This window comes from Solanum lycopersicum, chromosome 8, assembly GCF_036512215.1.
Source record: "Solanum lycopersicum chromosome 8, SLM_r2.1".
NCBI lineage: Eukaryota > Viridiplantae > Streptophyta > Magnoliopsida > Solanales > Solanaceae > Solanum > Solanum lycopersicum.
The window spans coordinates 61,144,998-61,280,323 of record NC_090807.1 but is presented as its reverse complement, the minus strand read 5'-3'; the positions used below and the strand labels follow the sequence as shown (position 1 = coordinate 61,280,323).

The following is a 135,326-nucleotide window of genomic DNA, read 5'->3' as shown; positions in this document are numbered from 1 at the left end:
ATAATATATTAGGAGATACAAGGTGATATATACAAAGGACAGACACGGACCAGGTGTTTTCAAGCTTTTTAATCCTAAATCAAATCATATTCGCATTAAAAGCAACTTCAAAATTTATATTTTAGCTCATTAAGATGTTTATGATAAAATATAATCGAGAAAATCACAATTATACATTTTTTAAAAAAAATGAATCGAGATTCAATGGTATTTTCATGTCCTTCTCAACCTCACACAATTTATTCAATGTACATTCACATTTTTAAGTTCCAGATTTCACGGCCATGGTTTCAATGCCTTTAGTTGATTTGCTTAAGCTGAAATTTGAAGACATATTAGGTTGAATGTACCAATAAGGCAAAATTGGTCTATTATGTGACAATCTTTCAATAATTTTGGTGAGTAAATGCCATTTATCTTATAATTGAAATTGTTTTCTAGTTTACTAAGAATGGGCCTTTTTTTCCTTTTACGAAGGGGCTTAATTAATGGGCTGCTATATATTTATGTATATTATTGCAGTCTGAAAATATAGGAAAAATCACATCACGTGAATATTTAATGTTCTAATCTAATTGCCCTTTTCTAAATCATAGCCTTAATATGCTAGTAATAAAGGATATAATTGTTTCTAATAAATTATATTCTCAAAGGGTATTATAATAATAGTCACGAAATGTTATGTTCATTATTTTATGATTTCAAACGAAATATTTAAATTCTTGTTCCACGTTTTGATCTTCAGTTTAGGCAAGATCGATACACAATGTATATTAATTTTGTCAAGTGAATAAACTAAATGATATTATTCATAATATATGCGTAAGAGATGTGATCAAATTCATATCGTTATAATTCATTAGCAAAACTAATTTCAGAAGAAAGAAATTACAATCTTTAAGTCTTCATTTAAAAAACATATTACCCAATAAAAAAGAAGATTTGTCAACCTAACAAGTTGTATAGCGCTGCATAAAAATTTAACTAGAGAAAAAGGAAGATGAAAGGTCTAAGCAACTCCATGGTGAGTGCCAACTTGTTTACTCTTAAAAATTAAAATGATACAATATTGGATTTAGATATGTAACTAAAGTAAAAAAATTAAGTATACGAACTTGAGATCTTGGCAACTTAGAGAATAATAAGATTATAATGCTCTTCAACAAAAAAGTAATTAAAATTATAATTATCAATACCGATCAAGGGACAAGCCCCACGAATATGCGCTAAAAAAACTCATATTATGTCACGATCCAAAATTGAGTGTGATGGAACTCGTTTTATCCATCAAGTTTAGTCAGCCTAACTCAATAATTTTGATAAAATACGGAAATAAAACCAAAGTCTGATAACACTTACTAATACGAAAATAATTCAACTTAATTCAATCCCTAAAACCTGGTTATCACGTGCACAAGCCTCTAATGTAAATAATAGAATTGAAGTGAAAATACGAGTCTAAAATGAAGTTATCTTTCAAATAAAAACAAAGTCATAAACTGGAATATGAAAGTTCGCTGAGATGACAAGCAACTACCTCACAATCCTCCACAATATGCCTCGAAAACGAAGAGGATGGAAGGTATCACGAAGACCCGGGCTCGTAACCTACAAAAAATTTATAGAAGCAAGGAATGAGTATCAAATCATACGGTACCCAACAAGCCAAACCTCTAAACACAAGTTAAATTAACAAAATACGGGTATTCCTTACACCCTACCCGAACCTCCACGCTACAGCCTACCAGTTCACAATTTACCAAACACACAACACAATAGTCACACTCTATCAGTTTACATATTCTCAATAACAACTCAATATTCGACAGTCACAAGTTTTACAGAAACACTCACAAGATCAGGAAAACACGTGTTCAAGTTCATCAATAATAAAAATGTGTAATGCCATGAGATGCAATGTCAAGTATAGCGATGCATGTCTTCCCTAACGATACACACCCACTGTCTCTCGGTCTAGGACCTATTGGGGACATATCTGTCCATGCATCTGTCGCGGCGCACGACACGACTCTCGATGATAGTAATCGTCGCGGCGCGCGATACGTCCCTTGAAATATAATATCCATCGGCGCGCAATACGATCCTCGAAATGGTACATCGTCTTATCACTTAACTCTTATCACAACCATGTCTTAGATACAATGCAAATGACATGCTCAAATGAAAAATGAGGAAATAACCATTTTGATAACAAAGCACAATTTACAACAAGGAATACAACACCAACAAATAAGTAACAAGTCTCCAAATCATTATCAACACCACACAAGAAAATACACGAATTTCATACGCTTAACAAGGGTTTAGAAATCCACTTGCCTTAGCCACTCGAATAATCACTCCGAGACTTGAGTCTTCCCTTTCCGTTGAGCGTCCAAATTGATAGAATCTATTCAAGTATATATATTCACATTAAGGTTTCAGCACTGAAAATACCCACATTATTATGATGTTTTAACTCCATTTTTAAGGGGAAAAATCAGAAATAATTAAGTTTGTGAAGTTATGTGATATTCCTAAATCAAATCAAATCTGCATTAAAAGCAACTTCAAAATTTATATTCAAGCTCATTAAGATGTTTATGATAAAATATAATCGAGAAAAATTACAATTATACATTCTTTTTAAAAATGAATCGAGATTCAATGATATTTTCATGTCCTTCTCAACCTCACACAATTTATGCAATGTACATTTCACATTTTTAAGTTCCAGATTTGACGGCCATGGTTTCAATGCATTTAGTTGATTTGCTTAAGCTGAAATTTGAAGACATATTAGGTTGAATGTACCAATAAGGCAAAATTGGTTTATTTTACGCCAATCTTTCAATAATTTTGGTAAATAAATGCCATTTATCTTTTAATTGAAATTGTTTTCTTCTACTCAAATGATAAAAGAGTAAAAGATCTCATTTCTTGGAAATATGCTATGAGATATAAATATAAGAAGATAATAAATATTTGTCATGTGTCTTTTAAGTTTGTGAAGTTATGTGATATTCCTTATTCTTTAGATTAATTATATTTTCAACAATAGATGAGTTTCTTACTTTGTCAACTATATGGATCACCTGAATATATGTATATTACTATGATGTATATTTTGTAAAAGTATTAGACTCTAATTTTCTCAAAATATGAACCTAGCTAGATGTGCTTGATAGGTAGTTTACTAAGAATGGGCCTTTTTTCCTTTTACGAAGGGGCTTAATTAATGGGCTGCTATATATTTATGTATGTATATTATTGCAGTCTGAAAATATAGGAAAAATCATATCACGTGAATATTTAATGTTCTAATCTAATTGCCCTTTTCTAAATCATAGCCTTAATATGCTAGTAATAAAGGATATAATTATTTCCAATAAATTTTATTCTCAAAGGTATTATAATAATAGTCACGAAAAATTATATTCATTATTTTAAGATTTCAAACAAAATATTTAAATTATTGTTCCACGGTTTGATATTGAATTTAGGAAAGATCGATACACATTATATATTAATTTTGTCAAGCGAACAAGCTAGATGATATTATTCATAATATACGCGTAAGAGATGTGATCAAATTCATATCATTATAATTCATAAGCAAAACTAATTTCAGAAAGAAAGAAATTACAATTGTAAGTCTTCATTTAAAAAACATATTACCCAATAAAGAAGAAGATTTGTCAACCTAACAAGTTGTATAGTGTTGCATAAAAATTTAACTAGAGAAAAAGGAAGATGAAAGGTCTAAGCAACTCCATGGTGAGTGCCAACTTGTTTACTCTTAAAAATTAAAATGATACAAAATTGGATTTATATATGTAACTGAAGTAAAAAAAATTAAGTATACGTACTTGAGATCTTGGCAACTTAGAGAATAATAATATTATACAAGTGTAAGAAAAGAAATTTAAATGCTCTTCAACAAAGAAGTAATTAAAATTATAATTATCAATACCGATCAAGGGACAAGCCCCACGAATATGCGTTAATAAAACTCATATTATGTCACGATCCAAAATGAGTGTGATGGCACTCCTCTTATCCATCAAGACAAGTCAGCCTAACTCAATAATTTTGATAAAATGCGGAAATAAAATCAAAGTCTGATAACACTTACTAAATCGAAAACAATTCAACTTAATTCAATCCCCAAAACCTGGTTGTCACGTGCACAAGTCTCTAATGTAAATACTAGAATTGAAGTAAAAATACGAGTCTAAAATGAAGTTATCTTTCAAGTAAAAACAAAGTCATAAACTGGAGTAGGAAAGTTCGTTGAGATGACAAGCAGCTACCTCACAATCCTCCACAAGATGCCTCGGAAACGAAGAGAATGGAAGGTATCACAAAGATCCGGGCTCGTAACCTACAAAAAATTTATAGAAGCAAGGGGTGAATACCAAACCACACGGTACATCGTCTTATGACTTAACTCTTATCACAACCATGTCTTAGATACAATGCAAATGACATGCTCAAATGAAAAATGAGGAGATAACCATTTTGATAACAAAGCACAATTTACAACAAGGAATACAACACCAACAAATAAGCAAGAAGTCTCCAAATCATTATCAACACCACACAAGAAAATACACGAATTTCATACGCTTAACAAGGGTTAGAAATCCACTTGCCTTAGCCACTCGAATAATCACTCTGAGACTTGAGTCTTTCCTTTCCGTTGAGCGTCCAAATTGATGGAATCTATTCAAGTATATATATTCACAATAAGGTTTCAACACTGAAAATACCCACATTACTATGATGTTTTAACTCCACTTTTATGGGAGAAAATCAGAAATAATTAAAAAAAAAAGAAAGAGAGAAAACATATAATTACAAATGCTGGCCATTGAATGATACCACATCAGCGATTCAAGATTCAGCTTTATATTATTATATAGATTTTTCCTATATTATAATACATAATGATATTTTTTTAATGTACTTTGAGCAAGTAACACATTATTCAGATGGATATTATATTTCATAATGTATTTTATTAAATTTTATCATATTATATTATACTATTTTGATGAATATAATATTTAATTTGGAAAATTATATCATGATAGAATATTAGAGTCATATTTTTTTTTAGCTTTTGTTTTGTTTAAATCTCCATAGACCTGCAACCTTCCTCGTTCCGTATTAGCTTATAAATCTCCATAGAGCAAAATCTGACTCGCCCGCTTCATTGTTATTCCTAAGAATATTGAAAGGTCTCCCGCTTCATTGCTATTCCTAAGAATATTGAAAGGCCAAAACTTAACAGAGAAATTTATGTAATGTATATCAAGAGAAAATGTAACGTCTAAGGAAAAAATTATCGTTGTGCATTTTGTTTCTTATTGGTATGTATCTCAGATACATATGAATCGCATTAGAAACACTCTAGATATATGTATCTGAAGTGATTCGCATGAATCTGGATATCAGATATATGGAGAGTAGTGGCGTAAGATCGGAGAAAGATGAGGGAGCGAGCAAACATTGCTAATATGTATCTCAGATACATGCGAATCCACTTGAATATAATATATCTAGAACAAATTACACCTAAAATGAATCACAAGTATCCGAATACATGTATCTAGACTTATCTGGGGGGCCACAAAATCTTATAAGTAATATTACAATTTAGATAATATCTAAATAAATAGCTTCTAACTAGCGAAATTTGTGTAAGTTCTCCTATACTATGTTTGGCGAAATTATATTCCTAATAACTTCGCAAATTTTTTCTTTCTTGTCAATATTTTTTTAAGTACAAACATGATAAATTATGATGAGTAATGGGTATATCACGGGTTCTCAAAATATTGCACGAGAGTTTTAATTATTTCAAGTTTTCTCAAGTAAAAGAAAAAGGAAATTAAAAAACTTGGAGTGCTTGTGCTGTTAAAAATTGAAAAACTTAAAAAAGTGAAGCTTCCTAAACTTTGAAAAATGTCATTTGCTTACATAAGTTCTTTGTATGAGGGGTAGATTTGTCCAATTCAGTCTATAACATGGAGTAATTTTATTACCCACAACATATGACACAAGAAAGATAACGTTATTTCATAAATAGAGTATGAAAAAGGATAAGATATATGTATATCTACTTCTTTATTATTTTATAATATACTAATATATATTAATGAGTAATTTCTCAACAAGAAATCTTGATACATATATATAGAGAGAGAAACTGACTATGAGTTATTATAGATTAAGATTAAATCGTTAAATTTAAAACATTAAGAGTGTATTTGGTATGAAGGAAAATATTTTTTAAAAAATGTTTTTTTAATTTTTTCATGTTTGGTTAGATAAAAGTTTTAGAAAATATTTTTCAAATCAACTAATATTCCTCAAAATTAAGGAAAATGACTTTTCCTTCAATAATTAAGGAAAATATTTTCCAAAACTCTCCTCCACTTTTAAATTACATTTTTTTTGGAAAACATCAATTTCAAATTAATTTATGTATAAAAATATTTATTTTGATATAATTTATAAATATTTTTTTATAGTATTTCATAATTTTTAACATATTATTTTAAGTTAAACTTAGAATTTTAGATAGTCCAATAAAAATTATATTCCGTAGATATTAGTAATTCTAGCAACACTCAAATCAAAATCAAAATCAAATCAAATACTATTACAAACAGAGATAATATACAAATACCCCCTCAATCTATGTTCGAAATCTCAGAGACACACTTATACTGATTGACTTTTTATACTGATTGACTTTTTTTAAGCTAGTGTCACGTAGGTCAAAAAGAGGTAGAAAATTACTTATAAAATAAATTTAGGAGGTAATAAAACCTTAATATAATATAAGTATGTCTCTAATTTAGACATATATTAAAGGGATACTTATGCATTTTTTCGTATATATACAATGAATAAGTAATTCAAGAAAGAAAGATACAACTAAAAATGGAAAGAAGCCCACGAAAGAAACAGGTAGAGGTCGGTGTGCTACAATCACGGCTCTTATTTGGTTAAGGGGCAGAATGGTCATTCCGATGTTAAAGCTGCTAATTGGATTAGTTAGTTATAGTTTATAACTTAATCATCCTAATTATTTGAATGTATAAACTAATCTTTAGAGAAGTTGTTGTTTATGGCCCCAATTTAAGCCCTCCTAAAAAAAAAAGAAAGAAGACTGGTTTTTCTCCTTTTGAAGTTAACTGACCAATATGAAATTTATAATCACAATTCTCTTTTAAAATCCATATGAACAAGGAGAATCCAGGTTCGAAAGAAAAAGATCTTTATAGGCGATAACTTAATTGAAAATATGTTTTAACTATTTTTTTACATTAATTTGTATGTCTTATACGTTTTCGTAGTCTTTTTTCTCAAGTAAAATTTTTTAATTTCGTGAAAAATATAGAGAATTTCTGTTACTTTTGTTTTTGTTTGTGTAATATTGACTAAGATATATTTAATTGTAGAAGAATGATATGAAATTTCTTGCGACAATAGAGGGTTTTGGAGGTCCAAGCAACAAGAAGATTTGAGTTTGCAAAAACGAGTTTTCAGAGTTGAATCTTCAATCGGTTTTGGAGGCATAGTAGTTGTTTAATGATCGATAATTATGGCGGGATGAATGTATTTTTTATACTTTTAATTAAGGTGTAGTTTCGTTACTGTATAACAGACATTTTATTTATGTATAAAAAGTTGCAAAAATTTTACTATATTCGATAGAAGTTTAGTATTATGTATAAAAGTCAGCATAACTGGTACCATGTTTGGTTGCATCTTTTGTAGTCCTACATAATTTATTAAAATGGTAAATTACATATTTACCATTTAATTTATTTTATTATTTTTAATTGAAAACTTCACTGGTTTTCTATATATAGTTTGTCGTTTTTATTATTTTTTATGTATAAACCATTTTATTTCTTTGAATTTTTTTAATTGGAAACTTTCTTGTTTCCTATTTACATGTGTTATTTTTATTTCTTATTTTATATATATATCATTTTTATTTTTTTTATATACTTACAGTTTTCATCTATGCAAATATAAATATTTTTTTAATACTAGAAATTTATTGTATATTTTTAATGGTACTTATGCTAATCAAATATTAACATTATATATTATTCAATATATTTCACATTTTATGAGCATATATTACTATTTTGTAAATAATTTATATTAATAATTTACAACAAGTTTAATATTCAATAGTTTATAAATCATGTATTTTAATCTCTACATAACTAAATAATACTTACATAACTAATATCCATATAACTAATACTTGCATTATTAGACTTAACATAACTAAACTCTACATAACTAAATCCTGCATACTAAACTCAGCATAACTAAACCCTGCATAACTAATACTTGTATAATTAAACCCTGCATAGCTAATACCTGCAAACCCGACAAACCAAGTTTAGGTGAATAGAAAGCATACAATAAATTTGAAAAACGGAGAGTATATTCTCAACTCACAAATTTTCTGTTGGGTTTTATTTGCCCTGATTTTCTTATCATAAATAGGTATTCCTTTTCGGAAAAGAAAAACAAAATATCTCCATATTTGACTAGTCATTTTTTTGTAGGAAATGTTTAAAACTCTATAATAGGTTTGTTCCTTCTAACTTAATCAACATTCACAATGTAATCCTATAGACTTTGAAAGCTTTGGTTAGGGGAGAATTTGTGGGTTACAAGTGATACGTTATTACTTGTGTGAACCTCTCATGTATTCTGAGTGAATTGGTTGAGGTTATTTCTCTCTATATTTTGTAATCTCATATTTTAATAGTGGATTGCTCATCTCCTTTGTGGACGTAGGTCACTGATCAAACAACGTTAAATCTTTATGTCTTTTACGTATATTTCTCGTTCTAAGAGTTTTGGTTGTGGAGGAGAACTTGTGAACCTCTTTGTATTCCGATTGAATTGATTGAGGTTGTTTCTCTTCATATTTGTACTCTCATATTTATAGTGAATTGTTCATTCTCCTTTGTGGACGTAGGTCGATTGACCGAACCACGTAAAAAATCTTTGTGTCTTTTGATGAATTTCTCGTTTATCTTCTTACTCATGGTCTTTCGAGGTCTACTTTAATTGCTAGCATCCGCATGAGACCTGTTTTTTATTTCGATCCTATCATTTTCAACTTAAATCAATATTTTATCCAATCATCATTTGATTTCCCGGAAGATTTAACTTTAGAATATTAGCGTGACACATATGCTACAATAAAAATAACATTTAGCGGTAATAAATATATATAATCTTTATCAACACAAGTTATGTGTCATTATATACAAAGAGTATAAATGCCGCTAAAGATTAATGATATATATAATATATATTTTAATCTTTAAAAGTTCAATCAAAAGAAATTGAGGTATTGATAACTTGAAGTCATCACACATATAGATGAAGACAGCTGAAATGGCTAAACTGTGGCTTCTTCTATAAGGGAATACACTATTTATGGGATGTGAAAAGAAAATTTAAATAAGAAATACTTCAATTATTTCGAAATAAAAACAGACTTGATAGTAATTAATAAGTGAGTTATATATTAAAACAAAAGTTATTATTTTTTGTACTAAAAAGACCCTCCATATACAATTATATAAGATTTAGTTTAGTCTTTTTGTTGTAATTATTATTTTTCTCTTAATATGGATTCACCCACAAGATCAACATGTTGTCTATGGCAACCATTGAAGAAAAAAAAGAGTGATGAACAAAAAAATTCAGTCAGCTACTATGGAGATTGGGGAATAGATGAAAATATTAATGCTGTAAATTCCATTTTTCCAAAGAAAAAACAAGGAACATTGAGGAAGGATGAAAAGAAAGAAATTAAAAAAAGCAAAAAATAGTGAATCTTTTTATACAAATTTATGAAATTGTAGGGCAAATTGTTAGTCCTAAATTATTTTTCGAGTATGTTTAAAGATGTCTTTGTTTTGCTTATGAATGGATGGATCACCAGCTAGTTTTGTCATTAATTTTGAAATTATATATGTAACCATTGATATTTGATATGTTTTTTAGAATAAGTTTGATTCTTTGTTTAATATTATTATCATTGTTGATGTTGCGATAAACAATCATTTATGCTCTTTCGTGTTACCTTTGTAATTTGTGAACATTAATCCTGATTTAAATCATACAACTAAATAAATAATCAAATAACTTCGAAGGAAGAAAGAATATTAAAAATTAATGATTTTTTTTATCGAAATTTGAAAATCTCTCCGCAGAGAAGAAAAAAAGGCAGAAAGAGTCCAATTTCATACTTAAGGAAGCCAAATCATCTATATATGAATTATGATTTAGCTCAAATTTATGTTTCTATAAATAAAAAATGCTCGAGGATTAGATATTTCGTCAATCACCACTTGAGCACAATTCGCTTATCTGTTGAAAAGTATCATCCAGACAGTTTCTTTAGGGCATATCAATAGTAAGGTAAACCCTCGAATTTTTTCCTTCCATCATAATTATTATAAAAGTTTTGATGCTTTAATATACTTTGACTAGTGAAGATGGATCTTAGTAAACATTCTATGAATTTGATTTAGAAGCCATAATGTTGTATTCTTTTCTTCACTTCCTTTTATGTGTTACTTTTTTAATCAAGAGGAATATTGAGGCAGCAAAATTAAATTATTTTTTAAACGGATTGATTTATGACATGTTACTTGACTTCGATTTATTGTCCGTATATAATGGGTCAAAATGATACAGTGTAATTTAATGAGTCAAAATACAGAACGATACAAAAATAAATTTAGAAATTAAGATGATGTTAATGTGGATAAATTCAAGCTTAAGTACTAACTTAAGAAAGATACATTAGCTTTAAGTACTACATTAGCTTTTACTTTTTTTCACAATTTTCTTTTTTTTAAAAAAAAAATCATCTGTTTCCGGAAGAAATCGAAGAATTTCTTGGGAATCCTACAAGATCCATTCGTTCTTTTTTCTCTGATAGATCGTCAGAACTTCATCTGGGTTCGAATCCTACTGAGAGGTCCACTAGAGATCAGAAATTGTTGAAGAAACAACAAGATCTTTCTTTTGTCCCTTCCTGGTGGGGGAGGGGGGGAGTCAAAATTACCCTCCAACTTTAGTTTATTAGTTGATTATACTCCTGTCGTTAAAATAAAGTTATTTATACCCTCGCCGTTACTAATTTCACCATTTATACCCCTCAATTGACAGAAAACCCCAAATCGACTCAAATTAACCCAAACTTTTTTTTAAAAAAAAGGATAATGCCCAAGTACCCCCTCAACCTATGCCCGAAATTTCAGAGACACACTTATACTATACTAAGGTCCTATTACCTCCCTGAACTTATTTTATTAATAATATTTTACCCCTTTTTAGCTTATGTGGCCCTATCTTGTCGGCCCAACGATGGTTGACTTTTTTTCCGAACTAGTGCCACGTAGGCTAAAAAAGGGTAGAAAATTACATATAAAATAAGTTCAGGGGGATAATAGGACTTTAGTATAGTATAAGTGTGTCTCTGGGATTTCGGGCATAGATTGAGGGGATACTTGGGTATTTTTCCTAAAAAAAACATACCCATTTTACCCGATGTCCCGAACCCTCTATCTTTTAACTCGTATTACCCATTCCCCTTCACCAATAGTTACCGATGAGGTTCTCATCGAAAGAAACTCAAACTTCTCTCACCATGAGGATGTCATGGTTGGGGCTTTCTTTCACCTAGATAACGGAGACGACTGTGAAAATGGTGATTCCGTTATGAAATTGAAATCTTTGTTGTTTTTCCTCATGCGTTTCATTACTGAATCGTTAGAGAAATCGCAATTAGAATCTCTATACGCCTTCTTCTGTATACTCTCATCTGCAGTGGCATTGCTACTCAACTGGGTTTTCGAATAAGAGAACTCAATTTCTTTATAGATTTCTGGGGTTTCTCTGATATTTGCTTTGACGACAATTTCTTTACCATCAGTTGCATCCATAGCTTGAGATCTATCTTGGAAATACTGGGTATTGGGGTTTCTTTCAATAAATTTTGACGTTCTTCTATTGGGTGTGAAGAAGGGTTAGCACGATAAAGATGATGAACTGGAGACAGAGATTTGAAAGACCTCAACTTTTCCATTGAAACAGGGTAAAAATAGAAGGGTCTGTACGAAATGGAGTCATAAACAAATAAATATTTTAATACCACAATGACGTGAAATTAACAGAGTGACAGATAGAGATTAATGCAGTTGATTATTTTTGTGTGAATAAAAAAGTAAGCTTTCTGCTAGACCCAGAGAGAAAAAGTTTGCGACTTTGAAAATTAGAACAAAACAAAGGAAATGGAGCTTCATGTGTTAAATTAATGGAGGAATCAGATGGATGAATGAGAAATACAGTTGGTGAGTAAATGGGTAATACCAATAAAAGGTAGATTGGTCGGGGCATTGAGTAAAATGGGGAATGGATTTTTTTTTAAATTCGGATTAATTTGAGTCGATGTGGAATTTTCCGTCAATTGGGGGTATAAATGGTAAAATTAGTAACGACGGGGTATAAATAACTTTGTTTTAACGGCAGAGGTATAATTAACTAATAAACTAAAGTTTGAGAATAATTTTGACCCTTTTCCAAAAAAAAAAAAGTTTTATGGCCCACATTAACTCCATCAACTTTGACTTGAAGCAAATTTTGAGCAAATTAAATTATTTACATATTTATTGATTTCAATCATTTATATTCAAACTTAATCATCAAATATCTCATCTCATTGCCCCAATTCCCATGAATCAAACAACCCCTAAGTTTTATAATAATAAAATTTCTCTTCTTATAGGAAAAATCACGTCAAGTTTAATAAGAAAACTTTCACATATAGTCACTTAAAATAATTAATTACCCTCCATAGCTATAGTTTGATAATTACAGTTAGTATCTACATGTTATATGAAGGAGAGAGGCGAGCGAGATTGGGAGAGAGAGGAGAGGCGCGAGAGAGGGGGAAAAGAGTGGAAGAAAGGTAAATTATATATGTATATTGGTTAGATAATTGTATATTATACATATATATTTGTATATATGACAAGAGAGATTGGGAGAGGGAGGAGAGGCGAGCAAGAGAGGGAAGAGAGTGGGAGAAAGGTGAATTGTATATGTATATAATTGTATATATACATATACATTTGTACATAGGGCAAGCAGGAATGAGAGATGAAGGAAAGAGGCGAGCGAGAGAGGGCAGAGAGTGGGAGAGAGGTGAATTGTATATTTATATAGGTTAAATAACTGTATATTATGCATATGCAATTGTATATTCTGATGAATTATACATATACAAACATGACTAATTATACAAATTCGAAGTCAGTCCACGTAATTAATGTATAATGTTAGTCGCGAGTGGTAATTATATCAAACTATAACTATAATGAATAATTAAATAGTATAAGTTTGCTTTGTTGCGTAATTTTTCCTATAATATAATTTACACAAATCTCATAGTGTTACGAGTTAATTACATTATTTTCCTACTCTTTTTCAAAGTATAAAAAATCCTTTAAATGTATGAATTTCGAATACATCCCTAGACTTCCAAATACATTAGTCCGAGAGGGAATAGGTATATCATAGAGGAAAAAGGACATCTGGATACATATATAGGGAAGGAATGTATCCGAGAGAGGAAGGTTGAATCAGAGAGGGAAGGGATGTCTCCGAGAGGGGGATAGGGATGTATCAACAAGAGGAGAGCATTTGAGTGGGGACTTTTCAAGTTTTTTTTTCGAATGGTAGAGAATTTAGAGATTATGGTAAAATAAGTTTGTGTATTTAGATAATTTTTTCTATTTTATATCTATGTATGTATATACTAAGATGGATCCCGCAGACCTGGACTTGGTTTAATTCTCCCGAAAGTGGGCCGGTTCAGCTGACATGTCATGGGCCTAAGTATCAAAAACTTGTTATTGGGCCATTCCTCTGATCAATTGGGTTGTCTAGACTGGGTTTTGATCCACTCGCATGTGGCATGGTTGAACCTAGTTTACAAAAGTAGCCTATCTGATTACCTTTGCAAACATAACCGCAAAATGTATACTCGCTGAACTATGTTTGCACAAATAACCAAATAGATTAAATTTGTCCTTCGGACTAGAGTAAAAAGGAGTTCAAAATATTAATATCAGAAAACACGAAGTCTATTGAAAATGCCAAAGGAATTCAATGTATACTACATATTTATGAAATTAATTTTAAATTTAAGTAAAAAAATATAATTTTTTATCAAAAGGCTCCATACATTCCACTTGACTCCGCCTTTGTTTATTAGTGGTAAAACATTATCTTCTACTTCTAAGTTAACTTTTTTCTTTATTTAAATTGTTTCGATTAACACGCAGACATTATATTTATCAACTTTTTCTATCAAAATTGTTAATCACTAGTCATGCACCATCCTCGCACCTATCGATCTTCCGTAAAAGTTTCCTATCCACGAACACTTAATCAAACACCGAGAAATATTTCAAAAATAATTCCAAAAGATCTATAAAGAAAATATTATATTTCACAAAAAATTAGAACACTTTTTTTTAAAAAAAAAATGCATCATAAAAAAAACCCAACAATATTAATAGTTTAAGTTTTATGATACAAAATATTTTGTGCATATTTATCTTCCATGTTGATTTAATTGACCTTAAAGTACGTACGATCAAAATATCCTACCAACTTTGGTCATATTGTGTGTGCAGACTCTAAGCAAACATACAAAAGTGGTGACGCTATACCTACGGACTAGAAATTTTAATATCTTTTTAATTTTGGTATTTATATATTATATATACATATGATATACCTATGTTAATGTGTCATATATTTGTAATTAAAAAGTATAGCATCCAAAGTATGGTGGTTATAGTGGAGCAGGAAAATAAATTTGTAACTTATAACTAACGTCACTCACCACCTCATTCTTTTAACCACTCCTAGATATTTGATGTATATGTGATAAATTTGGAGAAACATACTTTGATCTCAAATATATCTTTCTCTGTTTGTCCAAGTACATAGTGTGCTCTAAATATTTATACGAGTTTTTTTTATATATAAATGCAACTTGTTTAAAATAGAGGGTGGGTTATAAATAAATATTTATTGTCATCGCAAAATATAATATATATGACGATAATTATATTATTGTCGCAATTTTTTTGTTATTGTGAAACAGGACGTGATTGGTATTGTAAAGGAAATCGCACAATTTATTCACATGTGAGGTATAACGTATAATAATTTCAAGATAAAATGTAGGATTATTTTATCGTGTGTTTGGTTGGATGTATTATATAGTCATGATTCCGCCATTTATACCTTAATGATGGACATATATGTGATAACTTATCCTGATATAATTTATCCAGAAATAGTTAATCCCCATAATTCTCAACCAGATAATCCCCAATTACTACAGAATATACAACCATTTATTTTTAACTATATGATATGTAAAATTATTTGCAAAATTAATTTAGATTCATATCATGTAGCTCTTTAAAATTGAGGAAGTGCTCTCTAATAAATATAAATAATTTATTTTCATAATTCAAACTTGTTACGTGGGTGGATTGAACGCCCCAACTACATTATCAATTTCTAATTTTATGTTTTGTCATAAAAAAAAAAAGTGTGTCATATGCATGTATATAAACAACATTATTATATTATTAAAGACATAACCCGGGATTCCTTGATGAAAAAGGTGCACAAAAAAAAAATTGAAAAAAAAAGGAAAAACAAAAAAAAGAAGAAGATATTCCATGGATTAAGTAAAAAAGATGATGCAATAATTTCCTCAACTTGCCAACTTGAGAATGTGAAATTAAAGCCTTTCAAGATAGTAAAAAGTGTGATTAGTAACTTTAAAAAAAAAAATAGACAATCTGCTATATAACATGTTAGAAATATAATGTGATATAACTTATGTAGTTATTTATATTATCGAAGTGTATAAATTCTTTAACCGTAAATATCTTTTGTAAAACACACTCACTAGGCATGCATAAGCTTATAGAAGTTTTGTCTCTGGACAGACGACATTCTATAAAAAGTTGTCTTGTGAAATTAGTTTTTCCTAGTAAAATTAGGCCAAAATCGAGAGTAGTTTAATTAACATTTTTTCATTAAATGAACAGTAGAAGTAAAAGTTGAAGTTTATGAATTTGAGAGGTGAATATTAATGGTTACGCTATAGTAAAGGTGAATAGCCCTTAAGCCTAGCCAATTTAGTGGCGTAGTTAAAAATTTTATGAAGGGTATCTAAGAATTAGGTAAAAAGAATAATTTGACAATAGGTGCACTAAAATTTTGAAATCGAACTATGTAACATTAACTATTAAATTTTTTCAATGAAAAATATACTAAATTTCTTAAAATCAAACCACGTAAGATTTAACTTCAATTTTCATATTTATTTAAATAGGAAGTGAACGAAAAAGAAAAAGAGAGAGAAAATTCAATTTATGATGAAATCACATTTATACTTCAAGATTTCACCAAACTTTGGCTACTTAACAACAAGATATGAAAAATAAAGAGTAAAATTAAACGAGTTTTTCTAAAAGAAAATTCTATATAGAGCATTTTTCACTTTTAGTAGCGGTATAGAAAAAAAATTAGAATTTCCTAATTAAATTTAAATTAAATATTTACTTTTAAATTTTATTGAAAAAAATGATTAAATTTAATGTAATTGAGACTTGAATTTATGGGTGCGGGCATTTTGCAACGCGTTGGGCCAAGATACCGCCAGGATAGGAGACTTTAGTGTGTTTAAGAGTGTCCATAATGTGTTATTTAATCATGTAAGGTGTAATTTTACTTATATAAACGATGTGATCTTCCGACGAAGAATGTCCAATTGGACATCCTGAATATAGTGTACCTCCACCCTTGCTAGCTATTTAAGAAATGAGTGATCTATATATGATTTGAACTGTTCCTATCATTTAAATTAACTTTTCGTGTTGAGTTAGATTCGATATTGAACCTGTCTTCCATATGTTTCATTTATTTATTTTATTTTTCATTTAACTTAATTCCAAACTACCAATTAGCTTTTACATATATTTCCACAACTTAAAGTACACAAGTATATCTTCTATTTGATTTAACCAATTAAAGTCAAGTCGGCATAGTTGAAGTGACATTTATACCAAATTCTTTATTACAAAAAAAATAACACCTTTTTTTGCATGAAGACAACTACGTTAGTTGACAAATCAAGCAACAAAATTAATCCCACAAAATATATATATATATATATATGAACAAAAATACCCTATTTGGTAGAGTGGTTGGAGCAGTTACAATAAGAATGTCCTTACCTCATTGTGGATAATAATCAATATTTTTTTTAAGAAAAAAAAAATCTCAATTATTTAACCATAATAAATTAATTAAATTACCTTTATCTAATCCACATATCCCTTCTTATATTTCCCATCAACTTCTCCATCTTTTTTTTCATCAAACCAAATCATGACTAAAGACTCAAAATCTTGGAGACCTTTTACAGCTAATTGTTGTTCAGCTGATGATCAAACAATATTTGGTAATTTTAGTAGGTGCAAAACCTCGAAATCCGATTTTTCGAAGAATAATATAGGTCCATTACCATCGTTTCGTAGGTTATCATTTTCGGATTTGAGCAGATCCTCGTCAACTCGAATTAACGAGGATCTTGCTCAAACATTTGGACCTGACTTGTTTGATTTCCAGGTGAGTGAATTACGCGCGATAACGCAGAATTTTTCGACTAATTATTTGCTCGGAGAAGGTGGATTTGGGACGGTACATAAAGGGTATGTTGATGAGAATTTGAGGAGTAGTTTGAAATCTCAAGCTGTTGCTGTGAAGCTTCTTAATATTGAAGGACTTCAAGGTCATAGGGAATGGCTGGTAATTATTAATATCTATTATATTTCTCTTTTAGTAACTTTTATTATTATCCCGAGCGTGATAAAATTTGTTCATAAAAATATAATTTGTTTAATTTTAAGTGAGTTATTGACTCCCTCTGTTTTGACTTGCCAAGTTCAAATTATTCTAAGATGGGAGTTGATATATTATCCATATTGATACTTGAGATCAAACTATGTTTAAAATGTTTTTTAATGATATGTTACATATTATTATAAAAAATAATAATTTGTTAGGTAATTAAAACATTATGAAAGAACAAAGAGAGAAACTAAATTGTACATACTACATTAAAAATGATTATTAACGATACTTAATTTGCAATTATCATTAAATATATATTTTTAATAATAAATAATATTTTTTATATATGTCCTTAAAATCTTTAGTAATATTAATTCTAATAACAGTTTGTCCTATTGATGTCAATTGTATTTTTTTTTTGGACTATGAAGGGACAGGATATTAATTGTTTTATGAGCTATATGAAGAGACAAGAGCTCCTTTTTAAATAAATAAATTAATTAAATCCTTGACTTACAGAGCATAAGCTTGGACTTGAAAAAAAATAAAATAATAAAAATTGGACTTGGCAGTTCTATTGTGCCCCACGTTCTTTTAAATTCTTTGACGTTTTCTTTGTTTTTTTTCCTTTTTTGTGTTTACACATTTTTTCTTCATGAAAATCTTCATAATTATTGGGTCCCAAAACTTAATAGGGCTGAATAACAATATAGAAATCTTTTGTTTATTCCATGTTTTTTTATTATGTTAGCCTTTATTTTTTGTCTCGTATTATTTATTCCAAGATTAGTAAAATAATTAAAAGTGATATAATAAAATTATCACTCTTGTTAAGTGAAAGATGAACGGACTGAGTAATATATAATATTTTTCGATTGTTTAACAGTTATTTGTGGTTGATATATAGGCGGAAGTAATATTTCTAGGGCAGCTAAGGCACAAAAACTTGGTAAGATTGATTGGTTATTGTTGCGAGGATGAAGAGCGCCTTCTTGTTTATGAATTCATGCCTAAAGGCAGTCTTGAGAATCATCTCTTTAAAAGTAAGTTCGTTCTTATCAAGACTAAAGTAACTGAATTAGGTGTAATTTTCTCGAAAAATACAAAAGAATGAAAGGTCAAATTTCAAGAAATTACAAATTTTTTGAAATATAATAACTTGCATAAAACTTTCAGGGTTATCGATGTCATTGCCATGGGGTACAAGATTGAAGATAGCAATAGGAGCAGCCAAAGGCCTTGCTTTCTTGCATGGAGCTGAAAAACCAGTGATTTATCGTGACTTCAAAACCTCCAACATATTGCTTGATTCTGTATGTATTCTTAAGAAAAAAATGTATTTCAAATATTAGTCAATATGATTAGTGTATTATAATCAATATACACTTTTATTTTCAGGACTTTACTGCAAAATTATCAGATTTTGGGCTTGCACATATGGGCCCAGAAGGATCAAACACTCATGTTACTACTAGAGTAATGGGCACTTATGGATATGCAGCCCCTGAATATGTTAACACAGGTACACTTCGTTGCTCTTTTAACTTATACCCCTCATAACGAAAAATCAATCGCAGGTGCCACAAATTTTGTATCAAAATATCCCTAAGTTGTTTAGAGAAAAATAATAGTCATCGCTATGATGTTTATACCAAATAAAAAAAAATTGTCCATATCTAAGTGTTAGAACAAATTAAAGTGAGATTGCATTGGTCCTTCTCTCAACCATAATTAAGCAACTAAAATAGTTTATATATTATATTTATTTGCTTGGTGTAAACAATTTGTTCATGTTCCACTTGTGATGTAGGACATCTTACAACGAGAAGTGACATATATAGCTTTGGAGTAGTTTTACTAGAACTACTAACAGGAAGAAGAGCAATGGACAAAACAAGGCCCAAAAATGAACAAAACTTGGTGGATTGGACCAGGCCTTACTTGTCAAGTAGTAGAAGATTGCGTTGTATAATGGACCCAAGATTTGGTGGACAATATTCAGTTAAAGGTGCAAAAGAAATGGCCCATTTAGCTTCACTATGCACAAGTTTGAACCCAAAAGATAGGCCCAAAATGCCAGCCATTATTGAAACATTAGAAGCCATTCAACCATTAAGAGACATGGCTGTGGCTTGTGGACAATGGCCACCTTCACCAAAATCAAGCAATAAGTATGTTGTTTATGCACCAAAAGGAAACAAGGATAGCAAAATTGTGGTGATTAAGAATCCAAGGATGGGTGTCAATAGTAAGAGCAAGTAAATGTATGTATGTATGATGAAAGATTGTGCTTGAAATAATTATATAATATCTATATCTATAATTATATATATATATATATATATATATATATATATGAATATTGTATTTAAAGTATGGAGTTAAGGTGAGATCTAAATGTTTGTAGATAAATGAAAGTTACCACCATAAGGTTTTATGTAACATTATAACTTCCTTTTAGCAATGTGATAGTTTTGGAGGCATTTTGATGCACTCATTTCTATTTTTTACATGGATTAAGATTATGTTACGACGTTTACATCATAGGATAATAATTTATCTTGATTCAGTAGTAAAAATACATATTATGTATTCATCGACACATGGAAACTAAATTAAAATAATAAATTTTTCTTCAAAAAAACTTTGAAAGTAACCTTAAAGATTATTTAATTGGGTTATATACACTAAAATTTTTTATCTAAATTTTTTTAACATAAGTCTTTCGAGTCGTCTAATATGGAAAACCCTTTTGTAGGGAGCGTTTTTTCTTGAATAGAGCCCTATGCAGCGGAAATCCATAATAGTTAGACTCTAATATAAGTACCAACACCATATAAAAAATTCCAAAATAAAAAAGGTTTTTCATGCCTACGTGGACCACTTTGCTTTTAAAGCTCATGTGGACCAAACCAAGATTAAAGGTTCAACAAAGACATGTGTCAACTCCACTATTTCCTCTTCTTTCTCTTTTTACATTGCGTACAAAGTTATAATTTTCAATTTATATCGAATATATTCATATCATCAAAAAAATATTAAGAACAAGTCTAAATTACACTTTTTGAAAGCTTGCGCTAACTTTAGGCTGATTATAGCTTAAATCGACCAATACAAAAACATTTTAAAGCATTATAAAAATAACGTTTATGTATTTGGTTTATTTTAGCATAATAATGATTTCAATAAAAAAATTTCTATTCATTTATTTTGATGTAAACTATAAAGTATAAGAGAACAAATAAAGAAGAATTTTAAGTTAGAATTATAATCCGTTATTAGGCCAAGCTATTCTGTCCATATAATTCAAGCTAAAATCATGCTAATTATAACAAAATTAATTTATTAATTTAATTCATTTTAATCTGCTCATATATAATTTCATCCACCTATATAACACCCTTAATCCCTTTTAAAATATATTATCTCTCTTATTTGTGCTTCTACTCGATACACATATCGTCCAATAAAAGATAAAGCTGTTTTTCTGACCACGCAATTAATATAAAACTGAAAATTTAAGCATAAAAATGGTGCTTATAGAAGTAGCAAAGGCACTCTAGTGCTAACTGCTTAATTAAAGGTCAAGAAATAAAAGCCATCAATTAAACTTAAAAGAAGACAGTCAACCAAAAATTATAATAATTAAGACTTGAAAAATATACATGTAAATATATTTCAATAAAATAAGTACATCACAAAATACTTTCTACAAAATAGACTCTAAATTAAAAACGTCAAAATTCAATGTCCAAATGCGTCTAATTTGCAAGTTTGCTTAAGTTGAATGGTTGACTTTTATACAAAAAGAAAATAAAAAAAAAACTTATACATCACTCCCTCTTTATGTTAGATATTTCCACAAAGTAAAGCATTTTATAAAGCAACATCCTTTTATTAAATGTTAATGCATTTGTGCCTTTAGTAATTAGTTAGTCAAATTAGTTAATTATAGGAGCTATATATATGAATTACATTTGTGGAATGATTTCCCACTATTAGTAATGCCAAAAATGATTATTATTTAGTTTTTTACAAAATTATTCATGAATCATGCTACATATTTTTCTTATCATTATAAAAAAACAAAACAAATTGTTTTATCGAAAGTATGCCTACTTTTAAACAAACTTATAATCCCTTTCTATAAATATAATAAAAATAATAGAAATATAAATTAGTACGATATGCAAGTTAAGTGTAGAGTAATTAACTCAAGTACAAAATGTTTACTAAAAAGAATCTCGCAGCTCACATGTGCCAAGAAAGCAACAACATCGTTACTAATGGTCATTTCACGAATGTTTAATTGCATAAACAAACATTTATTTAACCATTAAGATAAAATAGAAAAAGTTTGTTCTCTTTACTAACTTAACTTTTAAATAAGACGATCAGATAAATTAACATGATATCCAAGCAAGTAGAGAGTCTTGAGTCTTAGGATGGTAAAATCCAAGTTCAATTGCTTACCTTTTGATATTTTTTCATGATAACGTAAAAATATATAACTATTTTATATAAAAATATTTTTGTTTATTTAATCTCATCACGCCCCTAACATGCGATTCTAATTTTTTTTTCTCATGGGGCAGCACATGAAAAGTCTTTTTTTATTATTAGGGTGACGTCCACCTAAAATTCATTCATAAGTTTAAGAATAATTTTAGGCCCTTTCACATGAAACTTATTCACTAACTATATATTATGTCCAACTTTTTGATTTTCTTGCATTATGCGTGAGGAACGCACTAAAAAGCAAGCAAAAGGCCAACTCAACAATCCAATGTGCACTTGCTTAAGTGCGTGCATATGTGCCAAACTTTCCCACTTTCCTTAGCATATCAACTTTGAAAAAGTCCCTTTTATTATACAAAATTAAATTAAAGTCATATCTATATATTTCTATACACCCCCTTTTGTTTTTTTTTTCAAACCTCAAACATAATGGCATTCAACAAGTCAAAAAAAACTCTTTTTTCTCCTACCGCCTTCTTTTTCATTGTGCTTTTTACCATTCCAATTCTTCTACTCCTCCATACCCCTACTAACTCCATTTGCACCACCACTTCTTCCAAAATCAAGTCATGGTCCGGTGATCTACGCGATGCTGAGTTTTCATGGAACCGTTTGAAGTTCAATGATAAGAATCCTCCATTGAAAACTCTAAAAATCGCGGTCTTTTCAAGGAAATGGCCTATGAGTGCTACCCCCGGAGGCATGGAACGTCATGCCTATACGTTGCATATGGCTATGGCAAGTCGTGGTCATCAAGTACATGTCTTTACCTCACCTCCTATGGAGCATGTTACTCCAACTACATCACATATGATTGATGATTCTTCACAAAGTTCACCAATTATTCATTGGAATGAAGGCGTGACAGGGAGATGGGGTTACAAAAAGGCATGGGAAAACTATCAAGAGGAAAATGAGAGAGAGCCTTTCGATGTAATTCACTCAGAAAGTGTGGCATTGCCTCATCATCTAGCTCTTAGCCTTCCAAATCTCGTGGTATCATGGCATGGAATAGCTCTAGAGGGTGTACAATCAAGCATATTCCAAGATTTAGCTAGAAACCCTAACGAGCCTATGCTCTCGACTTTCAACCAAAGTCTACAAGGCGTGATACCAAAGGTGCTAGATGAAATTAGATTTTTTCATAACTATGCACATCATGTAGCTATAAGTGATAGTTGTGGAGAAATGCTTAGAGATGTGTACCAAATCCCAAGAAGAAGAGTCCATGTAATTGTCAATGGTGTAGATGAAAAAGATTTTTGTGAAGATTCAAGATTAGGTCATGATTTTGGGTCCAAAATAGGTTTACCACAAAATGCAAGCATAGTACTTGGTGTAGCTGGAAGATTAGTAAAAGATAAAGGACACCCTTTACTTCATGAAGCATTTTCACAACTCAAAGAAAAATACCCTAATGTTTATTTAATAGTAGCTGGCTCTGGACCTTGGTTACAAAGATACAAAGATTTAGGACCTCAAGTTATAGTTTTAGGTTCAATGAGTCCATCTGAATTAAAAGCATTTTATAACTCAATAGACATATTTGTGAATCCAACACTTAGACCTCAAGGACTTGATCTTACATTAATGGAAGCAATGATGAGTGGGAAACCAATTCTGGCTTCACGGTTTCCCAGTATAAAAGGAACACTTGTTGTGAATGATGACTATGGATTTATGTTTACACCAAATGTGGAGTCATTGGTTGAAGCACTTGAAAGAGTAGTTGAAGAAGGAAGAGGGAAATTAGCAAGAAGAGGTAAGGCTTGTAGGGAGTATGCATCTTCTATGTTCACGGCAAAGAAAATGGCTTTGGCTTATGAAAGATTGTTCCTTTGCGTAAAGAATGAAACATTTTGCACCTACGATTAATATATTAGTAGTATTTTTTGTGGAAACATTTGATGTTATTTGGTACTACTTTGGGGAGATTAGATTCTTGATAGGTATATTATATATATATATATATGAGAAGTGTTCAAGTTGTATGTACTGTTATTGAAATCTACACAATCATGATACTTGTGAGGTTAATATTGGTAATTTTTTTATTATTAGTATAGTAAAATAATAGTTGGTTGGTAGGTCAAAATTATTGCACTAGCAAGTCAAATATACAAAAGATATACACTATTTTGAATTACAAATGTATATTGTATGTATATTATACAATAAAAAATATATATATATATGTACACAAATTATCTGCTATCATTTTGATGGGCGGCTATTCAATGAAGTTTTTTTTGTCACAATCCAATTTAGGACGATGACCAACTTAGGAGCTAGTGCTCTAAGGACACCTATTCAATTTTAATGAGTTATGACTTTTTTGATGAATGTTGTGATTTTTCTAATAAGGCATATTAAATATTTTTTTATATTATATTTAGTTAGCTAGAAATAAAGGAATTTTCGTATACGAAATTTGAGGTACCTCAGTATTCTGCTGAAGGAAATCGTTTTATCATGAACACTTCTCATTTCATACAAAATTTAGCAGCTACTAACAATCATTCCAACAAACTTATCCTACGATTTTGCTCGAATCGCTCATAAGCAGGTCGAGTTCTTAAGAACAACAAGACACTTGAAACAAGTCCTACTATGGCAAGACAACCCCACCAAATAAAAGTTGTAAAATAGCATTTTCTCCCCATACAAACTACTGAATCATTAACCATCTGTATTGAAAAAGCAGCAGCATTATTGTCATAAATAAGAGCAGCAAGGAAACCATAGACAAGTGATCCAATTGGGATATTTGTGATGAGAATGTTGTGGTTTACTCCAACACTATTTGGTCCAAATAGTTCTGATGTTATTGACACTGCTGCAGCGAATATGAATCCTGAACTCAACCCAATTAGAGCCGTTCCTGCTTGAAGTGCTGCTTCATTTCCACTCGCTGCTACTATGAAAAATGCTATTGGTGTTGGAACTAATGCTATTGCTAGCCATCCTGTTCTCGCGAAATAAAACTTCCTGCAAAAATTATTCCTTCATTTTTTAATTTTTGCAACTCAAATTATTATTCATGACGTAGAGTCAGTTGGTTCAAAATGTCACTGCGTTCCTTCGTTCCCTACCCTTTGATACAAACTATGAAAAACAGATTAAAAGTGATGTCTTAAACTTACAATCTGATGAAATCTGGAGCTGCAGAGAGCAAACGACCAAAGAAGGAGAAGGAGGAGTACAATGTAATGAGTGTAGAAGTCATTGAACTATGTCCAAGTGATTGTGCAATTTGTCCAAGATTGTTACTATACACAAGCCCAATGGTTCCTCCACAAAAGTAAGCTAAATAGTATAACCAAAAATCCACTCTTTTAACCAACTTTCCCGCCTTATGTTCTTCTCCAAGCATAAACAATTGATCCTCCCCAATCATTTTCCCACAACATCCTTCTCCACTACTCCCAATAAACCTTAATGTAACATCGCCATAAGACGTTACATTAATCTGGCTATTCTCGCGACTAATGAACTCTCTATGAAATTCAAGATCGTCATCATCTACTAGAAGGAAGCCTGAACCTTGAAGAGTGAAACTAGAGAAAACCTTACGTTGAAACCAATCGCGTGCATAAATAATCCCAGGAATGCCTAATGGTAGGACTAGTAATAAAATGGCACCACCAAAAATGACACGAGCTGTTGATATGTCATTTGAATGTACAAAGAGGAGATAGAAGCCAGTAATCATTGCAAGGGAATTTAGCAGGACGAATATGAGTTGTTCGTGTTTGATGGAATCAGAAGGCAGGGGATCGACAGGGGGTTGTCGAAGAATTGGGATGAGTGATGCAATTGATGTGAAGAGAGGAATGAAAGCATTAAGAAGAAGGTAAATGTGAGTTGAAGAAGGGTTTGATGAAATTGCAGCGAGGTTGTATAAGGCTGCACTAACTCCATTGAAACTTACAGTAAGTGCAAGTGCTAAGGGTCTGTTAGAAGGGAAATTTTTTATGCACAGAACAAAACAGACTGTGTTGAACCATGTGATGCTGCTTCCAGCTAACAAGCATAGGAAAAATACCTGCAATGATTAATCGATAGTCGTGAATTCAAAATTCAGAGTCAGCACATTCATAATGTGTGCTATCTAATATTATAAACATTGTTTTGACATATGTAATATATAATTCGAATCAAAACAGTAGATTTGTTTGAAATCACAAAAATTGCGCTGATTAATCAAAGGAGGGTGAGCGATTGACAAACATTTAAAAAAATAATACAGGATAAAACCAAGATCAAATATACTACTTATTTTTTTTCGTTAAATTTAGAATGATTTATCTAATTTTTCCTCGAAGAAAAATTATTTTGGTTGTTACGATTATTAAGTGCTAACGGTTTGAAATGGACAGCAATTGATGTACGATATGGAAAATTCTGGAATTCACGGACCAAAGGAAATGGATATTGGATGTAGAGTAAGAATTTTCATTAAAATATTCGAAATATAAAACAATAATTATTAGAAGAAATTGAAATTCACGAACTGAAGAATAAAGATATGGAGCCAAAAATTTTATTAAAATAATAGAAATATAAACTAGTAACCATATGAAAGAAAATGGAATTCAAACATTTGTACATAAAAAAAAAATGTTTAACTACGATACTTTTTCTACACCACTATATGATTTTCTTTTTTTTCTATTCGATCTAAAAAAAATGACATATTATTATATTAACTAACAATTTAATTTTAAAATATTCTTTAAATAATAATTTACAGTCATAAATATATATCACTTATTTTACACAATAAATTTAATACTGACATGAATAATGGAAAATCCTATAAAAAATAAATATATTTTTCAATTAAATTTTAAATGAAGATAAACTAATTCATAAAATTTATCGACACAAAATATAACCCAGCTAATAAAAGGACAAGTGTCTCTTTTCTCCGGTTACTAACAAAACGCTAGGATTTTATTTTAGTAGTACATTAATTTGGACCACTGTGATCTGGTGTATATATACCAGACTTATTCGAAGACACTACATCACAGTCACTAATATTTATGTGGACTTAAATATTTTATATTTATTATTTATAATACATAATTTTTACTTTTTGATAGACAGCTTAAAGTGAATTCAAAAGACTAAAAAATTAAGCTTACTAGTGGTATATAACCTTTGTTATGATTAAAAAAAAAAAAGATAGCATAATTCATGCTTTTTTAACACTAGTAATAAAAAAAGGATAAAAGAAAAAGAAAAGCAACCATAAAGATATATTAGAATGTTCTGTATACTTCTGGTATTTATTCATTTATTTATTTAGAAAAAGGGTTTGGCTATTAAATGATTTGTATTTTGACCTTTTGCGGATTAAAATAAATATTTAATTGCTAAAGTAGACACTATTTATTTAAAAATAATAAGCCCAACACAATGAATTTATTTGAAACACGTACCACTAACGTTAGTATAGATAATTATATGAATTTAGAACTAAAACGCGATTAATTAGACCGCTAAAAGCCTAAAAATATCATCATAAAAAAACAATAACTCACTAGTCACTACTACTACAAAATGAAAATAGAAAAAAATAATCTTAATTTTACACAAGTGCACACTAACACTATATTTAATTAATATTAGCATCATATATATATTATATATACATATACGTCCTTTTAACTTTGTTTCAATAATTTTAGTTGTGGACAAATAAATGCTTAAATTTGTATAAATTAAACAAAAATATAAATATTACGTGAAGTAATATACGTAGAACTCAAATTGTCATATAGAACATTATGTATGTTTATTTGTTTAATTTTATATCCATTTAAATGACTATTTTTATACTTAAATTTTTTTAAAATATAAATACAAATTGAAACCAAATTATACGTTCTAAAAAAGATAAAAGAAAGAATAATACTAACCACAAAATAAGGCAATGAAACGTAGTGAAGAATGATAAGCCATTGAATTCCATAACCAAACAACCCCATAAAAGCAGCTACAAACATGACGGACCACAACGGCATATACATCAGCGCTAATCCCGATGACCACCCCAACGCTTTTCCGAGATCGGACGCCGTCGCCAGGTAGTTCAACTGAACCTGTGAAATTCCCAAAACACCCTTCAACTCCGACGAGTAAGCTGAAAAGTCGAAATTCGTTCCGGTGAACGCTTGAATCCAGATTGTCGCAACCAAAATAATCCATTTTCGCGATTCATATTCTGTCATATTAATCACAAATGCTCGATTTAAATCTAAGATTTTTAGCAAAATAACTTTATTTTGCCTTGTGTTTTGGAGTTTACGTACGTGGCCTAATTTATATGCGCTCGTTAATTACTATTCCAGATGGAGAAAAAACAACTAGTCCCCTATTGGCTTTATTTGACCGTGATAGAAAATGAAGACATGGGACCTAATTGGCTTATTTGTTTTTATATTTATATTCATCAGTCCTGAAATGTAATTCTAGAATTAATCTTTGGTTGACGTTGTGGTGATGTAATTAGAGAGTAACTCCTCTATTTATTTTATATACTTTTTAAATTTGAGATTTCGGATTTAAAATTTTTAAATATTAAAAGTGCGTATAATATAAAGTTGATATATTGTGTATATAACATAAATATAAGTGTGTAATGTTGTGTATCGTGTGTGTATATATATTGTTGTAATTTCTTTTTATTTGAATCGTTACTTATTGATTAGCGAAATTCGAGATTTATAGTCTAGAAAGGCTGTCTACTGAATAAATAAAAATAAGGAATTCAAGTCTTAGAATTAGGTAAAGTCAAATTCAAAGTTAGTTGATAAATTTTACATATTGTTTACACGAGGAGTAGGGTAAGTTTTTGTTGTGTGCCTCCTTTATGTTATTTAAGGTGATTGCATCACCGTTGTTGTATTTGAGGCATTGGTTTTGGCCTTCTTTTTTTTTTCTACGTGAATATAATATTGCTTAAATTTGTGACTTCTATAAATAAGATGTGTAGCAATCTTTTATTAAAATTAAAATCTATCAATAGGAATAAATATAAGTAAGGTAAACTAAATTTCACCTTACTAATTTTTCAAATAATTACTTCGTTGACTAATTGAGAAAAAATAATTTTCGGAAAAAAATTAGGCACAATCCTAAGAAGAAAGCGATAATTTGGAAAATTAGTATAGGAAAAAAAAAACTAATTAAACAGAGTTCAAGCCATCGACGTGTTGTTATGTTTTATTGCCTTTTAATTTATCTCTTAGCTTTTTCTTATTTATTAGGGGAAGTTTGTCTCTCTTAAATAAGTATTTATAGTATTTTCCATTAATTTGCCAAATGAGTGAGTTATTAGAATTATTTTTTCAATCTTCAAATAGAATTTATGTTCAAATGCATTCATGGCTTTCAAGGTTAGTGAGATCACATATTTAGACCTCTTTATTTATTGGGATAATAGCAGAGATCTTCCTCAAGGTTTCGCTCTATAACACTCATGGTTTATGATATTAGGTCTATCTCCCTCACTGTACCAAAGGTTATGGATTAATTTCTCCCAAGATGAAATGGATTAAACCTGTTAAAGAAATAGCGGTACCTCAAACTTCTTTAACTTCAATGAACTTAAGAACATCAACAAGTCACACAGACTCAGTCAATCGACACTTTGATTTTATTTGAGAGAAAAATAAATGCAGAGGAAGAAAAATTTTCAGTGTTTTAAAAATCGAAAATTGACTTCCTTTTATAGCCATTTTCAGCAAGAAACGTGTCTGTTCAGAGAAATCTGTTCAGACCAGTTTATTCCAGAAAGTTGTGTCTTTTGGAAAAAATAACAACTTTTCGAAAAAATGTGTCTGTTAGGAAAATAACTACTTTTTGAAAAGTAATGACTTTTCGGAATGTTACCGTTACCCGCAAATTTATAAGAAATAATATTAACAGGAGGATTTATTTGATTTAACAAAAACTGATTAAATAAATTTTGTCCAAAAAATTTATCAATCAATCACATCATTATTCAAATCCAAAGCCGAGCCGAGCGACGACGATGGCGCGAGGGGGCATCTTCTTATCTCTTTAAGAAGTAATGGAAGTGTTTCCTTCTATAAGGACAACAATTTCCATTTCTTTTGCCGATATGGGAGAAATGACTTTTCATTTGCACTTTGCAAATCACTTTTCATTTTCCCTCCAAAGTAATTCCATTTCTTTTAAAGTTCAGTTTTTTCTTTCTGCAATTCCATTAGACTGAGGAGTGTAGGGAGCAGTAGTTTGATGGATTATTCCATTTTCTAAACATAAATCTGCAAATGGAGATTCATATTCTCCACCTCTATCACTTCTGATCATTTTGATCTTTTTATCTAACTGATTTTCAACTTCAGTTTTATATTGTCTAAATGCATTTATTGCTTCATCCTTACTATTTAGCAAATAGACATAATAATATCTAGTGCAATCGTCAATAAAAGTAATGAAATACTTTTTCCCACCACGTGATGGTATTGACTTCATGTCACAAATATCAGTGTGAATCAATTTTAAAGGATCTGAATTCTTTTCAACAGATATATAAGAATGCTTAGCATACTTAGATTCAACACAAATTTGACATTTTGATTTATTGCACTCAAATTTTGGCAAAATATTTAAGTTAATCAGTTTTCGCAAGGTTATGTTATTAACGTGTCCCAAACGTTCATGTCATAAACATTTAGACTCAAGCAAGTAAGAAGAAGCAAAATCTTTATTCATATCAACTGCAATTACATTGAGTTTGAAAAGGCCATCCATCACTAAGGTAGCCTTTTCCAACATACATATCATTTTTGCTTACTACTACTTTATCATAAACAAATACACATTTAAATCCATTCTTGGTTAGAACTGAAATTGAAACAAAATTCTTTCTCAATTCTGGAACATATGAGACCCTATTTAAAGTCACCACCTTGCCTGATGTCATTTTTAATATAACTTTGCCAGTTCCTTCCACCTTTGCAACTGTGGAATTTGCCATAAACAATTTTTCATCTGTAAGTGCTGGAGTAAATGATGAAAATAATTCTTTGTTGGCACAAACATGACATGAGGCACCAGAATCTATCCACCATTCTCTTGGATTTCCAACCAAGTTACATTCTGAAAGCATTGTACAGAGATCGTCCATTTCTCCTTTGGATTCAGCCAAGTTTGCTTGATCCTTCTTTTTCTTGTCCTTCTTAGGACCCCGGCATTTAGCCCTATGACCATGTTTACCACAATTAAAGCAGTTTCCATTGAATTTCTTCTTAGGAGGATTGCTTTTTGGACCAGATGCTTTCTTTCTTTTCTTTAATTTTGTAGAATCTTCTTCAACAAAATTTACTCCAGATATTGCTGAATTACCACGTGACCTCTTTTCTGCAGCCTTATCATCCTCTTCGATTCTCAACCTTACTATGAGATCTTCAACAGTCATCTCTTTGCGTTTGTGTTTCAAGTAGTTTTTAAAGTCCTTCCACGATGGAGATAACTTTTCAATAATTGCAGCCACTTGAAAAGCATCATTCACAATCAATCCTACATTAAATGTTATGTGAGTATTAAGGGAAAACTTAATATTTCTAACATAGGCATTAAATAAATTTATACCTTCAGCAAGGAGATCATGAATTATGACCTGCAATTCTTGAACATGGGTGACGACAGTCTTACTATCTATCATCTTAAAGTCCAGAAATTTTGCCACAATGAATTTCTCATTGATGAACTTCTGCAGACTCAACGTAGTGAGATAGAAGAACATCTTTTGCTGCCATCTCTTAAAGTCGACTCCAGAAAACTTTGCAGGTTTCTCAGCCGGTGCTAAGGCAGCATTTGAACGATTATGTGCAACCATTGTTGTTGCAGCACTTATTGTTTCAGCATTTGTTTGACTTGAATTAGTCATTTTTTTGTCACAAATGGCAGATAAATTAAGTATTTGAAATACTAACAGTAAATAACAAATCTTTACACAAACTGTTTCTGATTTAACGATAAAGTTTTTATGTTCTTTTGATCGTTAATCGAATGAATTTTAAAAATTCAAGCAGAGTAGAAAACCATAAAGGTTTTAATCTCCAGAAACCTCAAATACAGAAACTGATAACTTTCTTAAGATTGTTACTCTTACAATAACCTGTATTTATAATGTTAATGAACAGAAACAGAAATAAGATGAAGCAGAAAAAATATAAAATACAAGAATTAATCCGAGTCCACAGAAATTACTGTGTGTCCTCAAGAAATTTAATCCCCTCACTGTATCCAAGGTTATGGATTAATTTCTCCCAAGATAAAACGGATTAAACCTGTTAAAGAAATAGCGGTACCTCAAACTTCTTTAACTTCAACGAACTTAAGAACAGCAACAAGTCACACAGACTCAGTCGATTGACACTTTGATTTTGTTTGAGAGAAAAATAAATGCAGAGAAAGAAAAATTTTCAGTGTTTTAAAAATCAAAAATTGACTTCCTTTTATAGCCATTTTCAGCAAGAAACGTGTCTGTACAACTTTTCGAAAAAATGTGTCTGTTAGGAAAATAACTACTTTTTGGAAAGTAACGACACATCATTTGCCGAAGCCGAGCCGAGCGACCGACGACGACGACGGCGCGATGGGGCATTTTCTTCTTAGCTCTTTAAGAAGTAATGGAAGTGTTTCCTTCTATAAGGACAACAATTTCCATTTCTTTTGCCGATATGGGAGAAATGACTTTTCATTTGCACTTTGCAAATGACTTTTCATTTTCCCTCCAAAGTAGTTTCCTCACTTTTCATATTCTCTCTTTTCTTTTCCCATTCAAACTTGCTAAAACCCAACACTTCGTTTAGAAATATTTAACTAGAACAAAATATAACGTTCTTATCGAATTTCTCTCTTGTGAAGTTCATTTTTTTTATCTTCTATTTGAAGAAATTGTTGCCAAAAAATAATGGGTTATTGTGAGGGGAAAAATCTATGTGAATTGGTAAAGGTGAAATGGAGATGAAGAGTTAATATTGGGTGAAAATGGTGGGTTAGCTTGAATGAAGACTTTGGTCTTTGTTGGATAATAAAATACGTATTTGTGATGATTCATTTTTAAAATATTTGTTAAATGAGTTGTTTTTTATATAATAATTATAAATATGAAGAAATAAATATAAAGAAGAGTAAAATTGTCAAATCAAAATTAATTTATATTTATTTTAAATAGGTCTAAAAAATGGTTACAAGCAAATGGAAATTAAAAAGGTACACATAATATTGTAAACCACAAGAAATGTGAGTATTATAGAGTGAAACGTGAAGGGAGGTCTATGAAATTATTCTTTATTTATTTAAGAGTATATTTAAGACAACAAAAAAATAACTTTTTGTGTATATAGAATATTAATGAAGGATATACCTAAAATATTTACCCCCTTCAAAAGAAATTCCCAAATCTCTTTCTTCTATTTTCTTTACAAATTAGAAAAGCAAGAAAATAATAAATTAGGGACGTTGGAGTTTGTAATAGAACTATAATAATATTATAAATGAGAATACTTAAATAATCTTTTCGTCCAGAAATGTTTGTCGTATTGCGTTTTTCAAAAGTCAATTTGATTAATTTTAAAGGTAAATTAGATCACATTAATTCGATATTTTAAACAAAAAAATTAGATATTCCAAAACTATATGAAAAGTACTATAAATTACAATTTTTTTTCATATTAATATGATAAAAAAATACATCTTAAAATGTTAATCAAATTTTTTATAATTTAACTCAAAAAATAGAAACCATAACAATCAATACCTAACGGAGAGAATAATAAATAAATTTTTCAAAAGAAAGTTGAATGTACATAATTTGAATTAAAGTTTTTAAATTGGACTCGATCTAAATTATACCTCGGAGGCCTGATTGACAATATAATTTAACTCACGAGAATTACCATTTGAATACTCCAAATAGTGGGCTGTCTTTTTCGAATTTCAAACACCAAAACTAATAAATTTTAATATCATTATATCAACTTATCAAATTCAGCGCAACACTATATTGTATTATTTTATAAACTTTTTAAATTTTTGTGTCAGATTTTATTATTCTAACTTGATATGATATATTTTTCATTGAAGTTTACATTATTTGTATTCTTATTTCATAATATTCGCATATATCCTCTCTTTTTAGATCTCATTTGTAGAATTACATTTAACATGTTATAATTATTCAATTCATATATGTCAACTAAGAAAATAAGACCTCTTTGTGAAATTTAAAACTTTAAGCCTCCAAAATTTATTGAACGATCTATTGATGATGAACTATGTTCAAACTATTTAATACTCGCATATTTTAAAAGGCGGAAGCGTGATGCGAAGCGTTTTATGTAATTATATAAATCGGCAGAGAGTAACCATATATATATATATACACACACATCCAATTTCATTACTAAAAAAAAAATAAAAGTAAAACTTTCAATTATTAAACAAATAAATTTATTAAATAATCTATAATATGTAAAAAAGATTTTATGATTTTTATTTGAAAAAGATATTAATCACTAATAACGAAGATGATTACTATTTGAAAAATATCAATAAATCAATAATAAAATTTTTTTTATCTAAAGCAAAAAAAGGATTTTTTAAAAAAAACAAATATCCAGAGCATATGTTTTTACGCCCAAAACTATGTTTCTTTACTATTAAAACTTACACTCTAAAATTTAAAACTTAAACTCTATAAATTTAAGCCTTACATTCGTGCCTCGATACGTTTTTGGTACGCCCGACTCGTCGGAACTCGCCCCAGAAAAACGTACCGTGTTTGAAATTGTTTACATTTTATGTTAAAACAAAACCGACAGCTCATGATTCCCTTTTTCCTAACTTTTTTTAAAAAGAAAAATATTTTTTGCCTATTTTATTTTAAAATATTTCACTTTTTTTTTTAAATATTTCACTTCATCTTTTGTATTTGTGTCTTCGTTCTTTCTATTTTCGCTTATTTTCTTCTCTATCTTCATGGACAATGACATCGAAGTGAGTATACATGGAAAGAAATTCAAAACACCAAAAATTTGAAAAATTGACTTTTAAAGTTTTAAACTATGTTTGTGAATGTTCTATTATTCCGTATTATAAGGAGAGGTCTATTTTCGTCCAAATAAGCAAAACATAACTTTAGCAATAAAGATCCAATTCGTAAAAGTATGAGTTTGTCCATGTTTATTAAAAATTTTAAAGTTAAGGCATTGTATCCCCCTCCTAAATATATTCACTTTTTGGATTTTAATTTACAACATTTGGATCCAGGAAAAAAAAGTAAGTTCGTGAATATTCTATTACTCCATATTACAAGGAGAGGTCTATCTTCGTCCAAAAAAAAAAAAAAGCAAAACATAATTTTCTAGCAACAAAATATCCAATTTGTAGAGATACGAATTTGTCCATATTTGTTTTTAAAATATAAAAATTAGGCTAGGGATTATATTCCCTCCTAAATATATTCACCTTTTGAATTTTAATTTACAACATAAGCGTCCAAGAAAAAAAAACTAAGTTTGTGAATGTCTTAGTTACGTTCGTAAAAGAACTTCACAAAAAATAAGAAGGTTTGTGTCGATTATTTAAATAAAACAGAAAAGGATCAAAACTATCTTTAAATTATTCGAAATAGTTTAAATATATCATTAAACTAAATATATATTTCGGTCAAAAAATATCTTTTTCGTCAAATAGTGTTTGTAAACACCTAACCGATAAACTAAGCTTTCAACTTGTTTCAAGTGGTGTCAATTTATGTATTTATATTTATAAAACTAAAACTTAATCTCTATATACATAATTTTCCGACAAAGGAATATCGCACTACTGAAACACAACCCGTTGCCACATAAACGAATTAAATCCCTAATTTTACTATATTCCTCCTCACTTTTTTCCTTTTCCTTCAGAAACAATTTCATGACCTTTTTCTTATTTTTTGCGGCAAGGGTTTCAAAGTAGACATAAATTTCGAAACAATGTCAAAATTCACTATTAGTTCATTCTAGGGGTGGCAATTTCAGCCCATATTAATAAAATGAACCCATTTTGATCATATATAATGACTTGGATCGCTCATATTATAATTGGTCAAATATGGGCTTCAAGCTATTTTAAAAGTCTCTTCAAATATGGTCAAAATGGGTTCAATATGGGTATCCTTTTGATCCATATTAGATCACTTATTTTCACTTTCACTCAATAAAAAAAATTTAGAGATAGGTTGGTGGAAGTTGGGATGGAGGAGGGGGGAGGAGAACGCCCAGGAGGAAAGAGTATTCTTTTTTTTTTTTGAAAAAAAAAAGGGTATGTTGGTGGAAGGTGGGGTGGGCGGCTGGGGGTTGCCAGGGGCGGGGTATGTGGAGAGGGATACATTTATGTTTTTAAAAAATAAATTTTGGTTAAATGAGTTAGAACCATTTTGATCAAATCATATTTGATCATATTATATTTGGATGGATTATCATCCAATCCATTTTTTCTCAAACCATATTCAACCCATGCAAAACCAATCCAATCCAATCGTTTGCCACCCCTAGCACTCGAAACATCGTATGCAAGGAGATATCATTTTAATTCAGCTAATCGTTTAAATTTGACGGTTTGGTCTTTGTTAGATGACAATAAGTCTTCTATGTAAACTCAACATCCTTTATTGATTAGGATAGCTCTTTTCTATTTGTATTCAAACTCTATCATGTACATCATCAATATATATATATATTATGGCAGCCTTGGTTACCTGCAGCAGTGACCAAGTTTCTGTCCTCTTCCTTAAGTTTCAATTTGGTATCAAGAGCCAACTTTTTTTTCTTTCTTTCCGCCACCATGGACAACTCCAACCAGTCCATTGCCGCTGCCGTTCAGCCACAGTCATCCTCTTCCACACATCTCTCCATAACTGACTCCAACTCCCAAACAATTGCCCTTCCCGGCCTTCCGATAAAACTTGATCGCGAAAATTATTACCTTTGGCAATCTACCGTATATTCTGCCTTTGAAGCCTTTGATTTGGAGGGTCATCTTGATGGAACTAATGCTCCATCCGCCACTATCTTAACCACTACTCAGGACACCTCTGCATCCACAACAAATCCAGCCTTCACGGCTTGGAAGAAACGCGACAAAATCCTTCTTCTTTGGCTCAAAACTACCATGAGCCATTCTATCCTACCTTACGTAATGCACATTCGTACCACTCGTGAAGCTTGGTCATATCTTTCCAACCTTTATCAATCTCAATCCCGAGCTCGCGTCATGCAACTTCGCCACCAACTCCAAACCACCACTATGAGTTCTTCAACCATTATGGACTATGTTGACAAGAAACGAACTATATCCCATAGTCTAGCCCTTGCTGCCCGTCCCATAACAGACGAAGAACTTATGAGTGCTATTTTGTTCGGACTAGACTCTTCCTATGGACCTTTTTGCTCTGCCATTAACCCTCACCTTGATAACCTCACCACTGACTCACTTCTTGGTTTACTTCTCCAAGAAGAGGAGAAACTAGCTGAGGAAACCAAATCCTTCCAACTTCAAGCCAATGCCATATCTCGTCAATACTCCAACCGCTCTCCCATCACTGGATATCCTAATCAACAAAGTGTCACCACCTCTCAAAAATCCTCCACTCGCCCGACCAATACCAACCTCCCTCGTTCCTCTAATAGATAATCACCTCGCATAATCTGTCAAATATGTGAGAAACCCAACCACCATGCTCGTAATTGCTACAACCGCACCAACATGGATACTTACCCACCAACCCGATCCTCTAACCGTCCACAAGCCAATATGGTTACTCCCTCGACTAATTCTATGATGTCTCCTTCGGCTATTATTGATAATTCATGGTTTGCGGACTCAGGTGCTACCAATCATGTTACGTCAGACTTGTCTCAACTATCTATTCACACAGACTATAATGGTGAGGATCAGCTTGCTGTAGGTAATGGCCAAAAACTCTCTATTAATCACATCGGCTCCTCTAAGCTTTCTTGCGCTACTCGACCTCTTCATCTTAATAAAATTCTTCATGTTCCTTCCATCACCAAGAGTTTACTGAGTGTTTCTCAATTTACTAAAGATAATAATGTCTTTATGGAATTTCATCCCTCATGTTGTTTTGTGAAGGATCCTCAGGGAAAAATACTACTTCGCGGGTCAATTGATGATGGTTTATATCGTTTCGATGGTGGTGGGCTTCCTGTTATCTCATCCTCAACTCCTCGCGCCTTTGTCATATCTCGAGCATCACTCCAAGTGTGGCATGAGCGCCTTGGTCATCCCCATGAGCAACTTTTACGTCGTCTAGTCTCTAGTTTTAATCTTCCAGTGACTTCCAACAAAATGCTTGCAGTTTGTGGATCTTGTCAATTAGGAAAAAGTCATAGGCTCCCGTTAGCATCTTCCTCAAGTCGTAGTTTATTCCCTTTCGATTTGGTGTATTCTGATGTTTTGGGACCTTCTCCGCATCTTTCTATTAATGGAAACAAGTATTTTGTTCAGTTTCTTGATGATTCTACTAAATTTGTTTGGATATTTTTCTTGTCAACAAAATCACAAGTATTTGATGTTTTTAAATACTTTCATAAGATGGTTTCCACGCAATTTTGCAGAAACATCAAAACGTTGCAAACTGATTGGGGTGGGGAGTATCGTAATGTGTCTTCATATGCCCAATCCATCGGCATAACTCATTGTCTCTCTTGTCCTCACACTCATGAACAAAATGGGGCTCCAGAAAGACGTAACCGCACCATTGTGGAGAAAGGACTAACTTTACTTGCTCACGCATGTCTTCCATATCAATACTGGGAGCATGCTTTTTCTACCGCCACATACCTACATAACCGTACCATCACTCCCATACTATCCTTTAAGTCACCCTATCAAGCTCTATATCATCATCCACCGGATTACCAACTCCTTCGAAAATTTGGGTGTCTATGCTACCCTTTTCTACGTCCTTACAATCATCATAAAATTGATTTTCGCTCTCTTCCGTGTGTCTTCTTGGGTTATAGTTCGAAGCATAAAGGTTATCTATGTCATTATCCCCCCACCAATAGGATGTACATTGCTCGTCATGTGACGTTCGATGAAGATAGATTTCCCTATCCTCATTACAATAAGTTTTCTTCTTGCTCCAGTGACAACTCACCACCCTCATCCTTAACTTCTCTACAATCAATTTCCAATGCGTTTCCCACATCTGCTGCCTCACCTTTACTCCATTCACTGGCAGATTCCCCTTCCTCATCCTCCCTACCCACTCGAGTCCTACCAGTACCTCATTCATCCACCACAATATCTCCACCACACAATACATATCCGCCCACCGTCGCGTCCTCTGCTTCAAGCACATATCAGAGTGATCCCACATATTTCCGGCCTGCTACTTCTTCCAATCATCATATGACCACACGAGCTCAAACAAATTCCCTCAAGCCTAAAACACTTGTTGTATCTCGCCATCCTACCCCAGTTTCATCCGTTATAGCCAGTGAACCAAAAACCTATAAGCAAGCTGTATCCCCTCCTGAGTGGTTGTGCGCCATGGAAGCTGAATATCAAGCATTGCGTCGTAACTGCACTTGGACACTTGTTCCCTGCCCTCCCACCGCAAATGTGGTGGGTTGCAAATGGGTATACCGTATTAAGCGACGAGCAGAAGGTTCAATCGAAAGGTACAAAGCTCGCTTAGTTGCCAAAGGTTTTCATCAAGAAGAGGGGGTGGATTTTCATGATACATTCAACCCAGTTGTCAAACCTTCAACCATCAGACTTGTTTTATCTTATGCAGTGACTAAAGGTTGGGCTCTTAAGCAATTAGACGTTAGCAATGCATTCCTTAATGGTGACCTTACGGAGGTTGTTTACATGTCTCAACCACCAGGCTTTATTGACAAGTCTCACCCACATTTTGTGTGTCGCTTGTCGAAAGCGTTATATGGACTAAAGCAAGCTCCTCGCGCCTGGTTTCTCAAGCTCAAAACATTTCTTCTATCGCATGGTTATACTTGTTGTTACTCTGACTCATCCTTGTTTGTCCGTCATACTCCTTCCTGCACTACCTACCTCTTAGTTTATGTGGACGACATCATCATAACGGGTAGTGATCCCTCTTATATATCCTCATTCACCCAATCTCTTGATCTTGAGTTCTCTTTAAAAGACCTTGGTAATCTCTCATTTTTCTTGGGTATTGAAGTTAGTCGTGTCGGATCTGGGATGCATCTCTCTCAAACTAGCTACATTCGAGATTTACTCATTCGAACAAAAATGACAGATTGCAAGCCTTCTCCTTCTCCATCGGACACCACATTTCAGTTGTCCAAACATGGTGAAACCTTTGATGATCCATCATTATTTAGGAGCATTGTTGGCGCTCTTCAGTATGCGACCATTACGCGACCAGAGATCTCCTTCTCAGTTAGTCGTGTTTGCCAATACATGCAGAATCCTACATTAGATCATTGGAAAGCCGTGAAACGGATCCTTCGCTATCTCAAAGGCTCCCTTACGCATGGTATCTCCATCAGTCCATCCACTTCATCTAGTATACATGTCTATTGTGATGCAGGGTGGGCTGCTGATCCTGATGATCGTCGTTCTCATCATGGCTTTGCTGTATGTTATGGTCCTAATCTAATCAGTTGGTCCTCACGGAAGCAAAAGGTAGTAGCTCGGTCCAGCACTGAAGCTGAATATCGTGCCATTGCATTTGCCGCATCAGAAGTATCTTGGATAGCTAGTTTGATCAAGGAACTCCAATTACCTTGTCCTTGTCCTCCTGTGATATTCTGTGATAACATCAGTGCCATTTATCTCACTGCCAATCGTGTCTTTCATCAAAGGTCGAAGCATATTGAAATTGATTATCACTTTTTTCGCGAAAAGGTTGCTCGTGGCCAGCTTTGTGTTAAGTACATTCCTTCCACTGATCAAACTGCTGATGTGTTCACTAAAGCTCTAAGCTCCCCTCGTTTTGCTCATCTACGATCCAAGCTCACTGTCTCCAAACCCAACATGTGCTTGCCGGAGGGTGTTAGATGACAATAAGTCTTCTATGTAAACTCAACATCCTTTATTGGTTAGGATAGCTCTTTTCTATTTGTATTCAAACTCTATCATGTACATCATCAATATATATATATATATATATATATATATATATATTATGGCAGCCTTGGTTACCTGCAGCAGTGACCAAGTTTCTGTCCTCTTCCTTAAGTTTCAATTGTCTTAATCCACAATAACTCATTAGTTAGTTTTTCTCTCTCTATATATATGTATATCAAGATTTCATGTAGAGAAATTACTCATTAATATATATTAGTATATTATAAAATAATAAAGAATTAGATATACATATATCTTATCCTTTTTCATACTTTATTTATGAAATAACGTTATCTTTCTTGTGTCATATTTTATGGGTAATAAAATTACTCCATGTCATAGACTGAATTGGACAAATCTGCCCCTCATAATTACAAAGCTCTTCCCCAACTTGGAAACGTCCAAAGAATATATGTAAGAAAATGACATTTTTCAAAGTTTAGGAAGCTTCACATTTTTAAGTTTTTCAATTTTTAACAGCACAAGCACTCCAAGTTTTTTAATTTCCTTTTTCTTTTACTTGAGAAAACTTGAAATAATTAAAACTCTTGTGCAATATTTTGAGAACCCGTGATATACCCATTACTCATCATAATTTATCATGTTTGTACTTAAAAAAATATTGACAAGAAAGAAAAAATTTGCGAAGTTATTAGGAATATAATTTCGCCAAACATAGTATAAGAGAACTTACACAAATTTCGCTAGTTTAGGAGCTATTTATTTAGATATTATCTAAATTGTAATATTACTTATGCTATAAGATTTTGTGGCCCCCAGATAAGTCTAGATACATGTATTCGGATATTTGTAATTCATTTTAGGTGTAATTTGTTCTAGATATATTATATTCAAGTAGATTCGCATGTATCTAAGATACATATTAGCAATGTTTGCTTGCTCCCTCATCTTTCTCCGATCTTACGCCACTACTTTCCATATATCTGATATCCAGATACATGTGAATCACTTCAGATACATATATCTAGAGTGTTTCTAATGCGATTCATATGTATCTGAGATACATACCAATAAGAAACAAAATGCACAACCATAATTTTTTCCTTAGACGTTACATTTTCTCTTGATTTTTATTACATAAATTTCTCTGTTAAATTTTGGCTTTTCAATATTCTTAGGAATAGCAATGAAGCGGGCGACCTTTCAATATTCTTAGGAATAACAATGAAGTGGGCGAGTCAGATTTTGCCTTGTGGAGATTTATAAGCTAATACGGAACGAGGAAGGTTGCAGGTCTATGGAGATTTAAACAAAACAAAAGCTAAAAAAAGAATATGACTCTAGTATTCTATCATGATATAATTTATCAAATTAAATATTATATTCATCAAAATAATATAATATAATACGATAAAATTTAATAAAATACATTATGAAATATAATATCCATCTGAATAGTGTGTTACTTCTCAAAGTACATTAAAAAAATATCATTATATATTATAATACAGGAAAAATCTATATAATAATATAAAGTCGAATCTTGAATCGCTGATGTGGTATCCTTCAATGGCCAACATTTGTAATTATATGTTTTCTCTTCTTTTTTTTTTTTTAATTATTTCTGATTTTCTCCAATAAAAGTGGAGTTAAAACATCATAGTAATGTGGGTATTTTCAGTGCTGAAACCTTATTGTGAATATATATACTTGAATAGATTCCATCAATTTGGACGCTCAACGGAAAGGAAAGACTCAAGTCTCGGAGTGATTATTCGAGTGGCTAAGGCAAGTGGATTTCTAACCCTTGTTAAGCGTATGAAATTCGTGTATTTTCTTGTGTGGTGTTGATAATAATTTGAAGACTTCTTGCTTATTTGTTGGTGTTGTATTCCTTGTTGTAAATTGTGCTTTGTTATTAAAATGGTTATCTCCTCATTTTTCATTTGAGCATGTCATTTGCATTGTATCTAAGACATGGTTGTGATAAGAGTTAAGTCATAAGACGATGTACCATTTCGAGGATCGTATTGCGTGCCGCGATGGATATTATATTTCGAGGGACGTATCGCGCGCCGCGACGGTTACTATCATCGAGAGTCGTGTCGTGCGCCACGACAGATGCATGGACAGATATGTCCCCCATGGGTCCCAGACTGAGAGATAGTGGGTGTGTATCGTTAGGGAAGACATGCATCACTATACTTGACATTGCATATCATGGCATTACACATTTTTATTATTGCTGAACTTGAACACGTGTTTTGCTGATCTCGTGAGTGTTTCTATGTGAAACTTGTGAATGTTGAATATTGACTTGTTATTGAGAATATGTAAACTGATAGAGTGAGGCTATTGAGTTGTGTGTTTGATAAATTGTGAACTGTTAGGCTGTAGCGTGGAGGTTCGAATAGGGTGTAAGGAGTACCCGTATTTTGTTCACTTAACTTGTGTTTAAAGGTTTGCTTGCTGGGTACCGTGTGGTTTGGTACTCACCCCTTGCTTCTATAAATTTTTTGTAGGTTATGAGCCCAAATCTTTGTGATACCTTCCATTCTCTTCGTTTCCGAGGCATCTTGTGGAGGATTGTGAGGTTGCTGCTTGTCATCTCAGCAAACTTTCCTACTCCAGTTTATGACTTTGTTTTTACTTGAAAGATAACTTCATTTTAGACTCGTATTCTTACTTCAATTCTAATATTTACATTAGAGACTTGTGCACGTGACAAACAGGTTTTGGGGATTGAATTAAGTTGAATTATTTTCGTATTAGTAAGTGTTATCAGACTTTGATTTTATTTCCGCATTTTATCAAAATTATTGAGTTAGGTTGACTTGTCTCGATGGATAAGACGAGTGTCATCACACTCATTTCTGCATCGTGAAATGATATGAGTTTTATTAGCGCATATTCGTGGGGCTTGTCCCTTGATCGGTATTGATAATTATTATTTTAATTACTTCTTTGTTGAAGAGCATTTAAATTTCTTTTCTTACACTTGTATAATATTATTATTCTCTAAGTTGCCAAGATCTCAAGTTCGTATACGTAATTTTTTTACTTTAGTTACATATATAAATCCAATATTTTATCACTTTAATTTTTAAGAGTAAACAAGTTGGCACTCACCATGGAGTTGCTTAGACCTTTCATCTTCCTTTTTCTCTAGTTAAATTTTTATGCAGCACTATACAACTTGTTAGGTTGACAAATCTTCTTTTTTATTGGGTAATATGTTTTTTAAATGAAAGACTTACGATTGTAATTTCTTTCTTCTGAAATTAGTTTTGCTAATAAATTATGACGAAATGAATTTGATCACATCTCTTACGCATATATTATGAATAATATCATCCAGTTTATTCACTTGACAAAATTAATATACATTGTGTATCGGTCTTGCCTAAACTCAAGATCAAAACGTGGAACAAGAAGTAAATATAGGCTAGACCACATGTCATGTAGCGGTAATTCTGTAATTCATTGTTACCTCATTACTGATTGCACATGTAATATTCTTTAAAATGTATATTTATTAATGTTCACATGTCAGGTCAATATAATTTATGGATATGTCAATAAAAAGAAACCTATTATTAATTTAGACTAGGCACAATTTTAGAATGTCAGTTATGAAGAGAAGCTAATGAAAAAATTCCATTTTTTGTAGAATATAGTAGATATATTGGTTATGGTTGTGCATTATGTGTTCCTTTTAAGTTTTTTTTTTCTTTTAAACTTTTTATAAGACATTATGTTATGTTGATGTATTCTAATCACTGCCTTTATATGAATGGCAATTTAGTGGTGCGGTTTAATCTGTAAAATTTTAGTTTGTCTAACTTCGCTGCGTAAAATAATTTTTTTTCATTTTCAGCCTGCCCTGCTTTGCCTCGCATAAATTTTTTGATGTTTTTTCTTGATAAGTTTGATACTAAAAATAAAACTTATGAAATAAATTTGTTTTTTCATTAAGTTATATTAATTTAACAAATAATTACATAATTTTTTATTTTTTTTAGAGATCCATTGAGAAGCATGTAAGAAATCATGTAGTTTTGATTGAACTGTTTTCATTTACTATTTTATATATTTAATAATATTAAAGAAACTATCTTAACACATAATGTTCTATCATTTTTATTACATATAAATAGTTAAAATTAAATTTGAACTTGAACATGTATAAAATAATATAAACCCATTGGCATCCCTATTCTTTAAAGAGAGTGTTATTTGCTTATAAAAGGAGAGATAAACTCATAGTCTCATAGCACTTGTTAAGTCTAATCATAAGCATTTTCTCTAAAGTACTCTCCTTTCATTCTCAATACTTTAAAGACGAACAAGTTGTTGCTCGTAACATGTACTAAAACTTCAACACCTAATTGTTTTTTTTTCGTTTATAATAACAAACTAGTAACTGATTTTCTTCAATTGTTCTCGTTTTAAATTTTCACTTGTTTTTGTTTGTTGTAGGACGAAAATATTTTTGTTGATTTTTCTAGTACTGCTTTATTGTACAAGTCATGTTGTTGGCGCTAAAGATGATTTTTATGTTAATATAACAATTCTTGAAAGTGCAACTGCCCAAGGCGCGGGTATGTTAATACATAAATATATAATCTTAATTTCTTCAAAGAATATTAATCAGATATGGATTTGTTTTTGTGCACAGTATGTCTTGATGGAAGTCCACCAGCCTATCATCTTCATAGAGGACATGGTACTGGACTTGGCAGCTGGATTATCCACTTGGATGTTAGTTACTGCGACTGCTTAATTTATGAATTTTTATATCTGACACAAATTATTCAGCTTGGAGAAATAATTCATTCATATTTATAGGGAGGCGGTTGGTGTGACAGTATCACAGATTGCCTAAATCGTTCGACGACGTACTTAGGTTCTACCAAATATATGAGAAAAAAGGGTTTTTTTGACGGGATACTCCATAATACTTCCATAAGAAATCCAGGTGATCAATATAATGCATATCCTGTTATTGTTTGTGCGCGTGTTTGAAGTTTTAACTCTAATACATTGTTTGGTAGAGTTTCACAATTGGAACAGAGTGAGGGTAAAATATTGTGACGGTTCATCATTTACGGGTGATGTTGAACAAGTTGACACCGTAAGAAAATTAAATACTAGTATTACGTACGTGTATATATATATATATATGCATCTCTCATAGTCAACTAATCAAATGTGAAGCATTATTATTAGGAGAACAAATTATATTTTAGAGGGGCAAGAATATTTAAGGCTATTATGGAAGATTTGTGGAGCAAAGGATTGGAAAGTGCTGAAAATGTGAGAATATACTGTACTTTTAGTGCTTTACGAAAAAAAAATTGGAGTAGTATCTTGTTTGCTAAATCTCTACTAATATAATGACAGGCAATTCCATCGGAATATCAGCAGGTGGTTTGGCAACAATCTTAAATTGCGATAAGTTTAAATGCCTTCTTCCAGAAAATGCCAAAGTTAAGTGTGTTGCGGATGCTGGCTTCTTCATCAATGGGTTAGTCCTTCTAAAGAAGATTAATGATACACAATATCTTAACTTTATTAGCGTCTAATTCACTATTTATGCAGAAAGACAATAAATGGTACTTCATATATCCAAGAGATGTATCATAAAATTGTTAACCTACACGTGAGTTATATCTTCTCAATTAAAGTAATTTTGGTTAAGAATAAGAGCTATAAGTTGAATCTTTTCCTCTTCTGTTTTAAGGGATCGGCTAAGAATTTACCATCAGCCTGCACATCTGTAATGGAGCCAAGTTTAGTAAGCTTCGAAAACAAAAACAATTACTTTAATTAATTATAGTATGACATTACGGTTACTAATTGATGATATATGGTGCGGTGTTTTTTTCCTCAGAATATGGTTTCATACGTTCAAACTCCACTTTTCATAATCAACTCAGTTTATGATTCTTGGCAGGTGAAAAGAGACAAATGCTACTATTTCTCTGAATTTTATTTACTACACATAATTCTGATTATTCAAACACACAGATGAAAAACATTTTGGTTCCTCCACACGTTGATCCCCAACATGTTTGGGAGGATTGCTTGAACAATACAAATACATGCACGTCTAGCCAACATATAGCTATTCAAGGTTATAGTAATTAAATAATGTATACAACGTTACACATCTCTTCTTTGAAATTGAATTTATATGTTTTTTTAATGTATAGCCTTTGGAGTTGAGTTCTTGAAGACATTTGAGGGACTTCCCCCTTGTTTTACGAGGGGTTATTTCCTCACGTCTTGCTATTCTCATGGGGGAATACTTGCACCACCATACTGGTTCAGTTCTACCTCTCCTAGATTACTTAATAAGGTAATTAATTTGTTTTATCCATATAAAGTTACATTTTTTTTTATCATAACAAATTTTAATTTCTTTGTTATGTTAATTTATGTAGACAATTGGTGAAACCGTTGCAGATTGGTACTTTGAGAGAACAAGGTTTCAATGTATAGATCCGTACCCTTGTGTTAAAGTTTGCAAAGACTTAAATAATCACTGAGATGTTGGGAGCCCTCTTTTTTATATAAAATTCGCACATAACTTAATTTCATGCGCATCCTTGGTGAATTATTATTACTTGTGAATTAAGACAATAAATTAGAAAATCAATTAGATTAAAAAATTAAATAAATATAAACTTATTTTCATGATGAGAAAATAACGAAGATGCATCACATATTTTTTATTATGAGATATAAATTATCATGGTGATGTGAAATTACAAATGTAAAATTCATTTTTAAGTAAAATGGTAAGAAGGGCATTCTATAATAGGTTGTAGAAAGGGTGTTTTGTCATCCGCCTCATCATACGAATCCTTAATGCTACAATGGGAGAGTCCTTCTTTACACATTCTTTCGGTTTCTGCAGTAGGCATAGCATCATTTTCACTACCCCAATTTTCAATGCACAAACAATAACAAGCTCTTTCTACATTATCAGGATATGTTTTTTTATGTGTACAATTAACCGATGTCATAAATAATATCAAGCAAAATACACAAATATACTTCAATTTTATCATCTCATCACCAATTATCATTTTATTCATTTTTTTCATACACAATTGACTATGGATTGAAAAAATCTCATATATATATATAGATGAATCATTTTTTTTGGTCCTCTTCACTCAATGGTTTCAAAAGTGACATGCATGAATGAGCGGACAATAAATGACTTCTCATATTAATTAATGAAACTTCATTAATTTTTTTTTTTTGAAACGATATAATTACGTTAAAAAAGCTCAATTCATCAAATTCATATGAATATATGAGCTTTTTTAGCCTTTAACATGGAAATTCATGAAATAAATATTTGTTTACTCATAACGTACATGTCTAAATATAAGTAAGGTAGATTAAGTTTGTGACTCCTACAAATAAAATGTATAGCGATCTTTATTAAAATTAAAATTTATCAATAGGAATAAATATAAGTAAGGTAGATTAAGTTTCACCTTACAAATTTTTCAAATAATTACTTCATTGATTAATTGAGAAAATATAATTTTGGGGAAAAAATTAGGCACAATCCCAAGCAGAAAGCGATAATTTGGAAAATTAGTATAGGAAAAAAAAACTAATTAAACAGAGTTCAAGCCATCGACGTGTTGTTATGCTTTATTGCCTTTTAATTTATCTCTTAGCTTTTTCTTATTTATTAGGGGAAGTTTGTCTCTCTTTAATAAATATTTATAGTATTTTCCATTAATTTGCCAAATGAGTGAGTTATTAGAATTATTTTTTCAATCTTCAAATAGAATTTATGTTCAAATGCCTTCATAGCTTTCAAGGTTAGAGCGATCACATATTTAGACCTCTTTATTTATTGGGATAATTTCAGAGACCTCCCTCCAGGTTTCGCTCTATAATATTCATTTTCGTGTGGTTTACAGTATTACATCTATCTTCCTAACTTTCATTTTCTTGTAACCATTCTTTAAACTTATTTAAAATAAATATAAATTAATTTAAATTTGACAATTTTACCCTTACATTTGAAAATTTAGATCTAATTTTCAACAATTTATCTCTATTTGTTGGATTATATATCTTCTTCGTTCATAGAAATATTTAACTAGAACAAAATCTGAACGTTTTTATCGAATTTCTCTCTTGTGGAGTTCATTTTTATCTTCTATTTTAAGAAATTGTTACAGGCAAATGATGGGTTATTGTGAAGGAATAAATCTATGTGAATTGGTAAAGGTGAAATTGAGATGAAGAGTTAATATTGGGTGAAAACGGTGGGTTAGCTTGAAAGAAGACTTTGATCTTCGTTGGATTAAAAAATGTGTATGTGTGATGATTCATTTTTAAAATAATTTATTAAATGAGTTGTTTGTTATATAATAATTATTAATATGAAGAAATAAATATAAAGAAGAGTAAAATTGTCAAATCAAAATTAATTTATATTTATTTTAAATTGGTTTAAAAAATGGTTACAAGCAAATGAAAACTAGAAAAATACACGTAATATTATAAACCACAAGAAAGGTGAGTATTATAAAGCGAAATCTGAAGGGATGAAATTATCCCTTATTTATTTAAGAGTATATTTAAGACAACAAAAGTAACTTTTGGTGTATATAGAATATTAATGAAGGATATACCTAAAATATTTACCCCCTTCAAAACAAAATTCCCAAATCTCTTTCTTTTATTTCCTTAACAAATTAGAAAAGCAAGAAAATAGTAAATTAGGGATGTTGGAGTTTGTAATAGAATTATAATAATATGATAAATGTGAATACTTTAATACTTTCTCCATTCAGAAATGTTTGTCATGTTGTGCTTTTCGAAAGTAAATTTAATTAATTTTTTAAGGTAAATTAGATTACATTAATTCGATATTTTAAACAAAAAAATTAGATATTCTAAAACTATATGAAAAGTACTATAAATAATAATTTTTTTCATGTTAATATGATAAAAAAATACATCTTAAAATATTAGTCAAAATTTTTATAATTTAACTCTAAAAATAAAAACATGACAAACAATACCTAACGGAGAGAGTAATAAATAAAAATTTCAAAAGAAAATTAAGTGAACATAATTTGAATTAAAGTTATTGAATTGAACTCGATCTAAATTATACCTCGAAGGCCTAATTGATAATATAATTAATCACGAGAATTACCATTTGAATACTCCACATAATTTGAATTAAAGCTATTGAATTGGACTCAATCTAAATTATACCTCGAAGGCCTAATTGACAATATAATTTAATCACGAGAATTACCATTTGAATACTCCAAATAGTGGGCTGTCTTCTTCAAATTTCAAACACCAAAACTAATAAATTCTAATACCATTATATCAATTTATCAAATTCAGCACAACACTATATTGTATTATTTTATAAACTTTTCTAATTTTGTGTCAGATTTTATTATTCTAATTTGATATGATATATTTTTCATTAAAAGTTTATATTATTTGTATTCTTATTTCATAATATTCGCATATATCCTTTCTTTTTAGTTCTCATTTGTAGAATTACATTTAACATGTTATAATTATTCAATTCATATATGTCAACTAAGATAATAAGACCTCTTTGTGAAAGTTAAAACTTTAGGCCCCCAAAACTTATTGAAACGATCTATTGATAATGAACTATGTTCAAACTATTTAAAACTCGCATATTTTTAAAGGTGGAAGCGTGATGCGAAGTGTTTTATGTAATTATATAAATCGACAGAGAGTAGCCATATATATATATATATATATATATATATATATATATATATATAATTTTATTACTAAAAAAATAAAAGTAAAACTTTCAATTATTAAACAAATAAATTTATTAAATAACCTATAATATGTAAAAAGATATTATGATTTTTATTTGAAAAACATATTAGTCACTAATAATGAAGATGATTACTATTTGAAAAATATCAGTACATCAATAATAAAAAAGATGATCTAAAGCAAAAAAAAAAAATTAAAAAATATTCAGAGCATATGTTTTTACGTCTAAAACTATGTTTCTTTACGATTAAAACTTACACCCCAAAATTTAGGACTTACACTCTATAAATTTAAGCCTTACATTTGGGCCTCGATACGTTTTTGGTACGCCCGACTCGCCGGAACTCGCCCCAGAAAAATGTACCGTGTTTGAAATTGTTTACATTTTATGTTGAAACAAAACCGACAGCACATGATTCCCTTTTTCTTAACTTTTTTTTTTTTTAAAAAAATATTTTGTGCATATTTTATTTTAAGATATTTCACTTCATCTTTTGTATTTGTGTCTTCGTTCTTTCTATTTTCCCTTTTTTTCTTCTCTATCTTCATGGACAGTGACATCGAAGTGAGTATACATGGAAAGAAATTCAAAACACCAAAAATTTGAAAATTTGGCTTTAAAGTTTTAAACTATGGTTGTGAATGTTCTATTATTCCGCATTATAAGGAGAGGTCTATTTTCGTCCAAATAAGTAAAACATAACTTTAGCAATAAAGATCCAATTCGTAAAAGTATGAATTTGTCCATATTTATTAAAAATTTTAAAGTTAAGACATTGTATCCCCCTCCTAAATATATTCACTTTTTGGATTTTAATTTACAACCTTTGGATCCAGGAAAAAAAAAGTAAGTTTGTGAATATTCTATTACTCCATATTACATCTATCATCGTCCAAAAAAAAAAAACATAATTCTAGCAATAAATATCCAATTTGTAAAGATATGAGTTTGTCCATATTTATTGAAAAGGTTAAAAAAAAAATAGGCTAGGGATCGTATTTCCACCTAAATATATTCACCTATTCAATTTTAATTTACAATATAAGGGTCCAGGAAAATGAAAACTAAGGGTATGTTTGGTATGGAGGAAAATGTTTTTCATGGAAAATATTTTCCTAGAAAATGTTTTTCGGGAAAATAAGTAGATTTTGGATTTATTTTCTCATGTTTGGTTGGTGAGTAGAAAATATTTTTTGAAGATGATTTCTAGTGTTTGATTTATGAATGAAAAATGTTTTTGAGGGACATCTTTACTTTTACCAAAGTAAAAATTAATTTATGAAATTGAAAAATATTTTTTATAAACAAAACTATTATTTTTTTGGGGTGGGGGGGGGGGGAGGCAAGGGGAAGGATAGGAGTGAAAAAATAAAAATTTGAAGTTGATAGTATTTTTAAAAAAACAAAATTAATTTTTTGGGGGGTTGGGGGTGGGTGGGGGCTGCCGGGGGGGAGGGGAGGGGCGGGGGAGGGTAGGAATTTAAAAATAAAAATTTAAAGTTGAATTATTTTTTTTTGAAAAGCAAAATTAATTTTTTGGGGAGGGGTTGGGGTTTGGGGGGTGGCCGATGGTGGGTGGGTGGGGGGTCAGGGGTGAAAAAATAAAATTTCAAAATTATATATAATGTGTTTGGCTTGATATCGGGTTGACATTTTAAAGTTAAAATCAAACCAACCCAATATAATCGAATTTTTTTCTTCAAGATCAAACCAAGTCAAAACTAAATCGTAATCGATTTTTCTTTTCGATTAACAATTTGATACGATTTTCTGTTCGATTTTATTCGCACCTAATTATGACCTCACATATCATGCTTCTGCTATTGAATGTATCTAGGTCAATTTTGCTCAAATGAAAATACAGAAGTACATATAAAGTTCTCTATATTTTTCAAGAAATTAAAAATTTCTTCCGAGGCAAAAAAACTACTAAAAAAAACATAGGACCTAAAGTAGATACGAAAAATGACGAAAGCATAATTAAAAATTTCAATCAAAGTATCGCCTATAAAGGGTTTTTTCTTCCGATGTGAATTCATTTACATGGATTTTAAAAGATATCTTATTTAGTTATTCTATTGGAATGTGAATGATATACAATATATACAGATCACTCAATTAATATTCTCTCTAATCTTGGTTTCACACTGAAAATAACAACAAAAAAACTTATGAGAGTATCTTTATTCTAAAAAGAATATATTAACAGTAATTTAATTATGATCTACTCTTAGACAAAAGCCAAACTAACGTAACTACCTTGAAGTTGAAAACTCTTAAATTCTTCGATTTATCAAAATAAAAAGCTTTCCTAATTGATAAGATTTTCACTTCATTAAAGGTCTCTTAACAAAATCAGTTAACCATTGATAACATTATCTTTTTTTTAGGAAAATATTTATGCAATCAATTTATATAATAATTCCATTTCATATTCTGTATTTAGTGCTAATTTATGCATTACATATCTATTTTTTTTTTTTGCTTAGCAAATTTAATTACGTAATATATAATATCCTTACGTGCATTATTTTCCCTTTACCAAAATTGATATTTGTTAATGCAATCACTCTTCTTCTTCTTCTTTGGCGTAGCTATAAAATGGTAACAACTATCAACTTATCTTATTCATAATTCACTCTCTTGTAAAACCAAGAAAATGAATTCTAAAGTATTTTTCCTTTTATCTATTTTAGCTTTGTTGGCTTTCTCTAAACTTACTTTAGTTTCTTGTAGAAAGGCCAAAACCAACCATGGTTTAGATGGATTCACTCTTGAGCTTATCCATCGCGATTCTCCTCTCTCTCCCTACTATAACCCTTCCACCACCCCTTCACAACGCCTCCGAGATGCATTCCAAAGATCTTTCTCTCGAGTATCTTTCTACACGAAAGCTTCCATCCATCCCACCACACTCGTCAATCATGCTATTCAATCAGACGTCATTCCAGATTACGCAGATTATTTAATGAAAATTGCCATTGGTACTCCCCCGAGGAAAACCTATGCCATTCTTGACACTGGGAGTGACTTGACATGGATACAATGCAAGCCATGTAATCGTTGTTACAAGCAAATATTACCAATCTTCGATCCTAAAAAAAGCTCAACGTATAAAACAATTGGATGTCAAAGTAAGGAATGTAAGTTCGTAAGAGAGTCAACTTGTGGAAGTAAAAATGTTTGTGAATATGAAGTGCATTATGGTGATGGTTCTTATAGTATTGGTGATGTTGCTTCTGACACATTCACATTTGATTCAACTTATTCTAAAAAGGTCAATGATATTTCAATTGAAAATGTTATTTTTGGTTGTGGACATCATAATGGTGGCAATTTTGGCAACCATAGTGCTGGGATTGTGGGATTAGGATATTCAAATATCTCGATTATTAATCAACTTGATAAACAAATTAAAGGGAAATTCTCATATTGTTTAGTCCCAAATGGTGATTTATCACTACCTTATCATTCTCCTAATACTACTAGTAAAATTAATTTTGGTCCTAAGGCATTTGTATCGGGGACTAACGTTCTTACAACTCCTATAATTCGAAAGAAGTCTGTTGTATTAGGCTACGATCTATTCTACTTTTTAAATCTCGAAAGTATTAGCGTTGGAGGTAAGAAGTTAGAGTTTAAGTCTTCACAACTCATGAGTTCTTCCGATGTTGCTGATGAAGATTTGGGAAATATTATAATTGATTCTGGGACGACATTGACATATCTCCCTGAGAATTTTTACGACAGATTTGAATCAATTTTGGTGGAAACGATTAAAGGTAAAATTAAATTGTGTGATTATATTTTTAAAGTGTACATATAGTACTAATAAATGATTTATATTATGTCTCAACAGGATCGAGGAAAATAGCTCCCCCGGGTGTGGACCTACCCATATGTTATGAGACGAAGAGCGTTGTCGAATTCCCTAACATTGTGTTCCATTTCACGAATGCTGATGTCGAGACGTTACCTATGAATGCATTTTCAAAAGTTGATGAAGAGTTGACTTGTTTGACAATTGTGAAGGGGGATCTATATGGTATTTATGGAAACTTGGCACAGATGAATTTTCTTATTGGATATGATCTTGTAAATCACAAGCTCACTTTTTTGCCTACTGATTGTACCAAACACTGATAACTTAGGATTATAATATCATATTTTTAATTAATTAAGCACTGCTACATGATGAAATTTGGCCTTTAATTTGTTTAATAGGAGTACGAAGCCTAAAGGTATAAAATATTAACAAAAATTTTAAAATGATATATAAAATTTTATGTTAATCAAAACGATAAATCGCTGGAGTCCGCTGGAAAAAATAAAATCGCTGCTAAATTTACTAGTCCTATTTAGTAACAGTAGAACACGCAAAGAATATTCTCTCTAATATTGGTTTCTCATTGAAAATATAATCGTGCTCATGTATTAACAAGAAAAAACTAGATAGTATGTACAACATAATGAGAGTATCTTTTTGCTATTTTTTTATTTATATATTTAACAGTATTTATTTAGTTATTTATAAGCTGAAAACAATCAAGAACTCAGATCTTATATAAAAATTACATAGAAGAAAATTGTTTTTCTTTTAAAATCCATGTAAACTTAGAGAATTCAAAGCAAAACAATATCTTTGTAGGTAATACCTTAATTGGAAATATATTTTAGCCATTTTTTGCATTTATCGTACGTCTTATATTTTTTGTAGTCTTTTTTTTGTCCTCATAGATATTTTTAATTTTGTGAAAAAATATAAAGAACTTTTGCAACTTTTTTATTTTTATTTGTGTAATATTGATTGCATAAAGATTTTCCATAAAAATAAGATAATGTTACCAATGGTTAACTGATTTTGTTAAGAGACATGTAACCAAGTGAAAATCCTATCAATTAAGAAAGCCTTTTATTTCATAAATCGAAGGATTTTAGAGTTTACAAGGCATTTACCTTAGTTTGGCCTTTGTTTAAGAGTATATCATAAGTTTCTTAGCTATTATATTTGTTTTATATAATTTTCAATGTGCTTTACTTAAATTTATGGACTATCAGAAACAACGCTATCCTATAAATGTTCATAAGATCGAGCTGACTTTATATATTGAGATAATTAGGATGATTAAGTTACTAACTATAACTAACTTAACTAATCAATTCAATAAATGTTACTATTTCGTATTGTTTGTCATGATTTCTACTTTTAGAGTTAAACTATAAAAATTTTGATTAACATTTTAAGACGTATTTTTTCTATCATATTAATATGCAAAAATTGCAATTTATAGTATTTTTCATATAGTTTTAGAATATCTAATTTTTTTGTTTAAAATTTCAAATTAATGTGATCTAATTTAACTTTGAAAATTAGTCAAATTGACTTTCGAAAAGCATAATATGAGAAATAATACCGAACGAATGGAATAATTAATTAGCTGCTTTAATACTGGAATGACCATTCTGCCCCTTCTTTACTTTAACTATTGGAAATAAGAAAAGTGATTGTAGCAAACCTATGGTATTATCTTTATTTCTTCAATGAATATCAATTGTTGATTATATATAATGAAAACTCTACACCTGAATGAATGTTGAATGAACTCAAGAATGTACACCTATTTTCTCAGCATTTATGCGTTACGAGTACAAGGTCTTCTGCTCATATACATATCATCCTTTTCAAATCTAACTTGTGAAATTATACTGCACATATTACTATTGTTCTCCATATTTCTATTCATATCACTTTATTTTTCAACATGTAAATTAGGATTCACACTTATTTTAATCCAGACTTCCAAGCAAGTTTCACTAGCTATATGACCTCACATATCATGCTTTTGCAATTAAATGTATCTCAGCAATATTATTATATCTATCATACGAAAATACAAAAGTACATAGAAAGAAGTTCTCTATATTTTTCACCAAATAAAAAAGCTCTACATGGGCAGAAAGACTACTAAAAAAAGCATAGCACCTAAACTAAATACCAAAAATGACTAAAACATATTTTCAAATTTCAATTGAATTGTCGCCTATAAAGGTCTTTTTCTTTCTATGTGCTCTTAATTCATTTAAATGATTTTTAAAAGATAAACAATTTTTTTTTCCATGTGATTTTAAATTTACTCGTCTAGCAATATTATTGGATTACTTGATGTGAATGATAACATATTGTAAATATTCTCTAGACTATTGGTTTCATACTGAAACTATAGTCGTGCTCATGTATTAACAACAACAACAAAAAAAACTTTTGAGAGCATCTTTTTACTAAAAATATTATATTAACAGTATTTAATTAGTTATGTATGATCTTCTCTTAAACAAAATCCAAACTAACGTAAATGCCTTGTAAACTCTAAAATCCTTCGATTTATGAAATAAAAGGCTTCTTAGTTGATAAGATTTTCACTTGATTAAATATATGTCTCTTAACAAAATCAGTTAAACCATTGGCAACATTATCTTTTTTAATGAAAAATTTTATGCAATCAATTTGTAGAATTCCATTTCATATTCTATATTTAATGCCAGTTTCTATATTACATGTATTTTTTTGTTTATCAAATTTAATTACGTAATATATATATATCCTTACGTGCATTTTCCCCTTTACCAAATTAATATTTCTTAATGCATTCACTCCTTTTTTTCTTTTCTTTGCCTATCGATAAAATGGCTCTAATTATCAACTCCTCTTATTCATAATTTCCTCTTCTAAAATGAATTCTAAAGTATTTTTCCTTTTATCTATTTTAGCCTTTTTGGCTTTCTCCCAACTTGCTTTAGTTTCATGTAGAAAAACCAAAACCAACCATGGCTCAGATGGATTCACTCTTGATCTTATCCACCGCGATTCTCCTCTGTCTCCTTACTATAACCCTTCCATCACCCCTTCACAACGCCTCCGAGATGCATTCCAAAGATCTTTCTCTCGAGTATCTTTCTACACGAAAGCTTCCATCCATCCCACCACACTCGTCAATCATGCTATTCAATCAGACATCATTCCTGATTCCGGAGATTATTTAATGAAAATTTCCATCGGTATGCCCCCAATGAAAACCTATGCAAGTCTTGACACTGGGAGTGAATTGACATGGGTACAATGCAAGCCTTGTACTCATTGTTATAAACAAATATTACCCCTTTTCGATCCTCGAAAAAGCTCAACGTATAAAATAATTGGTTGTCATAGTAAGGAATGTGAGCTAGTAAGAGGTAAAACTTGTGACAAAAAGAATGTTTGTGAATATGAATTGCATTATGGTGATGGTTCTTATAGTTTTGGTGATGTTGCTTTTGAGACATTCACATTTGATTTAACTTCTAATAAGGTTGATAATATTTCAATTCCACATGTTATTTTTGGTTGTGGACATAGTAATGATGGCACTTTTAGCAATCGTACTACTGGGATTGTGGGATTAGCAGATTCAAAAATCTCTTTTATTAATCAACTTGATAAACAAATTAAAGGGAAATTCTCTTATTGTTTAGTCCCAAATAATGATATATCACCATCTTATCATCCTCCCAATACTACAAGTAAAATTAATTTTGGTTCTAAGGCAGTTGTATCGGGGCCTAACGTTCTTACAACTCCCATAATTCGAAGGAACAACGATATATTCTACTATCTACATCTTGAAAGTGTTAGCGTTGGAGGTAAGAAGTTAGAGTTTAAGTCTCCACAAGTCACGAATTCTCCTAGTAATGCTAATGAAGACTTGGGAAATATTATAATCGATTCTGGCACAACGTTGACAATGATCCCTGGTGAATTTTATGACAAATTGGAATCAACTTTGGTGGAAATGATTAAAGGTAAAGTTTATTAAAGTATGAGACCATTTTTAAACGTATAATAAATCATACTTTTAGTTATTTATTCATTACATATATTATGTCTCAACAGGTAAGAGAATAGGTGGTCCGCTTCCCCTATGTTACGAGGCGAAAAGCATTGTCAATAAAATTCCTAACATTGTGTTCCATTTCAAGGATAATGCTGATATCGAGTTGCTACCTATGAATACATTTGCAAAAGTTAATGATTTGAGTTGTTTTTCAATTGTTAAGGGGTATCCTAATTTTGCTATTTATGGAAACTTGCAACAGATGAATTTCCTTATTGGATATGATCTTGTAAATCACAAGCTATCTTTCTTACCTACTAATTGTACCAAACACTGATAAATTTGGATTACAATTTTATATTTTTAATTAATTAACCACTTTGTATGTAATGAAATTTGTATGGGAGTATGTATGTATTAGTTATTTAAATGTCCTTTTCTTGAAGTTCATAATAATTCTAAATTATTGTAATCTAATTTGATCAGGATTTTCCGATTGAAAAGTAGAAGAAAAAGAAGGCAAACTACTAAGAGTAATACCATGTTAATTAGAATGTATTAATACTGTATTATATATGTACATGTTAATTTTTTTGAATTTGGACTGTGTTAACTTTTTTCCCCCCAAAAATTTATTTTATGCTCAATAAGACAGAAGATTGATATTTTAATAATTGTGAAGTCAATTAATTCATCTGATTTCTCTCCATGTTTTGAAATTCACAAAGATAAGATATGAAATCTGGAAATTTAGAACTTCTTTAAAGACAATGATTAACTATTCAAAAATATATAAATACATGTTCACTCTCCATCTAATACAAGGCATACCTTTGTATTTTTCTAAAAGTAGAAATACAGAGTGACGATAAATTCAAGTCATTTAAGAGAAATTATCCGATTAAATACTTATGTCCAGTTTTAAAAATTACATTTGGTGATCTCTAAACAATAGAATGAACTAACTCAAATGGAGGGCCCAAATATTCATCAAGAATACAGAGACTATCAAATTCATGTCATTCACCTATAATCTTATTCTCTTTTAGATAACGATACATATAATAATCAGTAAAGAACGAGATATAGTATTTCAAATCTCTCATAAGCTTAATAACCTGCATCAAATTAAAAACTAAAAACTTTGGTTGACTTAATACAAGTGACAAGGTAACGGAGGAGGTTTGGTTTGATAGTCCTAAATCCTACAATGTTACACGTAAAACCATCAACTATTGTCATCCCACAAATACATATGAACATGGTCTAAAATGATTTAAGCAACCAAGGAATCAGTTGTTGATAAGAGAAAGAAATCCTGAACCAACAACTATATCCACACACAACACCAATTATCCGAAACAAAGTAGAATTCAACCGTCGATAGAATCAGAAATCACAAACCAGATTCAACGTCAGAGAAGAAAAACGAACCTGAAAGTGATGAACAAAGTTTCCAAATAGTGTTTTAACAACAAATAGAGCTGAGGTTCACAGGAAATGAAGAGTCAACGTTGACACACACATAAGGATCTACTAAAATAAGATCAGAGCCTATTTCTAAAATAGAGTAAAAACATATTGACATGAGCTTATAGGCTTTGATACCATATAATCAAATGAAAGATCTTTTTTTATCTTATTTCAGTAGCTAGATGAGCAATGGATAAATACAAAACATTAGGTTCTAATTAAGGAATAAAATTAAGAGGGATTCCTATTATTTGCTACCTAAGTATTGTTGGATTTTAAAAATAAAGGTGTGAATGGAAAATGAAGAGTTGCGACTTTTATGAAGAGTTGTGACTTATATGAAATGTTGCGACTTTGATGAAAAGTCGTGACTTTTATGAAAAGTTGCATTTTTTATGAAAAATTGTGACTTTTATGGAAAGTTGTGACTTTTATGAAAGGTGACGACCTTTCTGAAAGATTGTGACTTTTCCAAAGGTTTGTGACTTTTTCGGTAAGGCACAATAAGAACCTTTTCGCACTATCCTCTGTTTTCTATAAATTGAGGGATTTCCTCTCATTTTAAAAAGAATTTTTTATGCACTTTTTCTTCAACTACTAAATTTAGTATTCTAAGTGTACTTTACTGTCGTTGAGTGGTTCGCTGACACCGGAGTTTTTGGTATCTATACTCTGGTGATTGAGATCATTTTACCCTGGGAGGTCATATTCCAAATCAAACCTCGGATACTAGAGGGGAATAATTTCCTTAAGGGGACACTGTGAATTCAGTGGACTTGATCTTTTTCCTATTAAAAATTTCCAGATTCTGGTACGTGTTTTACAAATTTTTAGATTTGTGAATTAATTTCAGTTCTTCTATTCTTCTGTTCTTCACTGGTTCATTAAACTTGGTAACTTCGTGTTTCTGCAAAGTTTGTTGGAATCGGTAAGATTCATTAGACACATATTAACAACAATTCTTCTTTAAGAAAAATATTTCGTATTTTTTTAAAAAAAAATATGTTTCTGATTCTAGTTTCGCTACTAGTTTTAATTTTCTAGTTGTGAAAATGTTCTTAAACTTTGTTTTCTTACAAAGATGTTCAAAGTTTTGGTCTACGTATGTTTGGAATACAATATGAACAACAATCTTAAGGAAATTATTATACTGTTACTATTTTTTGTATTCTAATGATTGAGAGAATCTGATCATGGAAATAGAAGATAAATGCATTACTTCTCCATAATTCGTTGCTTTGTTTAGCAAGGTCGAAGTGAGAATGTAACAAAAAAAATTTATGGTATTCTGTTTGAAGATTACGAGGTAACCTTCTTATTAAATTATCTAAGGAGGAAAATAGTTTCTAAGAGTTATCATCTTTGGTTTTTAATTTTTTTTATGTGTATCTTGGGAAAAAGATCTGCAAACCATATGCTGTGGTATGAATTTTACTTCGCAAATATTGTTGCTTTTAAAATTCTTTAGTTTGCAAAAATGAGAGATGCATATTTTTTATTTGATAAAATAGTATGTCAAAACGTTATAGTTGGAAGACTATTTGATAAGAAAAACATTTCTATGTGATAAAGAATATGTGTTATTCTGTTTGGAGATTTTTTTTTTTGTAGTTTTGTACTCTATGAGAAATGTTAATGTGTCTCATTTTGTAGACTAAAAACTTTTGTGGTTTTATACTCTGGATAAATTGGACTATGCAATTGGTTTGAAGAATATGAAAACTTCACATAATAAGTCAATGTTGTACTTTTGATTTTCTATAAACTTCAATGTAATATAGAAATAAATTGTACAATTTCTTTTTGTCCTTATTGTTAGTATTTAAAATACTAAGTGGTATGTCTATTTATGATAGAGAAAAAATACCAGTGAATTACAATTTGTGATTTTGTATTTCTATAGAATGAACTTTGAAATTGTGTAAACATTGCCAAAGAGAATTGCAGCACTATAATTCTTTCGTAGAATAATGTTTCCAACATTAAAATATGTGGAAAAACTATTTTCAAATACTTGAAAAATATTTTTGAGATCACATTTGAAATGTGGGGACTTTGGAGCAAAAGATATACTTTTGTATTATGTTATACCCACAAAATTCTTGGAGTATATTTGATATTGTGGTTGTTGAGTTTCTCTATTACTAGTATATAGTGTGACTAGTATGAAACATCCAAATTATATATATACTTGTTCAAAATAATTGTGTTCTTTTATGGGAAAAAAAATCACTTAAAATGTTGTGATTTTTCATGAAAAGATATGTCTATTATAATAAAAGTATTTGCATAGACATGAATATTGGTGAATAGTCATTTGTTATGTTTTTTGTAAAAATAACAGTTGAACTATATTGTCTTTATTGAACCCAATGAAACTTTGTTCATAGGTAGTTCTTTAACAATCAAATTGAAAGTTATGGAAAATGTCCTTCTGAAAAGGATATTTGAAAATCTAAACAATGTTTATATCACACAAAATTGTAAGAAATAGGAACAAAATATTAGTGAGGAAAAAGCTACCTCGCGAAGAGCTTTTCAAACTCAATGTTTTTATTTGTTCTTACTTGCTTGAGTCAATGTTTGTGACATGAACACTTGGGACATGTCAATTACAAAACCTTGTAAGAAAAACTGATCAACTTAGAAGTTTTGCTTAACTTTGAGTGCAATAAATAAAAATGTCAAGTTTTTGTGAAATATAAGTATGTTGAGCATTCTTATAAATCTGTTGAAAGGAATTTTAATCCCTTATGTCTATTTGCTAAATGGTAAGGATGAAGCAATAGAAATGTCTAGACAATGTAATATCGAAGTTGAAAATCAGTGTGAAAAAATTATATAAGAAGTGATAAGAATGGAGAGTATAAATCTCATTGTGCAGAAATATGTTTGGAAAGTGAAATATCAAACTACTGACATATTCACCTCAATCTAATGAAAAACCGAACGTTGAAAGAAATTATGGATGCATAATTTATAAGTTCGATTTTACACAAAACTTGTGTGGAGGAACTATCCTTACTGCAAAAGGGATCAATTAAAACTTTGTCCTTTTAGAAAGAAAGCGATTTTGTTTGATCAGAATATGATTTTTTCCATATGAGAAATGGAAAGAAAGGAAATACAACTTGAAATATTTCAAAGTGTGGGGGTATCTAGTCAAAGTCCAAGATCCTATTCCTAAAAAAATTAAAATAGGACCTATGACTGTGGACTGTAAAATTAGACTTGAGTAGTCTAGAGAAGGGTCTAAAAGGCCTAGGAAATGAAAAGGATAATGTACTTAATAAAGAGATTCAGAGGCTTAGTAAAATGTTAAAGGACATTTACTTCCTTCGAATATGATTTTGTAACATTTTCTGTGTCTTCTGTAGACTCATCCTTTGGAAAGATGGTGTCAATAAACAATATTGAAAGTTAATTGATCTTCTTCAAGGAAATAAATCTTTGGGTTCAAAATGAATCTTTAGAAAGAAAAATAATAGTTGATAGAACTGTTGAAAAATGTAAGGCAAGACTTTGTGTCAAAGTAAAAAAATAAGATTTTGATCTTGTTGATATATATACTCAGTAGTAATTAGAATTACATCCATTCGGATGCAAAAATTATTACTGTAGTATATGACCTTCAAATTCATCAAATGAATGTGAAAAGAACTTTCTTAAATGTAGAATTGGAGGAAGAAATTACATGGAACAACCCGAGGGTTTTGTGGTACCTGGTAAATAAAAGAAAGTATGTGAACTTGTTAAGTCACATTATGGAAACACCAAAACAATGACATAATTCAATCAAACCATGTCGGCAGATGGATTGAAGAATGATGGAAGTGATAAATGAGTTCACATTAAAGTTATGTTGATCATCAATAATGCTACTAAATGTATGCTTTAAAGCAAGTGGAATAAAAATTATTGGAGTTGCTAATGCGATCTTAGATATAAGAATTCGTAGAACTCCATAATGTTTAGCATTTTCATGGTCTCATTACATTGAAAAGGTACTTAACTAGTTCAAATATTTGAATGTTAATATTGTCAAGTGTCCAATAAATGTGAGCTTTGTATTTCAAAAGAGTGAAAACAAAAGTGACTCACAATTGGATTGTTCTAGAGTTTTGGGAAGCATGATGTATATCATATAATGTGTGCGATCAGATATAGCATTTGTTATTTTAAATTGAGTCGGTTCACAAGTGATCCCAAATAAATTCATTAGATGACAATAAATAGAGTTGTGGAGTATTTAAAATAATGCTTAAAACTATGTCTTGCATTATAACAATATCCAACAATATTGAAAGATATAGTGATGCAAATTGAATCATCGGAAGAATGAAGTAAAATTCACGAGTGGATATGTATTTACTATTGGTAGAGGAGCAGTCTCTTAGAAATATTTCAAAAGAGACATGTATGGCTAGCTCTACAATGATCTTTGAGCTAGGTGCTCTAGATAAGGTCGGTGAATAAGTTAAAAGACTCCGGAATTTCTTGATAGATATTCTATTTTGGCCCAGACCATTGGCATTAGTATGCATACACTTTCACAGTCAAGATGAAATAGGTAAGGCATGGAGCATGACGTATAACGGAAAGTCTAGTCATATACGACATAGACATGATACTGTTAGAAAACTACTCTCTAGTAGAATTATCAGAATTGACTATATAAAGTCAAAGTATAATGTGTTGGATCCACTTACAAAAAGGCCTAACTAGAGAGAAAGTTAAAAGATCATCTAAGGGAATGAATTTACGGCTTAGGACAATTCATCATGGCGGTAACTCTATCTAGCAGACTGGAGATCCCAAGAGCTAGATTCAAGGAGAAAAACAAAGTTGTGAATGATGGTTCGGCATTGTCAATAAACTCAATCCATTCTCATGATGAAGACAATGCTCAGGGACAAGGATACAACATTAAGGCTTGTTAATAAGTTAATAAAGCTTAATGGTTTTAATGATTTGCTAAGTTTGGAAGAGTTGACCAAATAGTGTATCTACGCGATAACACGGTTAGAAATCACCTATGTGAGTGTGAAGTGTAAGCCGCTTCAAAGAAGATGATTGTCAAAAGCCCATCTCTCTATACACTCATGAAACCAGGAGGTGTTCATGGCTAAAACGAACACAACCGTAAGAACCATAGATGGTAAAGGGTTAATTGTGTGACATATGGTTGTCTAGGTATACACCAAAGTTCGACGGTTCAAAGATATCGCATCTACCGATTGACCGAGTATATCCGACATATGTTCACTACGGAAAGTCCAAGGGGAAACCTACTTATCCAGATGCAATTAATTCTTGCTTGTAAAGTACACATACTTGTTCGTTTCTTTTTCTTCGAGTCATTCCCCATTCATGCGGGGGATTGTTGGATTTTAAAAATAAAGGTGTGAATGGAAAATGAAGAGTTGCGACTTTTATGAAGAGTTGTGACTTATATGAAATGTTGCGACTTTGATGAAAAGTCGTGACTTTTATGAAAAGTTGCATTTTTTATGAAAAGTTGTGACTTTTATGGAAAGTTGTGACTTTTATGAAAGGTGACGACCTTTCTGAAAGATTGTGACTTTTCCAAAGGTTTGTGACTTTTTTGGTAAGGCACAATAAGAACCTTTTCGCACTATCCTCTGTTTTCTATAAATTGAGGGATTTCCTCTCATTTTAAAAAGAATTTTTTATGGACTTCTTCTTCAACTACTAAATTTAGTATTCTAAGTGTACTTTACTGCCGTTGAGTGGTTCGCTGACACCGGAGTTTTTGGTATCTATACTCTGGTGATTGAGATCATTTTACCCTGGGAGGTCATATTCCAAATCAAACCTCGGATACTAGAGGGGAATAATTTCCTTAAGGGGACACTGTGAATTCAGTGGACTTGATCTTTTTCCTATTAACAATTTCCAGATTCTGGTACGTGTTTGTCAAATTTTAGATTTGTGAATTAATTTCAGTTTTTCTATTCTTCTGTTCTTCACTGGTTCATTAAACTTGGTAACTTCGTGTTTCTGCAAAGTTTGTTGGAATCAGTAAGATTCATTAGACACATATTAACAACAATTCTTCTTTAAGAAAAATATTTCGTATTTTTTTTTAAAAAATATGTTTCTGATTCTAGTTTCGCTACTAGTTTTAATTTTCTAGTTGTGAAAATGTTCTTAAACTTTGTTTTCTTACAAAGATGTTCAAAGTTTTGGTCTACGTATGTTTGGAATACAATATGAAGAACAAGTATAGCAATGTACATTACTAATATATTAAGATTTAAGTCTATATACATTATGAACGTAACAACAATCAATTTATATATTACCATTTCCTATTTTGTATACATTACATATCTTTTCCTGATCATCAAAATTAATTATTATTTTTTTCCATACTAACATTAATCTTCTTTATTGCATTCATTTTTCTTTTGTTTTTGCCCTATAAAATGACACTAATTATCAACTATTCATAAATCACTCTTCTGAAATATACTTTTCACCTTAATCCATAGCCATGAAAATGAATTCTAAATTATTATTTCTTTTATCCATTTTTGTTTTTTTGTCTTTCTCTCAACTTTCTTTAGTTTCTTGTAGAAAGGCCAAAACAAACGGATTCACTCTTGATCTTATCCATCGCGATTCCCCTCTTTCTCCCTACTACAACCCTTCCATCACCCCTTCTCAACGCCTCCGAGATGCATGCCATCGATCTTTTTCTCGAGCATCTTTCTTCACAAAAGCCTCCATCCATCCCACCACACCTTTCAATCATCATGCTATTCAATCAGACATCGTTCCAATACCCGCGGAATATCTAATGAAAATTTCCATTGGTACACCCCCTAGGGAAACCTTTGCAATTGCTGACACTGGTAGTGACTTAACATGGATACAATGCAAGCCTTGTACCGAATGTTTTGATCAAATCTTTCCCCTTTTCAACCCTAGAAAAAGCTCAACTTATAAAATCATTGGATGTCATAGTAAACAATGTGAGGCAGTGGGACAAACAGTTTGTGTTAGAAAAAATGTTTGTCAATATGAGATGAATTATGGTGATAATTCTTATAGTGTTGGTGATATTGCTTCTGAGACATTCACATTTGCATCAACAAAATCTAAAACCAATAAAAAAGTCCAAAATATTTCAATCCCACAAGTTATTTTTGGTTGTGGACATGATAATGGTGGCACTTTCAACAATTTTACTGCTGGAATTGTTGGATTAGGTGGTTCAAAAGTCTCATTTATTAAACAACTTGACAAACAAATTAAAGGGAAATTCTCTTATTGTTTAATCCCAATGGATTTATCATTACCATTTTCTTTTGATCCAAATATTACCAGTAAAATTAATTTTGGTCCTAAGGCAGTTGTATCGGGGCCTAACGTTCTTACAACTCCCATTATTCGAAAGTACCCCGATACATTCTACTATCTAAATCTCGAGAGTGTTAGCGTTGGAGGTAAGAAGTTGAAGTACTTCAAGTCTTCACAACTCATGAGTTCTTCTTCTGCTGCTGATGATGAAGATTTGGGAAATATTATAATTGATTCTGGTACGACATTGACAATTGTCCCTGAGGGATTTTACAACAAATTGGAATCAACTTTGGTGGAAAAGATTAAAGGTAAAATTAAATTTTGTGACTATTTTTTTTTCCAAGTATATATTCACTTTTAGTTATAACTAATTATTATATTATGTCTCGACAGGAAAGAGGAAAAAGGATCCCTCAGATTACTTTCCCCTATGTTACGAGACGAAAAGCCTAGCCAAATTTCCTAAGATTGTGTTCCATTTCACGGATGCTGATATTGAATTGTTACCTATGAGTACATTTGCAGAAGTTGATAAAAATTTGACTTGTTTGTTAATTGTTAACGGGGGTGTTGATGGTCTTGCTATTTACGGAAACTTGGCACAGATGAATTTCCATATTGGATATGATCTTGTGAATCATAAACTCTCTTTCTTGCCTACTGATTGTACCAAACAGCGATAAATTTAGATTTAATTTCATATTTATAATTAATTAAGCACTTTCTATGTGATGAAATTTGTTTAATGGGAGTATCAATGTGTTGGTACGTATTTGTAATGTCCATTTCTATAAGTTCATAATGATTCTCTTATCATTATAAGTTTTTATATTTGGAAGGGCAATAAAAATCATGATAATATTGGGAAAAAGGAGGTAAAGCCTGATTTTATATTTATATACTCAGCCTGATTTAATGTCCATATTTTGATTTTCTGAATTTGGACTCTAATTAACTTTTTTTTCCTAAAATGTAATTTAATTATTAATAATGCAGATCAATGATATATATATATATATATATATATATCATTTTATAGCTACAACGGATTTTGCTGTTCAATTTTGTCCGCTGCTAAATCCAATTTTTTTTTAAAGTAGTACGTAGTTTCACACAAATGTAAGTACAATTTCTCATATGTTTGAATTGAAAGATTTTTTTTAAAAAAACACAATGTATATCTTTATATTTTTCTTCAGAGGAATTCAATAACTAAATAATCTTAGTATAATTCTTTTCTTGAAAGTGGCTATTGGAAATTAAGGTTCTTGAATACTAAAATAGTTGATTGACTCATCCAATACTAGCAGTAAATCTAAGAAATTATTGAATATCCTTTTTTTTCCTCCATAGGATCAAGAATTTGATTGAATTGTTAAATTCTTAGAACCTACAAGCTACGTTGAATCACCATCTTCAATTAAGATCCAATGTATTAATTTCAATTTTTGATACAGAGTGCCATAGCTTCGAATCCTAGCCTTCTATAAAACTTCTATTCAACTCAAAGCTACGATATTATGCAGACCTTACTAACCTTGACGAAATTTTGAATTTTCTTTTTTGAACAATACCTTTAAATGATTATGTGCATAATCGTCATTGCTTTAAAATGCACATATAACATGCCTTTATTTTTCTTCCTATTCCTGGTTAAACACACTGTTTTTATTCTTTATGCATAGATTTTAAACATTACTGATTCAATTCACCATGTTTTTCATGAGTAGTAAAGTAGCACACTGCACACATTTCCTATTCCAATAGCATAACAGAAAATCATTGTACTTGAATTTCGAAAAGAGCTTCAAGGACTGTCATTACTATATAAACTCTATAAGAATGTGTTGAAATTGAGCAAGGTCATATCGGGATCTCAAAAGGAAATTGAATCGAACAAATCAAGTTCATCCATAAATAATCACTAATCAAGTTCCATACCTGTACATATTTCTTCAAATTTGAAACTAACGTGATTCTAAATGGAATTGTTTCATCTCATCCATCAAAAATCTCCTTCAGTACAGGTGCACGTGCCAATATAAACTTCACAAATTCCGTTTTCATCTCAAAACCAATAATATAACGCATCTCCACACTTTGAAGCAGCTTTACAACACCACACAAGATTGATTAAGCTCGTAATAATTGTATATATAACAGGTTCCACAGCAATGCCTACTACTCCCTAGAATATATTTGGTAAAAGTTAGACGGGTTCAGATGAAGAAACCATATTAATACGTTCAATGATAAATAGGAGAGTGCTTAGTGCTTACACATTCAATTGTAACTTCTTGTAATTTAGCGCAGCTTGTAATCACGTAACCTGTACTTGAAACCTTGTCAACATTATATTTCTGAAAGACATATCCAAAATACAGAGAGATTTGACATTGCATAGAGCAGTTGGCAGATTCTCTGGTATACCTCCCATGGCTAAGTACTAAAAGCAAGTTAAAAAATGGTTAAAGATGAATCATTTGATTATTGATATGTACCAACTTCCGTTTATACACTATAAATGTACATTACCTCTATTTATGAACCGCCTAGTTCCACTCCTCCAGGGATGCCATGTAAATGGAATAACTTTGTAAGATTGGAACAAAAAGGTGAGGGATCCTCCAAAACTCGTGACTTGAGTTGAGCCACACAATGACGCTTCTAAGTATCGGAGCATTCTTGAAGCAAATGGACTTTGATGTTCCAAGAAAGTCAGACATTTGAGATTGGCGGCATCAATTTCAAGAATATCAAATTCGGCGCACCTAGTCAACCTCAAACTTTCAAGCAATGGGCATTTGGATGTGAGAACCTAAATATTGTTGGATCAAAAATGACACTTTGAAGATTAAGACTAATAGGCTTTGCTAACCCTTTAAAATCAAGTGGAGGGTGGAAGAAGTATATATCAAGTTCTAGATGTCTTAGTTGGTGGAATGTAAAAATATAAGAAGGTAAATGATATTTGTTGCCTGAGAATATTTAAAGACAAAGCCCTAGACATTTTTCTTTGACAAGAAAAACATCCAGTAATAAATATCAAGATAACACGTCAAATAAGGGGATATTAGGATAATCTTGGAGTGGTAAACTTTCATATTGGTCCTTGATGAATTCTTGGTAAATGTGTGTCTTGACTACTTGATTGTTGTTGAATGAAGTGAAAAACTCACTAAAAAAATCAAGTTGTGCATATGTTATCCATTTGTTTCTCCATTCATTTGGCAAGATACTGGTCTTTACTGCATCTTTCAAAGGCAAGCTCCTTGGAATTTTATCCAGGACATTTTATGCAAATTATAGCACTCTTATGAGAATTTGGATATTGTCTTTATATCGGATTTTGAATTACTAGAGTTGCTTACAAACTTGTGTATTAAACAATGAAAAGTGCTACAATTAGCAATTTGTCGTGTAATGTCCGGGATAAAATTCTACGGAGCTTGTTTTTTGAAAGATCATTGAAGACCAGCATCTTGTCAAAAGACTAGAGGTACAAATGGGTAACACATGCAGAATTTGATTTTCGTAGTTAGTTTTCACATCTTTCAACGACAATCAAGAAGCCAAGGCAATCATTTTCAAAGTACTACGACTAAATCAAGGACCAATACAAAAGTTTACAGTCCAATGTCCTAATTCAACATATCTTCCTGATATTTATTACTAGATGCTCTTCTTGTCAAAAAAATGTCTAGGAATTCACCCTTCAAATATTCTAAGACAATAAATATCATTTACCTTCTTATCTTTTTACATTGTAGCAACTAAGACATCTGGAACTTGATATGTGCTTCTTCCACCCTCCACCTGATTTCAAAGGGTTTGCGGAGCCTATTAGTCATAATTTTCAAGATGTATGTCTAATCCACACAACAGGGGCGACACACTTACCACTAGACAAATTATAGTGGTAAATATAGAATCATGAGAGTAGCTTTTTTTCACAAAGGAATATAACATTCTAAAGGTTAACATGTAGATAACCAGGGAAAATTCACCACTTTGTAATATATTTCCCCTGTTTCAAACCGCTTGATAGTCATTTGACTTTTCACCCGACCTTTGATAGAAAAATGTGTTACTCAGAAATAGTACCTTGCACAAGGGAAGAAGCTAATCTATCAGAATTGAGACAGAGAGGAGAGGCCAAAAAGAGATTTTCGAGTTTCCAAAACAGCAAGCAACAACGGCTTTTCAGACATTGTGCGCTGGATTGTTGCTTAGGGTTATAATTACTTTCTATGCTAGTACCTCACATTTCATATTCCAAAAGCATAACAGAAATTCATTGTACCTGAATGTCGAAAAGAGCTTCATGGACTATATCATTACTATATAAACAAGTAAAATACTCCATTTTACAAAATTTATAAGAAGTACTACTCTACTTGAGACGAGCACCTTTACAAAGATTCCGCAGTCATCACTACGTTTATACCAAGTTCTTCCGACTTGAACTTTAACATTCTGTGATGCACGCGTACATAAATAAATTGTTTCATCTCATCAATCTGCATAACCGAGACCAACGGGAAATGTATGGTTCAAAATACACATTTTATAAAGTAGCAGGTGACAACATATACAACCTTAAGAAATTATATTTGCATCTCAAAACCACCATAAACCAGGAACCTACACGCCTTTTGAAGCAGCTTCATAAAAGTCGTACTTTTATAAATTGTAGATAAGTCTAGTACGCCATGAGTTAAAAAACCAAACAGAGTATAAATGCCATTTGTTTATGATATTTACCGATCACTACACTAGTATAGTTTACAAAAGCTAAAGAAATAGTTGAAGGACTTTCTTATTTGAAAAAGTGGCATTGACATATTAATGCAATTACTTGGTGATCATATAGAAATTAACTTCATTGATTGATGTTGAAGGGAAAGAGGATATTTAAGACCAATCTACATCAATTGCTATAGGTAAATACGCGTTTTAATTAAGCATAGGTTATATTGGGATCTCAAAAGGAAATTGCATTGAATAAATCAAGTTTATCTGAAAAAAGTACAAATCAAGTTCCAGACCTGTACATATTTCGTCAAATTTGAATCTAACGTAGGGTGATTCTCGATGGAATAGTTTCATCTCATCCATTAAAGATCTCCTTCAGTACAGGTGCAGATGCCAATATAGACTTCACAAATTCAATTTCCATCTCAAAACCAATAAAATAATGCATCTCCACATTTTGAAGCAGCTTCACAGCACCACATGAGAATGATTTAGCTTGTAATAATTGTATAACAGGTTCCACAGCAATCCCTACAACTCCCTAGAATATATTTGGTAAAAGTTAGACGGGTTCAGATGGAGAAACCATATTAATACGTTCAATGAGAAAATAGGAGAGTGCTTAGTGCTTACACATTCAATTGTAACTTCTTGTAATTTAGCACAGCTTGTAATCACGTAACCTGTACTTGAAACCTCGTCAACATTATATTTCTGAAAGACATATCCAAAATACAGAGAGATTTGACATTGTTTAGAGCAATCGGTAGATTCTCAGGTATACTCCCATGGCCAAGTACTAGAAGCAAGTTAAAAATTAGTCAAAGATGAAACATTTGAATAAGATACGTACCAACTTTCCTTTATATACTATAAATGTACATTACCTCTATTGATGAACCGCCTAGTTCCAACTCCTCTGGGGGATGGCATGTAAATGGAATAACTTTGTAAGATTAGAACAAAAAGGTAACGGATCCCCACCAAAACTCATGACCTGAGTTGAGCCACACAATGACACTTCTAAGTATCGGGGCATTCTTTAAGCAAATGGACTTTAATGTTCCAAAAAAGCCGAAGCATTTGAGATTGGCAGCATCAATTTCAAGAATATCATATTCGGTGCACCTAGTCAACCTCAAACTTTCAATCAATGGCCATTTGGATGCGAGAACCTAAATATTGTTGGATAAAAAATGACACTTTGAAGATTAAGACTAACAGGTTTTGTTAACTCTTTGAAATTAGGTGGAGGGCGGAAGAAGCACATATCAAGTTCTAGATATCTTAGTTGGTGGAATGTAAAAAAAATAAGAAGGTAAATGATATTTGTTGCCTGAGAATATTTGAAGAGCAAAGTGATGGACATAAACATCCAGTAATAAATATCAAGATAACACGTCAAATTAGGGGGATATAAGAATAGTCTTGGAGCGGTAAACTTTAGTATGGGTCCTTGATGGACTCGTAAATGACTATCTTCACTACTTGATTGTTGTTGAAAGAAGTGAAAAGCTCACTAAGAAAATCAAGTTGTGCACGTGTTACCCATTTATTCCTCCAGTCTTTTGATAAGATACTGCTCTTCGCTGCATCGCAAGCTTCTTAAAATTTTATCCAGGACATTACTATGCAAATTGTAGCACTTTTCGTGTTTATACACAAGTTTGTAGTCTAATAATTCAGATCTGGATAAAAGAAAATATTCAAATTCTCATAAATACACATTTCAACAATGTATACATTGTCTTATATAACTACTAGCTAGTTCAACTTTTTCAATTGCATGGAGGTTTCTCATTTTGCAAATATTGGAGGGAAAAATAATGACAAATGAAAGAGTATGAGGAAAATGTTGATTGGAGACAACAATGGTGACTTTATAAATTCAATCTAGAAGATTCAATAATGTATATGTATATACACCAATATAAGGATATTTCACCTATATACGCATCACATTTTTTGGCGAGGGGGCGCCAAGAATTTATTCCCATTTCAAGAAAAAAATCATGAAGAAATCTATTCTTGCAATTGACAAAACCTACACTAAAGCAATTACCTCATTTTCTATCTTTTGTAACGTCAGGCAACTATTTCAATTTCTAGAAAAAGATTTTATAGAAATCTATACTTAACATATGAGAAATTTACTCGAGAATTTTTTTTACCAAAAGCCACAGATTACAATAAGATTATAAAAAGATTGAAGTGTGCATAAATAGGCTCCAAAATTCTTGGAAGATCCGCCCCTAGGATTTTTGTCTAGTCGTAAGTGTGTTGCGTGGATTATGCATACATCTTTGTTTGCAACGGATGAAACCTACTATTTAAGCTGAGAAGAATATAATTTGGTTGTATATTCTTCTCGACTTAAATAGAAGGTTTCATTGGTTGCAAACTGAAACGCGAGATATATGTCTAATCCATGCACACACTTTACACTAGACAAAAGTCGTAGGGGCGAAACTCCTAATTAATTTTGGGGTCTATTCATGATTTCTTACGATCTTATACAGATAGTAATCAGGATGGATTTGGTGAAAATAATTGCAAGAGTAGATACCTCATATTTTAAGTATAGATTTCTATAAATCTTTTTAAAAAATGGAAATAGCCGACATTCCTAAAATGAGCAAGAGCTAATTGATCCAATGAAGGTTTTGCCAATTGCAAAGAATCGATATTTACAAGATCTTTTTTCTAGAAATGGAAAGAGTTTCCTACTTCCTAGTCCCCCTCGCCAAAAAAAAAACACTATGTATTGAAATGGAATATCCTTTTATATATATACACACACATTATTGAATCTCCTAGATTAAAATCATGTTTTCACCATTATTGTCTCTAACCAACATTTTTCAGGTATTCTCTCATTCATCATTAATTATTTTATCCCTTCTATATTGGTAAAATGATAAACTTCTATGCAATCGAAAATGTTAACCAGTAGTTATAAAAGACTATGTCTATATTGTTGAAATGTGTAATTATGAGAATTTGGATATTTTCTTTATTTCAGATTTGAATTGTTAGAGTTGTTTACAAACTTGTGTATTAAACCATGGAGAGTGCTACAATGAACAATTTGTCGTGTGTAATGTCCTAGATAAAATTCTAGGGAGCTTGTCTTTTGAAAGATACAGTGAAGACCAATATCTTGTCAAAAGACTAGAGGTACAAATGAGTAATACGTGCAAAACTTGATTTTCGCAGTTAATTTTTCAGATCTTTCAACAACAATCAAGAAACCAAGACAATCATTTACCAAGTCCTACGACTATATCAAGGACCAATACTAAAGTTTACAGTCCGGTGTCCTAATTTGACGTGTCTTTTTGATAATTTTCAAAAAAAAATGTCTAGGAATTCACATTTCATATATTCTCAGACAACAAATATCATTTACCTTCTTATCTCTTTACATTCAAGCAGCTAAGACATCTGGAACTTGATGTGTGCTTCTTCACTACAACAAAAATGACATTAGCGGCAATTAATTCTCAACTGCCGCTTAATAAGTATTTTTTGTGGCAATTGACACTCTTTGTATATGTTCCTAAAGCCTTTAACGACATTGGTTCTAATGACACTTAACTAATATCGGTAAAGACTTTATCCCTCTTTATTAATGTCAGTAATTAATGCCGCTAAAAGTTGTTTCTGTTGAAATGCTTCCTCCCTCCACATGATTTCAAAGGGTTTGCGAAGCCTACTAATTGTAATCCTCAAGAAATATGTCTAATCCACACAATTCTAAAGGTTAACAGGTATATAAACAGGGAAATTCACCACTTCGTATCCCTGTTTCAAACCACTTGATAGTACTACAGTAGACTTTTCACTCGGTCTGCGATAGGAAAGTGTTTGTTACTCACAAATAGTAGCTTTAACGAAGGAAGAAACTAATCTATCAGAATTGAGACAGGGATGAGAGACGAAAGAGAGATATTCGAGTATGCAAGTAGAAGCAAGAACGACTTTTCAGTCGTTACGCGCTGGTTTGTTGTTTAGGGGTATAATTGTTTCCTTTCTGAAGAGATGAAACAAATCACACAAAGAAGCTAAAAAGATTGAATAATCTCAATGGTGAGTCGTTTACCTAGATATTTCAAAAATGAATATCAACTTCTTGGTATATAAACTCTACAGTGGGTGATGCTCGAGGGAATTGCTTCATCTCGTCCATCATTTTCATTCCCAGCTCTCGTTACAACACCAATTTTCTCAAATGCAGTTGCAATGACAATACATGCTTCAAAATTCCATTCAAATTTTCAGAAGTCGTCCTTTGCCAACGTTCTCATCAAACACTAGTTCGGAAAGTATTAACCACTTATACCTCCATTTTGGGATAATTCAAAAGCAAGCATCCTAATATCTTCTCAAGAAGATCACAAGGCAAACTGCTAACCCTATCTAGGACAGAGCTCTCTCCACTCCTCTAATTAGTGGGCATAAGGTAAATTGTGAATCGGGTGGTAAATGCATTACAATTAGTAGCTTTTAATTCTTTTCTATATATGTGAACTTCCGAAATAGAGAAAATTAATATAACATCGTAAAGCACATATATATGGTTTAGAGATAGAGAAAGGAGAAGGATATCAATTCAATAGAGAGTTGTAAACATACAGACATGAGATTAACTTTTTTTTCACAAAGGGAAAATTCACCACTTTGTAAAGCATATGACTATTTCACTTTTTCCCTAATGTAAAAGGCTTTGTTACTCATAAAATGCAACACAACAAAGGGGTTTAGACCATAGCTTGCGCAAATGAAGAAACTAATCAATCAGAATTCACAATTTCTATAAACAGTCTCGATCCCTAATAGACCGAGACTGTTTGCTACTTTTTTTTTTCAAATACAAAAGCATATCAAAATCAAATAAGCTAGAAATTTCAACCTAAATTCTGTTGAAGAAATCAATAAGCATTCGTACCAGAAAAACGGCCAAATCCGTTATCTACCACGTTTCGAACTTTATGTCATTGTTGGGATTTCACCGTCAGAGAGTTGAACTAAGGGGCTTACCCATAGGAGAGTCCGCTGAGAGAGATCGAAAGCTGCCCTCTATTTTCTCTAGGGTGATGTTTTGTGTTTTAACTCCTTGCTTAATGCTTTAGCAGAAACTGGTTCAAAACTTTATAACCTGTCCAATCCGTCCAAAATTTTTATTGCGCTTATTTTAGTCCAATCAAACATAGCCCAATTTTAAAAGCAAAAATTACTAAACTAGACTATTTTAATTTATCTAATATCATTAAATTTTTACTAATTTATTAAATTACAAAAATTTCTTTTTTTACCCCTCAATGATACTGATTAATTTTACACGTTGGAAACTTGAAAAATTAAATTTACCTTCCCAAAATCAGAAGTTACCATTCCAAAAACTGATTCCATTCCCCAAAATCTCGCCTTCCCAAAAAATTTCTCTCAAATTTTCCTCCTAATTTTAAGTTACAATTGTAAATCAAATTTGAAATTCAAAATATTCTAAGGATTATTATCAATATTCATCCGAATTTGAGTCCTAAATCAGGTATATCATCATCCACATTAGTATTTCTTCAAAAAAAATTCGTTTTTGTGTAATTACTATACTTATTGTTCAAAAAATTATATTGTTGATTTCCATAATCAAATACTTATTGTTCAAAAAATTATATTGTTGATTTCCATAATCAAATTCTATGTAGATATGAGTTCTTTATTGTTGCATCAAACTATTGTCATGGCAAAACCAAGCTCTTGCAAGAAAAATTCATCAAAAAACAAACATGCATCTACTTCTAAAGACCCAAAAACCCCAAAGAAGAGGGGTAGAAAGGCGGCACCTCTTATTGTTCGATCAACATTATCAACGGTATGTAAATTTGTTTTCCATATACATTATGATTTTCATGTTGTTTCTTTAGTTTGTTGATTCTGATTGTTAAGTGTCGTTTATATTATGTATGAAATTTTGTTTTTTTTTAGTTAGTCTGATGAATTATTTGATAGTATTAGTCTGATGAATTATATTAAGTATCGTTTTAATCTTATCATGATTTTTGTATATATTTGTTAGTATGCTCAATTATTTTTTATTAAGTATTTTTTATGTGCTCATGATAGAATGATTCTTTGTTTAACTTTTATTTATATTTCGTATATATTAATGGGTAATAATTACTAATTACATATAGATATGTTATAAGTATCGATTTGTATATCTACATTAAGTATCGATTTTTGTTATAGCAGCATGATTTTGCATGCAATATAAGGTATCAAATAATAGTATATGTGTATCATACAGTCATACATTTGTTATTTAAGTATCATATTTATATGAATTATTGATAAGTATATAAAAATTTAAGTATCAGCCATTATGTTTATATATCTAATTGAAATTGTGAATTTGAGTATCTTTTGATGTGTTGGACATGAAATTTAATGTATCAAAGAAATATATTTAACTTTAATATTTCGTTTATATATAGTTTCAAATAGTATTTGTAAGTATCATGTTAACATGTTTATTTATATTTGGGATAATGCCCAAGTACCCCCTCAACCTATGCCCGAAATCTCAGAGACACACTTATACTATACTAAGGTCCTATTACCCCCCTGAACTTATTTTATTAATAATTTTTAACCCCTTTTTAGCCTACGTGGCACTATCTTGTGGGCCCAACGATGGTTGACTTTTTTTTTTCAAACTAGTGCCACGTAGGCTAAAAAGGGGTAGAAAATTACTTATAAAATAAGTTCAGGGGGGTAATAGGACCTTAGTATAGTATGAGTGTGTCTCTGGGATTTCGGGCATAGGTTGAGGGGGTACTTGTGCATTTTCCCTTTATATTTAGTATCAGTATTAGGCAATTTTTAGTATCATTTAAAGCAGAAAACATTATTATATGCAGTCAATAGTTTAGAAACTTTTTATATGTGTTACAATTTGATAAAATTTATTTGTTTTATTGCAGAATATGAATTACGTCATTAAACATATTCCAACTAATGCATTAAAGTTTGGTCCAACATACAACACAAATTTTGTTGAACACTTAGTATCATCTATTAAGGATGAAGGTATGAATTTATTTAAAGAAACAATTTTCGCACCATACCTAAATATCCCTAGATGCAATTACCAAGGCCAAATTACTAAGTGTTTATACTTATTAGAGATTGAGCATGATAATTTAGATCAAAAGATTCATATTCGCCATGCCAAAGGTCTATAAAAGACATCATTAATGGATTTTCTATACCTGCTTCATTACTTTGACATCTAGTTGATGAGGTTTATATTCCTGTTAATTGTGGCAAAGATTTTCATTGAGTGTTGGCTGTGGTCGTTTTGAAGAAAAGGTTATACGTGTGTATGACTCATCTGGTGGGTCAAGGAAAAGAGTTCCTTCTGAAGAGATTAATCAGTTGTTTGTAATGCTTCCAAACTATCTACATGATAACAGCTTTTTTGATTAAACAGATAGAATTAATTGGTTATCATTGGAGGCGTACAAAGACAAGGAAACAGGTGAACTGTTCGGTCCTCAACATTCATTTACAGTTGAATATGCGCAAGAGATTATGCAACAACAAAGCGATAGCCTGTAAGTATTTGTGGATCAATTTTTTTTGTTTGATTAAATGTTAGTTTTTAGATTTCCTTTACATTCAAATCCTTTTTAATGTATCTTCATTTTTTTTGTGATAATGGACTGTTCGTAGCTGCTTATGCAGAATATTTGAGCGACGAAATTAAAATTCCATCCGTTCGTCTTCAGAGTGACTATCTTCGTAACAGATATGAAACATTGTTATGAAAGTATGGCATGGACAAACTCAATGCTAGATATGTTAGTATGGATCAAGGGCGGGTGTTCTAAACAGGCAGAAGATGCATTGGTTGATATTGACTAGTTATGTTTATATTCTTTTTGAACTATTATTGGAACGGAATATTTTGTATTTCAACCTCTATTTTTCGTTCAATATTAATAAGCATTTTCTAGTTTTAAAAATTTATCTTGTCAAACAGCTGATGGTACTATATTAATTTTTTTAACAATATAACTGTTAAGTTATTTACTCAATTATGACACAAAATGTCACATAACTATTTAGTTAAAATTTATTAATTATTCGGTAAATAACAAGATATGATACTATATTATAATCAGATACGAAGTAACAATAGAATTATTACAAATATGATTCTTATTTAGTATCAAAAAATAAAATTAGTATATATTTATTAAATAATGCAAATTATTGTGTTCAACATATTTAGTATCGTTCAACAGTTTGAATAATATACTTATATATATATACATTTAGTTTAGTTTATATTTTTGTCAACTTTTTGAATTCAATTATATTAATTAATTAACAGTACATATAATTAATTTTTGTAAAAGTTAATTCTACAAAATAACATACGATACCATATAAAGTATGTTCATAATATAACTGATAATATTTTTACACAATTATTACTAGTTTATTTAATTACACGATACTAAATAATTTATATAAGTAATATATACAAAATAAATGATGATACCATAGTAAATTATTTTCAGAGTATATTTGATACTATTTTTACACAATTATTCTACTAGTTGATACAAAATAAGCTACTCCAAAATATCGTATTTTTTGTGCAAATCAAAATGTATGATACTATATTACAATCAGATACACAAAATATATAATATGCCACGTGTTAGATACATAAAAAATTCAATTTGTATAGCTTTACTAATTAATACAACATTATGAACATAATATATTTAGTATCGTTAAGAATTACATATCATATAATAAACTATAAATATTTGATATCAATTATTATTTTGAATGGGATAACAAATTTTTGTTATCAGATCCATTATACGTTTATCATTTTATGTAATTGAGATTAAACAAGTTATAAATTTTTATAAATTTGTAAATGTCTTTGCACGTAATATAATACAGTCAAAATTTGGTATATTTAGTATCAAATCAGATTTTGTAGCTTAAATCATTCACATGCTGTTACTCACATCAAATAAAAAAAGTTCACATATTATTAGCACATTAAAAATATCCAGAAACATCATTACACATCAAAGATACTATAAAAATATAAATCAAGAATCTTTTGGAAAGAAGGTACATGTTCTTTTATTATGGCCTTCTTGACCACAACATCCACAACAATTCATTTTTGTTGTTATCTTTTGGATTTTTCTTTCTCTTTTTTCTTGATCTCCCAGGCATCTTTTTGTATCTAGGTGGCAAGATCACTTTTTCCAAAACAGAGTCCGGAGCTTTCCATTCTCTTTTGTCTGGCATTGGTTCCATTGGAATTGCATAAGAATTTGTTAATGCATCGTGTTTATAATAATCAGAGCAGTAGGGGCGTACATCTGTTATATTCTTCTTCTTCAAGACGGCTATGTATGTGGACAAGGTATCTCGTCATGTTGAAATCTTCCATATGAACAAGTTTTCCTCTCAAGACAAACAATGTATCTAATTCCACCTTCATACACTGAAAAAATAAACTCAGAAGATGCAACAACCTGCAATTTTTTAGAAAATAGAGACAGTCAACAAGTTTTTTTTCATTTTTGTTTAACAATAAAATAATAAATACAAAGCAAATATGTACCTTCATTTTTGCACTTTTTGATGCGTTTAAACCACTATTTCTTCAAATTTTCTACCCAATGTTCTTTTGTATAAGAAGCTATTTCTTTTTTTTCTTTTTTTTTTTTGCAATTTCAAGAACCAAATAGAATTCTAATTTCCTCCAAAATATCTATAATAGGTAGTTGTCGTACATCAACAAGGCAACCATTGATACATTCAGCTATATTTGAAGTCATCATTCTCCCACGGTTCACTGTTGCATGAGACCTAGACCACCTTTCATACCCAACATCTTGAAGATACTTTTTTACTTTTCCATCTATTTTATCCAATTTAGCCATAAATTTTTCAAAATCATCTTCTGTATAAGCCTTAACCATTGAGTAAAAAAGATCACTTAGAATGGTCCTGCTTCTCCTAAAGTTTGAACACACATTTTTCCAGAGGTGCCATATGCATGCAAATGAGGAACAATTGGATAAACAATACTCACACCTTTCTTTATGCTTTCAATTCTGTCAGATACAACACACATTTTTTCCCCTCACCAAATGCATTCTTAAATTGTTGAAAGAACCATGTCCATGAACTATCATTTTCCGTGTCAACAATTCCCTACACCAAAGGCAATATGCAACCTTAATATATAAACACAAAACAACATATACTAAATAACTACTTAATATTAGGAAAATAATAAAATAAATTCATAAACAACATGTCATACCTGCTCCATCGAGTGTACTAGCAGACACAAATGTACCTCGATAAGCTCTACTAAGATGTGAAACATCAACAACAACAACTGGCCTACAGAACTCAAATACTCTCATCATTAGCCTTAATGATATGAAAATATACATAAATTCGTTGTATTCAGACTTATGCATCCTTATATATGAATTTGGATAAAGTTTCCACAATACATATGTATCTTGGCATGTTTCTGTATCCATCAACGGTTTACCTCTTATAAGTTTCAATGCACGCTCTTTTGCGCGCCATGCTTGTTGATAAGAAATCTTAACGCCATACATTTCCCTGATATCATCAATTATATCGCTCAGAATATGTTTTCTTTTATGATTCCCTAATTTAGGCGTTGTCACACCACTAACAAAACCAATTGTGGCTTATACCTTGTGTAATACCCCATCCCTTAATGGACAGGTATGTTCACTATTAAAGTATCTCACTGTGAATGTTTCTAAATTCTTCTTAACAGATGCCTTCAATTTTCAACAACAATCATCTGAATGACAAAGTAATACGTAGCTGCAATAAAAAAACATATATTGGTTATTTGCTAAGGTTGACTGTTTTAATAAAGAATTTTTTTTTAGAAAAAGATACTTTATTTCATTTTCACAATAGAAATGATACTTCATAATAAAGATTTCACATCTTGATAACTTATTCTGTAAATTGATCAGAAATATTACATTTACTGGTTTTAACATTCAAAATGTGAAAAACATCATTACGATCAAATCATATTACACAGAAAACTACATACAACATATAATATTAATGTATCATACTAAATATATTACAAACAAATTATATATTATTAAAAATATTTACATATAAATTGAAAACATACCTTTTGCTATCAGATCTTTTAACTTTAAAGTTGAAACTATTCTTTACTTTGTAATTTTTCATTACCCCCTTCAGAGTTGACTTATCCTTATAAATTTGATTCTCTTCCACAACTGAATTATTGGTGTCTGATATATACTTATCAACATCCATTTCCGGTAGATAATACGCATCATCAATTGATGATTCAACAATATTGAGAGCCTTTGCATCATTTTTTTCTCCCTCAACACACATGATGACACCTGTTGTTGCATCGAAATTTATTATCTCTTCAACACCTTTATCTGAAGAATCAATGCATAAAGTATAAGTTCCGAACCCAGCCTCATGTTTCTTAATTTCGATATACAATTTTACACCCATATCAGTCCGAATACACAATGGAGACGAATTTCCTTCAACAACGTATCTGATCTCTATATATTTTTTGATTCGTCAATACCCAGCTCAACCGCAATTGCTGAAATAAGATTCATGAATGAAATATTTTCACCAACCACTATTCCATCACTTTGTATCGCTCATACATAACATCACTTTCCCATATTCCAGAATGTAGCAACAAGATCGAAATATTCATCTTTGAAAATTCAGAATCGGCGTTCCAGAGATTTTTTTTTTAGCAAAATCATTTTTTTTTAATTCAAAATCTGAATTTTTTAATATTATGAAATTGAATAATGCAATAAATTAGTACGTTTTTTATACAGATTTGATGGTAATCTTGTTAAAAAATTAACGTAAATCATGAGAAAATTGTTATCCTTTTTTTACACCGTAACAGTTAACATAAAAAAATATTAAAGTATCCGGCCATTTCTATTTACGTATCATTTTGTTTTATAAAGTATCCAAATTTCTCAAAAAGAAGGAATTTTTGATAAATATTGATATTATAGGGATGGAATGTAATTTGTCAATACAGTATGTCATTGGCCTAATTTTTACACTTTAATAGCTGGAAAAAACTACCAAATCTGACAAACATTTTATATACATTTACAATAGGAATAACTATAGAAATTTTAACTTTTAGTTTAATAATTACCATTATCCCCTATAAGTTTTACAAATCTCCAAAATCTTCCATTTTTTTCTTAAATAAAAAATATCATTAATGTATCCGACCCTTTATTAATGTATCTGACCATCTTTTTAATGTATCAACACTTTGGTTTTTGGCCATTAATGTATTCAGACACTCCATTACTATAACCTCCCTCTTTTTATTGTATCAAAGCTTTGATTTTTCGGTCATATACGTATTTGACCCTCTTTTTAATGTATCGGCGCTTATATTATTGTTTCGTTTGAGAGATTTCTGTATTTATAAAATTTTAAGGGATAAATTATAATTTTGCTTTAAAAGTATGTGATTTCTGTAATTTACCCAAAATACTCACTTCACCCTATTTAGTTGTCCACTTTAGAAATAACACACATACTAAGATAACAATAATTAACATTATGAAGTTATTTTATCCTTATGAATTATGATTTCAGTGAATTAAAACTTAGAAATTTTCAAGAAGTTTAAATGAGGGTATAATAGGAAAAAAAGTTATCATTTCTTGATTTGTCAAAATGGACAAGTAAATAGGAACAACTAAAAGAAGAAATACGGACAAAGGGAGTAAATAGCTACAATTAATTTTTGTCCAAACTCATCGATGATCCTCTAAAGTTAGCACAAAGTTTCACTTAGACACCTCAACTAGACGATGTTCATTTTAGACACCTCATGTAGGATTTCGTAGCGTCATTTTGACACTTTTTGCTAACATGTAAAAGTGGGCGTAATAAACTCAACAATAGCGCGTGAAATACTTAATTTAACCATTTTTTATTTATTTTCTCTTCTTCTTCTCCATTTTTCAAGCCCCCCCCCCCCCTTTTTTTTTCCAAGCTTAAACTCCTTCAGTGGAGGTTAAATTTTTTATTCACATTCCTTTCTAAGTCATTTTTCTTCTTCATTTTATTATTTACCTAAATCTACCATCACCTCACTCCACTTTTTGCCGGAAAATGGATACCTACACAAATATTTCATATTTATTCTCGCTGTCTTTCTTTCTCTCCCTCTATTCTTCCCAAAAAGCAACACCAAAAAGAAAGAAGAAAAATAAATATGAAAAATAGTAAAAGGAAAGAATATTTTTTTAAAAAAGCACAAAAATTATTTTGAGTGTAACGAAAAAGAGATTTTTTTAGAATAATATTTCTATTTTATTTATTAAGTCATGAAATTAATTGTCAACTTTAGAAGGTTACCGATTAGTTTAGCCTTAGTATTTTCTTATATTATATAGATATAACTACACAATAAATAGCAAAGTTAATTATATACAAATAATCAGCAAAGTTATTAATATTAAATAGGAAAGTTATTATTACACAATTAATTGATTATGTCTAGGAATCTTTTATGTGATTGGTATTTGGCCCATGTCTATCTTCATTAATACTTTATTTTCATCAATATTCCTATATCATAATTTTTTTTGTATCCCCCCCAAATTTCTTCCAATTTAAGATCCTTCTAATGATTCTAGCATCAAGTTCTGTAATTTAAATTCATCATATATCTTTTAATCGATATTTTTCCTTATTTTTATAAAGATTATATTTGTATACATCTATATTTTTATCTATTTTTAAGGGATTTCGATTAAAGAACTATTTGTTTCTCCATTACATGGGTTATAGTTATTTTTATAAGTTGTTCTTCAAAGTTATCTTCAATTTAGCCCAATATTAATCTAACTGTAGCTCATATTGTGCGCCAGGGACAGATCTCGAGTCTTGAATATCTGGTTTCGATTAAAGATTGGATCGGATTTTGAGTCAGGATTGACACTCAGGTGTTGCTCTCGTGTCTCGATTGCTAGAGCTAGACTTGGTTGTCGAGTCTCAAGGTAGCATAACTAGTCTCACCTCGGGTAAGGGATTGGATCTCGATGCTCAAGTCTTAGATTCCGAGTCAAATTTCTATATATGGGTGGACTAAGCAATTTTGAGCTTCCAAATTCCTTATAAGTAGCTGGAATATAAAAAGGTAACAAGGTAAATGATATTTTGTAACCTAAGTTTACACGGAGAGTTTTAGGAAATCTTATCAAGTTAGAGCATTTAAGTTTAAACCTCAGTATAGATTGTTTATGGAGTAGTAAGATTGTCTTAGCTTCTTGAGCATGTGCAAATGACTTAAAAAGTGATAATCAAACTCAAGCTCTTGACATGTGACCCCAATATCTCGATAAAATACTAGTCTTCGCTGCATCTTTCAAAGACAAGCACCCTAAATTCCGTCCAAAATATTGCAGGGGAAAGTTGCTAATTGTATCTATACCAGATCTCCTAGTACTCCTCATGGACCATGGTCGAGTACTGATGAGAGTTTTAGGAAAGATAACCAATAGTACTAAGCAAATGTAGTTATCAACTTTCATAGTATTCGATATTCTTCCGAGAATTTTGATATAAAGACAATATTCAAAACTACATGAATACATATTTAAACATGTATGCATAGACATACATGACTAATAGTTCAATAATTTCAACCACATACAGAAATCTCTAGGTTCTTTTTATTACATTGACAAACTCAATTATGAGGAACATCCATCCAAAAATTATACTTCATATTTATTTTTATGAAGAGATCAAACAAACAATGAAATTAAAAAAGAAACTAGGAATCTCGGATAAACAATATTGTTATTGCTACAAAAATAGATCAAGCTTATGAATGAAATAGCCATAAATAAAGAAGAGGCCATTATGTAAAGTAGTAATAGTAAGTATTTTGTTTTCTTGTGTCGGCCGAATATAAAGAGGCCAAGTGTAAAGTATGTGTCGGCCATTTTTGGCCAAAAGTCTGTAAATTTTGTGTATAAATAGAGGGTTTCCCCTCATAAATAAAGGCATCAATCCTTCATCTAACAATCTTCTCTCTACTCTCAATTCATAAATCCGCTTCCACTCCCCTCCATTGGTATCAGAGCTAGATAATTAAATAATTATGGAAAACAAATCAACTATGACAAATGATTCTGGAGAAAACAGGTATACCATTTTATATTCATGAGTAGCTAAATTAATTTATTCCTGAAAATCTCTTGTTAATTATAATTTTTAATCATGTTTGAATAATGTTATAATAACCATCTTTAGAAAGTTTGCTACAGAAATATTCTTCGAATAAGTATGTCCAGACTATGCCATCCTAAGGTTGAAACCGGTAGGCAGAGAAGGCCGTTTAGGGGAGTAAACAAAGTTGAGGCGCTGTTAGGGTAACTAATCAAAGAAGAAAGCTGTAGTAGTGACCAGACGAGATGATTATTAAATCATTATTTTTGCATAATAAGCAAGTATAATTTATTAAGAGGTTGGAAGGAATAAAATTTTAGTGAAAAATGAAAATAATAAAAATGGAAACATACCTATTAGACGATAATGTTGATTATAAGATATTACTACTCTATATACTAAAAAATTTGAATACTGATATAAAAGGAGAAATTTATAATAAATTATTAACATATGAGATAATAGAAATAACAACCCAAGGTTGGACTAAGTTAACCATACAAAGTATACAAGATGAGCTTTATTATGACATGTATGATTTAGATATTGGAGATTAAATATGACTGAATATTGGCTAAGGCGATATGGTAGAAATTACAGGTTAAAAAAGATTAGATATCCAGATAAATTAAGTAAGCTTTTTAAAATATCATATAAAAAGTTATGATGAATAAAAATAAAAATATTAAAATAAAAAGAACTAAGATAGATAAAAAGGTAAGAAAAATATGGAAAAAATTAAGATCTTTATATATAGAATATGAACTATCACAACTAGTCAAAACAGATAATGATAGAAAAAATCAATTGATAAACATAATTTCAAAAATAGAATATAAATATGTCTATTATTTGAAAAAACAATATGAACAAAGAAAAATATAAACAACAATTAATAGAAAAAATAATGGAACAAATAACTGAAAAAGAACAAGAATTACAACACAGAAAAAGAAGGTTAGAAGAAAATACATTAGCAGGAGTATGTAATAAATCAATACTAGCACAAAGAAAAAATATATTAATGTTAGAATTAGAATTAGATTGTCTTGAATATGAATTACAACATAATATAATACATAGATCATAATGAATAAAGAAGAATTTGCAGTAGACGAAAAAACATATGAAAACCAAGATGGAATGATAATAAAAATAGTATTTTCAAATTTAGGAAGAAGATACAAGAGAATAGGAAATAACTTATACTTAATGCTAGAAAAAGAAACAGCAAAATTAGAATATAGTTTAACAGCTATGGTAAGAATAACAAAAGAAAATGAAGAAATAGATAAATCAAGAGAAATTGAAAAAATAAAAACACAAGCAAAACAAGAAGTACAAAATTTAGAAGAAATAAAAAAATACAAGAATAAGTGAATTAGAAAAAGAATTAGCTAGGTTAAAATTATTATATGAAAATAAACAAAAACAAAAAGATGAAGAGCTAGAATTAAGAAATGAAATAAAACAAATGGAACAGAAACTAAATGAAGATCTAAAAGAACTAAATGAAGATATTGAAGTAAATGAAATAGACGGAAATGAAAATGACCAACAATCAGAAATAAGTGATATAAGTGAAACATATACAGAAATTCTAGAACAGATAAATAAACCAAAAAAATTAGAAATAAACACAGGAGATATGAATAGACCTAGTACGTCAAGAGTTAAAACCCCAGATAATAGTCCCAGAAATAGTCCTAGAGTTAGTCCTAGGAGAACACCACCAACTTATTATACAGAAAGCTATCAACAATCAGACAGAAATAATGCAATATGGAACAGTAGACTAAATAAAAATTGGACACCTAAACCAGCAAATGAACAATACAATTTCTTAGATTTAGATTGTATCGCAGATATAAATAAAGCAATATTGTTATGGATAGGAAATATGTCTAAACAGTTAATAGATAACAAAATAGAAACAGCGAAAATAGAATTCTATTTTCGCTGTTTCTATTTTGTTATCTATTAACTGTTTAGACATATTTCCTATCCATAACAATATTGCTTTATTTATATCTGCGATACAATCTAAATCTAAGAAATTGTATTGTTCATTTGCTGGTTTAGGTGTCCAATTTTTATTTAGTCTACTGTTCCATATTGCATTATTTCTGTCTGATTGTTGATAGCTTTCTGTATAATAAGTTGGTGGTGTTCTCCTAGGACTAACTCTAGGACTATTTCTGGGACTATTATCTGGGGTTTTAACTCTTGACGTACTAGGTCTATTCATATCTCCTGTGTTTATTTCTAATTTTTTTGGTTTATTTATCTGTTCTAGAATTTCTGTATATGTTTCACTTATATCACTTATTTCTGATTGTTGGTCATTTTCATTTCCGTCTATTTCATTTACTTCAATATCTTCATTTAGTTCTTTTAGATCTTCATTTAGTTTCTGTTCCATTTGTTTTATTTCATTTCTTAATTCTAGCTCTTCATCTTTTTGTTTTTGTTTATTTTCATATAATAATTTTAACCTAGCTAATTCTTTTTCTAATTCACTTATTCTTGTATTTTTTTATTTCTTCTAAATTTTGTACTTCTTGTTTTGCTTGTGTTTTTATTTTTTCAATTTCTCTTGATTTATCTATTTCTTCATTTTCTTTTGTTATTCTTACCATAGCTGTTAAACTATATTCTAATTTTGCTGTTTCTTTTTCTAGCATTAAGTATAAGTTATTTCCTATTCTCTTGTATCTTCTTCCTAAATTTGAAAATACTATTTTTATTATCATTCCATCTTGGTTTTCATATGTTTTTTCGTCTACTGCAAATTCTTCTTTATTCATTATGATCTATGTATTATATTATGTTGTAATTCATATTCAAGACAATCTAATTCTAATTCTAACATTAATATATTTTTTCTTTGTGCTAGTATTGATTTATTACATACTCCTGCTAATGTATTTTCTTCTAACCTTCTTTTTCTGTGTTGTAATTCTTGTTCTTTTTCAGTTATTTGTTCCATTATTTTTTCTATTAATTGTTGTTTATATTTTTCTTTGTTCATATTGTTTTTTCAAATAATAGACATATTTATATTCTATTTTTGAAATTATGTTTATCAATTGATTTTTTCTATCATTATCTGTTTTGACTAGTTGTGATAGTTCATATTCTATATATAAAGATCTTAATTTTTTCCATATTTTTCTTACCTTTTTATCTATCTTAGTTCTTTTTATTTTAATATTTTTATTTTTATTCATCATAACTTTTTATATGATATTTTAAAAAGCTTACTTAATTTATCTGGATATCTAATCTTTTTTAACCTGTAATTTCTACCATATCGCCTTAGCCAATATTCAGTCATATTTAATCTCCAATATCTAAATCATACATGTCATAATAAAGCTCATCTTGTATACTTTGTATGGTTAACTTAGTCCAACCTTGGGTTGTTATTTCTATTATCTCATATGTTAATAATTTATTATAAATTTCTCCTTTTATATCAGTATTCAAATTTTTTAGTATATAGAGTAGTAATATCTTATAATCAACATTATCGTCTAATAGGTATGTTTCCATTTTTATTATTTTCATTTTTCACTAAAATTTTATTCCTTCCAACCTCTTAATAAATTATACTTGCTTATTATGCAAAAATAATGATTTAATAATCATCTCGTCTGGTCACTACTACAGCTTTCTTCTTTGATTAGTTACCCTAACAGCGCCTCAACTTTGTTTACTCCCCTAAACGGCCTTCTCTGCCTACCGGTTTCAACCTTAGGATGGCATAGTCTGGACATACTTATTCGAAGAATATTTCTGTAGCAAACTTTCTAAAGATGGTTATTATAACATTATTCAAACATGATTAAAAATTATAATTAACAAGAGATTTTCAGGAATAAATTAATTTAGCTACTCATGAATATAAAATGGTATACCTGTTTTCTCCAGAAGTTGCAATGTATATTTTCTCAAGTGCAGTTGCATATGCCAATACATGCTTCAAGATTCTGTTTAAGTTTTATCAACCCAGTAGAGGAGGGTCATATCCACGCTTTTGAGCCGCTTCATTGCACTTTGTGTCATTTCTTTTTATCGCAAGGGATGTGTACATGCACTCGCACGTTTCTAAAGCATCAGACTTGAGAAAGGAAAAAGAAGGTTAATTATAAGAAAAACCTATACATCAACATATGAATTACAATCAAAAGATGAAAAATGAGACATACAGTAATTAGAAGCCTTTCTATGTTGGGGAAGCGGCTGATCAAGTCAAGCACATATGTAACCCAGTCAACCTTGGCAAAGATCAAATTCTTAAAATTCAAAATTTTGATGTTGTCTAGTGTTAACTGAGGCTCTGGTACGGTAAAGGACTAAAACAAAGTGCGACAAAATTAGCTAAAATTACGAGGAAAATCTAGTAGTGCATCAGACAGATATCTCAATGATGATGATTACCTCCAACATGTTAAAAGGCATGCCCAATGCAACTTCCTCAAGCAGAGGGGTTCTTCTAAAGCAAAGGGAATTTGCTCTGCCGCTGAATTCAAAGATTTTTAGATTAGGGACCTCAATAATGAAGCTATCAAAATCACTGCAGCAAACCATCGATACATGCTCAAGTAATGGGCTCGAAAGTTACAACTTGAAAATTAAGGGTAACAAAACTTTGAAAACCTTTAAAGTTGGGAGGAGGGTGGAATTTACAATTATTAAGTTCCAGGTGCTTTAGATCCTGAAAATTTGAATAGGTGAGAAGGAAGGCGAAAGCATATAAGAAATGCAAGTGATAATTCCTGGACATTTTTGTTAGACAAAAATACAATCCAGGTTTCAATATTAGAAAAACAGTTGGAGCTAGGGTACAAGAGGCTAAATTTGCGTACTACTCCTTGATGCATCAATAGGACTTTATATATACTTGTTTTCAGGAGTTCTTTGTTGATGTTATAATCAAACACTAGAGGCTTAATGTTTACCAAGTTAACACTAGAGACTTTATAAATACTTGTTTTCAGGAGTTCTTTGTTAATGTTTACCAGAAAAATGATCAGATCCATTATCTACCAAGTTGGGATTTCCCCTTTACAGAGTTGCATCCAGAGGCTTATCAGTAAACGAGGCTTACTGTGTTAGCAGAATGCTCCTCCGACTGCAGAATGCTTTACAAAGTTATGAACCCCTGCCCTCTATTTTTTATAGTTGTACGAAGTAGGCAGTCCAAGTGTAAATGAAATTTTTCCCCTCATTTTGATAGTCATTAAGTTTGTCACTAATGTTATTTTATAAGGTTGCTTGTGATTGGTCAAGAGATGTCATTTAGGACACTAAACAACTCTTGATTGGTTCTTGTTCTGATTGGAGTTTCCACGTCATTTAAACACACGTCATCATCTAGTTGGTCTTGAATTTGAATAAAATGTCATATCCTTAAATATGTTACATGAGTTTGCGCCTTCAGTGAAATGGATCATCAGTTCGAAATTTAATCCAAATTTAGTATGAATTATACCAACAATTTAATGTGTTTGCAACGTTCTCTTGAGATCCTGACCAAAATAATATTACATAAACCTTTGAGAGTTGTCTAAATCTGTTTCGTTACATAGTAAATGGTAATAAATGTCATGATTCATTATTTTATGGGAAAATCTCAAATATGCTATCAGACATTGAGAAAAAGAGTTATTTCTATCATCAGTTAATAGTTCTAATACACAGTTTATAAGACTCAATAATCATAGTACAATAGCCACAATTCAACAGTCAACATGTATCATGTATGTAAATCACAATAGTCAAATGGATCAATCACAAGTATCAAATGTATCTATGACAATCAACAAGTAGATCAATCATATGCAATCAAGTATGTGATTGATGCACTTGGTACTTCTGATTGATCCGTTTAACTCTTATGATTGACATACTTGATACGTGTTGATTGTTGAATTGTGACTATTGGACTATGATTATCAAGCCTTGTGAACTGTGCATTAAAACTATTAATGAATGACATAAATTAGTCTTTCTCAATGTGTGATATCATATTTGAGATTTTACCATAAAATTATGAAACAATGACATTTATTACCATTTTCTATGTAACGGAATAGATTTGGACAACTCTTAAAGATTTATGTTATTTTTTTTGGTCAAGATCTCAGGGAACGTTGTAAACACATCAAAATGTTCAGTCTGATTTATACTAAATATGGATTAAGTTTCAAACCAATGGTCAATTTCATTGAAGGCACAAATTCATGTAACGTACTCAAGAATATGACATCCTATTCAAATTCAAGAGGAACAAAATGATGTCTTGTTTAAATGACATGGAAACTCCCAATCAGAGCAAGAATCAATTAAAAGTCGTTTATTGTCCAAAATGACATGTTTTGACCAATCACAAGCAACTTTATTAAATACATTTGTGATAAACTTAATGACTATCAAAATGAGGCAACAAAATTCACTTACACTTGAGCTGCCTACTTCATACAACTATTAATAGGGGAGAGGGGTTCATAATTTCCTAAAGACATAAAACATTGAAGAAAGCATTATGCAATCTTTGAAGGCATCCGCAAGTAGAAGTTCTTCCCGGAGATCAACCTGAAACAGCATCATGCTTCCCGACGTTCCTAAAGTCCAAGTACATCTCAGAGATTTATTTCTATAACCCTAAATCATGTTTGATACATTTTTCAATATTGTTCTCATGTTCGATTGTGATTTCTTTTCATTTTACAACAACACTCATTTCCCAAAATCTCTCCTATTTTTTGGTTAGAAGTAAGAAAATATAGATGGTACAATTTAATCTATAAGTGGTTTATGATATTTACCAATAACTACACAACTATAATTTACAAAAGCTAAGGAAATAGTTGGACTTTCTTATTTGAAAAAGTGGCATTGACAGATGTTGCAATTACCTGATGATCATATAAGAAATTAACTTCATTGATTGATGTTGAAGGAAAAGCGGATATTTAAGACAAATCTACCTCAATTGCTATAGGTAGAAATGTGTTGGAATTAATCTAGGTCATATCGGGATCTCAAAAGGAAATTGAATTGAATAAATCAAGTTTATCTATGAATATGTGCAAATAGACCTGTACATATTTCTTCAAATTTGAATCTAATGTTGTCTGATTCTCGATGGAATTGTTTCATCTCATCCATCAAAGATCTCCTTCAGTACAGGTTCACATGCCAATATAGACTTCACAAATTCCATTTCCATCTCAAAACCAATAAAATAACACATCTCCACACTTCGTAGCAGCTTCACAGCACCACACGACATTGATTTAGCTCATAATAATTGTAAAACAGGTTCCACAACATTGCCTACTACTCCCTAGAATATATTTGGTAACAGTTAGGCGGGTTCAGATGAAGAAACCATATTAATACGTACAATGAGAAAATAGGAAAATGCTTAGTGCTTACACATTCAATTGTAAGTTATTGTAATTTAGAGTAGCTTGTAACCAGTGACCTGTACTTGGAACCTTGTCAACATTATATTTCAGAAAGATATATCCAAAATACAGAGAAATTTGACATGCTTTAGAGCAATCGGTAGATTCTCTGGTATACCTCCCATGGTTTATGATATGTACCAACTTTGATTAATAGACTATAAATGTATATTTCCTCTATTGATGAACCGCCTAGTTCCAGTTTTTCCAGGGATGGCATGTAAATGGAATAACTTTGTAAGATAAGAACAAAAAGGTGATGGATCCACCAAAATTCTTGACTTGAGTTGAGCTACATGATGATGCTTCTAAGTATCGGGGTATTTTTGAAGCAAATGGAATTTGATGTTCCAAGAAATTTTGACATTTGAGATTGGTGGCATCAATTTCTAGAATATCAAATTCGGTGCACCAAGTCAACCACAAACTTTCAAGCAATGGGCATTTGGATGTGAGAACCTAAATATTGTTGGATCAACACTTTGACAAGAAGAACATCCAGTAATAAATATCAAAATAATACGTCAAATTAGGGGGATATAAGAATAGTCTTGGAGCAGTAAACTTTAGTATGGGTCCTTGATGGATTCGCAGGACTTGGTAAATGATTGTCTTCACTACTTGATTGTTGTTGAAAGAAGCGAAAAACTCACTAAGAAAATCAAGTTGTGCACGTGTTACCCATTTGTTCCTCCAGTCTTTTGATAAGATATTGCTCTTCGTTGCATCTTTCAAAGGCAAGCTTCTTAAAATTTTATCCAGGATATTACTACGCAAATTGTAGCACTCTTCGTGATTTTAAACACAAGTTTGTAGTCTAATAATTCAGATCTGGATTAAAGAAAATATTCAAATTCTCATAAATACACATTTCAGCAATGTATACATAGTCTTATATAACTACTAGCTAGTTCAACTTTTTCAATTGCATGGAGCTTTATCATTTCGCCAATATCGGAGGGAAAAATAATGATGAATGTGAGAGTATGAGGAAAATGTTGATTGGAGACAACAATGGTGATTTTATGAATACAATCTAAAAGATTCAATAATGTATATACACCTATATAAGGATATTTCACCTAAATACACATCACATATCTTTGGCGAGGGGAGCCAAGAAAGGTATTTCCAGTTCAAGAAAAAGATCTTGCACAAATCTTCGTGCAATTGGCAAAACCTACATTAAAGCAATTACCTTATTTTCAATATTTGGAACGCCATACAACTATTTGCATTTCTAAAAAAAGATTTTATAGAAATATATACTTAACATATGAGATATCTACTCTAGCAATTTCTTTACCAAAAGCCACCCAGATTACTATAAGATTATAAACAAATTGAAGTGTGCAAAAATAGGCTCCAAAGTATTTGGGAGTTCCGCCCCTAGGGTTTTTGTCTAGTGGTAAGTGTGTTGCGTGATTAGGCATACATCTTGGTTTGCAACGGATGAAACCTACTATTTAAGCTGAGAAGAATATAATTTGGCCGTATATTCTTCTCGACTTAAATAGTAGGTTTCATTGGTTGCAAACCGAAACCCAAGATATATGTCTAATCCATGCAACACACTTTCCACTAGACAAAAGTCGTAGGGGCTGAACTCCTAATTATTTTTGGCGCCTATTTATGATTTCTTACGATCTGTCCATTATATGGATAGTAATCAGGGTGGATTTAGGTGAAAAAAAATGCAAGAGTAGATATCTCATAGTTTAAGTATAGATTTCTATAAATCTTTTTCAAAAATGGAAATAGCCGACGTTCCAAAAATGAGCATGATCTAATGTATGTTTTTTCATTGCAAAGAATCGATATCTACATGATCTTTTTCTGAAAATGGAAATAGTTTCCTACTTCCTAGTCCCCCTCACAAAAAAAATATATATATATTGAAGTGAAATATCTTTATATATATATATATATATATATATATATAAATAAATTCAGGTACTCTCTCATTCATCATTAATTATTTTTTCCCTTTATATTGGTAAAATGATAAACTTCTATGCAATCAAAAATGTGAATTTGTAGTTATAAAAGACTATGCATACATTGTTGAAATGTGTAATTATGAGAATTTAGATATTTTCTTTATTTCATATTTGAATTACTAGAGTTGTTTATAAACTTGTGTACTAAGCCATGAAGAATGCTACAATGAGCAATTTATCGTGTAATGTCCTGGATAAAATTCTATGGAGCTTGTCTTTTGAAAGATACAGTGAAGACCAATATTTTGTCAAAAGACTAGAGGTACAAATGAGTAACATGTGCAAAACTTGATTTTCACAGTTAATTTTTCAGATCTTTCAAAGACAATCAAGAAGCCAAGACAATCATTTACCAAGTCCTACGACTACATCAAGGATCAATACTAAAGTTTACACTCTGCTGTCTTAATTTGACGTGTCTTCTTGATATTTATCAAAAAAATGTCTAGGAATTCACCCTTCATATATTCTAAGGCAGTATATATCATTTACCTTCTTATCTTTTAACATTCCAACAACTTAGACATCTCGAACTTGATATATTCCACCATCCACCTGATATCAAAGGGTTTATGAAACCTACTAGTTGTAATCTTCAAGATATATGTCTAATCCACGCAATTCTAAAGGTTAACAGGTAGATAACTAGGGAAAATTCACCACTTCGTACCCCTGTTTCAAACCACTTGATAGTACTACATTAGACTTTTCACCCGATATGCGATAGAAAAGTGTTTGTTACTCACAAATAGTAGCTTGTATGAAGGAAGAAGTTGATCTATCAGAATTAAGACAAGGATGAGAGACGAAAGAGACTTTTCAATCGCTACACGTTGGTTTGTTGTTTAGGGGTATAATTGCTTCCTTTCTGAAAGAGATGAAACAAATCACACACGGAAACTAAAAGGATCGAACAATCTCAATGGTGAGTCGTTTACCTAAAAATTTCAAAAATGAATATCAACTTCTTGGTATATAAACTCTACGTTCGGTGATGCTCGAGGGAATTGCTTCATCTCGTCCATCATTTTCATTCCCCTATGACTGAAATCTGTTGTGGTTACAACACCTATCTTCTCAAATGCAGTTGCAATGACAATACATGCTTCAAAAATTCCATTCAAGTTTTCAGGAGTCGTCCTTTGCCAACGTTCTCATCAAGCACTAGTTCGGAAATTATTACCCACTTATAGCTTCATTTTCGTATAATTGAAAAGCAAGCATCCTAATATCTTCTCAAAAAGATCACAAGGCAAACTACTAATTCTATCAACGACAGAGCTCTCTCCACTCCTCTAATTAGTGGGCATAAGGTAAATTGTGAATCGAGTGGTAAATACATTATCATTAGTAGCTTTTAATTCTTTTCTATATATGTGAACTTCAAAACTAGAGAAACTCAATATAACAATGTAAAGTATATATATATATAATTAGAGTTAGAGAAAGGAGGTGGATATCAATTCAATAGAAAGTTGTAAGCATATATATGACTATTCCGCTCTGTCCCTAATGTAAAAGGCTTTGTTACTCACAAAATGCAACACAACAAAGAGGTTTAGACCATAGCTTGAAGCTAATCAATCAGAATTCACAATTTCTGTAAACAGTCTTGATCCCTAATAGATAGAGACTGTTTGCTAACTTTTTTTCAAACGCAAAAGCATAACAAAATCATATATAGATTCTGTTGAAGAAATCAATAAGCATTCGTACCAGAAAAACGGCCATATCCGTTATCTACCGAGTGTCGAACTTTATGTCAATGTTGGGATTTCACCGTCAGAGAGTTCAACTCAGAGGCTTACCCATAGGAGAGTCCGCTGAGAGAGATCGAAAGCTGCCCTCTATTTTCTCTAGGGTGATGTTTTGTGTTTCAACTCCATGCTTAATGCTTCAGCAGAAACTGGTTCAAAACTTTATAACCTATCCAATCGGTCCAAAATTTCATATTGGGCTTATTTTAGTCCATTCAAACATAGCCCAATTTTAAAAGCTGAAAAAAACTACAAAATCTGACAAACATTTTTTTATATACATTTACAATAGCAATAACTATAGAAATACTTTTAGTTTAATAATTACCATTATCCCTTATATATTTTACAAATCTCCAAAATTTTTCATTTTTTTCTTGAATAAAAAATATCATTAATTTATCCGACCATCTTTTTAATGTATCGGCACTTTGGTTTTTGACCATTAATGTATTCAGACCCTCCATTATTGTATACTCCCTTTTTTTAATGTATCAACGCTTTGATTTTTTGGTCATATATGTATTTGACCCTCTTTTAATGTATCAGCGTTTATATTATTGTTCCGTTTGAGAGATTTTTGTATTTATAAATTTTTAAGGGATAAATTATAATTTTGCTTTAAAAGTATGTGATTTCTGTAATTTGCCCAAAATACTAACTCTATCCCTATTTAGTTGTCCACTTTAGAAATAACAGACATATTAAGATAACAATAATTAGCATTCTGAAGTTATTTTATCCTTATTAATTATGATTTCGAAAGGCGTAAATTAAAACTTAGAAATTTTTAAGAAGTTTAAATAAGGGTATAATAGGAAAAAAGTTATCTTTTATTGATTTGTCAAAATGAACAAGTAAATAGGAATAACTAAAAGAAGAAATACAGACAAGTAAATACGAACAAAGGGGAGTAAATAGCTACAATGAATTTTTGTCCAAACTCATTGATGAGCTTCTAAAGTTAGCACAAAGTTTCACTTAGACACCTCAACTAGACGATGTTCAGTTTAGACCCCCCCCCCCCCCTCACACACACACCTTTTTTTCAAGCTTAAACTCTTTCAATAGAGGTTAAATTTTTTATTCATATTTGTTTCTAAGTCATTTTTTTTATTCATTTTATTAATTCTCTAAATCTACCATCACCTCACTCCACTTTTTGCCGGAAAAATGGACACCTACACTCATATTTCATATTTATTCTCTCTGTCTTTCTTCCTCTCCCTCTATTCTTCCCAAAAAAACAACACTAAAAAGAAAGAAGAAGAATAAATATGAAAAATAGTAAAAGGAAAGAATAATTTTTTTTAAAAAAAGCACAAAAAAGATTTTGAGTGTAATGAAAAAGAGATTTTTTAGAATAATATTTCTATTTTATTTACCAAGTCATAAAATTAGTTGTCAACTTTAGAAGGTTACCGATGAGTTTAGCCGTATTATTTTTTGTATATTATATAGATATAACTACACAATAAATAAGAAAGTTAATTATATACAAATAATCAGAAAACTTATTAATATTAAATAGGAAAGTTATTATTACACAACTAATTGATTATGTCTAGAAATCTTTTATGTGCTTGGTATTTGGTTCCCCATGTCTATCTTCATTAATACTTTATCTTTCATCAATATTCCTATATCACAAATTTTTTTTATCCCCCACCCCACCCCCCAAATTTCTTCCAATTTAAGATACATATATATGGTTTAGAGATAGAGAAAGGAGAAAGATATCAATTCAATAGAGAATTGTAAACATACATATGACTATTTCACTCCGTCCCTAATGTAAAAGGCTTTGTTACTCACAAAATGGAAGACAACAAAGGGGTTTAGGCCATAGCTTACGCAAAGGAAGAAGCTAATCAATCAGAATTCACAGTTTTCGTAAACAGTCTCGATCCCTAATAGATCGAGACTGTTTGCTACTTTTTTTCAAATACAAAATCATATCAAATTCAAATAAGCTAGAAATTTCAACCTAGATTTTGTTGAAGAAATCAATAAGCATTCATACCAGAAAAACGGCCAAATCCGTTATCTACCGAGTTTCGAACTTTATGCCAATGTTGGTATTTCACCGTCAGAGAGTTGAGCTCAGAGGCTTACCCATAGGAGAGTCCGTAGAGAGAAATTGAAATTTGCCCTCTATTTTCTCTAGGGTGATGTTTTGTGTTTTAACTCCTTGCTTAATGCTTTAGCAGAAATTGGCTCAAACATGATAACTTGTCCAATCCGTCCAAAATTTCATATTGGGCTTATTTTAGTCCAATCAAACATAGCCCAATTTTAAAAGTTGGATAAAACTACAGCATCTGACAAACATTTATATACATTTACAATAGGAATACAGAAATTTCAACTTTTAGTTTAGCTACTACCATTATCCCCTATAAGTTTTACAAATCTCCGAAATCTTTCATTTTTTTCTTAAGTCAAAAATATCATTTATGTATCCACCCTCTTTTTAATGTATCAGTACTTTGGTTTTTTGACCATTAATGTATTCAGACCCTCGATTACTGTATCCTCCCTCTTTTTAATGTATCAACACTTTGATTTTTGGGTCATTAATGTATTTGTCCCTGTTTTTAATGTATCATCACTTATATTATTGTTCCGTTTGAGAGATTTTGCAATTATGATTTTTTTAAGGGATAAATTATAATTTTGATTTAAAAGTATGTGTTTTTTGTAATTTGCCCAATATACTCCCTCCGTCCCTATTTTGTCCACTTTAGAAATGACACACATATTAAGATAACAATAATTAGCATAGTGAAGTTACAATTTTATCCTTATTAATTATGATTTCAAAAGGCGTGAATTAAAACTTAGAAATTTTCAAGAAGTTTAAATGAAGGTATAATAGGGGAGAAAAAATTCTTTCTTGATTTGTCAAAATGGACAAGTAGGAACAACTAAAAGAATAAATAGGGACAAGTAAACAGGCACAAATTGAGTAAATAGCTACGGTTAATTTATGTCCAAACTCATTGGTGACCTCTAAAGTTAGCAAAAATTTCACTTAGGCACCTCAACTAGACGATGTTCATTTAGACACCTCATGTAGGGTTCTGTTGTATCATTTTGACACATTTTACTAACATGTAAAAGTGGGTGTGATAAACTCGACAATAGCGCGTGAAAGACTTAATCTAGCCATTTTAATTTTATTTTCTCTTATTTTCCTCCATTTTTCAAGCCTTCCCCCAAACATACACCTTTTTTTAAAGTTTAAACTCCTTCAGTGTGTCACGCCCCGAGCCTATACCCTGAACATAGCCGACACTCGGAGACCATTACTGGCCCCAAGCGAACCTTTGGCCTGGCTTACTTACTCAGCAGAAGGCTTAAAACATTAATACAAGGATTAAGATGCTAAATAACTCAACTAAAACTGAAATAATAATGTTTTGAAAATAAACATTTACCTTAGCTAAAATGGCAACTCAAATATGATAATAAGTTAATAAAAAACTTTAACGAAAGAACTAACATATGACTGACTATCTATGAAGCCTCTTATAACTGAGATGGATGTTTGGAAACCCCCCCCCCCCCCCACACAACATCCTAATGAACTAAATTAGAAATCAATGAAGATGGATCCTCCGAAAAGCAGGGAGGCTAACCAATGGACTCTGAACTGCACACTGGATCAATGGTACGGCTGGAATGTCGATCCTAGTTACCTGTCGTCTGCATCATAACACGATGCAGGCCAACTGGCATCAGTACATTGAATGTACGAGTATGCGAGTTGGAGTGCTAAACAACATAGGCTTGAAGGAGATTCTGAAAGAAACACTTACTTTGACTCTTCTCAACTCATGAATATTTAACTAAACTCATTTCAATATTAAGCAATCTAAAAGTAAGTGCATAATAATGAAAAAGTGTTTAAGAATATGATGTAAACTCTGTTGTATACAAAGATACATAATAACACTGAGATGTATGTAAAAGTACAAAATAATCTGATGTCAATTCATAATCATAATAAAAGACATGTCATGCTTCCTCTCAAAGTCTACTCGTGCAATGCATTAATAAAGTCACATACCTCCATTCATACTAAGCAGATGCTCTTGAGGAATCATGCAACTATTGTTGTGGGAGTTTCTCTAACTGACAGTTATCACTTATTAGTTATAGTAATGATATAACGTTACTCGATCCACGCTGTTCGGCCCATCCTAACCTTGCAAAAGTATAGGACCTGAACTGCCTAATGAATCCACTAGTAAACTGTGAAAAAAATTCATCTAAAAAGTATGACCCTTTTCTACCCGTGATGGCTACATGGTTTTCATGCAGACTTGAGTTAATTTGAAACTCGCATCCCCATATCGATGCTCAATACTACTCCCAAAATATACTTAACTCATATGTTTTAAAAAAAACAAGTTCTCCTGTATTTTGAGATTGTTGCTAAAAAATTTAGCTCAAAGTCTATCTTGGAAATCTTAGTTTTCCTGCTTGCTTCATTTTATAAAACTATTACTCCTTTCTGAAACCTAGCCCAAAGTCTCTTCGGAAATTAAAGTTTTCGTTCTTATTTAAATGTGAAAACATATTAAATCTCTTTTCGGAAAACATAGCCCCATATACTTCTTTTGAAGAAAGAACTTCAACTTTACTCTTTACTGAACTCAAACTTAAGTCTTGAATCAAAGTTAAAACTTTTGTAAAAGACTTATGAGAACTTGAAATGAACTTCTCTTACTTGACTTTTGATTTTTCTTGTCTTTGATCTTAACTACTTCTGATTTGACTCTTTACTAATCTTGACTTGGCTCTTAACTTATCTTAACTTGACTCTTCACTAATCTTGACTTGACTATTAACTGATCCTTGAATTGAATTATGGATTCAAAGATTAACATTTGTGTTTGGAAGGATCTCATGTTGTTTAGAAATGATTTTAGATGTCTAAACATGAGAAAAGACTGAAAAACAAGATTTCAAGGTGGGTCCACGACGCAGAGACATGATTTAATTTTGGTTCCGAAGACGTCATTTGTGGTAGAACACCTAACACCTCGTGTACGTAGAGAAAAACTTTTGATTGTGTTAACAGGTGGCGCGATGCGTTCCATGTCCAGATTTCGCTCGTCGAAGTTTCTTCTTCGTTTTTCTTCCCTAATTCACCAAAACTCGGTTCTTTTTTTAAAATTTCTTTTAGATACAACTACCCACAAATGTACATAAGAACCTAATCGAAATGACCCCATAATGCGACGTAATGAATTCAAAAACTTCATAACTCAGGCAATTCAGGAACAACATATGAATTCAAGAAAAGGGTATCAGGATATCAATATTCTAATGATTATAGGACAAATCCAAACTGAAATAATATGCTTAGCACGTGGGAGAACGATTCGAACATTATGAGAGTCTGACATACCTTTTTAAAAAATATCCCCGACGAATTTCGCATGCCGAACTTCGATGATCTTGAACGTTCTTGCTTTTGATTCTCTTTTCTCATTTTCTTTTCTCTTCTCCCAAAACCCTAACATCTTTTCTAAAAGCATAAAGTTAATAGGATCAGTTTAGACCCAATTTATTACAAAAAAATAAATAAAATAATTGGGTAAGAAAAAGATAACTTTGCCCTTCCCAAATTCGGATTTGACTATCCTTAATTTAACAACCCAATTTTTGAAAGGCATAACTCACTCTTACGAAATCGAAATCGCGCAAACTCGGCGGCGTTGGAAAGATATCTCCAAGGGCTTTCCAGCCATATCAAGAACTACTCTAACTCATCTTGAACTAGGAGTTATGGACATTTTAAATTGACCAAAAAACTCATTTTTCCCCAACTTAGGAAAATTTCTAGATTTTATTTTTTTCAAAAACTGACTATTTCCACCTTTAAGCTTATTCCTAGCTATCTCAATTTATGGGATGTTACACGATGAAGGTCAAATTTTTATTCATGTTCTTTTGTAAGTAATTTTTCTTCTTATTCATTGTATTATTTTTCTAAATCTACCATCACCTCCCTCCACTTTTTACCAGAAAAATGGGTACTAAAACCCATATTTCATATTTATTCTCCTTGCCTTTGTTCCTCTCTCTCTCTCTCTCTTCTTTCCAATAAACAACACTAAAAAGAAAGAAGAAAAATAAGTATGAAAAAGGGAAAATACCCAAGTACCCCCTCAACCTATGCCCGAAATTCCAGAGACACACTTATATTATACTAAGATCCTATTACCCCTCTGAACTTATTTTATATGTAATTTTTTTACCCCTTTTTAGCCTACGTGGCACTAGTTCGGAAAAAAAAGTCAACCATCATTGGGCCCACAAGATAGTGCCACGTAAGCTAAAAAGGGGTAAAAAGTTATTAATAAAATAAGTTCAGGGGGGTAATAGGACCTTAGTATAGTATAAGTGTGTCTCTGAGATTTCGGGCATAGGTTGAGGGGGTACTTGGGCATTATCCCTATGAAAAATAGTAAAAGGAAAGAATATTTTTTTAATAAGCACAAAAGAGATTTTGATTGTAATGAAAAAGAGATTTTTGTTAGAATAATATTTCTATCTTATTTACTAAATAGATTTTAAAATAATTTTTTAACTGAAAATAACACATGTAATCATTTAATTGATATTTGTCACATCATCAACGAGTGTATTACACTCTCTTTCAGTCTTTTGTTGGCTTAATACATAAATATGTCATTTAACTTGGCTCTAAATCACAACTATGTCCTTCAACTTTGGATTTGCACAAGTAGATACTTAAACTTGTTTAAAGGTGAAAAAAAGATACGCATGTCCTACATGTCATTTTTGTCCTATGTGATGTCCTACGTGTATAGCGCCATGTAGGACTCGTGTGTTTACTTGATCTATTTCATACAAGTTTAAGTGTCTTCTTGTGCATATCCAAAGTTGGAGGACATAAACGTAAAATGAGATCAAGTTAAAGGCACATTTATGTAACATGTCATTTTTTGTTTATCGTCAGAAAAATGTCAAAATAACATAACGGGACCCTAAATGAGGTGTCTAAAATGAACATCGCTTAGTTGAGGTATCTAAGTGAAACTTGTTGCAAATTTTAGGAGGTCACCGATGGGTTTAGCCTTATTATTATTATTTTATGTTATATCGATATAACAACACCATAAATAGTAAAGTTAATTATATACAAATAATCAGAAAAGTTATTATTACACAACTAATTGATTAGAGTTAATATCTCAGATGGTTACTCAACTTTGACTAGTTTACTTTGAAAGTCACTCAACTTTGAGTAGTTTACTTAGAAAGTCACTCAATTTTGTTTCATCACTCGAAAGTCACTCAACTATTGATATTCAACTAATGATTTATTACTTAAAAGTCATCCAATTAATTTAAATAATTTCTTCACGGACTTCTGTTTAAATACAATTTCATTTTAAACTAATTTAAAAAAAAAGATGCGCAATTTAACTATTTATTGATTTTTTATTGAAATGTATATTTTTTAAAATAATAAAAGATCGCTAATGTGCATCTTTTACCCCTTTTTAGAAAAATAATTTTTTTCCTTCTGAAGAGATCAAACAAAGAAACTAAAAGGATCGAACAATCTCAGTGGTGAGCCGTTTACCTAGAAATTTCAAAAATGAATATCAACTCCTTGGTATATAAACTCTACATTGGGTGCTGCTCGAGGGAACTGCTTCATGTCGTCCATCATTTTCATCCCCCCGTGACTGAAATCTGCACTTGTCACAATACCTATTTTCTCAAATGCAGTTGCAATGACAATACATGCTTCGAAAATTCCATTCAAGTTTTCAGGAGACCGGAGTCCTTTGCCAACGTTATCATCAAACACTAGTTCAAAAAGTATTACCCACTTATACCTCCATTTTCACATAATTCCAAAGCAAGCATCCTAATATCTTCTCAAGAAGATCACAAGGCAAACTGCTAATCCTATCTACGACAGAGCTCTCTCCACTCTTATTAGTGGGCAATTGCGAATCGGGTGGTTAGCAGCTTTTAATTCTTTTCTATATATGTGAACTTCCAAAAAAGAGAAAATCAATATAACATTGTAAAGCATACATATATATATATATATATATATATATATGTTTTAGAGTTAGAGAATTCAATAGAGAGTTGTAAAAGTACAGACATGATATTAACTTTTTTTCACAAACGGAAAATTCACCACTTTTGTAATACATATGACTATTTCACTCTGTCCCTAATGTAAAAGGCTTTGTTACTCACACAATGCAAAACAATAAAGGGGTTTAGACCATAGCTTGCGCCAAGGAAGAAGCTAATCAATCAGAATTCACAATTTCTATAAATTCTGTTTGCTACTTTTTTTCAAATACAAAAGCATATCAGCATCAAATAAGCTAGAAAGTCAACCTAAATTCTGTTGAAGAAATCAATTGGCATTAATATCAGAAAAATGGCCAGACCGGTTATCCATCGAGTTTCAAAATTTGTGTCACCGTTTGGATTTCCCATTTACAGAGTTGAGTTCGAGTTTCGAAATTTGTGTCACCGTTGGGATTTCCCATTTACAGAATTGAGTTCAGAGGCTTACCCATAGCAGAGTCCGCTGAGAAAGTCCCAAAATTTTTTAGGTTGGGACTTGGGCATCAGATAATTTCATATTGGGCTGATTTTAGTCCAATCAAACATAACCCAATTTTAAAGAAAAATTACCTAATTACACATCCTTTTTAGTCTGGGCTTAGATCTCGAGTATTGAATATCTAGTTTCAAATAAAGATTGGACTGAATCGCGAGTGACGCTCAGTTTGAGAAAGTAAAAAAAAGTTATAATTAATTGTCAGAAAAAAAAAAAGCAGATGTATTAATGAAATCCAAAACTTTGATGTTGTGCAGCCTGAGGCTTTGGTAGACCAGATGTCATGGTCAAAAACAGAATATGAACAAAATTAGTTTAGCTTACATGGCAAGACCAGTAATACATCTAATATATTTCTCAATGATAGTAACAAAAGAGTTGGTTGTACTCTGCATATGGAGTTTCAAAGAGACAGGTTTAGCAGCTATGAGAAAAGTGGAGGAACTGTAGTAATGGGCAATGATGTAGCTTGTAAAATAGTTGGCACTCGTTATGTTCGGGTTTGCTTCCATGATCGAGTCATGAGGACTATTACACAAGTTGCCCGTGACTGTTAACATACAAATTCATTGTGTAACAGTAGGCTTATATATAGTTGACAACTTGAACAATAGAGATAGTAAAGGCGCAAACATGACCCTTTTCCGTTTAATAAATTCATACAAAATGTCTTAGGCAACACGGACAGGTAAACTCAAACTCATATGGAAAAAAACAAATACAACAAAAAAAGATAAACCCTCTCTTGTCACCATTACTGTCTCGATGCACAATTTGTAATATATACGAGATCAACGAACCTAATACTAAATCACTAATCAAGGTCATGGTGCTTCATTACTTCTAGGGGTTCATTTGGTCTAAGATCTTCTTCAACAACTTCTTCAAATATGAATTCAATATTAGGTGATGCTGGATGAAATTGCTTCATCTTATCCATCAGTTGTCTACCCGGCTGATGAAGGAAACATGAAAAATTCCAAAATAATTTTTTCTCAAGTGCACGTGCAGATTCTAATATAAGCCTCACAAATTCCATCTCTATCTCAAAACCACTAAACGTATTCATATGCACTCTCCGAAGCAGCTTCACAGAATCATACAAGCTTTGATGGTTTCGTAAGTATTGTTTTGATTATCATGATATATTTGTTTAACGACAATAATAGGTTCCATAACATCTTTCGTTTTTTCCAAAGAAAAAATTCAGGAAGTGGTCAAGCTTGATACAGAGGACAAATTTTTATCAACTTCCCTTTACGGAGGAGAGAGTACATACACATTCAATAGTCAGCTCTTGTAATTTGGGGCAGCTTGCAATCAAGTACACAGCACCTAAAACCTCCTCACTGTTTTCAAATAACATTCTCCGAATTCTGAGAGATTTGACGTTGCTTAAAACAGTCGAATTCCCTGACAGACTTCCCATTGTCAAATCCTAGAAGCATGTCAAAAATTAGTTCAAGATACATAATTTGGTTTTGAGAAGTACCAGACTTCAATTCACTAGACTATAATCCAATAAATATAATAACACAAATAATGTCCATTACCTTTAATGAAACACCTCTTATATCCAGTTCCATTAGGCAAGTCATGTAATAGAAGAAGTTTATAAGATTAGAACAAACAGGAGATAGATCTGTCTAAACTTGTGAATCGAGCCATATAGTAACTTCCTTAAGCATAGGGGCATTCTTGAAGCAAACGGACTTTGACTTCCCTCTAAATTCAAAGCATTTGAGATTAGCAGCATCAATTTCGAGGGTGTCAAAGTTTGTGCAGTAATTCAACTTCAATATTTCAAGAAATGGGCATTGAGAGATAAGATTCCTTAATACTGTCTGGAAGAAAAGTGACACAATGAAGACCAAGATTAACAAGCTTCTTAAACCCTTTGAAATCCGGTGGAGGGTGGAATAAGCAATTTTCAACTTCCAAAAGCCTTAGTTTCTCGAATGTAAAAAGGTTAGAAGGTAAATGATAATCGTTGTCTGATCTTACACGAATGGTGAGTTCCTCGACATTTTTCTTTGACAAGAAAAGTATCCAATGATCAATATCACGAAATCTTATCAAGTTAGACCCTCCAAGTCTAAACTTCAGTATTGGTCCTTTATGGAGTAAGAGTACTTGATAAATGATTGTTTTAGCTTCTTGAAAATGTGCAAACGACTCGAAAAAGTGATAATCAAACTCAAGCTCTTTACGTGTGGCCCATTTATACCTCCAATCTTTCGACAAGATACTACTCTTCGCTGCATCTTTCAAAGGCAAGCGCCCTAGAATTCCGTCCAGAATATCACGAGGCAAATTGTTGCTAATTGTATCTACATCACATCTCCTAGCACTCTTCATCATCCAGTACACACGAGTTACTGGTTTTTCTGAACGTTAAAATTCAGAAAGTTAACGAATAGTACTAAGCAAATGCCACTTTTCGACTTTCAAAGTATTCAACATTCTCATCATCATCAGAATCTCTATACAAAAATTAAGGGTGGGCATTCGGTAATTCGGTTCGATTTTGTTTTTTTTTTTTTGGTTCTTGGTTCTTGTACAACGTGTGCCGAACACCAAACCAAAATAATTCAGTTCGGTTCGGTTTATATTATTATTTCGGTTCGATTTTATTATTTCAATTTTTTCAACCGACCTGCTTAGTGGGCTTTTTAAAATTTAAAAATTTACAAATTCTTTGTTTGATTTTTCAACTTAATGGGCTAAAAAATTAGTTACATCAAAGAAGTGTCTTTTACTTTTTATTTTAAATTATAATAATTATTATTTAACATTAATAATTAATATAATATAAATATATGAATGGCTATATAGTAATTTATTTTTCTACCAACGAAATAACTTTTACAAGAAGATGAGAAAAAAAATTAATGTAATCATTAAGATAAACAAATTACTTTTTCCGTCTGGAATTGTTTGTCATGCTGCACTTTCGAAAGTCAATTTGTCTAATTTTCAAAGTTAAATTAGATCACATTAATTCGATATTTAAAAAAATAGATATTCTAAAACTATATGAAAAGTACTATAAATTGCAATTTTTTGTATATTAATATATGATGAAAAATTACATCTTAAAATGTTATTTAATTTTTTTATAGTTTGATTCTAAAATTAGAAATCATGACAAACAATTCCGGAAAAAAAGAATGAAAAAAAACATGTGTGGAACACATTAAATATATCCCCTAACTTTGCAAAAGGATCAAATATATCTACATAAATTTATAAAAAAATTCACTTTTCTTAGATGAAAAACAATAGTAAAGAAAATCAGGCATGACCAATTAACACGAACCAAGTACCAATGAAGTAAATAAGGAAATCAAGCAAGTATCAATAAGAAAAATTTATGTTTGATTATTTTATTTAGCTCGATTTTATTTAAATCATGAACATTTTGGATATGACTGGTCATATGGTTTAAAAAATGGATATTACGTGGATATATATAGTCATATAATTAAAAGTTTTTTTTTTTGAATATTACATAAATGTGAAATCACCGAGTCTCATGAATTAATTCCATTCACATCTATGTTAGACTGCTCTTTTGGATGTTAGTTAAAACTTACTAATGAGCAATAGCATTTACTAAATAAAAATGTTTTTAGTTCGATTAAATTATTTGATTTAATTTTATATAAATCGTGAACACTTTAAATATGACCAATCACATGAAAAAAAAAATTGGATATTAGGTGGATATATATTGTTATTTGGTCAAATGTTCTTTTTGATATTACATAATGTGAAATCATCAAACTTCATGAATTAATTTTATTAAAATCTATGTTAGACTGTTATTTTAGATATTAATTGAAACTTACTTAATGAGCAATAGACATTTACTAAATAAAAATCTTTTTAAATTATGTATTCATGCTTAAATTCAATATCTTATATAATAGTCAACTTAGTTCTTTATGAAGGGTCTTCCTAATTGTAGTTTGATTTTCCAAAAACACCTTACATTCATGCCTATAAAAATAAATAAATTCATGATGCATCAAAAATTTTTGTTGATACTATATTTTCTTTTGAGTTATGATGGAGTACAAGGAGAGAGGATTTTGTCCAAATCAAAAGATGCGGAGTTAGAAAAACAACTAAAACTCTTAAACAAGCTAGCAATTAAAATTGTTCAGGTAATATTTTAATCTTTTTTATTTATTGTGCTCGTAAATCTCTTCAAGCATTATTATTTTTAATTGATAATATTGATTTCGAAGTGGATTTTTTTCTCACATAGTTTCTGGAAAAAAAATCTTACATTCTTTTCCTTTTTAGAATTGTTTGTTGATACTTGAAAATTGTCAACCCTCTACATTAAAGTACTTTTTACCTACACACAAACACCTAGTCAACTTTTCATGGTCAAATATTAGAGGGGTAAATTTCATAAATAAATAGTCATATAAGTATAACTATTGAGTTTTTTCCATCAAAATAGCTTAATTATTATGTGTTTTAACACATAAATCATAAAAAAGGTAAATTCTTGCTAACACAACGATCACATATAATCTCAATGTGTGATTTTTTTTTATATATTTATTTTTAGTTTAATAAATACGAACACAATTAAAACGACCCGGCCATAAAATTCAATTTTTTACCATCAAACAAAGTGTACTACTTTTTTTCCCTATATATATAGGAAAAAAGTAATAAAAGTTAATCTGTCAAATTATCTGGATTTGGCTTCTCTCTATTTTTTTTCTTTCATTTACCCCAAATTCTTATTTAAATGAGAGACACATATCATAGATTTAAATCAATGGTTGAGATTTAATAAATTGTAGATAAGTTTTAACTATGATTAAGATAATTAATTACTTCCATATATTTGTTTTAAAAAAAAATTTAATCCCACAATTTTAGTTGTACATGATATCACTCCTAAATATATATTTTTTTAAATTCTTATTTTCCTTTAGTAAAAAAAAATGTTCAATGTTTAAAGAGAAGATAAATTAGGAACCTCTCACTTCAAAAATATATGTATTACATTACACATATGTAGCGATCAAATATTTGAAAAAATAAACTTTGATATAATAAAGAATAATTGAGTCCGAAGCCTAAAGGGTGAAAAATATTAACAAAAATTTTAAAACGGTATATGAATTTTTTTTTTTATCAAAATGGTGATATTGCTAATGAAGCAGTGATTTTGGTCGCCGAAATTTTGGAAAATCGCTGCTATAGCAACGATTTGTACATTTGCATTTTTTTTATAAAAAAAAATTAAAAACAAATCGCTGTACTAACAGCGATTTACATAATATTTTTAAAATTTTTTTTTAAAGGAAATCGGTGCAAAGGCAGCGATTTACCTAAATTTTCTAGTACAGCGATTTACGTAATTAATTTTAAAATTTCTTTTTAAGTAAATCGCTACACTTACAACAATTTACATAATATATATATATATATATATATATATATATATACGAATCGCTGCTATAGCAGCGATTTTCCAAACTGTTTGGTAAAAAAATATTTTTATATATCTTTTTAAAATTTTTATTAATATTTTTCACCCTTTAGGCTCCGAATTCAAGAATAATTGAAGATACATTCTTTAAGCCTTTAAAGCTGTATGATTGGGTCGCTTTTAAAGAAAAAAGAAAGAATAAATTTAGAGGCTAAAATTGTAGAATTAAAAAATATTTAAGAAATAAATATTTGAAAGTGATTAATTATCTTAATCATAGTTGATACTTATCTTTAATTTATTAAATCTTAATCATTAATTTAAATCTATGACGTGTGTTTATCTCATCCAAATAAAAATTAAGGAAAAATGAAGAGAAGTCGAATCAAAATTATCCCCTAAAAGTTGAGTTATAGTTTCTCAAAGACTACTTCAAAAAAATTAAAATTAATTTGTTATTATTATCACTCAAATCCTTTCAAATTTCTTATAGTAAGCCAAATCATATATGCATGAGCTAAACTTTATTGTTATTCCCCACTAGTTACTTACATTGATGTAGATAATAGTTTGAACAAAGGATTTGAACCGAAGTTTTTGTTTGCAGACTAAGTATGGGGATATATATGACTGTGTAGATTTCTACAAACAACATGCATTTGATCACCCGTTGTTGAAGGACCACAATTTTCATCCTAAGGTATATATTTACACTCTTTCCGTATTCCCTTCGTTTTATTAAACAAGAATAGGATATTGTTGACATATAATTGAACATTCGGTGGGACAGATGAAACCGGCTTTATCAAGTATAAAGAAAAATGCAAGTGACTCAACAAGTAGCTGGTCATTGACAATATGGTCAAAGGATGGAGGTTGTCCTTTTGGAACTGTTCCTGTTAAGAGAATTACGAAAGATGACATTTTAAGACAAAGGCATCTGCCGCCACCACCAGAAGATGTCACATTTGATGCTCAATTTGATGTAGTAAGATAATTTATGAACAACTTAGTGCTTTTACTTGAATAATTCATTACTTAAGAGTCCATGTATTATGTAGAATAAGAAAAATTGTTGATACACAAACATAAAAAGTTAGCAATAATCATCATGGAAAAACTCATATATTGCAATGTTATCTAATGCAGAGCAACAACAATAGTGGGCCAAAAGAAAGATACACATCTGGATATAAGGTACATTACATGACTATGAAGATTTTATCATACTTTTATCTTTCAGTTTCAATTTTCATTTGAAAAGTTTCTAATATGTTGATCTAATGTACTCTAAGAAAACAACATTTTTTAATCTTGTTAGTCTAATTTACAACAAGGGGCTTTCTTAGGTTTGGATATCTTATATGAGTTAATAAAATTATGTATTTATTATATTTAGGTTGCAATAGCGCGAACTCCATATGATGCAAATAACAAGTTTAAGGGCGCTGGCATGGTAACTAATTTTTACAATCCTGAAGTTAATGGTCGTCAACATAGTGCATGTCGACTAAAAATTCAACAAGGCTCAGAAATCTTACAAGTTGGTTGGAGAGTAAGTTTATCATGTCCATTTACATTTAATTGTTTCATTAGAATGAGATGTGATAATGATTAAATATTGTATCTCTAAGATGAAACTTATATCTTTTATTTTAGAAAAAATTAACCATTTTATCAGTAAACTTTTAATAATTGATTGTATATTTTAATGTATATATTTCGTACTTTAGGTAGACCCAACATTATACGGAGATACCAAAACTAGGTTATATATACATACTCAGGTAACGTATCTTATGTACCTCTATGTTTTCTTTTAATTGTGAGTGCTTAAAAGTGACACGTCTTTTCATTTAACTATAAACTTCGAACTAAAAAAAGTTTGTGGATTCGTTATATATTTCTATTTTTAGGTTGATAAAACAAATTATTTCAATACATTTTGCTCTGGATTTGTACAAGTAAACACTGGGATACCTCTTGATATGTCACTCATGGATAGTGTTGCACACCGTGGAGGCACTACATTTGAGGGAAGAATGTACATTGAACAGGTTTTTTTTTTTTATGTGTTTCGTTTCTTTGTCTTATATATTTAGAATCTATATCAAAGTTTTTATAAGTAAAAGGTTATTTATTTGGAAAAGCACACAAACATTATTTGACATTAACATTTATTTATTTTTTTTGAAAATAAGGATTTGGACAGTGGAAATTGGTGGCTTTTATTATCAGACAACTATGAACAAGTTGGATTTTGGCCGCAACAAATCTTTACTGGCTTGGCAAGCTTTGCTACCAATGTTGAATGGGGAGGAGTCGTGTATAGTCCACCAGGTGTACCTAAACCTCCGATGGGATCAAGTTATTTTCCAATCGGAGACAATCTTTATGACGCATTTTGTAGAAGTATTATAGTTCTAAACGAGACAGGAATGGTGAATCAAGTGGATAAAGTGACCATACATATTGATAATCCTAATATGTATCAGGCTATTTTTGAACGACTTGAGAGTGATAAAGTGTCTTACCTTTTTCTTCTTTACGGGGGACCTGGTGAGAAATCACAAATCTAAGCTTTGTTACTTACTATTATATATTGATGATACTTATTTCCAATGTCTCAAGAAAATTGAGAATTTTTGGTAAACCTATCTAACAATTTCTGATTACTTTACAATTTGCACCCTTATGTATGCATTTTTTTTGTAATATGCACCTTGTTCTATCTATCTAATTTTTTTTGTGCATCCGTGCGTGCGTGCATCCCCGTGTGTGCATCAATGCGTGTGCGTGCGTGCATCCGTCACTACAATAAAAATATCATTAGCGGCAATTAATTCTTAATTGCCGCTAAATATGTATTTTTATTTGGCAATTGTCACTCTTTGTATATGTCCCTAAAGCCTTTAGCGACATTGGTTCTAATGACACTTAACTAATGCCGGTAAAGACTTTAGCCTTCTTTATTAATGTCAATATTTAATGTCGCTAAAAATTGTTTTTGTTGTCGTGCATGGGTGAGTGCATCCGTGGTTGAATATTATGATAGTTGCTTTAATACCGTTAATTTCAATAACTATTGTGTTATTTGTTTATATTCTTAGTAAATAATGACAGAAATGGTAGAACTTCCTTTAAAAATTAATTGGTTAGATTTTGTATGTGTAGTAAGAGTTCACTCTTCTTCTTTTTTCCTTTTTCTTCTTTTGCCTATAAAATGGCACTAGCTTCCGCATTTACACCTGCTTATTTCCGGTCCTAACAATTATTAACTTAGTTATAAAACACTTTCAAATTAAAATCATCTTTAACTTCTCCCTAGCTACTACAATATTCAATCAACTTCCTCTAAAAACATGCTTTGTCAACCAGGCAAATACCACCTCCAATCATAGATCTTAATGGAAGAGATCCAGCATCTCTAATCTTAGAAGCTTGGGGTGGGATTATCCTTACTCCGAGTTAGACGGTATTTGTTTCAATTGCAATAGCTGTCAAATTTGCCTCCCGGAGTTTAGGAAAACCAAACGTGCATGTGTACTCCCATGCAACCACATCTATCACAAGAGTTGTATATCAACTTGGATGGATCGGAAGATAACATGTACCATTTGTCGCCGTGATTATAGTGAAGTCGCGGTGGAGTAATTTTATTTATTAAGTTTTTTCGTTAAAAATATTGTAATAGTTGATCGAATATCATTAATATACAACAATATTGTGTCCTTAGTTATATTTATATATTCTTAGTAAAATTATGACGGTAATGGTAGAGCTTCCTTTAAAACAATATACACAAGATATACGTAATATACACCTATGATATACAACATATACACCTATGATATGTGAATATACACCTATAATATATAAAGGCATTTGACAAACAATACTTATGTAAAATAAAATTATGGAAATAATTTAATATGTGTAATAAGTTAAAGTCTAGGCTCATGCCAACTATTTTATAACTTGAACATTCTGAAGTAAGAAAATTCAATAAAGTACATTATTTTCTACAAAGAAATATCGCAAACTAATAACCTAAATTAAATGGAATAGCTAGGGTTTGATTTAATTATAATCCATAGAAAACATTAGCTTAAATTTGCCAGCGTCTCTCTCCCAAAAATCTCGCTCGCCACTCTCCATTCTCGCTCGCCTCTCTTGCTTTATACACAGAAGTGTATAATTATGTTTCTGTTTTGTATAAAGCGAGAGAAAAATCGTATACACACATGCAAAAATGTATATCTTTGTGTTATACACTTAATTATACAATTTACAAACATTTTACTTCAAATATTGCAGATAAAAAGGCCAACGAATTATACAATTGCGAATTATACAATTGCAGTGAAATACAATTTTCTCTAACTTTATACAACAGAAGTGTATATATTGTGTTTCTGTTTTTGTATAAAGCGAGAAAAACATATATCTTCTTGCTATACACTTATAATTATGCAATATACATACATTTTAATTCGATTCAACTGTATGAAAACAAATTATACAATTGCAGCAAAATAGGCTAGCGAATTATACAATTTAGGCCAGCGGATTATACAATTGTACATGTATAGCAAATTATACAGTTTTATGTTTGTTATGGAGCGCAATTATGCAAAGTTTGCTATAGCATACAAATATAAATTTTTTGTTTGCTATATGTGAAAGTTACCCAAAAATTTTAGGCTTTGGCCCAGTTAAAGGGGGAACAAATCAAATTCAATCCACCTTGTCCATTTAAGTGACCCAATTAATTAAAAATTAGGTTGATATGTTGCCCAAATTGATTCATTTTTTTTATCAAAAAATTTTTAAAGAACTGTTTTTTGTTTGATGTGTTATATATAACTATTATAAAGAAAATAAAATAAGGTTATTAGGTACTAAATATTTTTAAAGAACAAATAAAAAATAAAAAATTAGAAAAATTGAGTTTGGATTGAATTTTTTTAATATATTTGATATTCCATGCCATAACCCATTTGATCCTAGTAAATTTAGATGTAAAAATTAGGAAAATCACAAGGTCTAAGATAGAAATTACTTTTTATCCCTACTCTTTCACTAATTATATATATAAAAAAATTATATTATTTCGGATACATAATATTGCAGACCAATACTTTAATTAAAAAGAACGGACTTAAATTTTTAAATAGTTGTTATCAATTTATTGCTTAAAAAAAGGATTAAAAAGGAAATTATAATTAACCGCACGAATCACGCGGACGTTTAACAATTCTACCAATCAATCTTCATAAACCTCTAACTGAATTAGGCATTTTCGAATTTCAAATTGTGAAACCTTCTCATATTTCTTCGAAACACCGTAAAAGTTTGATTATTTTTTATGGCGGTGTTTTTTTTTTATTTTCTTTTGGTTTGGGATGTTGTTTTGGCTTCTTGAACCTTTGGTGTCAAGAGAGATTATTATTTTATATTTGGTACAATTGCATCTATGTATTAGTGTATTATGTAATTCCAATAGAATCAATGTCGGACAAAAGTGATTGATCAGTTTTGAATTATGTTTTGAAAGAAGTTGTCTTGTCAACAAGATACAAAAGAATGTCCAGTACATCAAGAAAAAAAAAGAAGAAAAAACCAGATGAAAAAACTAACATTAAACATGAATGTTTATGGGCGATATGAATAAGAAGACCACAATCGAAGAACATGTACTTTCTTCCCAAACGAATCTTGATCAATATTTTTTTGGAGTACTTTGTTCTTTTAGATCTAATAATTTTCAAATTATAATATTTCTTTCTAATGTTACAAATGTTTACATTAAAAAGTGTTTTTAGCTTACTAATTTCTGATCCAATAAATTGTAATACTACGTTTTTCAGTTCTGCCTATATTTTTTTATTGTTAATTTTTTATAAAGTGAATACGATATATTGTGTATTGTTTTGTGTTTGATATAAAGTTGCTTTCAAATATATGTCGTATTGGTTAAGTAATTAATGTATATGTAACTGTTCATAAGTATTACATTGTATTGATTTGTTTAACATTATGAATTTGATACTTAATTCTTTTAATTTTTTGTATCAGATAATATAGTATCAAGTGTTGTAAATGTACCGAATAAGAGTTGTAATGTGTATAGAATAAGAGACATAATGTTAAAAGATAATATATTACAAATTTAGAGGATTAGAACAATTGTAAATATATAGCATCATGTTTAATTTTGTGAAACACATCAATTTGTGATGTTGAAAGCATAATAATAATTGTGTATCATATACTTAATATACTTTTTTGGCAAATTTGTATCGACTTATACACATCAATTTGTACTATTGAAAGCATGAAAAATAATAATTATGTATCATATACATAAAATATTATTTGACAAATTTGTGTCAACTTATAATATAGTATCAACTATAGTCATTTATACCAAATTTATAAAAGACATAATGTTAAAAGGTACTAAATATATTGAAACTTAACTGATTTGTATCAAGTATAAAAATAATAAAAATAACACCCTATACACATTTAAGGTTATATATATCGAGTTATAAACATACTTTTTAAAAATAAATTACTTACATCAGATTATTATCGAGTTATAGCATATCAATTAAAAATATATTTAATTAAAAATAAACTATAAGTAATTATTTAAATACTAATTAATATGTTTAAATAGTTTTCTTTTAATTTTTTACAATTAACTTTTTTATTTTTATTTTTTAAATAAAATAAAAAAGAGAAAAAACGTTTATGTATAAATTGGTAAGTAGCACTAATTGTGGGATGTGAATTAATCTTAATTAATAATGGATAATTAACAAATTAGTACATATTAAGGAATTCAAAAAGTATTTAAATTATTCAGTTTCCTTAAAATGCTTAAATTAGTTTAAATCAAATTAAAACATGATTTTTTTCCTTTTTTTTTCTTTATCACCTTTTAAAGCTTTTAATATAAATAATAAATTATTATTAATTAAATTTATTAATTAAATTTCACATTATATAGTTACCTTTTAAAAAAGAAAATCTAAATAATAGGGATTTGGTTTTAATTAATTTCCTATTATACGGTTGCCCAATAACTATCCACACCCATCTCAACCAATACATACACAAACAACTTCCCCCAATACACTCCATCTCTCCCCAACACGCGAAGATATTTTGATCTTCTCCAAATCCCGCCTAGCTCATCGTCTCTTCCCAACACGCAAAGATTTTTTGTTCTTACTCAAATCCCGCCTCACTCATCTTCCCTATTATCCCTCTCAGATCAGTTCATCCCAAAACCCAAACATTCCTCTCAGATCAGTTCCCCATTAAGTTCATATAGAATGTCTAGGAAAGGTAGTGAAACCCCAAATAAAAGTAAAAGATTGGTCGATGAGTCTGATAACTTTCATGTTCCTTCATTCGATATATTATTACAAACTCAAACGTAGAAATCAAAGGGAAAAGAGAAGTGTAGTTCAGTTAACTCGAAAATGAAAAAAAAATCAAAGAGGCAAAGGAAAGAGGCAAGAAGAGGAAAGGGAAAGAAATTGGAACATCGTCAGAATCTGGTTCTGACTCTGCTGAGGATTAAAAAAATATAAAATCAAAAAAATAAAAGGCATTGAAATTGATCGATCAACAAGAAAGTTTTCAAAAAAAGCATCAGAGATACAAGCTACAAATAAATCCAAAAAAGTTGATAAAGTCAGTAAAAAGATTATTTCAAATTTGGATTACAATGTGTTGTGTTAGTGTATTTAATTTTTGATTTTATTTGTTAATAGTATACTGCATGAAATTAGTATGATTTATGTATGAGTTGAGTTTTTAGTACTATACATTATAATTATATATGAATATTGAATGATTTAGTGTTGTATGTTTGGTATATGATATAATTTGAATATATCAGTATATGATTTGATACATAATAAATGTATTAATTATGTATAATTTGGTGTATGAAATAATTGGTCATTATTGATACATTATGTATGCATTATGTATTACATTTGTATCATATATGTATTAAATGATATTTTTGTCCAGTAAAATATATGTGTATGAATGATGTATTGATGTTGTGTATCTTATAATTTTGACTTTTATAATAAGTATTGCAACTGTATATTTTATTTTTTGATTTTGATGTATGAATTGACGTATTCATACTAAATTAGATTAGTTTGTAGTTTAAAAGTTACAGATTAGTTTTTTTTAGAAATCGAATATGTATTAATATTGTATGAATTGTGTATGAACTGAGGCATATAGTTTTTATGATTTATGTACGAATTGAATTAATGTCCATCGAATATGTATTAATATTATATGAATTTTGTATATAATTTGTATGATTTGTGTATGAATTAATTGAATGTCAATTTAATATAGCATTGTATATATGACTTTTTCTATGGAATTTTATAGTATATAAAAAGTAATAATTTAGTTTTCAAATTTTATAGGAGAAGAAGGTTCAAACACATTTGTCTTCCTGTATCAACATGATTGTGTTCGCAGATTTGTTGACCTTTCTCGGTCAAGATAAGTTTCATCAATTTTTACAAGAAACCCTATTTGAATTTTTTTATGATTTACATAACATAAAAATTCAATGTCAATTGTTGCGTCATACTTTCCTTCTTAAATCTGAACATGGCAGGGATGACATGTTCATTATCAATGTAAATAGTACAAAGTTATATTTTGACTTAAAAGAGTTGGTTGTTGTAACCAGTCTAAAATCTGGACCAATTTCTGATTTTGTTTCTGATTCATCTGTTCCAAATAGATTAATTGCAGAAAATTTCAGAGACTTTGACAAAGTCCCCAAGTCAAATTTTTACCACAAGTTTAAATTGGAAAACATTTGGGAAGAAGATTATCGTTTATAATTAGTTCATATAATTTATACACGCTTCATACACATTTAATATATCATTCACTGTCTACAAACTACTCCAATTAAACAAACACAATACAATTTCAATACAAAATTAATACAAAAACATATATTCTAATTTCAATAGAAACTAGAATATTCTTTTTTTTAAAAAAGGACTTTCATAAACAATTGATACACGTTTCGTATACTTTTCATAAACTAATAATACAAACTTCAGACTTCAAATACGCTATATCTAACATAACTGTTTCATTCAAAAAAAATATACAAATTGTATTTCAGATAATACAATTATAAAAAAAAATCAAACACTGTTCTACATGTAAAAAATATTAAATTAATTAAAACCAACAATTCATAATTAAAAGAAACAAATCATCATTAAAAATCAATCTGATAAATTTCACTTTTCACCATATTTAATTAATATTGACATAATGTTCTCCATCAGATCAAATTAAATTGTTTCAAATGCCAAAATTTACCAGGTTACTAAAAAAATGAACTGAAATATACAAATATGAAAATAATCATGAAATTTTGGAGAAAAATGACTTCTACGTTGATGCAAATCTGAAATAATTGTAAAAATTTGGAAAAAAGATGAATTGCAACGATGATGCAAATAGGTTTCAAAATGCCAATCTGAAAATAATCTGAAAAATTTGATAAATTTTTTTAAGGAATTAAATCAAAAAAATAATATCATTTAAACTAACTAGAGATATTTAAGATAGTGATGCTAATTGAAAATTTTTGATATCCCTAAAAACGTGTTAATCTAATATTAAATTTTAATTAAAATCCCTTAAAACGTGCTAGTATACAGTTTCAAAATGTGCTAACTACATTTAATATAATTAATAAAGTATTCCATTTTCCATTATTAGTTTGTCCGTGTGTTAATTAGGTATATCAATTATCCATTATTAGTTTATCCCTTTTTTTTTTTATTAATTGTTAATAACAACTCTTTTTAATAAATTATAATTAACATTATATTTATTAATAAAATGCTATAGATTGAGATATTATATGCTATACACTGAAATTCAAATTCTAATGCTATAACTTGAGAATATTACTATATAAAATGTTATATACCTAATTTACACATAAAAATATAGTATCAGGTGTTGTGATACATACAAATTTTGTTATATAAAAAATAATTGTGTATCATATACATAATGTAGTTTTAAAAAATCTTGTATCTTCTAATAATATAGTGTCAATTATATATTAATTGTAATATACTCTATATTATTAAAATTAATATAAAGTATAAAATATATGATATATAAAATACTTATAATCGTGTATCATATACATAATTTTTGATATTTTGTATCAGATAATATATGATGTATAAAATACTTATAATAAACAAAACGTAACAAGGTACCAACAATAACAAATATCATATTCAAAATAAATAATTTTATTACAAAAAACTGTAAAACTTGAGAAAATATTTCTTGAAAGATAATAAACCCTTCAAAATATTAATTAATGTGTCTTACAAAAAATAAACATAAAAAGTTGTCCATGAATTGGTACATAATCACTAATATATATGATCCAAGTCATGTTATTGTTGTGAAGTGAAATAGCTCTTTAGCTTTAGTGAATCATCGCTAATCGCTAATATATCCCGCCTGGATCTTGTCGAGATCATACTTCCATAATAGTGTTGCATATCTTGTGCGAGGTAGTCAGCTCAGAAACCATTAGATGGATGTTGACTTCATCACTAAAGAATTTAACAAAGGCAACTACAAACATTCAACCATCACTATAAATATCCAGATACATTATAAAAAAAATTAAATTTGTACAAAAAGTTAATTACATGATATAGCAACTACAAAAAAATCTTATTGTTTAGTTGATACGTAATGATAATAATAATAACCAATACTCAATACCACGTGATGATATTTGTTTCTGATACTAAATGAAACATCATATATTCATTATATGTTATTTAGGTATTGTGGTGAAGCTATTTTATAATATGATATACTATTCTGCAATATCTCATCAAAATAATTTCTACTATATAGTTTGATAGATTAGTGACAATATATCGAAAAATAAAAAGAATCAAAATTACGATTTTATATATAATTTGGTAAGACTTAAAGCAAGGTACAATATAATATGATAAATGTATCATTGTTGTCAACATATCTAATTTTAAAAAATAACTCACTAGGGATGAAGTTCTTCAACATTCGCTTTAAAAGATGAAGTTTTTTTCTTCAATTTCGTCTTCTAAAATTATGATTCGCCATTGTTAATGGATTCTACAACCTCTAGGATTAATTTTCAACTCAATCATCATCATCGAAATTGTAAGGAATTGATTAAATCTATTTTCATGAAATTTTTCATCATCAAAATCAAATACACAAGGTACCATACTAAAAGGAAAAAAAAAATGAAATCTGAAGAAGTGAAAATAAAAAATTGAAGAAAAAATAGTTCTGTCTCTTTAGGAACTTGAAATTGATGAACTTGAGAGAGAATAGATTTGAAATTGAAAAATTGAGTGATTGATGTAACTGTTGATATATGAGAGTGATTTTAGGCGTAAAAATAGAAAAAAAAATCATTGGATTGATGGGATGTGAATAATTTATCTGAAAATGAGAGAAAAAGAAGAGAAAAGGAATTTTTTAAATATTTTGAAAAGGTAGGGAATTTTAGAAATTATGGAAAGAAAGAAGAGCAAGTTACAAAAATGACTACATTTATATGGTTATTGAAGTTCAATAGCTATAAATATGTTATTTACTAGAAATGACTGCATTTTATCTCCATTTCTAGCTGTATGTTTGTATTAAATTTTATTTTATTTTATTGTTATTATTATTATTTATACAATGCACTAAATAAGGTATGATATGTTACCATAACTTTCAAGTACCAACCATTTATTATGTTCCTAAATAACCAAAATTTTCATTATTAAATTACCAACTAATAATTACATATTGTATGCAAATATGTTTGATTCATATAATACAAAAGGTTGTATTTATATTCCTAAATACAATATATTCACTAAATACTAATCATAATGGTATTCATAAATTTTTGAATATAAAAGTTTATTCATGTCTTTTCTCGTTGTATTTTTGCATTTGCTTTTTATTTTTTATTAGTTATAACTAATACAGTTGTAACTACAATAACTAAATAAGGAAACTATATCACTTGTACAAGTAGCATATGAATACTTTAAATTCAAATTGGTGTTTCTATTTATAAAACTTAAATTATTAATATATCAAGGATACAAGTATTTATATAAATTTAATGTATTAATACATCAAACAAGGTAAAGTAGTACAATTTTAGCATATGAATACAACAATTTGAAAAATAGATACACTATTCTTAACCAAAAAAATGAATATACCAATATACTATAATATGAATACAATGTTGTTAAATAAGAAAATGGAAAAACAATAGAATGTGTATGTATCAAAGTGTGTTAGTATTCGACTATATAAAAATTTAAAAAAACATACAAAACGTCGATCTATTTTTTGTGAAGTTTTCTATAATACTTGAGGCTTGACGTTAACTTAGGTATTTATTTATAAAAATATAGTATTGATGTATCCAACTATACTTGTATTGCCTAATCAAATTGGATAAATTACTTATGTATACAAATATATTTGTATTCACAAATCACCATTTTATTAGTATTACAATACAATTATCTATGTATATAAGTATCATTAAATATAAACATTTGACATTTGATTGAACCACAAATATAAGTATAATGAATTGAACCACAAAAATCACTTCTACAATCATACAAAAGGATCTTGAATTGGAAGGAATGGGGGGGGGGGGGGAATACAAAAAAAATCTGTAATATAAGGATAATGATGATAGAGAAGGCATGAATACATAATTAATTATGAGTTTAATAATAATTTTTCTATTTATTATTTATTTATATTCAACATAAAAAAAATTGATTATTGTTATACAATTAAATTTGCTATTTATTGTATAGTTATAGTCATATAACATAAAAAAATTAAACTATAGCTATAATATTTAAATATATATTGAAGTTTGTCATATTATATAGTTTTTTTGAGAAATGTTGTGTAGTTAAGTAATTTTTCAAAAAAAATTGAATTGGGTCTTGACCCATTTATTATCTTGGCCCATTAAGACTTGTCATTCGAGCCAAACAGCCCATTTGCTACTTTTAAGCCCAGTCACGTGTTTAGCCCATTTTCTAAATCTCTATTTAGAAGGGAAAATGATTATGGGCACAAAACCTCTATTTAGAAAAGGAAAAATTGTATGAAATAACAAAGGGAAACCTTATCATATAGCCACTTATAAATAGTTTAATTACTCTCCATAACTATAGTTTGATAATTACAATTCACAGCTATATGATATATGGAGGAGAGAGGCAAGCAAGACTGGGAGAGAGAGGAGAGAGGAGAGAGGGAGAGGAGGGGGGGGGGGGGGGAGTGAGGAAAGGTGAATTGTATATATATATATATATATATATTCTTTAATTTATAGTCATCAATTTTTTACTGTAGTTTCATGAAATTTTGTTAACTCTGAAATGTATATAACTTGGTTCCCGATTATATTAATCTAGAATTTGTATATGTTAACCCTATTGTTTGTAAACGATTTTAAAAAAAAATCATAATAAATCATTTTGTTTGTATACTGATAAGTGAAATATACAGAATCTTGAAAAATTCCTAAGTGTATAAATATATAATTTGTATATATACTTATCATGTTTGTATGTGTACTGACTCCCGAATTGACCAAATCCATTTGGGTCAATCTGACTCTGTTTTGAAACACCGAGAGATTTTGGGTTGAGAATGGTGGCAGCATCAACATCTGCAAGTGGTAAAATGTCATCTGAGGTTAAGTTGGTATCCAGATTAAGACCGAGATCGTCCAACGATGGAGGATGTAAATTTGACATCTTACCAGTGAACATTTCAGGCGATGTCACCTGAAAGTTTCACTGGTATTATGGAGAATTCACATCCTCCATCGCCCGGCTACCTCGATCTTGATCTGGACACCGACTTAACCTGAGATGACATCTTCCCACCTGCAGATGCTGCTGCTGAGACCATACTCAACCAAAAATCTCTCTGACTCAAACCCAAATAGATTTAGTCAAATTATATCATGATTTCATCTATATGGGTACTAGACCCGAGGCAGATCATAGCCCTGGAAATCATAGTTCAAGTGGATCCCCTGTTCTGAAGACAGTTGTCCCTGGATCCGATCTCTAGATCCATACTTGCACTGGAGTACGAACAACTTAGTTTGTATTTTTAAATTATTCACAACCTCTACTGAAAATAATTAAACTAGAATTATGGAAAGGCTAGACTTACCTGTCTATCTGGATCCATAACAATCATCACCCGTACATGTATCCATACTTGGACACCCACACCAGAGTTCCTACAAGGATTCGTACACCCAAATCTTAAAATTTAGGTCATTAAGGATCTGATCTCTACATCTGCATCTGTATCAAACACCTGCACTAGAGTCCGAGCAACTTAGCTTGTATCTGTCAACTATTTATAAGTTATAACGTCTATAAAAATAAATCGCTTGATCTATATGGAAAGGCTGGACTTACATGTCATGTTGTATCCATAACAACCACCACCGTTACCTGCATCCGTGCTAGAACACCCTCACTAGACTCCATACTTGGATCTGTACCTCCAAATCTTTAAATTTCGATTATCTTGGATCCGACATCTTGATCTGCCAGCATTGGAGTCCGAACAACTTAGCTTGTACTTGCAATTATTTTACACTTATACAGAAAATGAATTGAGTAGATCTTTAGAAAGGCTAGAATTACTTGTCTTTTTGGATCCATAACAATCACCGCCTTTATCATTTATCGACAGGAAAATATATGAAAGTAACCATATATAGGTAGATCTCTTAGAAATTAATAATTATGAGACTAAACTTTTTTTGTAAGAGAGACTGATGCAATATACATTGAGGGAAAATGTTATCAAATTGTAAACAAGAAGGAATGATAGAATCTTAAACTGAGAGAGTTGGAAAGATAACTCAAGTTTTGAGTGCTCTATTTCATTCTTTTTTCTAAAGAAGCAATGCCTTTTTATCGTGGGTGTAACTCTATATATATAATTAAAAAAATTTCTTGTAAGCGGCCAAGACACGTTATTTTGAACACTTGGCAACTTTTGATTCGCTCTTGTTTTGACTAAGAGTTGCCACATTATTTGAACACATGACATCATTTTATTGGCTTTGAACTTGGCTGAAATGCCACGTCATTGAATACGTGACACAGTTAACGTTTAGGCCGTAAATTGAAATGGATCTTGGGCTTGAAATTTAAAAAAATGAGACTTAGCTTATTTATCTAAGTCCAAATTAATTATCAATCCAAATAAGTTCAAGACTTGATCCAAATCTAGTGTGGATTAAATTAACCCAATTATTTTTGTCAGGAGCGACTTAAGCGTATAAGTGGCCTAAAGCAAAAATTAAATGGGGCCTTAAAATTAAATTGTTGATAACATTTATATAATTGATTTCTTCTAGTTCTCTATGATAATATAACAATTCTTATTTTAAATTATTTTTCATGAGTTATAGTACTCCAAATATGTCAAATTTCTTCTAATAATTCCCTTCATTTTTAATGAAATGTTTACTTTTTCTACAAATGGTATTCAATATTTGTTAAAAAATAATCATTTATAACCAATTATTATTAAAAAATGAGGCCCCTTAAATTTGGAAAGCCTAAGACACATGTCTTTTTTTAACAGCGTAGAACCACCCCTGATTTTTGTTATGTGCTTACAACGTTCTGTTGAGATCTTATCCAAAAAAATATCTCATAAAAATCTAAAAATTTAAGAAATAAATCTTATGTAAAGCGCATCCTGTCTAAAAACATTTCATTAGTAGTAAATGGTAATAAATGTCATCGATTCATTGTTCTATAAAATTATGATATTCACATCAAATGCTTGGATTCAAAATAATTTGAATTACAACAAGCCAAGGAGACCATCAACAAGCCAAGAGAGCTAGTGAACAAGGTAACAGAATTGTATTTTCGCTAGTATGTTTCCAATTATGAGTATCATTTCTTCTTGCAATCATAAGTAATGTGAATTGCAATGACAAGTAGAATATACATCACTTGCATAAGATTAATGATGACTTACGAATTGCAGTACCTGAATTAGTATATATATTCTACATTCCTAACTTCCCCTAATAAACAAGAGGAAGTGATTAATTACAAGACAATAAAACACAAGTCTGATGATTTTAAATTAATTTTCCAAATAATTGCTTACTTCTTGGGAATTTTCCTATTGATGAAGGAATTAATAATTTGAAAATTTAAATTTGTTTGTTCCTAGGGAAGTTTGTTGGTCTTTTAATTACATATTTACTCAACAAGTGAATCATCATGAAACCTTATTTCCTTCAGTACTATTACCAAATCGTAAAGTGGAACCTTCTGGATTCGTAGTGCATTGAGCTGTGTACACGTCTATCAAACTGCACTTGCTTCATCTGTCGATATACTAAGGACAACATGTACTGTCCTTCAAATGTATTAAAACTAAAATTGTTTTAAAACCTTTCAACTCGAGTTTAGCCGAAAGAAATTTGAAAAAAAAAAAGAAACTGGCTCCAAAACTTGTTCACAAGCAATATTGTTCATTCAATAACAACTTTAAGGATGGTATTGGTCATGGAAAGCAGACACTTGGAGCAGCCCATTCAACTCTAAGTATGAGATTGTGATAAGAATGACCATTGAGCTTGTTTATGGCCCTCTCAGCGTCTTCTCTGTTCACAAAGTTGACAAAACCAAATCCTCTGCTCATTCCTGTATTTTGATCAATCGCAACATACACTCCGTTGACATGACCAAAGGGACAGAACAGCTCCAACAAATCAGCCTCACGAGTGTTCTCAGAAATGTTGGTGATCCTAACAGAGTTTTCGTCATTTCTTCTTCTCATCTCAGTTCCCTCACCACTTCTACTCGTTGAAGCACCACCTGTCATGATCGGAGGAAAGTAAGCACTCTTTTGAGAACCAGCCCCAGCAGCAGGCGCTTCCCTTGACATTGGAGGAGCCACTGCTTGTGGTTTCCTCGGAATGGGCTTGATCACTATATGAGGCACTTGTGATCCTTGTGGCCTCGCCATATAAGGCGGACCATCAAACATCCAAGGAGACCTGATTGTATGATATGGATTCATCCCGTGGGGTGGTGGTATCTGGGAAGTGCTGCCCATCTGTGTCTTTAAAGTCGCATTCTCCAATGTTAAATGTGATATCATACGATTCAACTCTTGGATTGTTGATTGCATTGTCCTCACATTATCCTCTAACTTCTCAACGTAATGTTTTCTCCTATTCCTATATGTCTGAGAATTTACCCTGTCCCTCTCCAGTTTTGATTTCTTCTTTTCATCTTTTTCACTACTAACATTTCTAATATTGCTACCGTCAACCACAAACTCAGATTTTTCGTGTTTGAATGCATTGTTTGAATCATCACTCACCTTTTTTCTCTTCAAGTCCTTTAATCTAATTTGCTGTTCATCTACTACCCCACATTTCACTGAATTATTCACAACATTAGGAGAGGAATTTACCAAATTATTCATGCCACAATTGCCAGAATGTTGATACTCTAATGAAGGGTAGTTCAAATTTATTGAATAACCGTTTCCAGACTCCATGGAAGCCTTGCGATTAGATGACTCTGGCGATTCATTCAGGTATTCAACATCAGGAGGTGGGAAGACATCATCGATGGATAAGTCGATCTCTGTTTCGACATCATCAAGCATGACTTCGTCTTTTTGTGCAGCAGATTCCACGTTGCTGTCATTATTGATTCCATTGTCTGGAGGTGGAACTGGGACACCCGAAGAGTCATTTTCCAATGGTTTATCTGAATTCTCCATCAGTTCAGTAAAACTTTCTTGCAACAAATTGAATCAAGTTGTATATTCAAATGAGATGTTGTTACTCACAGAGAAGAGAGGGTATTGTGTTGGGGTAGGTGGGGTTTAGATCTGTTATATAGTGGGATTGTTGGGTTTTAAAATGTGTGAATGAAATATGAAGTGTTGCGACTCTAATGAAAAGTTGCGATTTTTATGAAAAGTTGAGTTTTTTATGAAGTGTTGCGACTCTTATGAAAAGTTGCGACTTTTATGAAAAGTTGCGTCTTTTATGAAAAGTTGAGTTTTTTATGAAGAGTTGTGACTTTTATGAATAATTGCGACTTTTATAAAAGGTTGTGACCTTTTCAAAGAGTTGGAAAAGTTACAAATCTTGATATGTTTTTAAAGCCATTAGCTTCTGTTTATGTTATTAATTTCTAACATAAAAACCCAATCTCTTCTCTAGTTAGAGTGATAAATCTAATTTGCGTATATTTGGATCTATTTCCGGAAAATTTTACTGATCTGATTGTGAATTCACATCCTCCATCAGAAGACGACTCTCTGGTGTCCCAATTCAACCTCTGGACAACAGAATCAACAATGACGACAACGTGGAATCTGCTGCACACAAAGACGGAATCATGCTTGATTACCTCGTAATAGACATTGACTTATCCATTGATTATGTATTCCCACCTCACGATGCTGACCTGAATGTGTCGCCTGAGAAATCTAATCACGAGTTTCCCATGGAGTCTGTAAATGACTACAACGGTTCCCCTCACCGGAGTCTCAAGGTCTGGTAATTGTGGCGCCAATGTCATGAATTATTTGGTAACTTCCACTCCTAATGTTGTTGATCAGTAGAACATAAAATTAGATTAGAGGACTTGAAAATTAAAAAAAAAAGTGAGTGATAGATTCAAACAACGTATACAAATTAAAAAAATCTGATTTTGTAGTTGATTGTAGCAATGTTAGAAATGTTAATAGTGAAAAAGATGAACAGAGGAGCAGCCCATTCAATGGCATTTTCTTGATGTTGGAGGAGTAACTGCTTGTGGCTTCCTCGGAATGGGCGTGATCACTAAATAAGGCGCTTGTGATCCTTGTGGCTTCACCATATCAGATAGAATCTCAAAGTCAGGGACCTGGCGGCGAAATCTGCGCATTAACAAAACTTGGTAAATAATTGTTTTCAAGAGTTGTGTGTCAACGTTGTTAGCATCAAACACTAATTATGAATGCACTTGTACTCATTTGTACCACCATTCCCTTGACAAAATACTTGTTCTTATTGTGTCACCCAAAGCCAAGGATCCTAGAATCTGCTCAACAACATTGTGAGGCAAATTGCGAATTCTATCTGCAGCAGACCTCCCCATCTAATATGATCCTCCGTCCAACTCATCATAGTAGTGTCATCCTCAATTCAGAATGATTTTCATCCCGAATCAAACTGAAGAAAAATCAAAAGAATTGCGACTCTGATCTTTGACACAGAGCAAGTGACAACAAACAAGAGAACAACTTTTTTGGTGAAACCATGGTAACAAAATTGTAAATTTGCTAGCAAAGCATTAGAAATTGCATCCACCTGTGTTTATACACAACCTTTTGGGCTGCTTCAGTACACTATGTTGCATTCCTCTTGGGAGAGAATGAAATATATCACACGTTCCAAAGGATCCTTTCAGGCATTACGCTTGAGAAAGTAATAAAAAGGAGAAGTTAGTATTAATTGTCCGAAGAAAAAGCAGCTTTGTTGAAGTTCAAAACTTTGATGTTGTACCTAATGCTCTGGTAGACTAGCAGTTATGGTCTAAAATAAAGTGCGATAAAATTAGTTAAAAATTATAAGGCAAGTCCAATAATACATTTAGTAGGTTTCTCGATGATGGCCATTCCATCCAAAATACCCAAAGCCACTCTGTTAGAACTTGGAAGCTTGATAAAATTCTCATTTTAGAGAAGAAATTTACACAAGGATGAAATGCTTACTGCATTCCGCACGATTTCATTGAAATCTAAGAATTCATTTCTTAATAGCAATCAATATAGAGTGTAAGAGAAATGTAGAGTTGTAGGTCCTCAAAACTGGTGCTTTTCGACAGTTCACAATAACTTAAGACATTAGCGAATTCCACAAGCAAGCATTGTTGCATAACAAAACAAATTTCATGAAGGCATTGTTGGGACCGAAAATAAGCAGGTGTAAACGCGAAAGCAAACCTCGAAAGACTACGAGTAAGAAGACAAACGAGAAATACATCAAAAGACACAAATTTAACGTGGTTCGGTCAATCGACCTACGTCACAAAGGAGATGAGCAATCCACTATAAATATGAGAGTACAAAATACAGAGAGAAACAACCTCAACCAATTCACTCAGAATACATGGGAGATTCACACAAGTGATAAATTATCAAGCTTGTGACCCATAAATTCTCCCCCGAACCAAAACTCTCAAAGCCCTTAAGACTACGTTATGAATGCTGATTAAGTTAGAAGGAATATGTCTCTATTTATAGAGTCCTAAACTTTTTCCTACTAGAAAAAGGATTAGTCAATCCAAAACTTTTTCCTAAAAGGAAAACCTATTTATGGCAAGAAATCAGGGCAAATAAAACCCAACAAATCTCCCCCTTGGCCTGAATTTCTAACAAAATAAATTTGTTCACCTTCTTGACTTAATCTTCAACAACTTGCTTCTCCTATCCATAATCTCTTTTGCAAAATTTATGTCACCTTCTTGACTTAATCTTCAACAACTTGCTTCTCCTATCCATAATCTCTTTTGCAAAATTTATGACTCAACATAGAGAACCTCTGTGAAACAATTTATCCAACAAACTTTTCATTACTGTCAAAAAGATTGCGGCTAGAACTACACCCGCTAAGATGAACACATCTTTCTAACCTGGTTCAATAATCAATTATCGAACCATTGAACCTGACTTCATCATTGAATCTGGCTCTGATACCACTTGTTGGGACCGAAAATAAGCAAGTGTAAACGCAAAAACCAACAAAGCAAACCTCAAAAGACCACGAGTAAGAAGACAAACGAGAAATACACCAAAAGACACAAAGATTTAACGTGGTCTAGTCAATCGACCTACGTCCACAAAGGAGATGAGCAATCCACTATAAATATGAGAGTACAAAATACAGAGAGAAACAACCTCAACCAATTCACTCAGATTACATGGGAGGTTCACATAAGTGATAACGTATCAAGCTTATGACCCATAAATTCTCCCCCTAACCAAAACTCTCAAAGACCTTAAGACTACATTGTGAATGTTGATTAAGTTAGAAGGAACATGTCTCTATTTATTGAGTCCCAAACTTTTTCCTACTAGAAAAAGGATTAGTCAATCCAAAACCTTTTCCTAAAAGGGAAACCTATTTGTGGTAAGAAATCAGGGCAAATTAAACCCAACAGGCATGCTATCAACTTATTATTTGGTGGTTCGAGTGACTAAATGTCAATAACCAAAAGATCATTCAATTCTTAGTCAGTGGTTATCTCAGCTTGGATGTCAGTAGCGTTGTGCAAATTTTGGTTTTACCCCTAAAAAATGTTATCTGTTATCAGGTGTAATTCCTAAACATAAATTCCATCCTACTTTATTATGTTTCTTCATCTCGAGGAGTAAATTTAGAGGTTATCTGGTCTGAACAAACAAAAGAGAGACATTGCAATGTCTGAATGTACAAATGGAAACTATCTGAGGTGTAAACACTATATTTCACCTGAATGTACAAAATTGTTT

General features: G+C 30.6%; 12 protein-coding genes and 2 long non-coding RNA genes across 37 annotated transcripts; 8 read left to right on the top strand and 6 right to left on the bottom strand.

The window, feature by feature from the left end:
• Positions 1-17,361: 17,361 nt before the first annotated feature.
• LOC101262141 (probable serine/threonine-protein kinase PBL15) lies at positions 17,362-20,531 on the top strand. The gene is made up of 5 exons (XM_004245996.5): positions 17,362-17,976; positions 18,929-19,064; positions 19,198-19,334; positions 19,420-19,543; positions 19,832-20,531. The coding sequence occupies exons 1-5, from the start codon at positions 17,557-17,559 to the stop codon at positions 20,281-20,283; spliced, it is 1,269 nt and encodes a 422-aa protein (XP_004246044.2). The 5' UTR covers positions 17,362-17,556; the 3' UTR covers positions 20,284-20,531.
• A 2,202-nt stretch (positions 20,532-22,733) lies between these two features.
• LOC101261544 (uncharacterized) lies at positions 22,734-24,797 on the top strand. Its single transcript, XM_004245994.5, has one exon. It carries the CDS (start codon positions 22,969-22,971, stop codon positions 24,412-24,414), a length of 1,446 nt encoding a protein of 481 aa, XP_004246042.2. The 5' UTR covers positions 22,734-22,968; the 3' UTR covers positions 24,415-24,797.
• Positions 24,798-25,004: 207 nt separating this feature from the next.
• On the bottom strand, positions 25,005-29,091 carry LOC101262446 (protein NUCLEAR FUSION DEFECTIVE 4). Its single transcript, XM_004245997.5, has 3 exons — positions 28,467-29,091; positions 25,683-26,584; positions 25,005-25,527 (listed from the first exon to the last, which is right to left on the bottom strand). Exons 1-3 carry the CDS (start codon positions 28,776-28,778, stop codon positions 25,056-25,058), a joined length of 1,686 nt encoding a protein of 561 aa, XP_004246045.2. The 5' UTR covers positions 28,779-29,091; the 3' UTR covers positions 25,005-25,055.
• A 16,801-nt stretch (positions 29,092-45,892) lies between these two features.
• LOC101249672 (pectin acetylesterase 8-like) lies at positions 45,893-47,204 on the top strand. The gene is made up of 7 exons (XM_019215091.3): positions 45,893-46,042; positions 46,156-46,277; positions 46,355-46,437; positions 46,525-46,654; positions 46,731-46,810; positions 46,906-46,992; positions 47,080-47,204. Coding segments are annotated over exons 1-7 (549 nt in total). The 5' UTR covers positions 45,893-46,040; the 3' UTR covers positions 47,125-47,204.
• LOC109120850 (pectin acetylesterase 8-like) lies at positions 47,122-48,278 on the top strand. The gene is made up of 7 exons (XM_069288200.1): positions 47,122-47,203; positions 47,278-47,338; positions 47,420-47,473; positions 47,570-47,632; positions 47,707-47,812; positions 47,892-48,037; positions 48,123-48,278. The coding sequence occupies exons 2-7, from the start codon at positions 47,312-47,314 to the stop codon at positions 48,225-48,227; spliced, it is 501 nt and encodes a 166-aa protein (XP_069144301.1). The 5' UTR covers positions 47,122-47,203; positions 47,278-47,311; the 3' UTR covers positions 48,228-48,278.
• A 5,841-nt stretch (positions 48,279-54,119) lies between these two features.
• LOC101263929 (aspartic proteinase CDR1-like) lies at positions 54,120-55,683 on the top strand. The gene is made up of 2 exons (XM_004246001.5): positions 54,120-55,284; positions 55,362-55,683. The coding sequence occupies exons 1-2, from the start codon at positions 54,162-54,164 to the stop codon at positions 55,643-55,645; spliced, it is 1,407 nt and encodes a 468-aa protein (XP_004246049.1). The 5' UTR covers positions 54,120-54,161; the 3' UTR covers positions 55,646-55,683.
• Positions 55,684-58,233: 2,550 nt separating this feature from the next.
• On the top strand, positions 58,234-59,847 carry LOC104648985 (aspartic proteinase CDR1-like). Its single transcript, XM_010327337.4, has 2 exons — positions 58,234-59,338; positions 59,430-59,847. The coding sequence occupies exons 1-2, from the start codon at positions 58,234-58,236 to the stop codon at positions 59,705-59,707; spliced, it is 1,383 nt and encodes a 460-aa protein (XP_010325639.2). The 3' UTR covers positions 59,708-59,847.
• Positions 59,848-66,479: 6,632 nt separating this feature from the next.
• On the top strand, positions 66,480-68,988 carry LOC101249949 (aspartic proteinase CDR1-like). Its single transcript, XM_010327396.4, has 2 exons — positions 66,480-68,480; positions 68,566-68,988. Exons 1-2 carry the CDS (start codon positions 67,361-67,363, stop codon positions 68,853-68,855), a joined length of 1,410 nt encoding a protein of 469 aa, XP_010325698.2. The 5' UTR covers positions 66,480-67,360; the 3' UTR covers positions 68,856-68,988.
• Positions 68,989-70,059: 1,071 nt separating this feature from the next.
• On the bottom strand, positions 70,060-78,052 carry LOC101266545 (uncharacterized). Of its 16 annotated transcripts, none has more exons than XR_011211256.1 (7): positions 77,876-78,049; positions 73,815-73,924; positions 73,561-73,610; positions 73,221-73,468; positions 70,708-72,692; positions 70,452-70,618; positions 70,060-70,360 (listed from the first exon to the last, which is right to left on the bottom strand). It is a non-coding gene; the product is annotated as an uncharacterized lncRNA (long non-coding RNA). The 16 variants fall into 16 exon arrangements; XR_011211263.1 differs by having other exon boundaries at positions 73,561-73,641; positions 77,876-78,037; XR_011211257.1 differs by lacking the exon at positions 77,876-78,049 and adding an exon at positions 77,030-77,142.
• Positions 78,053-87,652: 9,600 nt separating this feature from the next.
• Positions 87,653-101,669, bottom strand: LOC101265356 (uncharacterized). 8 transcript variants are annotated; one of them, XR_011211251.1, is made up of 6 exons: positions 99,467-99,643; positions 95,379-95,626; positions 92,716-92,797; positions 92,484-92,630; positions 92,193-92,395; positions 87,653-87,995 (listed from the first exon to the last, which is right to left on the bottom strand). XR_011211251.1 is itself a non-coding variant. In XM_069288202.1 (6 exons), the coding sequence occupies exons 3-6, from the start codon at positions 95,384-95,386 to the stop codon at positions 92,279-92,281; spliced, it is 354 nt and encodes a 117-aa protein (XP_069144303.1). In that variant the 5' UTR covers positions 95,387-95,626; positions 99,559-99,676; positions 101,531-101,669; the 3' UTR covers positions 92,197-92,278. The 8 variants fall into 8 exon arrangements, 3 of the variants coding, with proteins under 3 accessions (XP_069144303.1, XP_069144304.1, XP_069144302.1); XR_011211252.1 differs by having other exon boundaries at positions 92,484-92,552; XR_011211253.1 differs by having other exon boundaries at positions 92,484-92,552; positions 95,379-95,551; positions 99,467-99,640.
• An 8,279-nt stretch (positions 101,670-109,948) lies between these two features.
• Positions 109,949-110,503, bottom strand: LOC101250244 (F-box/FBD/LRR-repeat protein At1g13570-like). Its single transcript, XM_004246174.1, has one exon. The coding sequence runs from the start codon at positions 110,501-110,503 to the stop codon at positions 109,949-109,951; it is 555 nt and encodes a 184-aa protein (XP_004246222.1).
• A 1,607-nt stretch (positions 110,504-112,110) lies between these two features.
• LOC101250537 (protein neprosin-like) lies at positions 112,111-119,485 on the top strand. The gene is made up of 8 exons (XM_010327397.4): positions 112,111-112,314; positions 114,214-114,306; positions 114,397-114,594; positions 114,756-114,803; positions 115,006-115,161; positions 115,340-115,393; positions 115,523-115,663; positions 115,808-119,485. Exons 1-8 carry the CDS (start codon positions 112,144-112,146, stop codon positions 116,183-116,185), a joined length of 1,239 nt encoding a protein of 412 aa, XP_010325699.2. The 5' UTR covers positions 112,111-112,143; the 3' UTR covers positions 116,186-119,485.
• A 6,280-nt stretch (positions 119,486-125,765) lies between these two features.
• On the bottom strand, positions 125,766-128,698 carry LOC104648987 (uncharacterized). Of its 2 annotated transcripts, none has more exons than XR_742949.3 (2): positions 128,204-128,698; positions 125,766-128,104 (listed from the first exon to the last, which is right to left on the bottom strand). It is a non-coding gene; the product is annotated as an uncharacterized lncRNA (long non-coding RNA). The 2 variants fall into 2 exon arrangements; XR_742948.3 differs by having other exon boundaries at positions 125,766-128,099.
• Positions 128,699-130,276: 1,578 nt separating this feature from the next.
• Positions 130,277-132,233, bottom strand: LOC104648988 (bZIP transcription factor 17-like). Its single transcript, XM_010327339.4, has one exon. The coding sequence runs from the start codon at positions 131,559-131,561 to the stop codon at positions 130,329-130,331; it is 1,233 nt and encodes a 410-aa protein (XP_010325641.1). The 5' UTR covers positions 131,562-132,233; the 3' UTR covers positions 130,277-130,328.
• Positions 132,234-135,326: the final 3,093 nt, after the last annotated feature.

Bases quoted from the DNA above. Each gene is read 5' to 3' on its own strand.
- LOC101262141 (XM_004245996.5), top strand. From the start codon at position 17,557: ATGACTAAAGACTCAAAATCTTGGAGACCTTTTACAGCTAATTGTTGT. The intron at 19,335-19,419 runs GTATGTATTCTT...TTTTATTTTCAG, and splicing joins CCAACATATTGCTTGATTCT to GACTTTACTGCAAAATTATC. The intron at 19,544-19,831 runs GTACACTTCGTT...CTTGTGATGTAG, and splicing joins CCCTGAATATGTTAACACAG to GACATCTTACAACGAGAAGT.
- LOC101261544 (XM_004245994.5), top strand. From the start codon at position 22,969: ATGGCATTCAACAAGTCAAAAAAAACTCTTTTTTCTCCTACCGCCTTC.
- LOC101262446 (XM_004245997.5), bottom strand. From the start codon at position 28,778: ATGACAGAATATGAATCGCGAAAATGGATTATTTTGGTTGCGACAATC. The intron at 26,585-28,466 runs GTTAGTATTATT...TAATCATTGCAG, and splicing joins TTTCATTGCCTTATTTTGTG to GTATTTTTCCTATGCTTGTT. The intron at 25,528-25,682 runs GTAAGTTTAAGA...TAATTTTTGCAG, and splicing joins GCTCCAGATTTCATCAGATT to GAAGTTTTATTTCGCGAGAA.
- LOC101249672 (XM_019215091.3), top strand. The intron at 46,438-46,524 runs GTTAGTTACTGC...TCATATTTATAG, and splicing joins GCTGGATTATCCACTTGGAT to GGAGGCGGTTGGTGTGACAG. The intron at 46,655-46,730 runs GTGATCAATATA...ATTGTTTGGTAG, and splicing joins TACTTCCATAAGAAATCCAG to AGTTTCACAATTGGAACAGA.
- LOC109120850 (XM_069288200.1), top strand. From the start codon at position 47,312: ATGTATCATAAAATTGTTAACCTACAC. The intron at 47,339-47,419 runs GTGAGTTATATC...TTCTGTTTTAAG, and splicing joins ATAAAATTGTTAACCTACAC to GGATCGGCTAAGAATTTACC. The intron at 47,474-47,569 runs GTAAGCTTCGAA...TTTTTTCCTCAG, and splicing joins CTGTAATGGAGCCAAGTTTA to AATATGGTTTCATACGTTCA.
- LOC101263929 (XM_004246001.5), top strand. From the start codon at position 54,162: ATGAATTCTAAAGTATTTTTCCTTTTATCTATTTTAGCTTTGTTGGCT. The intron at 55,285-55,361 runs GTAAAATTAAAT...ATGTCTCAACAG, and splicing joins TTTGGTGGAAACGATTAAAG to GATCGAGGAAAATAGCTCCC.
- LOC104648985 (XM_010327337.4), top strand. From the start codon at position 58,234: ATGAATTCTAAAGTATTTTTCCTTTTATCTATTTTAGCCTTTTTGGCT. The intron at 59,339-59,429 runs GTAAAGTTTATT...ATGTCTCAACAG, and splicing joins TTTGGTGGAAATGATTAAAG to GTAAGAGAATAGGTGGTCCG.
- LOC101249949 (XM_010327396.4), top strand. From the start codon at position 67,361: ATGAAAATGAATTCTAAATTATTATTTCTTTTATCCATTTTTGTTTTT. The intron at 68,481-68,565 runs GTAAAATTAAAT...ATGTCTCGACAG, and splicing joins TTTGGTGGAAAAGATTAAAG to GAAAGAGGAAAAAGGATCCC.
- LOC101265356 (XM_069288202.1), bottom strand. The intron at 92,631-92,715 runs GTAATCATCATC...ACTTTGTTTTAG, and splicing joins TGCCTTTTAACATGTTGGAG to TCCTTTACCGTACCAGAGCC. The intron at 92,396-92,483 runs GTATGTCTCATT...TCCTTTCTCAAG, and splicing joins TAGAAAGGCTTCTAATTACT to TCTGATGCTTTAGAAACGTG.
- LOC101250244 (XM_004246174.1), bottom strand. From the start codon at position 110,503: ATGAAGAGTGCTAGGAGATGTGATGTAGATACAATTAGCAACAATTTG.
- LOC101250537 (XM_010327397.4), top strand. From the start codon at position 112,144: ATGCCTATAAAAATAAATAAATTCATGATGCATCAAAAATTTTTGTTG. The intron at 114,804-115,005 runs GTACATTACATG...TATTATATTTAG, and splicing joins GATACACATCTGGATATAAG to GTTGCAATAGCGCGAACTCC. The intron at 115,162-115,339 runs GTAAGTTTATCA...TTCGTACTTTAG, and splicing joins TCTTACAAGTTGGTTGGAGA to GTAGACCCAACATTATACGG.
- LOC104648988 (XM_010327339.4), bottom strand. From the start codon at position 131,561: ATGGAGAATTCAGATAAACCATTGGAAAATGACTCTTCGGGTGTCCCA.